The sequence below is a fragment of the Lathyrus oleraceus genome, chromosome 1 (assembly GCF_024323335.1).
Source record: "Lathyrus oleraceus cultivar Zhongwan6 chromosome 1, CAAS_Psat_ZW6_1.0, whole genome shotgun sequence".
Lineage (NCBI taxonomy): Eukaryota > Viridiplantae > Streptophyta > Magnoliopsida > Fabales > Fabaceae > Lathyrus > Lathyrus oleraceus.
Window position 1 is genome coordinate 132,323,991 of NC_066579.1, and position 144,179 is coordinate 132,468,169.

Consider the following 144,179-nt stretch of genomic DNA (forward strand, 5'->3'; position numbering starts at 1 on the left):
TTGTAAAACTACAAGGTGGTTTGCCTTGGTGATTTAGTTAGAAGCTTGTGTATAGGGTTGTACAAAGTTCTGACTATAGTGAAATGTCTTACATGTGGTAAGGGGACTAGATGTACTCTCGGATTAAGAGAGCAACTAGTATAAACCCTCAGTGTTCTTTATTTTTCTTCAATTTACAGCTTTCATAACCATCAACAAACCAATAAAATAAAGTAACACTTCACTAAAACCGTAAAAGTTTCAAAGTACCTAATTCACCCCCCTCTTAGGTGCACTATATCCTTATAATTGGCATCAGAGCAGGTTAAGGTAACCTAATTCTAGAAGATCCATAATGACTTCTACAAATTCAATTTTTAGAGACATTGGTAGCAATAACAAGCCTTCTTTGTTTTCTGTGGATAATTTGATTTGAAAATTTGCATGAAGGATCATTTAGAAGCACAAGGAGAAAAATATTGGATTTTGTATAAAATGGTCTATTTGTTCCTACAAGTGTTGTCAATAGTGTTAGGACGTCAAAGATAAAAAGTTCATGGTTTGAAGATAATAAGAATAAGATCCTCTATGATAAGAAATCAATCAACTTACTTTAAAGTGAACTTAGCATGGATGAATTCTTCTATATCTCTCAATACACCATGGTAAAACTAATATGGGATACATTGGTGGAAGGTCATGAAGGAACCACTGAAGTAAAAAGATCAAGATCAAATACTTTGAGTCAAGAATATGAGTTATTCTGAATGCAACTTGAAGAATCAATCATTGCATTGCAAAATGTACACTTGACCAATCACTTGATTGCTCTCAGTAAGAATTTTAATAACGATGAACTTAATCTTAAAGTACTTAGGTCTTTAACCAGGGAATGACAACCAAAGGTGACAACAATATTTGAAAAGAAGATTCTTTCTACCATGACATCTGCATGCTTGTTCGGAAAACTTCAAGAGAATGAGATTAAACTTAGGAGACTAGAAAAACATGAGAATCAAGAAAATAAATCCAAGGGATTTGCTTTGAAAGTTGACTCAAAGGAAGAACAAGAAGAAGATGCTCCAAAAGAAGATGAAAACTTCATGCTCCTTGTGAAAAGGCTTGATAAGATTTTTGGTAATAATGACAAATCCTTGAACTTTGCAAAAAGAAAGTATTTTTTCAGGAAAAAGGAAGCTCTACGTCAATACAAAATGTTACTTGCTATGAATGTGGAAAGAAAAGACACATAAAGATGTATTGCCCAAAACTCACCCAAAAAAAATTGTTTCGAAGGAAGAAAAAAGTCAAGGTCCGAAAAGGCCTACATTTCATGGGATGACAATGAAGTGAGTTCATCATCCGATTTGGAAGGTGAAGAATATGCAGATCTTGTGTTGATGGCATCACGCCATTCTAATAATGAAGATGAAGAGGTTAGTAATGTAATTTCTTCTTATGATAGTAACGCTCAAGGAGAATTATATAAATTACTCAATGAATGTAAATTTTTGTACAAAACGATGTCAATAAAAAAGAAACAAATTTCATATCTTGAAGAAAAGGTTGACAACATGGAAAAATATTTTAAAGTTGAAAAACAAAAATAGAATTTTACATGCAAAGAGTGTGAGTCACTTTCTTTCCAAATTGTCCAATTAAAAAGAGTTCTTGAAAGATATGAAAAATGACAAATTGGGTGTTATTTGTCAGTAAATATATTCCAATGACAAAAATGGACTTGGATATTCTAAATTTGATAAACCAAGTTCTAGAAACACTATCTTTGTCAAAGAAAGTTACCAATCCATAAAAAAGAAAGTGAACAAAGTGCAACCTGTTCATCATTATACTAAGAAAATATTTGTTAAGAAAAAATATTATGTTCCATGATATATAAGTAATTTTGTTCCTACATGTTTCTGTTGTGGTATAATTGGTCACACACCTAGCTCTTGCTATGTGTCGAACTTTAGTGTTGCTATTGGGCATTGTGTGTGGATCAAGAAAGGAACTAATTATGAAGGATCCAAGACACATTGGGTACCTAACAAAACTTAATTTATTTTGTAGGTTTTCTTGAAGACTATTATAAAGCTATAGTATCTTGATAGTGGTTGTTCTAAGCATATGACGGAAGATATAAATAAATTTTCATCTCTAGTTCTAAAGTACAAGAGATATGTCACGTATGAGGACAATAATAAAGGAAATATTTTTGGCATAGGAAAAATTGGTGCACCACCTTTCAAATCCATTGAAGATGTACTTTATGTTGAAGGACTAAAGCACAACCTTCTAAGCATAAACCAACTTTGCGATAAAGGATTTGAAATCAAGTTCACCAGGCTGAATGTTTGATTGAAGATGGAACCACTCATGAGGTAAAACTGAAAGGTAAAATAATTAATAACATTTCCATGATTTATTTAGATGATTTATATTTGAAAGTAAAATGTCTCATGGTAAGCAACAATGACTCATGGATTTGTCATAAAAGAGTTTCCCATATTCACATGGGACATTTAAACAAACTAGTCAAACATGATTTTGTCATTGGCTTACCAAAGATAAAGTTTGTTAAAGATAAATTATGTGACGCATGTAAAAAAGGGAAGAAAACCAAATCAAATTTAAAACCAAAGAATATGGTATCAACTACAAGGCCACTTCAATTGTTGCATATGGACTTGTTTGGTCCATCAAGAGCAAGAAGCTTCAGAGGTAATGTATATGCCTTAGTAATTGTTGATGATTTTTCTAGATTTTCTTGGACACTATTTTTAGTGCAGAAAAGTGACACATTCAAGGAACTCAAGAAGTATGTAAAGCAAGTGCAAAATGAAAAATCACTAAATATTGAATCAATTAGAAGTGACCATGGTGGAGAGTTCCAATAATTTGAGGAGTTTTGTGAAGAACATGACATCTTTCACAATTTTTCAGCACCAAGGACTCCACAACCTAATGGAGTGGTTGAAAGAAAGAATCGATCTCTAGTAGAACTTGCAATAAAAATGCTTAGTGACTTAAGTCTATACAAGTATTTTTGGGCGGATGAGGTTGGCACAACATGTGATGTAAGTAATTCGGTTATCATAAGACCAATCTTGAAAAAGAATCATACAAACTCTTCAAAGGAAGACAATCAAACACTGCTCACTTTCATATCTTTGGATGTAAGTGCTTTGTCCTCAACAATGACTAAGATAATCTCGATAAGTTTGAAGAGAACCGAAGAAGGTATATTTCTTGGTTACTCTCTCTCTCTCTCTCTCTCTCTCTCTCTCTTGTAAAGCATATAGAATTTATAATAAAATAACCTTAACTATTGAAGAATCAATGTATGTTTCTATTGATGAATTTAACCACTCTAAGGAGGATATAGTTGTTTGTGATGATGATGATCTTTTAGAAGTTCCTATGGAAGATGTTGCCAAAGATAACAATGATGATTAATCGGAATACAAAGAGGAATCTACCCAAAAAGAGACAAATCAAAGTAATATTCCTCATAAATGAAGAACCCATAGTATTCACCCAATAGACAAAGTTATTGGTGACATAAGTAAAGGAGTTTCAACAAGACTTAATCTCAAGGATGCTTGCTTGATTTTTGTCTGATCAATTGAGTGGTTAGATCATGCATTCTATGTCAAAAGAAGTGAGGATTCATTAGAATTCCATTTGTATCATTCATCTTTTATGTTTCACTTTTTGAGTCCATTTAGGGTTTTTGATTTGAATCATGAGATTGAACTCATTACTTTAGTGTCATACATCTACAATCCATATATACATTCATTCTCTTTAAAAAAATAAGTCTAAGTTTCAAAGATATCCATTAAGTCCACATCATTTCCATTCCATTTTCTTATGGCATGCTACAATTAGTATTAAAAAATCCTTAAATTTGAATCAAAACATGAACATTCAAATTTTCCAACATATCATTCATTTTATGCTCAAGCGTTTTTTGCATTATATCTAATTTTTTTATTTTAAAAATAGAGGTTTTACAAAGATCTAATTTTTTTTTTGCATTACATAAGTCTTATACATTTTGAATGTTGACCTTTACATAATCCCTAAACCCAAACCTAAAAAGCTAAAGAACTTTCACCAAGTCTTCAAGCATTCCATATTTATTCACTATATTCAAGCCAAGTCATCTTCAAGTCCCTCTTGGACCTTTGTGCTTCTTTCCATTGCCAAGATTATCACCATGAACCTAGTACCAAAAGATAACAACCATGCCAATTATCAATCCAAACCAAAATCTTCACAAGTTGTAAGTTTTCATACAAAAAAATACACAACACTTATGTACCAAGTAACCAAGACATGGAAGTTTAATGCAGTAAAAAAGAAACACAATGCAAAATCCATTTTTGTTACTAAAGTTAAAACAAAAACAAATCACACATTCAAAATTCAAAAAAAGGCAATGAGAGAGTGATAATAGAGCAAGTTTACATCAGATCAAAAGTACAACAACAAAGATTACACAATTTCTGAAAAAACACACATAGAATAATACAGGCAAATTCTATAATTTATAACACAATACCGCAACCAACTCTGCTCCACTCTCAATCCACTCATATCCATTCCTAATTCCTTCAATATACAACTCATCACTTAGTATTAGGCTCTATTGGTCTTATAAAAAAAACATTCCTACAGTCCCCATTATAAAAGCATTATTCATAACAAAAGAGGGGAGAGGGGTGAACCCTAGCCACCAAAAATACACACTTTACACATAATAGAAATCTTATTGATAGTAAGAGAAAAACACCAAGAAAAACACACAAAAAAACCTAGCAGAGCCCTGCACAAATCATTCCTCAACCTCACCAAAATTTCAACCCTTAGTTCAAAGTAATCCTAACCTAGCCAGAAACAGAATACCACGTGCAAAGAGTATTGAAAAAACATTCAAGACTTTACAAAGGAGAGTACGAAATGGAAAAGAAGCACACCTGAACTACATTTTTCATAAGTTTTTGTTGGTTAGAATTCCTTTTGCTTGGTATCGATAACTTGCATGTTTTTTTTTTATATTTTTTGTTTCTTTCACGTTTATACATATGTAACACTGAAAAATAATAAAGACACATGTGTATTGGGTTGTTGAGGGATGCGGTTTTATTGTGTGTTTCAAATGCTTGTTCATTTTTCTTTGTTTAATTATTTTGATGCTTGTTTGATTTGATATTGGTTCATCTTTGTATGTCCAAAATGAAAACCTTTTGATCAGAGTTTATTTTAGAGTGTGTTTGGATTTGTGTAAAGAGCAAGGATGTTTATTTTGTTGATAACATTTTGAATCATTTGTTTCAGAATCCGGTAAGCAAGAGGGGTTATACGGTGTTTGGTTTTGCTAGTTGGTTTGTTAGCTTCCATTTTCATGGGGATGTTAGCCATGGCTGCCGAAGTTATTTCCATATGTTAAGAAGCGAGTGAATGTAATAATAGAAAAAGAATGAATGAAATAGATGATAGGGGAAAGGGGATTAGGGTTCCTCGCTTGAACCCGTTTTTTTGTTTTTTGTTAGGCTATATCGGGTAAGTCTGGGAGGGTCCAATTGTGTATGACCCAAGCCTAGCACTAACCTGGGCTGGCCTGCTGTTGGGATTCCATGCCCTAGGGGTGCTTTTACACCCCTTGCTCATTATTTTTTATTTTTATTTGATTAATATTAAAATAAACAAACATATAAAAAGATTTTATTTATTTTATCATAATTTTTTTATTGAGTTTTTAGTAAAATAATTATATATAATGTTTGTAATTGTATTGTTTTCTCAATCTATTTTACTTTACTAAAAAAACCAATAAAATGAGATTTTAATTTTAGATCCATGAATTAGGGTTTCTATCATCTTTTTTTTAAAAGTCTAATGAATATCTTTAGGGTTTAAGAATTAATCTTGACCCATGGATTGAATTATTGACTTTTGATTGAAGCACAAATGCTTGCATGCCTTGTATGATACTTGTTAATCGTATGATCATATGTCATCTTTGATTGTATGTTATTGCACGAATTAGGTCATCTTGTTAGAAGAGACTTGGTTGTAACATAAGACATGAATGTACATAATAAAATCAACCTTTCAAATAAGAACAAATACTTTATCAATATTAAGTTAGTTTTAAAAATCTCACCATTCTAAATCATTTCTCAACCATTTTCATAACTCTATTTCATCGAAATGCAAATCAAACCTCGATAGACATTGAACGACTTTTCCTAAATCAAACGTAATACTAAAACCCTTTTCTTAACAAACGCGAAAGAAGAGGACCATTGGAGTCTAGCATTCTGATGGAACCCTCGAATGATTGGTGAAGTGCCGTGAAAAATAAAGAGTCACCACCGGATTTTATTTATTCCAAAGAAAAGGGAAAATAGAGATAAAACCTCAAATGAGAGAAATGGTCTCGTAACCAAGAGCGGATTCAGAAGTCGGTTATGCAAGGGGAATGTATTAGCACCCCTCACATCCATGGTACTCCATGGGAACCACTTGCTCGTGCCAAATGTGTATGGATGTTTATTTATCTGTAAATTGTTTGCTATTAAGAATGAGATGAAAGGATAAGATGGGGGGAGAAAATAAGTTTTAAGTTAGTGTGCTCGCCAAGGATTTGGGCCCTTGTGCCTACGTATCCTCATACGTGCAATAAGGAAGTCAGAGCTTCGTAGTTTGGCTCACAAACATAACATTTGTTTGGTTGTTTTTAATGAACAGTATTGACGTTCGCGCGCTACTGTTCACTTGCTTGTATACTCTGTCATGGGAGCAGAAATTATTTGCTTGTTTGTGGTAAAGTGGATATGCTTGGTTCGCACTCTAGCAGTTAAACATTACTTGCTCGCACATGAAGGCTTAAGCTTCGTTCACGGTAGAACGGAAGTAACACGTTATTTCTGAAAGGTTGTGAAGAGAAAGCCCTAAGGCAAAAGATGATTTGGTCTGTTGGGGTCGATTTTATGTATGGAGACAAGCATCAGTCCATTGGCTAGATACAATCAACGATCCAATAACTTGGGAGTTGAGAGGACAATGTTGTCCTAACCACTCTTTTCATCCAAAAAAGAGATTTGAATTGTGAAAAGAGTTTGGCAAGTCTAATCATTGGAACTTAGAGGGCGACAAGTATCTGACCCTTGACTAAGTACGGTCAACTATCATAGTACTTAGGAATTGAGAGGACAATGAAGTCCTAACTACTCTTTTTCTCCCTCATAGCACCTAGATCTAACTTGTTTGAATCATTAGATGTTTTAAGGGGGAAAGTCAAGTGTCGGGTCCTCAGGCTAGGTACGACCGACAATCCAACTGCTTGAATGATGTGTACAAACACGTACACCTTATTTCACATTCCAATTTGTTATGAAAATGTTTTGAAAAAGGTACATGACGTTGGATCAAGAATTTGAATTTATTATGAAAAATAGTGAGTGAATAATGGAGGAGAGAGATAGAATGAGGTTGAGAAGAGAATGGAGAAGAGATGATAGAATGGATGGAAAATGCTTGACGTTGGACCAGACATTCATGTTGCAATGGTGTGAGTTTTATTCGGAAAACAACTTTACATTGAATCAAGTACCTTTTGTTTCTTTTGAAATGCTTTATTTATCGTTTTGTATTTTATCTTGGTTATTAACATGCATGGTGAACTAACTAGAAAACGATAAGTCTAAACTATTACATGACTATGGGGTGGGGGAAGATTTGACCCATAATGGGGGGATCCACACAATACAACATAAAGGCATGAAAGAAAAATACAATTTACAAACTATTATACTATGTACCATGCCTAGAGCATACAAGTGGCATGGTACTTTAAACAATACAAGGCTAATGAATGGGTTAGAAGCATGACTAGCTAGGAGTGAGCTTGAATCCCAATGTCACATGTGAAAACACAAAGCAACAAACGGGTTAGCATGAGATTAAGTCAAATGAATGAGAATGATGCATCAATATGTAAGCATGTTCAATGGTTAAAATCGATTAGAAAGATAATGGGTTAATCAATGAAAAACAATCACAGATCTATCATATGATAATGGCAAATGAAATTAAACATACAAGACAACATCACCTAAATTAAAATGGGGTTTTCAATTTACAATATGATCATAAACCAACGAATCGATTAAATGGACAATTAAAGAATGAATATTAATTCTACGAATAAAAATTTACCTAAACATGAATTAGGATCACAATCAATCAAATGGAAAATTAACAATCCAAATTCAAGAGTTGAATCTAATGACCGTGATTATACAAATCAAGTTGAGTGGAAATTAACCTAAGGTCTAACCATGGCAAAATCAACCATTACCCATATTAATCTCAACAAAAATCCACAAAATGAAATAACCAAAATCTAATGACTAAAACCTAATCATGGCATGGTTAATCAAATGAAAATTAATTCTGGAAAATTAAGAAAAAAACTAAATCTAATCTAAAACTTGATTAAACTTAATTCCTAAATGATTATCTAATTGATCCTAACTATGAATTAATCACTACAATGTTAATTCCTAACATTTCTAAAACTAAGAATTAATCCTAATTCTATCAAGATTAACAAAACAGTACCAATATTAATCAAAGAAAAAAACAAGATTTATAAATTAAATAAGATTAGAAAATGGTTTAATGGTGATTAAGATTCATGGGCCAGAAGGTGAAACGGATTGGGGGGTGTAAATTAATTGGAGGCGAATGAAGCAATATGCTTGGGCCTGAGCCCAAGCTCCATTCAGCCTAACTCGGTCTTGACCAAGACCAATCCCATGTCACATAACCGAATTTCCAGGGTAAAAACATTCAGCGCAAAAAGTTCCATGAAAATGATTCGAAAATTTCACTTCCTCAAAACAAAACCAAATCGCACCCCTGAGTTAATACACACTGGATCTAGGTCGAAAATGCCGTGATGCTCCTTCGCGATGCAAGAATCTCGTTTCCCGGAATTTAAGCGGCTCGTTTCGATTCGGGTAGAAGAGATTCAAAAGGAGAAGAATTACTTATCGGCTTGCTAAGACACGGTAGCTCCGACAACGAGTTCCTTCATTTTTCTTCCGTTTGCGCAGTTGAGGACGAGGAATTGAGTGTTGGAAGATGAAAGTTGTAGCGGTGAACCGACCTTTTCGCGAACTTCCCGTTGAAGGACTCCCGATGATGAATGACGAAAAGCGAAGCTATTCAAATGTTTCTCTTCGATCCCCAATTGTGAAAAAGGTGAAAGCTTTCTTGTTTTCGAATTGCAGTGCCTATGTCATCTTCTCTCTTCTGCTCTTTCTCCGCTCTACCCTTCTTCTGCGTTCTTTCTGTTATGTTGTTTCTGCTGTGTGCGGTTAGGTTGAAGAAGATTGGATTTTTGCAGGATGAGTCAAATGTGGCAGAAAAACGGTTATCGATCCCTTGAGTTGTTGCAGGGTGATTATGGAGTTAGAAGGTCGATTGAAGGTTTGTTATAGGTTGGATTGGAGAATTTGAGTATGTGGATTGAAGGTTGCATGGTTGAAGGTGGAATGAAGGTTTCAGTGAGGGTGAAGAGTTGAGGGAGAGGAATTCGGTTATGAAGATTAGAGGAGGTGGTAAGGATTATTCTACAGGTTGCAGAATGGTGGTTTTGTTGAAGAAGAATAGGAGGATGATGATGGGTGAGGTTGAAGAAGAGGTTATGGATAGGGGTGGCAAAATGGATGGATTGGATGGATATGGATTGGATCGTTAATGGATGGATCAAAACAATCCATTATCCATTAACAATCCACTAAAAGTTTTTTAAAAATATCCAATCCAATCCATCCATTATCATATTTTTAGTGGATGGATATCCATCCATCCATTTTATTTTTTTTTTAAATTTTTTTACTTTTTTTTAATAAAACAATATCAGTTTTTTTTTTTGAGAAAATTTATTTTTTTTTCAAAAAAAAATATATTTTTGTATTTTTGAAAAAATTAATTTAAATTTTTTTTTTTTTCAATTTTTTTTTATATTGGGAAAAAAAATCGAAACTAAAATCAAATTTTTGTATTTAAAAAAAAAGATTTTTTTTCAAAAAAAAAAATATTTTTTATTTTTTAGAAAAAAAGTTTGATATTTGAAAAAATTTATTTTCGTAAAAAAAATTTATATTCGTAAAAAAATAAATTTTTCGAAAATAAAATCAAATTTTGTTATTTTTCAAAAAATATGATTTTTAAATTTTTGGAAAAAATCATTTTTTGTATTTTCGAAAAAATATATTTATTTTTTTCGAAAAAGAATTACTTTTTTTCAAAAAAAAAATATTTTTTTTTCAATTTTTTTTTTAATATTTGAAAAATTTTATTTTTTTTAAAATTAAATAAAAAAATTCATTGGATCATTAAAATGTGTTGGATGGATTGGATCAATCCATGTTTATAAATGGATGGATTGGATCAATCCATTAACTTAATTTTTATTTAGTGGATGGATTGGATGGATTTTTTGATGGATGGATTGGATGGATTTTGTGTTAATGGATCCAATTGCCACCCCTAGTTATAGAGGATGAAGTTGTGGTTGTGAGTTGAAGATGGAGTGAAGTTGTTGAGGAAGTGAAAAGTGTGATGGAGGATGGTTGAAGAAGAGCTTTGAGAGGAATGAAAAGGTTCTTATATGGTTGTAGGAAAGTTGGTTAGAATTGAAGAATTTCAGTTAGCAGGTTCAGTTCTGTTATGGTTGGTTAGAGAAAAATGGGGAAGTTATTCTGTTATAACAGTTTGCTGAAGTTTGTCGGAATTTTGTTAGTTGGAGATTGTTAGTTTCAATTGAAATCATGAAATCTGTTAGATTCTGATGCCGGTTTTAGCGTTGCCGGGGGTATGCGGCGTTTGCCGTTGGGGTGGTGTTGGTTCGTTCTGCAGCTTGCAACTTGGTTTTTCATTGCCGTTTCTGTTGTTTGGTTGCAGCCGTCGTGGATTCCCACTTCCGTTACTTGCACCTGCGTTTTGTGCTGTCATGTGCTATGTAATTGAACATTGGGTCTAACATGTATGGATCAGGTGGACGGTTAATGAAAATGGAAAAAAATGGTATTACCATGATAATTGGATGAATTGGACAGGTTTTAATGGATATAGTGAATTGGATTATAGAATTTGGATTATGTGTTATGGACTTAATGGTTAATTAACATTTGTTAAAATGAGTTTAATTGGATATTGAATTACTAAATGGATTAATTGAATGTGCAATTGGATAATTAGAATTAATTGAATGTGCAATTGGATAATTAGAATGGTAACTTGATTATGAATGAGAAATGGGTAACCGAATGTGGGTTGGGTTTAAATTGGATATGTGGTAAAAAAATGGTTAATTGGATTGTTTTGGATTTTTTGGTTTATGTGGAATTGGATAGTGGTAATTGAATCAATGAGTTAAAATGGGCCTAACAAAGAAAGAATGAATGGGCTTATGCATTTTCTTACAAAGAAGAAAATGATGAATGGGCCTCTTTTGGTCCAAAATGAAATTGAACTTCTAAAAAAATCAACTCGAAGAAAAAAATAGGAAATAAACAAAAATGAAAATAAAGAAGATTAACGATTTCTAAAATCTACTTTAAATTCCTTTTAATTGGAAAATGGATTTAGAAATTGGATATGGTAATTGAATCAATGAGTTAAAATGGGCCTAACAAAGAAAGAATGAATGGGCTTATACATTTTTTTACAAAGAAGAAAATGATGAATGGGCCTCTTTTGGTCCGAAATGAAATTGAACTTCTAAAAAAATCAACTCGAAGAAAAAAATAGGAAATAAACAAAAATGAAAATAAAGAAGATTAACGATTTCTAAAATCTACTTTAAATTCCACGAATCAGGTTCGAACTCAAAACTCGATTTAAACTTCAACTTTGAAAATCGACCCGAGACAACATTATGACATAATATTGACTATATAGGCAATGAATTGGTGAATACAACTGACGCAATTTGTAGATCGAATCCAACCATAATCAAATGAATGAAAATCGACCCACTCATGCACCAGAAACACATGACCAAGAACCAAATGGCTAATCAAGAATGGACTCAGACTCATGAATAAGATGAGATACACAATCACCTGGACACCTGGTTAACAAAACACGTGGCAAGCCCTGATGATCAAGGCATGATCGAACTTGATCAAATGCCTCAAAACCAAGCAATTTACTGTGCAGGTGAAATTGTTCACCAATGTTGTAAACCAAGGGATTAGGGATACCAGATCAAGTGAGGATACCAATCTAGGGTTTTGCTTCACCAAGAAGCCAAGCCTGAATCACCAATGATGGGAACAATGCAGAAGCATCAAGAGCTACGTCCAATTAGGGTTTGATTGATTGAGTCACCTTTAGTTGTAGAGAAACCCCATTTTCCACTAGGTGCAAGCACAAAGCTAGGAGTCCAAGATACCTGTCCTCTTGTATTGGACCATGATTATGCAAATGAAATGAAATGTCTATAAGGCTATGCATATGATTACGGTTAGTGACCTAGATGAACTTTGTGAAGGTTAGGGTGAATTTGGGGTATGACAATTGGTCCTGAGGCTCACATCTTGGGTTAGCCTTTCTTTCTTTCTTTTGTTCCCTAAACACTTAATATACATGGACAAAAAAGGACCGTTGGAGTCTAGCACTCTGATGGAACCCTTGAATAATCGATTCCAAGGCATATGTCTTGTTCTTATTGAGTGTTTCTTGTTCATCAAACCAATTTCTTAAATACTTTGAATGAAAAAAGGACAATTAAAGTCTAGCATTCTGATGGAACCCTAAGCAATCGGTCCTGAGGCTTATGTCTCATTCTCATCGAGCGTTTGCCATTCACTTATAAAACCTCGAACAAATCAAACTCTTATAAACGAAAGATATTTCATCTTGAGACGATGCAAAATAATGCTTCATCCGCAATCATGTGATTAGAGATAAGTGACGTTTTCCCGTGAATGTTTATATGTACAAATACATTAAATGTGATGCAAATGCCCACTCCTCACCTGTTTTGGGTAGAGAGCAATGTTTTTCCATTGATTGAGGCAAACTAGCTTTTGCTAAAATTGACCAATAAATAAACATTTTCTACCCATAACTATGTAGCATTGAGTTCCCCAATGGAAATTTGAGATACGTATGAGCGAGACCCGCAATCTTGTCAGACACATTAATAAAAAAACTCTTTGCGACTCCTTTCTTTTTCTCTTTACGCTTTTTATCACTCAAAGAAAAAAATTGATGTAAGCTAACATTATAAATTGCAAATTTAACTAAAAGGTTCCCGTTGAGTACAACAGACGTGAGTTGAGTACAACGGGCGTGAGGGGTGCTAATACCTCCCCCTTGTGTAATCGAATCCTGAACCTGAATTTGATTGCGACGACCATGTTCTTTTCAAAGGTTTAATTGATATATTCCTTTTCCTTCATTGGATTAAATAAAGTTCGCTGGTGAATCTGTCCGAACATATTTTTCGTGAGCGTGTGATACGCTTCGAGAAGGATAGTATTTTTCAAGGTATGACAGATGGCGACTTTTATGGGGATATGAATGCTTCAAGCAAAAGAGAGTCAAGCGTAATTTAGTTAACTTTGCGATAAATGTTAGATTTACTTATTTGTTTTCTTTGTGCTTATCTGCTCATTTGTTTTCTCTGTGCTTATCTGCTTATTTTGTTTTCTTTTATGCTTTCTCGTTTTCATTATATATGTTCATCATCTTGCTTATCTGTGGGATCTTAGAATTATATCATGAGTAAATATCTACACCCAAGCTTTAAAAAAATAAGAGAGAACACATAGTTTAGAATTGGAAGTTGTGTAGTGTTAGTTTCCAAAGACCACTCCTTGTGTGCCTAGCATGAAAGCTTCCCCTAGAGTAAACCTTTTAGTAGACCTCGTTATAAGACAACTAGCCTGTCGCATGAAGTTTATTCATGAAGGGTCCATGACTCCAGAACCCCTCTTAGAATCATTTTCTACTTTGGTTGTTGCGTAGTGTTAGTCTCCAAGGGTTACTCCTTGTGTGTCTAACATGAAATCCCCGTTTAGAATAGACCTTTTCGTCACTCTTGTCATAAATCGGCTAGCCTGTTGCATGACGTTGATACGATTAAGGTTCGTGACCCTGGGAACCTTATCCATCAACAGAGAAACTTTCATGTGAGTCAGTTTATGGGTAGATAACCTAGAATTATCTATTACAAAGCCTAGCAAGTAGGGAGTTCTGAGTTACTTGTGATATCCCAGACCCAAATACCATGCATTCATGATCATTTGCATAAACATCATGGCACTCATGCAAATTTTGTTTTCAAGGAATCTTTGTATGCACAATTTTTAGCATTTAAAAGCTTGTAATGGGTTCAGGTAGAAGGAAAGTGTTGCAACTTAAGGCTAAGATGCCAGACACCATCAATGTATTAAGGATCCTAAGTGAGCTCCCTCCATGATTCAGGGTAACTCTAGAAGGGAAATTTGGTAAGATTTTGGGTCTCCTCTCAGTTATGGTTCATATACCAACTATCACCACCTTAGCCCAATTTTATGATCCTCCACTTTGAAGTTTCATATTCCAATTTCAATTAACTCCGACCTTGGAGGAATTTGAAGGGCTCTGATCGGTCACCATTTACACTCAGTTTTCATCATCTATCCAGCATGGAATCTTCATGAATCGGTAACTTTTTGCTTTTTATTTGAGTGATTTCTTTAGTTTATTACATTTTATGATTTTCCATTTGTTTTATGTTGCATTAGTAGTTTTTCACCTTTTGTCGCATTTTATGCGTTTCTGTGTAGACTGTTTGGTTTCCAGGTTAGATAACAAGTCCGAAAGTTGCATACCGGAAGAATGGAGGTCAGAGACTTAATGAAAAGCGAAAAATAGCCAAAATAGGGGGCTGACACGGGTGCCCGTGTCAGCTGACACGGCCCGTGTCAGCAATTGTAAGCCAGCCATCCAAAACCCAGTAAAACAGTGGGCTGACACGGGTGCCCGTGTCACCTGACACGACCTGTGTCAGCATGGAGTGCATTATTGGACTTACAGAGGAGCCAACACGGGCAGCAGTGTCACCTGACACGGCCCGTGTTGGCCATTTCGCCCCGATTGCTGATTTTTCTTATTTTAACTCCTTAAGACGTCTAGAGGGCATTTTGGGCATTTCACAATGTTTTTAGTTGTTTGGAAGCTATTTAATTTGAATTTGGGCACTGAGAGAAGGAACTTTTGATCGTGAAAAGAAAAGAAACAGAAAGAGGAAGCGACCTTGTAAAGTGTTCAGAGGAGGAGAGATCTTCAAGATCGGAAGAAATTGAAGATCAACCTTTATCACCAACAACTTGTAATGTCTTTAATTTGTAATCTTCTGTCTTTGAATATTATGAGAGGCTAAACCCCCCAATGCCAGGGGGTGTCCCTGAATTGCTACTGTATGAATATTTTATCCATGTTCTTATAATCGTTGATGTTTTCGTAATTCAAATTATTATACAACGTGCTTAATGCTTAATTTTATCGGACAAATGAAATTATGATCTCTGGTTAAGGTTTAGGTTGGACAAACCGCCTTATCACTTATTGTATAATAAAACCCGCGTTTAATCACTTAGGAATGAGGATCAAACTGTGGTTACTGTAAATTCTTGATAAACTAAGTATTTCATAACAGCAATTTGAATGACTAAGGAATTAGGGTTGAAATTTCCTGTTAAATGGTTTTGGCTAATAAATTAGAGAAAACTACTCTGGAGAAATTGTTTTGAATTATAATAACATAGATGTTTTATGATATGGAAAAAGTGGAATACAAAGCAATTCATACACTTGGCCCTAACATTATTTCTCATATCGGTTAAACTGTTTTTATACGCTTTATATTTTTATTTCTTATCATTTATGAAAACAATCATCAAACCCCATATGAACTTTTGTTCAATTGAATTATTCTAAAAATTGATACTTGCTACGCAGTCCTCGAGATCGATACTCGGGATAACCCCCTTTTTATTACTACATTGGTGCAAATAGTACACTTGCTATTTTACCGATCAGGCTCTTGGGATTCTCTATGAAGGGAAGGGCATCATACACTAAAATTTTCCAAATACCTAAAGTAAAAGAACCAGCTCTTTCACTCCAAATTTCTATCTCTGGTGGAATGGCTAATTGGAAGAAAAGGGAGGGTTTCTCTGGTTTTTGGAAGGCTTACCTAGAAAGAGAAGCTGAAAAGTTATTTGTGGCACGACATTGGGACGCTTTAGCGAATGTAATAGCTCTCCTCGTATATAGACTAGTGTTGTTCCCCAATTTTGAAGGCTTTATAAATTCAGCTACCATCAGCATCTTTTCAGCCGTTTGGAAAGAGAAAGAAAGTCCAGTCCATTCGCTTTTAATAGATACTTTTAGAAATTTTCATGCTCGCCACGAGAAGAAGAGTGGCACGTTGATGTGTTGTCTCCCATTACTCTATAGTTGGTTTATCTTGCACATGTTCAAACCTAATTCTCTTATCAATGAGATGACCAATGAGGATTGGGCCAAAACTTTGGTGTCTTTATCTAGCAAGCGTATCACTTGGTACCGCAACAAAATGAGTGTTTAAGAAATCATCGCCAGTTGTGGTAGCTTCCTAAAAGTTCCTCTAATAGGATCCAAAGGTTGTATGAGTTACAACCCTATGTTGGCTCTACAAAAGTTTGGATACCCTACGCTTGGGAAACCTGATGATAGGGAATTGGAGGAGATGATTTTGAATGATATGGGAACTAATGATCCAACCCTACTCCATAATATCATATGATCTTGGGAGAAAGTTCACACCAAGGGGACATAATTAAGGAAAAGGGATGATGTGTCTAGGGGACCTTACCAGCTGTGGGATCTGGAGAGAGTCAAAATTGTAAATCTCCCTTTCTCCATAGATGTTCCTCCGAGGCCTGCTTACCCAGAACCAATCCTCGTCTCTTTTGAATAAGTGGAAGATCTTAGAGCCATAGTGGCTAGGCTTGAAAAAAAAGGAATAACTACAATTAAACCTCAACAAGACAACTAGGGAAAAATGGTTCTCAAGAGGAAAGATAACCAAAGGAAGGAAATGATGGCTGAAAGCAGGAAAAAGAACAAGGTTGGGCATGATCTTAAAGAAAGAGTCCAAGAATGCCCAGAGCAAGTCGATAGTGGATTAAGATCACTCCATGATCAATTAGATAAACCTAAGAGATACAGGCAAGACTGGAAGCATTGGTGGAATCTTGCAACCAAGCAGAAGAAGGAGGTAAGGGAGAGACTTGAGGCTCAAATCCGAAATGTAGAAGAACTTCTCCAAAACTCCAAAGCAGAAGTGGAATGTGAATGTCACCTCAAGGGACAAGCATATAGAGCCTCTCAAGTCAGTCCTAGGGCCTAGAAAGATAAGTGTGACGAATTGGAAACTAACAAGGAGCTAGCACGTCTTTGGAACACATAATATGAGCCTTTGAAGATCCAAAGCATGGGTTAGCTAAATGAGAGAAAGAACTTGAATGGGATAAAACACATATGAACATAATATCAACCTTCTACAGCCAGCTGTTGCTATATATCGTGCAAAGTTTGCTAGCCTCATATAAATCTGTAACAATTTAGCCAGAGATCTACCATGGAGAATGTATAACGCTTTAGAGGACATGGATGAGAACAATACTCATCCATAAGTGCGTCACCTTTTCCTACTTTGCGAGAGAATGATGCGGATATTCAAAGACGAGCTGAAAGACCTCAAAGAGTGAGTAGCTAAGAAGATCATTTGATTGTTGCTTTGTACTTTTCTTGCGCTAATTCAGATTACTGTATTTGACTCAATCTATTGTACCCACTTGACTATTGTACTCAGTACTTTTGCTTCATTTGAAGGAATGAGTGTTGGCTCTTTTGCATCAACTTTTGAATTTGTCTTATGTTATGTTCATATTACTTTCAAAATGCGTGCTAACAATTATGAGTTCCTAAGAATCACAGAAAGTAAAACAAAACAAACATAAAAAAGTTCATAAAAAATTCATCCATTCACATACCATTGCATTTGCATTCATCAGCATGCATTGCATATCATTCAAAAAAAAGAAAAAACTCATCCATTCTTTGTCCATAACTAGAAAGGTGATTCCCGACACATATTTAGCATAAAGAATCGTGTCTCAGGAGGCCATGGTTGACCTAATGATAGGTCAAGAAACATTTAAAGAGGAGATCGATATTTTAAAGATCCAAATGTGATGGGTCTTGGAAACCCTGCAAGCTTTGTTGAGAAAAGAGGGTCACCCCGTACCCATTGTTGTAGTATAGGGGGCTACTATTCCACATCCATCCAGTGTTACCCCAAGTCAAGGGTAATTCCATGTGGAAACTCCTCATTTGACGGCATATGGCCCTCCCTTAGGATGTCATCTTCACCCTTTGACTTCCAAATCGACATATCAACATCCTTTGTCTGTTCCTCCCCAAAATCACAAGAGTCAAGATCAGAGCCATAATCAAAATTAGAATAGGAGTAACAAGGCTCAGTTTGACCTAATTCATGTACCTCATAGTAAGCTCTACCCGCAACTGATTCAAAATTTATTGGTAATTCCTCGGTCTATCGGGCCTATGTCAACACCCTACCCACCATGGTATAAAATGAATGCAACATGCGAGTATCATGCAAGGGCAGTGGGACATGACTTGGATACTTGCATGGTGCTAAAATCTAAAGTTAGACAATTGATCAACAATAAGAGCTTAGTCTACAAAAAAGACCACCCGAAGGTCGAGTGCGAATACCATACTGGAACAATGGGGCACTCTATCAAGAATGTAAGATTTTTAAGCTCTAGTTGAAAAATTTGATAGACATGAAATCACCAGCACTAAAGGAATAATGCTCAGGTGTAGATATCTTGATTTTCTGAGCCAAATAATGAGAAAGGCAAGGAACATGTGAAACCCCTTAAGGTCTTCTACCACAAGGAAAATGTCAAGTATATGGCTAACGGGGTATTGTTGTTTTCTTGTGAGAGCATCGAGATACCGCATTGGAATTCTAATATCACAACCCACCACAGCAGAAGAAAATCAGAGGTGGGAGATAGATCAGAAAAGGCTGCATCCAATGATGGTGATAAAGGAAATGGGGTTTTACAAAGATTTTAAAAAAGAGGTTTTACAAAGATTTAATTTTTTTTTGTATTACATAAGTCTTCTAAATTTTGAATTGTGACCTTTACATAATCCCTAAAATCAAACCTAAAAATCTAAAGACTTTTCACTAAGTCTTTAAGCATTCCATTTTTATTCAGCGTATTCAAGCCAAGCCATCTTCAAGTCCTACTTTGATCTATCACCATGAAAATAGGACCAAAAGAGAACAACCATGTCAATTAGAAATCCAAACTAAAACCTTCACAACTTGTAAGTTTTCAAATAAGAAAATACACAACACTTATGTACCAAGTAAACAAGACATGAAGGTTTAATGCAGTAAAAAAGAAACACAATCAAAATCCATTTTTGTTATTGCTTTAAAAAGAAAAACAAATCACACATTCAAAATAAAAAAAAGCAATGAGAGAGTAGATAAATTTTATAGCAGAGCAAAACTACTGCAACAAAGATTACACAATTTCTGAAAAAAGACACACATAATAATACAGACAAATTTTGCAATTTACTGCACAATACCATAACCAACTCTCCTCCACTCTCAATCCGTTATGCTTCACTCATAATTCCATCAATATACAGCTCATCACTCAGTACTCGTCTCTCTTGATCTTATCCAAAAAAACCTTCTTACAATCCCTACTATAAAAAAATTGTTCATAATAAAATTTAAACTCTGAGCTCAAACTAATCCTAACCTAGCCACAAACAACATACCACATACAAAGATTATTGAAACAACATTCAAGACGTTTCAGGGGAGAGTATGAAACGACAAAGACACATACTTGAACTACATTTTTCATGAGTTTCTGTTGGTTAGAATTTCTTTTACTTGGTATTGATAGCTTGCCTGTTTTCTTTTCTTTTATTTCCTTCATGTTTGTACCCAAATAACACAGAAAAATAATAAAGACACATGGGTATTGGGTTATTGAGGCATGAGGTTTTATTATGTGTTTCAAATGATTGTTCATTTTACTCTGTTTGATTGTTTTGATGCTTGTTTGATTTGATATTGGTTCATCTTTGTGTGTCCAAAACAAAAACCCTTTTGATATGAATTTATTTTAGACTATGTGTGGATTTGTGTAAAGAGTAGAGAGGTTTGTTTTATTGATAACATTTTGAATAATTTGTTTCAAATCTGATAAGAAAGATGGGTTATACGGTGTTTGGTTTCGCTGGTTGGTTGTTTAGCTTCCATTTTCATGGGGATGTTAGCCATGCCTTCCAGAATTATTTCAGTAGGTAGATAAGCGAGTGAAGGTAAGAATAGAAGAAGAAGAATGAACCAACTGAGAGGGAAAAAGGGATTAGGGTTCGTCGCTTGAACCCATTTTCTTGTTTTATGTTAGGCTGGATCAGGTAAGTCCAGGATGGTCCAATTCTCTATGACCCGCGCCCAACACCGACCTGGGATGGTCTGCTATAGGGCTTCCACGCCCTAGAAGTTCTTTTACACCCCCTGACCTATTCTTTTTTTTCTTCTGTTATTTGATTAATATAAAAAGAAACAAACATATAAAAAGATTTTATTTATTTTTTCATAAATGTTTTATTGAGTTTTTTTTATTAAAATAGTTATATATAATGTTTGTATTTGTATTGTTTTCTCAATCTATTTTTCTTTACTAAAAAACCAATAAAATGAGATTTTAATTTTAGATGCATGAATTAAGGTTTCTATCATCTTTTTTTTAAATGAGTCTAATGAATATGTGTTAGGGTTTTCAAATTAATCTTGACCCATATTAATTTGAAAACTGTATGTATACAATCATAAGGAGGACCCAAGTCCCATGATCTCTACATGATCCTTAAATTTTATTGGTGGCATGCCCTTAGTCAAAGGATCAACGATCATTAAACCAGTACTAATGTGATTAATAACTACAATTTTATCTTTAACTCTTTCTCTAATGGCTAAATAATTTATGTCGATGTGCTTGCTTCGACTTCCACTTTTATTGTTCTTAGCCATAAAGACAGCTGCTGAATTATCGCAAAAAATCTTCAAAGGTTTAGAAACAGAATCCATGATTCTAAGCCCAAAAATAAAACTCTTAAGCCATACACCATGAGAAGTAGCCTCAAAACAGGAGACAAACTCAACTTCCATAGTAGAAGTAGCAACCAAGGTTTGCTTAGTACTTCTCCATGAAATAGCTCCATCAACCATCATAAAAATATATCCTGATGTTGATTTGCGAGAATCAACACAACCAACAAAGTCAGAGTCTGAATAGCCGATCACATCAAGATTGTCCGTCTGCCTATACATTAGCCTGTAATATTTTGTTCCTTTAAGATATCTCAACACCTTCTTTGCAGCTTTCTAGTGATCCATACCTGGATTACTCTGATATCTTCCTAAGATTCCAACAGCAAATGCAATGTCGGGCCTTGTGCATACTTGAGCATACATAAGACTTCCAACAACAGAAGCATATGGAATGTTCTTCACTTGTTCCCGCTCAAAATCATTCTTAGGGCATTGATTCAAATTAAATATATCGCCCTTGACAATGGGTGCAACACTTGGTGAACAATCTTTCATTTTAAATCTCCTAAAACTTTATTGATGTAGGTTTCTTGTGATAGACCCAAAATTCCTCGAAGTCTATCTCTGTGGATCTTAATGCCAATGACATAAGATGCCTCACTCATATCCTTCATATCAAAGTTTTTAGAGAGGAATTGTTTCACCTCATGTAGAAAACCTTTATCATTGGTTGCAAGTAGTATGTCATCCACATACAAAATGAGAAAAAATTTTTTACTCCCACTGACCTTCTGGTATATACATTGATCCATGGGGTTTTTAATAAACCCAAATGAAGATATCGTTTCATGGAATTTAAGATACCATTGACGAGAGGCTTGTTTTAAACCATATATGGATCTCTTAAGCTTGCAAACCAAATGTTCACCACTATTAGAAGAGAAACCTTCAGGTTGTTTCATATAAACCTCCTCCTCTAAATCACCATTAAGAAAGGCTATTTTCACATCCATTTGATGCAACTCAAGGTCAAAATGTGCAACTAATGCCAAGATGACACAAAGAGAATCTTTCTTAGATACAGGAGAAAAAGTATTAGTGTAATCGATTCCTTCGTTTTGAGTAAATCCCTTAGCAACGAGTCTGGCCTTGTATCTCTCAATGTTACCTAATGAATCTTTCTTAGTTTTAAAGACCCATTTACAACCAATGGCCTTTGCCCCATTAGGTAACTCTACAAGATCCCATAGGTCGTTGTTTTTCATGGAATTCATTTCATCATTCATGGCATCATACCACAAATTTGACTCTTTGCAACTCATGGCTTGTCTAAAGCTCTCAGGATCATTCTCAGCTCCAACATTATAGTCAGATTCTTGTAGATACACAATGTAATCATTAGGAATAGCTGATTTTCTTGTCCTAGTAGATCTTCTTAATGTTTGATCAACATTTTCTTGTGGATCTTGTTGTTCAACTAATTGTTCATCATCTTGATGACCAACTTGATTTACTGGATCATCAGTAGCTTATGGAGTCTCGATGATTGGTTGATCAACATCCATTTGAACTTGAGGGATGTTGTAAATAGTAACCAATCTATTACTTGAAGTGGAAGGTTCATACTCTATATGATCATGCACAGAAATTGAATATTTGATTTGATCGCTCCCACTAGTCAAATGATTTTCAAGAAACTTTGCATTTCTTGACTCCACAATCCTAGTTGTATGAGATGGACAGTAAAATCTATAACCCTTAGACCTTTCGGCATATCCAATGAAATACTCACTAATGGTCCTCAGATCTAGTTTCTTTTCTTGTGGGTTATAAATCCTCACCTCAGACGGACATCCCAAACGCGCATATGTCGTAAACTCGGCTTCCATCCTTTAAATAACTCAAATGGTGTCTTTGGGACAGCCTTGGATGGAACCCAGTTTAGAATATACACAACCGTCTTTAGTGCTTCATTCCACAATGATTTAGGAAGATTAGAGTTGCTAAGCATACTCCGCACCATGTTCAATAATGTTCGGTTTCTTCTTTCTACAACACCATTTTGGTTCGGAGAACCGGGCATGGTGTATTGGGAAACAATCCCATGTTCTTGAAGAAACTTAGCAAATGGACTAGGTGCTTGTCCACTCTCAGTGTATCTACCGTAGTATTCACCACCCCGATCTGATCTCACTATCTTTATTTGTTTTCCACACTGGTTCTCAACTTCAGCCTTAAAGACTTTGAAGGCATCCAATGCTTCATATTTATTGTTAAGCAAATAAATATTCATATATCGTGAGTAATCATCTATGAAAGTGATGAAATATTTCTGACCATGTGCATCCATATCAGGACAACATATGTCTGTATGAATTATTTCTAATATACTTGAACTTCTATTGGCACCTTTCTTAGACATGTTGGTCTGCTTTCCCTTAATGCAGTCAACACAAGTTTCAAAGTCAGCAAAATCTATAGTATTAAGTACCCCATCTTTTACTAACATTTTAATTCTCTCTATGGAGATATGTCATAATCTTCGATGCCATAACATAGAAGAATTCTCATTAATATTACACCGCTTAGTGCCAGTTTGAACATGCATTGAACTATAAATGGATTCGATTTGTAAATTAATACGATAAAGACCATCAGACAATATACCATTCCCAACACATTCCGAATTATAAAATAATTCAAACAAGGTGTCTTTAAGATTAAAGGAATATCCAAAAGGTACAAGTCTAGAAACTGAAATCAAGTTTCGTGAGAAACTTGGTACATAAAAGGTCCTTTCTAATTTTAAAACAAAACCATTATTCAAAATTAAATTGCAAGTTCCAATAGCTTCCACATGTGAGCCATCCTGCTTCCTGATAGGACAATCTGCTCACTTCCCACTGGCTTCCTTAGGTTTTACATACCCTGTAAGGAATTTGTTATATGGATTATTGATCCAGAATCAATCCACCAGGTGTTAATATTAACATCAGTCATATTAGATTCATAACAAACAAATGAGAATAAATTACCTTTCTTCTCAAGCCATTCTTTGAATCCAGGACATTCCTTCTTCATGTGTCCTCCCTTTTTACAAAAGTAACACTTTGCTTCATTCTTGATATCATCTTGCGGTGGTATTTTGAATTTTCCTTTCTGATTGGCTTGTGACTTGTCAGTTTTGAAAGCTTTGTTCTTCCTGCGAGTGCTTGTCAGCAATGCACTCTCACTCTGTTTCATTACAAGCCTTTCTTCTTCCTGAACACACATGGTCATTAATTCATTGATTGACCATTTGTCTTTATGTGTATTGTAGGAGATCTTGAAAGGCCCATACTTAGACGGAAGAGAGTTCAGAATATAGTGCACCAGGATGGAGTCGGACATATCAACCTCAAGTTTCTTAAGTTGAGCTGAAATGTCACGCATTTTCATTATGTGCTCACGCACACCTTTCACACTGGTGAGTCGGTAGGAGGAAAATTTCATAATTAATGTGCTTGCCAAAGCCTTTTCAGAAGTGACGAACTGATCGTCAATGGCTTTCAGCAAGGAAAATTTCATAATTAATGTGCTTGCCAAAGCCTTTTCAGAAGTGACGAACTGATCGTCAATGGCTTTCAGCAAATCACATACATTCTCATGCTGATCGACAGAACCACGTATTCTACATGTGACCTTAGTCTTAATGAACATCACACTGAGCCGGTTGGATCTCTTCCACCGCTCATATAGTGCGATTGCAGCTGGAGTACTTTCATCTGTAATGGCAGGTGGTTCGTCTTTCCTAATAGCATAATCTATGTCCATCCATCCTAGATGGAGGGGAATTCTTTCCTTCCACACCTTATAGTTATCTCCTCTGAGCTCGGGAATATCACATCGAATATCAGAAAAATTAGCAGGTTGAGAAGCTAAAAAGATAAACAAAATTGATGTCAAAATTTGAGGCATAAATATTATTCAAATTGTATGTATTATCAATATAAACATACCATAAAATAAATCTTGCAACATAAAAATTACCTGTGGGCTAAATTTTAATGTAATAAGATTTAAAAAAAAATTGCGATAGATTTTTCAAACCTCACTTTAAGTGCATGTTATAATTTTGTGTTTCTATCCAAAATTAATACTTTATGATAAAACTATCAAATTATGTACCAATTCATAATTTCGGTGGGCAAGTTATGAAAATATTTTGACATTTTATCCTAATTAATCATACAAATATAATAAAAATTCCTGTAGGATAAAATTCATTATACCACGTATAATTAATTGCAATTTTATGTCTAATAATTTATGTGAAAGGAAAACCATATAGGTATCCTCATAGTCAAAAAGAGCAGATTGAAAAGATGGTACAAGAGATGTTGAGTCAAGGTATAATTAAACCAAGTAATAGTCGTTTTTCCTCACCTATTATCTTGGTCAAAAAGAAAGATGGCAGCGGGAGATTTTGTAGCGTTCAATGTCGTTATGGTGAAAGACAAGTTCCCTATGCCGACCGTTGATGAACTACTCAATCAATTATTTGGGGCCAAGTATTTTTCAAAGCTCGATCTAAGGTCAGGCTATCATCAGATTTTAATACAACCCGGGGATAGATATAAATCTGCTTTACGAACTCATCACGGGCATTATGAATGACTAGTAATGCCATTTGATTTATCAAATGCACCAACCAACTTTTCAATGCCTTATGAATGAAATTTTCCAGAAGGTGTTAAGAAAGTATGTACTAGTGTTTTTTGATGACATCCTAGTCTATAGTCCAAGTTGGTAGGATCACTTGGCACACTTAGAGGAGGTGCTGAAAACTCTATAGCAGAACAAGTTGTTTGTGAAGTTGTCAAAATGTTCTTTTTGTGCAGTAGAGGTGGAGTATTTGGGACATATGGTATCATGTGAGGGAGTGGCCATGGATGCTAGTAAAGTGCAATCTGTGATGGATTGGCCAATACCAAATAACCTTATTGGGCCTAACTGGATATTATGGAAGATTCATAAAATCGTATGCAAAACTTGCTAATGGTTTGACTGAGTTATTAAAGAAAGATGGATTTTGCTGAAATCAAACAGCGGATAAATCCTTTATACAATTAAAGTAAGCAATGACAACTGCACCTATTTTAGCACTTCCTGATTTTCAGCAACCTTTTGTTCTAGAAACAGATGCATCAAGCATCGGTGTCGGAGCCACGTTACATCAAAATGGCTAAATTCAGAAATTACTTGTTAGGTCATAAGTTTGTTATCAAGACCGGCCAAAAGAGTTTAAAAAGTTTGTTAGATCAGTCTTTGGAAACACCATAACAATATGGGTGGTTACATAAATTCCTAGGATACGATTTCACCGTTGAGTATAAAGTGGGGGAAAGAAAATGTCGCTGCTGATTCTTTGTCTAGGATGATAATGTTATGCTGGTCTGGCCCACAAGCAAGCATAATAGAAGAGTTAAAAGCTGCAAACCAGCAAGACGAACAAATGCGAGAATTAATTCACAAGTGCACTCAAAATCCAGAAGCCTATCCTCACTACACTGTCAAAGAAGGGTTGTTGTTATGGAAGAAAAGGTTGGTTGTACCTATCAATAATCCTTTAATTCAAGTCATTCTAAAGTAATTTCATATCACTCCAATAGGAGGTCATGTTGGTGTCACAAGGAATTTAGCTAGAACAAGTGCTCAGTTTTATTGGACTGCAATAAAAAATACAATCAATTAGTTTATTAAAGAATGCATTATATGCCAACAGGCCATGTTTGCTCATACTCTCCCTGGTAGCTATGAAATCTGATTTCAATAGCAAGTCGGTCCTAAAGGCATTTATGACACATGTTGTTAAGTTACATGGCATGCCGAAGACAATAGTTTTGGATAGGGACAAGGTTTTCACAAGCAGGTTTTGGAAAAAACTTATTTCAATTACAAGGGACAACTTTGGCTATGTCATCAGCTTATCATCCCCAGTCGGATGGTCAATCTGAGGCACTGAATAAATGTTTAGAAATGTATTTGAGATGTTTCACTTTTGACAATCAAAAAGCTTGGTCCAAGGCCTTGACGTGGGTCGAATTCTGGTATAACACGACATATCATACTAGAATTGGTATGACCCCATCTAAGGCTTTATATGGAAGAGACCATTCGTTCATTCTGAGATACGAACCCAAAAAAGCAGATCCCTAAGAGGTTAGAGAGCAACTCAGAGATAGAGATGAGAGTCTGACTCAACCAAAACAGAATTTGACAAGGGCTCAACAAGCTATGAAACATCAAGCAGATAAGAAAAGAAGAGACCTGCAACTGTAGGTGGGAGATAAGGTGTTAGTGAAATTACAGCCTTATAGACAACACTCAATCACATTAAGAAAGAAAAAAAAACTGGGTATGCGTTTCTTTGGTCCTTTCCCAATTATGGCCAAGATTGGAGAAGTTGCATATAAGTTAAATTGATGGAAGCGCCACGCATACATCCTGTGTTCCATGTTTCACAGTTAAAACTTTTTCGTGGAAATGAAAAATATCCATACTTACCACTACTCCTTAGTGAAGTTGGAAACAGTCCCATAATCCTGTTGAAATATTAAACTTGATTTGGGCCTAATTTTATTATTTGATTTTGGACTTAGTTATTTGGGCTTAGTTTATATTGGATAATGTTTCTAGAAAAATCTTGTAGTATTTAGAGTATCTAGATATTTCTTAAGATTGTAATATTCTCTAGAATACTCTTTGAATATCTAGAGTTGAGAACTCTCTAGAATTAGTGTGTCTAGAGTTCTCCTTAAAGTACTATAAATAGAGATGTAATCCAACACTTTTGAATCAAGCAAAAATACAAAGTTCTCTCTTCCATAAATAATTCTCCTACCTTCCAAGTTTTTATTCAACCCTCTAATATTCCCACACACTTTTCCTAAACACAAAAGGGTCTATTTCCAACAAAGTGGTATCAGAGCTTCAAGGTCCTAAAAAATGGCGAATGGAGGTTTCCCTTTTCAAATTCCGATGCTCACAAAGAACAACTATGACAATTGGAGTATCAAGATGAAGGCGCTACTAGGAGCTCAAGATGTGTGGGATATCGTTGAGAAAGGCTTCAATGAGCAAGATGAAGCCTCGCTAAGTCAAGGTGTAAAGGAGACATTGAGGGAGTCAAGAAAGAGAGACAAGAAAGCTCTCTTCCTCATTTATCAATCGGTGGATGAAGATACATTTGAGAAGATCTCCAACGCAACGACGGCCAAAGAAGCATGGGACAAACTTCAAACTTGCAACAAAGGAGTGGAACAGGTGAAAAAAATTCGTCTTCAAACTCTTAGAGGTGATTTTGAACGTTTATTTATGGAAGAGTCCGAGTCAATTTCTGATTATTTTTCTCGAGTATTAGCCGTAGTCAATCAACTTAAAAGAAATGGTGAAGATGTTGATGAGGTAAAAGTCATGGAGAAAATACTTCGCACTTTAAATCCAAGTTTTGACTTCATTGTTACCAACATTGAAGAAAACAAGGATTTAAAGACCATGACTATTGAGCAACTCATGGGTTCCTTACAAGCATACGAAGAAAAACAAAAGAGAAAAATTAAACAAAAGGAGGCTATGGAGCAACTACTACAACTCAACATAAAGGAAGCAAATTATGCGAACTACAAGAGCCAAAGAGGACGAGGTCATGGCCAAGATCGTGGGCGTGGACGAGGACATGGAGGAGAAGGAAGAGGCAGTTACAACAACTACTCTAATAATGGAGAAAGAAGTTGGAATCCACATGCAACAAGAGGTCGTGGAAGAGGAAATTCATGGTCGAGGTGTGACAAATCACAAATCAAGTGCTTCAACTGCAACAAGATCGGTCACTATGCATCTGAGTGTAGATTCTCGAAGAAAGTTGTGGAGAAAGCTAACTTTGTAGAAGAAAAAGGCAGAGAAGAAGAAACTTTGTTGCTCGCGTGCCAAAACCAAGTTGAAGAGAAAAGAAACAAATGGTACCTCGACACCGGCGCAAGCAATCACATGTGTGGCGATCGAAGCATGTTCGTAGAGATCAATGAAGCGACAACTGGCAATGTCTCATTTGGAGATGACTCAAAGATACCGGTCAAAGGCAAAGGTAAAATTCTTATACGCTTAAAGAATGGGAGTCATCAATTCATATCCAATGTCTATTATGTTCCTAACATGAAGAATAATATTTTGAGCTTGGGACAATTATTAGAGAAAGGCTATGACATCCACTTGAAAGAACATAGTCTTTTCTTAAGAGATTGTAGACATAACTTGATTGCTAAGGTGCCTATGTCAAATAATAGAATGTTCCTTTTGAACATTCAAAATGATGTTGCAAAGTGTCTCAAGACTTGCTATACCGACTCTTCGTGGCTATGGCATCTACGATTCGGACATCTCAACTTCGATAGTCTAAAATGTTTGTCAAAGAAGGAAATGGTGAGAGGCTTGCCTAGTATAAACCACCCAAACCAACTATGTGAAGGATGTCTAGTTGGGAAGCAATTTAGGAAAAGCTTTCCAAAGGAATCAACGTCAAGAGCGACAAAACCGCTAGAGCTCATACACACTGATGTTTGTGGACCAATCAATCCAAACTCTTTTGGTAAGAGTAAATACTTTCTCCTCTTTATTGATGATTATTCTAGAAAAACATGGGTTTATTTCTTGAAGGAGAAGTCAGAAGTGTTTGAAAACTTTAAGAAGTTCAAAGCCCTTGTGGAGAAAGAAAGTGGTCTTTCCATTAAGGCCATGAGATCTGACCGAGGAGGAGAGTTCATTTCAAATGAGTTCCAAAAATATTGTGAAGACCATGGAATCCGCCGTCCATTAACAGTGCCAAGATCACCACAACAAAATGGAGTAGCAGAGAGAAAGAATCGGACCATACTTAACATGGTGCGAAGCATGCTTAAGAGCAAGAAGATGCCGAGAGAGTTTTGGGCCGAAGCAGTGGCATGTGCGGTTTATCTGACAAATCGTTCCCCAACAAGAAACGTGCATGAGAAGACACCACAAGAAGCATGGAGTGGAAGGAAGCCTGGGATCTCTCACCTCAAAGTGTTTGGAAGCATTGCCTATACTCACGTTCCTGATGAAAGGAGAACAAAGTTCGATGATAAAAGTGAGAAGTATGTATTCGTCGGTTACGACTCAAGCTCCAAAGGTTACAAGCTCTATAATCCAAATAGTGGAAAGATCGTCATAAGTCGTGACGTGGAGTTCGAAGAAGAAGATTATTGGGATTGGAGTCTTCAAGAAGACAGGTACGATTTTCTTCCTTACTTTGAAGAAGAAGACGAAATGGAACAACCAATGATAGAAGAAAATATTACACCACCGGCCTCACCGACACCAAGGTTGGATGAAACAAGCTCAAGTGAGAGGACACCACGACTAAGGAGTATTGAAGAGCTTTATGAGGTAACCGAAAACATAAATGACATTAACCTTTTTTGCCTTTTGGGTAATTGCGAGCCTCTAAGCTATCAAGAAGCAGTTGAAAATGTAAAGTGGAGAGACGTCATGGAAGAAGAAATCAAGTCAATCACGAAGAATGATACATGGGAACTTACTACACTTCCACAAGGACACAAAGCAATTGGAGTAAGATGGGTGTACATGGCAAAGAAGAATGCAAAAGGAGACGTGGAGAGATACAAAGCAAGATTGGTGGCGAAAGGATATAGTCAAAGACAAGGAATTGACTATGATGAGGTATTTGCCCCCGTTGCTCGTCTTGAAACTATTAGACTGATCATTTCTTTGGCAGCCCAAAATGAATGGAAGATCTATCAAATGGATGTGAAGTCGGCCTTCTTGAATGGTTTTCTCGAAGAAGAAGTTTATATCGAGCAACCACAAGGCTATGAAGTAAAAGGGCAAGAAGAAAAAGTCTTGAAGTTGAAGAAGGCATTGTACGGACTCAAGCAAGCACCGAGAGCTTGGAATGTTCGAATCGACAAGTACTTTCAAGACAAGAACTTCATCAAGTGTCCATATGAGCATGCACTCTATATTAAAGCGCAAAGTGGAGATATTTTGATTGTGTGCTTATATGTTGATGACTTGATCTTCACAGGGAACAATTTAAGCATGTTCGAAGAGTTCAAGAAAGACATGTCAAATGAATTTGAGATGACAGACATGGGGCTCATGGCATATTATCTCGGCATCGAAGTAAAGCAAGAAGACAAAGGAATTTTTATCACCCAAGAAGGTTATGCCAAAGAAGTCCTTAAGAAGTTCAAGATGGATGATGCCAATCCAGTTGGCACCCCGATGGAATGTGGAAGCAAGTTGAGTAAGCATGAAAATGGAGAGTTTGTTGATCCAACTCTTTACAAAAGTTTGGTTGGAAGTCTGCGTTACTTGACAAGTACAAGGCCGGATATTCTCTATGCTGTAGGAGTCGTAAGTCGCTACATGGAAGCTCCAACAACAACTCACTTCAAGGCGGCAAAAAGAATCCTTCGATACATCAAAGGTACAACAAATTTTGGCTTGCACTATTACTCTTCTAACAATTATGAGATTATTGGCTATAGTGATAGTGATTGGAGTGGAGACTTGGATGATAGAAAGAGCACTACTGGTTTTGTGTTCTTTATGGGAGATACTGCTTTCACTTGGATGTCAAAGAAGCAACCTATCGTCACACTGTCGACTTGTGAAGCTGAGTATGTTGCCGCCACATCATGTGTTTGTCATGCAGTTTGGCTAAGAAATTTGTTGAAAGAATTAAAAGTGCCACAAGAAGATCCTGTTGAAATATGTGTTGACAATAAATTAGCACTTGCTTTGGCAAAGAATCCTGTATTTCATGAAAGAAGTAAGCACATCGACACTCGTTACCATTTCATAAGAGAATGCATCGAGAAGAAGAAGGTGAAGTTGAAGTATGTGATGTCTAGAGATCAAGCTGCCGACATTTTCACCAAGCCACTCAAACTGGAAACTTTCGTGAAGCTAAGGAATATGCTTGGAGTCACAAATCAAGTTTAAGGGGGGATGTTGAAATATTAAACTTGATTTGGGCCTAATTTTATTATTTGATTTTGGACTTAGTTATTTGGGCTTAGTTTATATTGGATAATGTTTCTAGAAAAATCTTGTAGTATTTAGAGTATCTAGATATTTCTTAAGATTGTAATATTCTCTAGAATACTCTTTGAATATCTAGAGTTGAGAACTCTCTAGAATTAGTGTGTCTAGAGTTCTCCTTAAAGTACTATAAATAGAGATGTAATCCAACACTTTTGAATCAAGCAAAAATACAAAGTTCTCTCTTCCATAAATAATTCTCCTACCTTCCAAGTTTTTATTCAACCCTCTAATATTCCCACACACTTTTCCTAAACACAAAAGGGTCTATTTCCAACAAATCCAACCTTTAGAGGTCCTGCAGGCAAGAACACTATTACAGGAAACCATCAAAATTCCCCAAATATTAATTCAATAGGATAACACGTCTATGGAGAAGCTACATGTGAATATATGGCAGACTTTTAACACAATTATCCTACATTCAACCTTGAGCACAAGGTTGTTTTCAAAGGGGTGGTGATGTAATGATCAAGACAGCTGGCAGCAGGACCCACAAGGAGAAAGAAAGCGGTGTGAGACGTGGAGAGAGAAACAAATTGCCAAATCTTTGTTTGAAGGACACGTGAGGCTTTATATACTAAGGGAATAATCAAGAGAAGGTGTGCAGAATATGTGAGGTCATTTTTTAATTTTTCAGATCCCCTTCTTCCTCTAAATAATACTACCTTCTATTTTTCCGATAATTTCTCATACTGCATAACTATCAATTCCAGTGTACTTTTTAAATTGTCATCCACCTTAGAAGTCAATTACTATTACTAAATATAAGTGCGACTTGAATTCTTCCATCAATTTAGTTGTTCATCACACCAAATTTTATAGAATAACTACCAAAATTTAAGCCTGACGTTTTTCTAATTGTGATATAAGATTTATTATTTGAAAAGAAACTGCATATATTACAACACTGCAACCATGCACATATAACATTTATTGGAATTGTGATGCGTGTCTTAGAAATCCAACTCCTATGTTGGAAACAAAGTTTGTTTATTTAAAGTACTAGATAGCTTCACCATGTCTTGCATGCATGGTTTTGTTCTGGATATGGAAATTAAGCAGTGGAAACACTCTTCAACAAGTCTTTTGGGGTAATCTTAGAGAAAAAGTCTTCTGCTTCAGATTTAGAGGCAAAACACCATCCATATTCAATATCAGGATTAGGATAATGACCGCAAAAGTTACCACTTCCTTTCTTCCTACAATCGGCATCAGACTCACATAAGTTAGGGTGTTCATCATTCGTCCTCAAGAAAACTCCAGATGGATGTCTGCAGTAACCAACAACTAGACCAACAGGGATACATCGACAGGCTGAAGAGCCACATGGTGGCATCTCAAATGGAGAACAAACCCCATTGCAGCTTGCTGCCCCTACGTTTTTTGTCAGGAACATACCTGCAATTGGCAAAGTCAACTAAAATTGGAACAACCAAAGATGCATGTATTATATTGGTAAGAAAGATGGATAAATTACGTACCTAATGTGGCAAACAAGACGATCAAAGAAGCGAGTTTAACGGAAGCCATTGTTTGATCGAAAGAAAACCAGCTACACTTGTTTTTATGAGACCTTTGTTTTATGTTGCATTATTTCATTCTTGTATGAAGCAATTTATAGAGACGTCTTCTTACCATAGCTGACGGTAAATGTAAAAAAAGCGATATGATAAACATAATTAAATTTCAATACATGCATGAATTTTTGGGGGCTAGCGACTGTGGCAATATATCAAACCAAATCATGCATATTTTTTGGGAGATAGCTAGTGTGGCAATATACCAAAGTAACAAGTTTGCATCGTGTTTTGTGGACTAACAAGTGTAAAATAAATATTAATGCATAGATATAATTAGAGGTGTCAATTTAGGGGGCCAGGGCCTAATTTTTAAGGCCCCAAAAATATAGGGGGCCCAAAATTTAAAAAATAAATGAGCCCTTAAATATATGGGGCCCCTAAAATAAAGGCCCATAAAATTCAATTGAGGCCTTAAGGCCCCATCATTTTTTAAAATTGATTTTTTAAAGAAAAATTTGTTTTTTTAAAAGAATTTTTTTTTTTATTTTCATGAATTTTTTTTTTCCAAAAAACCGACTTTTTTAATTTCATAAAAAATCGATTTTGTTTCAAATAAAACTAACCTTTTTAATAAAAAAAATCGATTTCATTATTCCGGAAAAAATCGATATTTTTTCTATTTTCGGGAAAAGTCGGTTTTTTTTATTTTCGAAAAAAGGCAATTTAAAAAAAATCACATTTTTTTTATTATTTTTGAAAATATCGACTTCTTTTATTTATAAAAAAATGACATTTTATGTTTCGAAAAAAAATCGATTTTTTGTTGGAAAACATTAATTTTTTTATTTTTGAAGAATATCAACTTTTTTCTTTCGAAAATTTTTTTTTTTTTAAAAAACAAATCGCCTTTATCATTTTAAAAAGAAATCAATTTTTTTTTGTATTTTCGAAAAAATCATCTTTTTTCCTATTTTTGAAAAAAATAATTTTTTTTCAGAAATATCACTTTTTTCAGAAAAAATAAAAAATTTAAATATTTTAAAAAAAATCGACTATGTTATTTTTTTTGAAAAAAATTAGTGTTTTTCTTGAAAAAATCAACTTTTTTCTTTAATTTCTGAAAATAATTTTTACTTTTTTTTCAGAAAAAAATTAATTTTTTAATTTTTTTATTATTTTTAAAGTATATATTTAAAAAAATAAAATATTTTGTTTCAAATAAATTATATTTTGAGCCCCTCACTTAAGCCCCTTAAAAACCAAAAATAAGATGGGGCTTAAAAATAAGGGGCCAAAAAAATTATTGATTTAGTAGGGGGCCTAAAAAAATTGGGCCGAATAAGGGGCCCAATTGTTGGGGCTTTCTCATTTAGGGCTTTTTTAACACTTCTAGATATAATATCCAAAAGCATTTTTCTTTTCGGAAACTGGAAGCCTAGTTCATGAATCATTACAAGATATGCTTACTCTTAAATAATAATAATAATAATAATAATAATAACTTAATTTCATATTTGTGTTTTACAAATTTTATGTTGTCTTTGAGTAGAAGGGAGGGAGTGACGGATTTATCCGGAGGCTTCCTTTGTTTGTTTAGGAGGCGGAGCTCGTTATGAGACTGCTCTCTTTTGTGATTAGGTAAGGTGAAATCATTAGGTGTGAAAGTTTGATGTGAAAAAAAATAGTCACATAGTTTTTAATTTTATTAAGATTGTAAAAAAAGGTATCTCACTTGGGAGTGTAGGATTTGAAGTTTGTTAATTTGGGCGTAACGGTGGAGGGATTTTTTAGATTTGCCATTGCCTTGGGTTGATATTATAGAGGTTAAATATGTTTTATTAAAAATATTACATTTTATAACAATGCACTCACCTCACCCAATAAATTGTCATCTATTTCTTATGTAATTTTTTTCAATAAATTATTATTTATTCTCTCGGTTATCTATAAATACGTGGGATAAACGAATTCAGGATACATGTTTAGAATCCTTACAACGATAATTTTTATTTTTTTTCTTTAAAGTGACGTCTTTCTTTTGATTTAAGATTTTATTTAATTATTAAATACTTTATTCCATCTGTTTCTCTAATAATCGAGGGGATACGATACCCAGATTTCACTAAGTTTTAGTCTAAACCTAACTCACATATTCAACCACTCCATACTCGTAAAGATTATTATTTGTGATGGATTGTAAGATATAAATTTATTTTGGTTATATATTGTTGTTCTTCTTGCACCAACCTTTAACCAATCATTTTTTTTTGTTCTAACAATTTATCTCACATAATGATGTTGTTGTTGTTGTTCACTACTATAAATAATACATTTCATGATAAAACTTTCACCTCACTCAACAAAAAACCGAGGTATAATGTGAGAGAAAAATAACTCAGGACATACTTCGAATCCCAACAACAATATTTTATGTTTTTGTTTCTTTAAAAGTTGTGTCTTTCTTTTTTGACTAAATTAATGATTATTCTTTCGATTATCTTTAATAACCGGGGGATTAGATAATAAGATTTTACCCTAAATCTAACTTATATATAGTCGCTCCAAACTTGTATGCATCATACTTTGTGATTGATTGCAAGAAAAAAATCAATGTTCTTCTATCTTGAACAAGACACATTTTTTGCTCTGGCAATCCATCACGGCATAACGGTGTTGATGTTGTTATATTTTTGAAAAAATCTTCATATGTTGTCAATCAAAGAAAACACTCCATAGTATATTTCTTTTCTTGCTTGACAATATCGAGAAATTTATTCTCAAACATGTTGTAAATTGCAAGCACATGTATCATGTTCTTTTTTTTGTGAAAGTATTTGCCATGAATATATTTACTCAATATAATGAAATACTTTAACAGATCTCTGAGATGGATTGCAAGTGGAGAAAAACAATTCTCATGGAGGAACAATTAACTTATTAGAAATTGAATGGATGCAATCCATTGAACTTGAAAATAATGTACATAAAGGATATATAATAAAATCTGGATAACAACAAAGATTTGTTGTTCTCCAAGAATAACTTGAAAAAATTTGTTGTTCTCCAAGAATCAATTGTCAAAATATGGATTTATTTAAACAATTTATTTTAATATTTTGTATAAACAATGTAATTAAAAAAAAAGCTTACACCCATCGATTTTTTTTTTGTAGAAATCGAGAGGTATGTGGCGCTTACGATGAAATATATTTTACTGTATTTTTTATTTAAAAACAAACACAGTTTACCTCAGTTTTGAGTAATAACCGAGGTAAAATATGAATGCGTTTATTGAGTTTCTTCGTCGTCCTTAAACAAACATTTGTCGTTCACTTAATGAGTATCAATACTCAAGACAACCATTAGTGATTCGCATGAAATCTAAAAGACATTATAAAAGTATTTTGAATATTAAAAATTGATAATGAAACATTTCACATGAAAATTTTAAAACTTAAAGAAGCATTTATTTTATTTAGGAAAAGATCTTTATGATGGATTGCAAGAGCAGAAAATTATTTGGGTCCAAGGCTTGTGTTCTTAAATAATCATATAGCTGGATATTTATTTTATTTATCAAGTCTTTTATTTTTGTTTTATATCCGAAACAAATGAATGTAAAAGCCATAAAAAATATATTACATTCAACATTTGATTTTCTCTAAGATCAATGAAATGAGTATCTTCAACATTTGTTCTTCCCTACGATATCTAATATTTGTTCTTCACTAACAGCGATGATGATGAATTTGTTTCAAAATTTGTTATATATTTCTACTTTAATATTATGTGTAGAAAATGTAATATTCCATATAAACAATGCAGTTTGTAAACAAATTAGTTTATTAATATTTTGTATAAACAATGTAATGAGTATTTTTTTAAAAACCGTCTTTTCCCTCAGTTTTGACCATAAACCGAGATGTATATGGCGTTAGTTTTAAAAATATAAAAAAACTATTGTTGGGGATCAAGTCAATGATCATTTAAAGTATCCCCTATGTTATTATAAAACCAATGAGTATAGTGAAGAGTTTTCATGATACCCTTCGTTACCCCGCCTCTATAGTCGAGGTTAAATCAACTTCGTGTTTGAGATTAAATGTGTTTTTTAAAGTAGTGGTTGTTTTTGTTGTTGTTGATGTTGTTGTTGTTGTCGTTGTCGTTGTTGTTGTTACCACCTCTTGCACATGTTTAATGTAAAAGAAAACATATTTTTCTTTTGGAATAACTTTCCAAAGTTGTAAATCAAAGAAAACTTTCTATAATATGTATTCCTTTATTCGGTTGACAACTTTGAGAAATTGATTCTTAATCATACTATAATGTTGCTTAAAATATAGTGATTTGTATGATTATTGTAACACACAAAGAAATTGGTGAATGGTAGAATATTGAAAAAGGTAACAATACATGTTGCTTCAACTATTTTCCATTCACCATTATTTTGACAATAGAAGTAATCTATTACCTCAATGTTTGTAAAAACCGAGGATAAAAGTACTTAATTTTTTGTATTTTTTATTTTAAAAAAATATTTACCTCGTTCTTTTCTCATAATCGAGGGTAACAATAAGTGTGTTTATTCAGTCTCTTTTTCGTCCTTAAACAAATATTTATTGTCCATTTACTGAGTACCAACACTCAATACACGACCATCACATTATTCCATGAAAAACATTAGTGATCCACGTGATACCTAAAAGACAGTCACAAGACTAATGGCATATTATATATATATATATATATATATATATATATATATATATATATAATATATATATATATATATATATATATATATATATATATATATATATATATATATATATATATATAAAATCACATTGATAATGAAATCATTTGTCATAAAAACATTGAAACTTAAAGAAGTTTGGAAAAGTTCTGTATGATGGGTTACAAGAGCAGAAAAATATTTTGGTTCAAAGTTGATTTTCTTGCATAATCTCTTATCATATAAATGAATATTTATTTTATTTATCTAACCTTTTTTGTTTTGTTTTATATCATAAAAAATACATGCAATATCTAACATTTGATCTTTCCATGATTCAATAAAATGAGGATCCAACATTTGATCTTAACGATAGAGATGATGATGAATCCGATTCAAAATTTATTCTATATTTTTTACATGTAAATTTATAAACTTTGTATATTAATAAAACAAAGAATATATATATATATATATATATATATATATATATATATATATATATATATATATATATATATATATATATATATATATATATATATATATATATATATATATATATATATATATATATATATATATATATATATATATATATATATATATATATATATATATATATATATATATATATATATATATATATATATATATATATATATATATATATATATATATATATACCGAAAGGTAAAGTAACATCTTTAAATAAAACGAATTAGTAGTTGTTTGGGATCAAACCAATTACAGTTATTACCTTTTTTCCTCGGTGGAGTTAAAATCGAGAGATAAAGTAGTACACTTTTAATAATGCCTTTCGTTACCTCACCTTTGAAACTGAGGATATACCTCATATCTAACTGAGTTAAATGTATTTTTCCTAGTAGTGATGATTTCTTGAGGTTTTTACTCCCCTTAGGAAGGCATGGTTTGCATCTTTGGGAGGTTGTCTCGTTGGTGAAGAGATGAGTCTCTCCTAGGTTCTTCTCAAGATTTGGAGTTTGGCTGAATTTTCTCCTTTTGTGTTAAGTAGGTCGGGGATACCCAAAAGACCAGGTATTGTCATGATTTCTAGTTGGGGAATTCTCCGTGTGTGTGTATTTTGAGATATTACTTCTTATCTCGTGGCAGAAGTCTCGGGTAGTGGGTTCTTTAGGTTCTTGGGTATGAGACGTATTGTTGGACATGTGACTCAACTCACAAGAATAAGGGGGAGGGTGAATTGTGAGTTTCAGAAAACTGGTGATTTGAAAAACATTATTTATCATTATCAATGTTTAAAAATATTTTGATAAAATTGTTTTAAAAATTAGCGGCGGAAAATAAATATGCAGAAAATAAGATCTAAGGGTAAGAAAAGTGACAATAGGAATTATAGAGGTTTAGTCGAAATAGAGATTTAGTAAATTATTAAGAAAAGTTGAAGAAATTAATTTCCATTATATATAATGTGAAGTAGATGGAAATAATTTATATTTATTAAATTACTAGCATAGTGTTGGTGCAAAGGTAGAATAAATGATGAACGGAAATATTCTATTAAGAAAATGACGACTACAAAACATGATAAAATTACAATGATTGTCACCCTATTTATAAGCTAAAACTAGGGTTACTAGAATAGGATAAAATACTAAAATACCCTCTAACAAACTTAGGGGCTAAGAAAATAGTACAACTAATAAATATGAATTACTTCTAATACCATCCCTTAATTCATATTCCATCAAAACTTGTAACACCAATTCCATCCCTTAATCTGAGAAATTGATCAGTCTTGATAGCTTTCGTCAGAACATCTGCCAACTGTTTCTGAGTGCTGCAGTGTACAACTTCTAACACTCCTCTCTGAACTTGATGTCTCAGAAAATGATACTTGGTCTTAATGTGCTTGCTTCTCCCATGCAACACTGGGTTTCTGGCAAGATTGATTGCAGACTTATTGTCAATCATCAGCTTCAGAGGTTTGTTTACTTTAATCTTCAGATCCTGCAATAGATTCAGAATCCACACAGCTTGGCATGCAGTAACAGCACCTGCAATGTATTCAGCTTCACAAGTTGACAACGCCACGACAGGTTGCTTCTTGGAACACCAAGAAATGGGACCTCCCAGAAATTTGAATAAGTACCCAGCCGTACTTCTTCTGTCAACTCTGTCTCCACACCAATTAGAATCTGAATAACTCAGAAGTTCTGACTCATCCTTTCTTCCAGAAGGAAATAATACTCCATACTTCAGAGTTCCCTTGATATACCTCAGAATCCTGACAGCAGCTTGGTAATGGGACCACTTAGGTTTACTCATGAACCTACTAACCATCCCAACTGAATAGCAAATATCAGGTCTGGTATTGCACAAATACCTCAGAGAACCAACCAACTGTTTGAAGGTTGTAGCGTCCACATCCTTTCCATCAGAGTCAGAATCCAGTTTCTGATTTGTATCAGAAGGTGTGACAGCAATCTTACAATTCTTCAGATCAAATCTCTTCAGAAGTTCTAATTCATAATTGAGCTGATGCAAAATAATACCTTTCTCAGAGTATCTGAACTCCATCCCTAGAAAGTATGTCATTTTGCCTAGATCAGTCATTTCGAATTCATTCATCAGAACTTTCTTGAACTTGGCTATCTCCTGTTCAGAACTTCCAGTCAGCAGTATGTCATCAACATATAAACACACCAGAGTCATATTTCCTTCAGAAGTATGCTGAACATAGACACCGTACTCCATCTCACATTTCTGAAAGCCTTGCTTCTTGAAAAATGAATCAATCTTCTGATTCCAAGCTCTGGGTGCTTGTTTCAATCCATATAGAGCTTTGTATAATCTGTACACCATCCCTTCCTGATTCTTTTTCACAAATCCAGGAGGTTGTGACACGTAAACTTCTTCTTCTAATGGACCGTTCAGAAATGCAGATTTTACATCTAAATGCATCAGAGGCCAATTCTTGTTAGCAGCTATTGCAATCACCATTCTGATTGTTTCATGTCTTGCTACAGGTGCAAACACTTCAGAGTAATCCAGCCCAGGTTTCTGTAGAAATCCTCTGGCTACCAACCTTGCTTTATGTTTGCCAATTGAACCATTTGGCTTTAACTTCTGCTTGAAAACCCATCTGACGCTGATGGCTTTCTTGTCTTTTGGAAGTTCTGTCAGCTTCCAAGTCTTGTTTCTCTCTATAGCATCAAGTTCTTCTTTCATGGCCTTCATCCAGAGCTTCTGCTTAAGAGCCTCTTCTGTACTTATGGGTTCAGAGTCTACTAACATGGCACACTGAATAACTTCTCCTTCAGAGTCTACTTCAGTGTCTTGCAGCATGTTAAATTCTGCATATCTTCTGGGGATGTTTCTGATTCTTTGTGGTCTCTGAACTTGTTCAGAGTCTTGAGCTTCAGAGTTTCTAGCTTCAGATGGTTGACTTCCTCCAGAGCTTTGACCATCTTCAGGGGATGGCATATTTCCAGAGTCTGAATTGCCACCAGAATCTGGATTACCATCAGAGTCTGGGTCATCAGAGTCTGGATCATCAGAGTCACCTTCATCTTCTGAGTCTTCTCTAGAGTCAGAATCACTATCAGAATCAGAATCAACGTCAGAGTTTACTCCAACTTCAGAAATTCTTAACTCTGACCTTTCTTCAGAAGTTCTAACATCAGAATCAGATTGAGACTTATCCCAATTCCAAAATTTTGATTCCTTCACAATCACATCTCTGCTGAATTCAATTTTGTTGGTTTCTGGACAATAGAGCTTGTATGCACCTGTACTGTGGTACCCTATCAGAATCATCACTTTGCTTCTATCATCCAGCTTCTGTCTTCTGGCTTCTGGAACATGTTTATAGAAAACAGAACCAAACACCTTCAGATGACTAACACTTTGCTTATCTCCAGTCCACTTCTGTATTGGAACTATTTCCTTCAACTTCTTCGTAGGACATCAGTTGAGTACATACGTTGCAGTGGCAACAGCTTCTCCCTAGAGCTTCTGAGGAAGTTTCTTCTCCTTTAGCATGCTTCTCACCATATCAAGCAAAGTGCGGTTTCTTCTTTCAGCAAGACCATTGTGTTGAGGGGTATAAGGAGCAGTAACCTCATGCTCAATTCCATTCTCCTCACAGAACTTCTGGAACTCTTTGGAGTTATACTCACCTCCACCGTCAGTTCTAAGAATCTTCAACTTCTGACCACTCTGATTCTCAACCTTCATTCTGAACTTCTTGAATTCATCAAACACCTCGTGTTTAAACTTAATAAGGGATACCCATGTCATTCTTGTGAATTCATCAACAAATAACACAAAGTATTTATTCCCTCCAATCGATGCTACTGGAAATGGACCACACACATCAGAATGTACAACTCCCAAGGCATGTTTTGCTCTTGGAGCAGTTTCTGACGCAAATGGCAATCGTGGTTGTTTTCCTTCCATGCAAACTTTGCATGACTTTTCAGGCTTCTTAATTGCAGGAATTCCATGTACCAACTTCTTTGAATTCAGATGTTTTAAGCTTCTGAAATTCAAATGACCAAATCTTCTGTGCCACAACTCACTCTCCTTCTCAGCACTTGTTGCACTAAGACATTCTGAGTCTGCAGTTCTGACATTCACCTTGAATGTTCTATTCCTTCCTTGTTCTGACTCCATAATCAACTTCTGATTGCAGTCATACAGCTTCAGAAGATTGTCCTTCATGGTAACTGAAAAACCTTTCTCAATTAATTGTCCCACACTCATCAGATTGCTTCTGATGCCAGGTACATACCACATGTTCTGAATCAATGCTGTTTTCCCATTGTTCAGAATCACTCTGACATTTCCCATACCTTCTGCATTAAGATATTTGTCATCAGCACATCTGATCTTTGTCCTCTTTTCAGAGTCAAAGTCAACCAACCATTTCTTGTTTCCAGTAAGATGATTTGAACAGTCAGTGTCCATATACCACCAGTCTATCAGATCCATATCATCAGATTCAGAGGCCATCAATAGCACAGATTCGTTATCAGAACTTCTGGCTATATTTGCTTCTTCTGATTTTCTCTCCTTGTTTGACCAACAGTCTCTAGCAAAGTGACCAAACTTCTTACAACAGTAACATTGGATCTTCTTCTTGTCATACTTCTCTTTTCCCTTTTGAGCATTCTTTTGTCTATCAGAGGTTGAGCTTTCTGACTTCTGACCACCACCAGATCTTCTCCTGGCTTCTGACTGCTTCTGATACCTCCTATCAGAAGTTGCTTTCAGAGCCTGCTGCTCTACTTCCCTTTCAGAAGTTCTCTCAGTCAAACGCAACTCTTGCGCTTCTAGACTACTCTGCAGCTCTTCAATTCTCATGGTGCTCAGATCTTTGGAATGTTCTATTGCTACCACAATGTAATCAAATTGAGAGGTAAGGGATCTCAATACCTTCTCCATGATTGTTTCTTCAGAAAGAGTTTCTCCACACGCTTTCATCTCATTATTGATCAGAATCACTCTGGAGATGTATTCAGAAACTTTCTCATTATTCTTCATGTTGAGATTCTCATATTGCTTTCTCAAGGACTGAAGCTTCACCTTCTTCACTGATGCGTCACCACCATAACATCTAACCAGTGTGTCCCACGCAGCCCTTGCTGTCGTTGAATCTGCAATCTTCTCAAACACATTTACATCAACACATTGATGAATGAAGAACAATACTTTCTGATCCTTCTTCCTTACTTCCTTCTGCGCGTTTTTCTGTTCATCCGTCGCATCTGCTGCTACCGGAACATAATCATCAGTGACAAGATCTAGAACATCTTGAGCACCGAACAGTACACGCATTTGGATCATCCAACGATTCCAGTTTTTACCGTCAAATACTGGAAGTTTGGTGTTCATGTTGCCGTTTCCGTTCATCTTTCTACCTTGCACAGTACACTCAGATTTCTCACATTGTTTCCCAACCCACAAAATTAAAAATTCTGATCAGATTTTGTTCAAGATTCAACACGAATCTAAGAATCAAAATCAAACACACAAGACCTCACGTTCACTCGTGTTTCCCGTGTTTCCCAATGAATCCGAACCGGAGCTCTAGATACCAATTGTTGGTGCAAAGGTAGAAAAAATGATGAACGAAAATATTCTATTAAGAAAATGACGGCTACAAAACATGATAAAAGTTACAATGATTGCCACCCTATTTATAAGCTAAAACTAGGGTTACTAGAATATGATAAAATACTAAAATACCCTCTAACAAACTTAGGGGCTAAGAAAATAGTACAACTAATAAATATGAATTACTTCTAATACATAGGATCCGCGCGATGCACGGGTGGTAAAGAAGTTCATGCGAGTGGTAAATAGAAGTCGTTGAATTAAATATTTTATTTATTTATAGTAGATATTATTTATTATAAAAACTCTATAATATAGATAATAACATTAGCATACCAAAATAAAATAGTACAATTTTAATTGAAATTTAATACATATATGAATAATGGAAATGCAAGATGAAACATCAAATAAGTCTTCAAAATTGGAATCAAATTTTATGGTTTTTGGTTATTTTATTCTTAGATGAGGCTTTGTTGTTCTTTTGTTTTGCTTTAATGAATTTCCGAGTCTTTAATTTGCGTATGAAAAGTGACTCGGCGTCAGAGGATAATAACTGAAGTTCTTTTGAGTTGTTCTATTGAGTAGCTTTTGTGCCTCTTGATCAAACAATGTCAAAGTTGCTTTAGCAGTTTCATCGAACACTTTCAGCACTATCTTGAACCTGTGATTACATGTTTTATATATTATATTAATGGTTAATGTTAACTTGTGCCACAATGGAACATGTTAAGTAATCTAAAAATGGAAAGTTTCTGTTGGAAAAGCAATGAAAAAATTAATTATCAATTTTTAATAAAAACAATGCACAATTTCCAAAAACAATGCATAATTTTTAATAAAAACAATGCACAATGGACGATGTTTCACATGAAGGATATTTCAATTCATGAGCTTTTTGTTTAAGTTTCTTCATACAATTTTCACATCCAATGTAATGTCATCCAAACGTATCATCAATTTCATTTATAGTTACTGAAATTGTGAAGAAAACCTCCTATATTTAAAAGTTTAGAAAATTTGGTAAGTACAATAACTTTAGAATTGTATTTACAAAAGCTTTTTTAATTAAAATTTATGGTGTACCTGAGTATCTGACTCTCATGTCATTGTCATTATATTTTGTAGTCTACTTCTATTTTGAGTCATTATCTTTTGAGGTGGCATATTTGAAAACTCAATGATAGAAATCTTCTTTTTTTTCTTGCCGATTATTTAATGGAGTGTATAATTTATACAAAATAAAAAGATATAATGAAAGACTAATTTTAATTTTAGTTATCTAAAAATGACAATTCGTAAATGTTAGTAACCAAATAAAGTATATTTGATGGGTACATTAATTTTTTAGGCATTAGAATTCTGGATTTTTTAGATTGATGTAAATCTGGATAGTTAAAGTTGAGCTGATCGAGTATTCATTAGTGGAATAAAAATTTAAATTTATTAGTGAAAATGATAATAATTCGGAGTAAATATCTATAATGTTTAAATATATGGTTACCTCTAAACATATTCACTATTGTAGAGTTGATTGCAACAATGGTGGTTCTTTCTGGTTGACATGTCATCAAATTTTCAAGTTCAATAGCTATTTTGTTTCCACAATGTGCCTTTAACAATTTCATTCCTATGAATAAATTACGATTAGAATGTTTAGATTAATTTTAATTTGATATACTTAATTTATATATGAATATATGAATAAGCAAACATGAATAGTTGAAATCTTACTCTTGTAGCCTCAACTCAAATCTAAGAACTTTTGTAGGTTTTCCTTGTACCTAAATGTGTTCTTCATGTCCAAGAGCATGAAACACTCCAACTATGTCTGAAAAGAAACATGAATAAATTTCTATAATATAATTTATATTGTTGTAGGGTAACTTGTGTATAATACTACCACAGAAAATATTGTTATCTCCAACTCTTTCTAAAACTGTTTCCATGGTAACAAATTCAAAATAATAGTGTGAAATTGTGGAGGGTAAGTCTTGAATATTTGTTACGTCTTGAATATTTGTTACATTAGCCGTTCGCAAAAAATATGCATTTTTAAGCCTTTGATTGGTTTGTATGTTTTATTTGCCGGAACTATTTTTATATTTTTTATGGTATGTAAATTTCCGTCTTGTGTCATTTCTCTAAACTGTGGTATAAGTTATTTTGTTATCATTGCATGTAAAGGAGTTCCCTGGAGAAAAAAATATAGCAATAAAATATTGAAATCAATAATTTTATAAAGAAAAAATAATAATGTTAAATATTTTAAATAAAAAAGTATATTTTGTGAATAATAAACACGATATTTTGGATAAAGAGTTATTACCTTTTCATCTAACAAAATTGTTTCTACCATGTTTGTTCTTCATTATTTCGCAGATTATAAACGTTCCACAATCAAACAACTCTGACTAGAAGTAACCAATCATCATGATCAGTGTTAGATCTAAGATTAAATTGTCCATTGTTTATTGTCTGTTAATATGGATATATACTGAATATGATCGTTATTATAGTGTGGTATTGTCATACCCCAATTTTGCCTCTCCTTCAATAAATTGATACGTAAATCATAGCTTTTGCATCTCTGCATATCATAACATGCATCTCATACCGCATAATGTCTAAAAATATCAGTCAAAATAAATTTTCGGATCTACAGGCAAACCGGTTTGAATCAATTTTCAAATGTGTGTCAAACATGCGAGCGGAAAATTTCAAAATCAAGCTTACAAACATCAGTTTTATTAATCTATGTTTTGTGTAGTTTAATCTGGTGTGCTCGATTTATTTTTTGGCTAATTTTTCGGTCATATTTTGATCCGTCTGAGCATTTTAACCATGCATTTTCCATTTCAAAATTTGACAAAAACCTGTATGTTTTCGAGAAGTTTATTTCATGTTGATCATTTTAATGAAGTAAGTTTAATTTTTCAAATATTTTTGCGCCATATTTTTATTTATTTTAAATCTTTTTTTAATTTTATTTTTTAGTTAAAATATTAAAAATATATATAGAATTTTTAAAATAGTCATTTTGATTTTATTTAATTCTATCAAAAATATTTGAATTTCTTACTTCATTTTATTTCAAAATCATTTTTATAATTAGAATCAGAAGAGAAAGATTATCTTGGATGAAATATCCAGTAGTAATCCCGAATGCTAGACCCAAGTTGTAAGAGCTGCGAGCCATAAGAATTCGTCTCCTCTAAAACACTTGTAAATATTCAAACTTCTTTTCTCAATAAAATTGAAAGGAAAAGATTACCTGGGTGAAGCGTCCAAATGTAGTCCCGAGTATTAGACCTAAGTTGTAAGACCTTACAAGTCATAAATACTCGTCTTTTAAGCCCAAAAATACATCAACCAATCAAACTCTTTTCTCGCCGCCATGCGATCGATCATGAAAACTTTTTCATAAACAAAAGACATCTTGTCTTAAGATGATGTGAAACAATGCTTCATCCACAATTGTTGAGTTGAGATAAATGATGTTTTTCCGAATGTTGATTTGTAAATCCATTCGATGTGTGGTATACGTCCGCTCCTCATCTATTTTGGGTAAAATAATATTTTTCGTCGATTAATACAACATAGTTTTTGCTAAAATTGACCAACAAACAAACATTTTCTACCCCAGAACTACGTAAGCCTTGAGTTCTCTATTGAGATACGTAGGAGCAGGATTGCGAAATCTTGTCAGGCCCATTAATAAAAAACTTAGGTTTAGCCCCCTTCGTTGTAAAAAATCCAAAAACATCTTCTCTTTTATATTCTTATTTCCCTCTTATTAACTTGAGAAGCCTAACATTTCAAGCTAACACTAACGTACACAACTAACCTAATGGTCCTCGTTGAGTACAACGGACGTGAGGGGTGCTAATACCTTCCCCTTGCATAATCAACTCCCGAATCCTGATTTGGTTGCGACGACCATAATCATTGTCATTCTTTCTTGGGTTTTATCTATATTTCCCCTTTCCTTTTTAGGAATAAATAAAGTTCGGCGGAGACTCTGTTCAGTCCATCACGCGAGCATGCGACTGCGCTTCGCTTAAGTCGGGTTCTCATTTTTTGATGTGCGACAGATGGCGACTCTGCTGGGGATAAAGCTTTCCCTAAGTGAGTCAAGCCTAGTTAGGTCATTTGTGTGCCTTTGTTTGTTTACTTGTGTGGCTTTTATTTTTTGCTTTTGTTATTTTTATTGTCATATTGATATAATCTATTGTATTTGTTCCATTATGCTTTGGTACTTGGATACTCTGATTATAAACCATGTGGGAAAGACTTTTTACCCGAGTCTCGAGTAAAAACATAAGATAGGACGAGGTTGAGTAGTGCGGGTCTGCAAGATGAATTTCTCGTTGTGTCAGTATAAGAACCTCACTTAGAGTAGATCCTTTGGAGGATGTTGTCGCTCGACAAGTAAGTTGCCGTAAGCTTCGATATTTTCATCAGGATCCATGACTCTAAGGACCATTTGTAGAACCTTAATCCTTTGGCCAACTAGGAAAGATGGTTACATAGTGTGGGTCTGCGGGATAAATTTCTCGTTGGGTCGACACAAGAACCTCACTTAGAGTAGATTCTTTGGATGGAGTTGATGCCCGGAAAGTAAGTTGCCATAGGCAGCAAACAGTCTAATGGATCCATGATTCTAGGAACTCTTTTGAAACCCTAGATCATACCCGGTGAGAACCTATTCTTGGAAAGCAATCAGATTCATCAGTAACTCAGACTTTTGAACCCGTGTATTGAGGAAAAAACAAATATGCATGGCTTGCATTTCATTCATTCATATTTCATTGCATCTGCATCTCATCAGAATGCATGTCATTTTCCAGACAAAATACAAAAAACTCATCCATCCTTTGTCCATGATCAGCAAAGTAATTCTCGACACACGTTTAGAACAAAGAACCATGTCTCAGAAGATGATGGGAGAGCTAAGGAAAAGTCAACAAGAATTGAAAGAGGAACGCAATCTTTTGAAAAGCCGGATGAGGTGGGTCTTGGAAACCCTGCAAGCCATATTGAGAAAAGAGGATCATCCCATACCTATTGCTGAAACGAGAGGAGCTACTGCTTCACATCAATTCGGTGTTACCCCAAGTCAAGGGAAATTCTATATGGCAACTCCTCACCTACCAGCATATGGACCTCCCTTAGGATATCATGATCAACATCCTCTGGCTATTCCTCCTCAAAATCACTGAAGTCATGTTCGAAGCAAAAATCAGAATCATAACAAAGGGAACAAAGATCACAATGACCCGATTCTAGTGCCATATAGCAAGCTCCATCCGCAGCTAATCCAGAATGCTTTGTTGACCCCTCGAGCTCCCACACCTACATCACCATACCTGCCATGGTACAATCCAAATGTAACATGTGAATTCCATAAAGGAGCATTGAGACATAATCTAGATTCTTTCTTAGCCCTGAAAGCCTTGGTATGAGAACTGATTAACAAAAATAGCTTAGTCTTTGAAGAAGATCACCCGAAGGTCAAGTATGGATACCATACTGGAACAATGAGGCACTCCATCAAGGAATGCAAGAGTTTTAAGTTCAAGCTGCAAAGATTGATTGGCATAAGGTCACCAACACTCAAAGAGGAAAGCTCAGGTACATACATCTTGATTTCTGGGCCAAGTAGTGAGAAAGGAAAAGGACCCCCTAAAACCCCTCAAGGTTTTGTACCACAAGGAAGAGGTCATGGATGTCCCTAACGAGATATCCTCGTTTCTCGATAAGAGCATTGAGATATCGCCTTGGATTTCCAATATCACAACCCATGCCAACGGAAGCAAAGGAGAAGATAGTAGTGGATCCAAGAGGATTGCATCCAACGATGAGATTGAAGGAAAATAATTTGAATATCGTTGCGCCAATGTCAAAAAGCTTGCTGATCCCAACCTTCAAGTGGCTGAAAATGAGCAGTTAGCAATGCCCAAAGTGCCATACCGGCAACCACTACCTTTTGGTCTTAATGACCAACAATCCTTGTTTGTTGCCCATCCAAATCAACGAGCCCAAGGCCCGAGATATCAAAATCAGCATCAAAATTATCCTAGGCCTCGAAATAACATGGAAAGAAGAAATACTCCTCGTCATCCAATCCTCATGACATATACCCAACTTCTACAACCTCTAATTTAAAACTCGTTGGTGGTTCCCAAGTCTCTTAAGCCGGTTCCACAATCTTACCCACCCGGGTATGACCCAAAGGTACAATATGGATATCATGTCGGATCAGAAGGGCATTCAACTAAAGACTGCAACACTTTCAAAGCCAAAGTACAACAGTTGATTGACAACAGGTACATAGCCTTTCAAGAAAGAACTTGGTGGTGAACGTTAACCTATCGCCTGGATAAGTGCGAAGATCTCAAGGGGTGTCCCCCAAATTTAATGGATCAAGTTTGAAGAAGTCAATTCCTAAAGCTGGCAATCATTTGGCTATTTTAGCATTTCTTTTCTAATTTCCTTGCATGTTGATTGTTAATTGATTTTAAGCATTGCTATTTTCTTTGAATTGGTAAGATTAATGAAATGTTTATGCATCTTTTGAATTAATCCATTTGTATTCACTCGTTTTTCATTTATGTTAAAAATAAAAATACTTCTCTCATTCACTTTTGTTTATCAAACCATTATGCTAACAAAGATTGGAAGGAGGATGATGAAAACGAAACACCTGAAATTGTTGTGGTATGCTTTTGAAGAAAATCTTTCTGATGATGTAAGGCATTGTTTCAAATCCCCAAACACCGGAGAGATAAGGAGTTAGTCCCTAGTTAACCACTTTGGGCCTTAAAGTTATTATTTTCTTTCAGAATTAAAACCTTTTGTCTTAACCAGGGCCAGGGTAGTTTGTTTCAGTTAATCTGACTTTGCATTTAATTTGCAAGAGGAAACATCCCACATAAAGAGATCAACCATATGTTATCCTTCACACGCATCTTAAAGTGTCGAAGAAGTTGGGAAAAAACCAATATTATAGCGGCTGTTCCTCGATAACCAATAACATGGCAGTCATAATTTTTCAAAAAAATAAAAATAAGAAAAAGCCCGCTAAGTCAAACACCGCAAAAAATGACTTAGGAAAAAATCAAGGCATCCGGTTGGACCGAAAACTTCAAAGAAGCGGTCCAGGAAAAACTAGGGATAAAGAAAAACAAAAAAAGAGGTCACTAAATCCTCAACAAAAACAAAATAAGCTGACTGCCATTTCAAGAATATCTCATCTTGAATCCTCATTTTCACCTTCACACCTTCGAAGTCGAATGCGTGTATCGAATTAACTGAACATAGGAACTGGAGATCATAAAGAAGAATGGGTGGGTAACAATTAAATTTTGAGCCTTATATCCTTTTGTTTAAAAAAACCATGAACCCGACCACGTTACAATCCTTACAAGACCTAATTGAGGCATGGTTTATTCTGAAAGCATACTAGAACAAGGTTGTGTTAACTTGACTCCAAACAATTTTTTTTAATCGTTTGATCGCACCAAATTGCATATTATGAATGAATTGTCCTCATTATGTTCTTATCAATGACTCGTTCACTGTATTTCACCCGTTCATATCAATAAATTTTGATTTCAAATTTTTGCATAAGCACTGCATTAAAATTACCATTTTTGAATGAACAATCTTATTTGCGAGTCACCATTTAGAATCAAAGAAAATCCAATAATATACAATTGGGGAAGTTGATAAAGTGAAAGAAGTCCAGCCGAGCCACTTTGAGTATCAGTCAATCCGAGCCAATCACCCCAAGGTTTAGTAAGCCAGGAGTAATTTGCTTCAAGACTCAAACTGGGGAAAGCCACCTCAGAAGCTCATTGAGTCTAACTATCAGAGGACAGTTAATCAAAAGTCTACCATCCCAAGATTTGGTTAATCAGGGGCAGACCTCTACAAGTTTCAAACACTTGGGGCAAGCCATCTCGAGTGTGCGTCATGGAAAGCTATTTACAAACTCACTTTCAAGATGAACATCTACAAAAACCCAACAGAATAGGGCAAGATGAGCCATATATGGGCAACCCCCCCTTCATGCTTTCAAACTGCCCAAACAAATTCTGCCATATACATCAATGACTATTGAGTTCAAGATGAGTGCCCGGAAATTATGCTAGCACGATTCATTAATCCTAAAAAAGGATCCCATTGGCTAAGTTTGTGGCTGTCAAGATTGATAGAATTATCCTTTGATAATATCTATCACTTTTATTTGGTTGAGTTCTTAGTATTGAGGAATCATGATCTCCATAAAAAGCATCTACAACTCCTAGTCCACTAAGGTGTCAGCATTTTCATATCATGATCATTCATATATCATACATAAAAAGAAACTCAAATCATGCATAGCCGAAATTTACTTCGGCCTCATTTTGCATTGACCCAGGTTTTGTTGTTGATCCTATATCCTTTGACCTCTAATTCCAGTTTGTCTTTGGTGCCCTTAAACCATCATCCGGTTTTCGCAGTCATTTTCAAGTCCAACTCAGTTGGCAATTTTGTCCATGAGGTTCATTTTCTTTTGGGGATTATCCGATGAATTTCCAGATTACTCCTTCGTTTATTGATGTGTTTCCATAACTTGTCTGATGCATTTCCAAGTGTTTCCCCACCTATCTGATGTATTCTCGAATATGTCTATCTTGTATTCTGATGTATTTCCATAATTTCCTCAAGTTATTACCGAATGTGTCTGTTATGTGATGTATTTCTAGATATTCACTTATAATTCTGATGCATTTCCTGAATTCATTTACTTTACTCTCCGATGAATTCTCGAACATGCCATTTTTGTTCTGACGCACTTCTAAAACCCCTATGCCATTCCCTAGCATTATTTCAAGGCTCATTGGTGTCTCCTAAAATCTAGTTGTCACTAGCATTATTCCAAGCCCAGTTGTTACTAGAACTCATTTTAAACACAATTGCTGTTAGCATCATTGTCACTCCGTTTGTAAATACAATCATAATTGGTATATGAAGTTTGGTTGTCGCCAACATCACTTCAAGTCCAGTTGTTGCTGGAAAACTCTGTTATAGCCAGTTTTTGTTTTCCTAATGTCTTCGATCAAGTCCAATTGTTATTGAAAAAATCTTTTAAAAGCTGGTTGTAATCCATGGCTTACGGTCAAAGTCCAATTGTTGTTGGCACGTACAGAGAGTTTGATTACCCTGTCTTTCCTGATGGTTCCGTGAAAGTTATGTATGACTCATCATCTTGAGGAATTCCCAAAAGCTTGGAGGTTTTTCGTGTTATAAAACTCCAATGATGTTGGTTTTGTTTGATTTCTTTGTAAAGAATCATTGTAACCTTTTGCATGGATGATCTACTTATAAGAAGACTCCCATTTATATTTGTTTTGCATAAATTACCTATTAGGCATCTCCAAAATATTTGATCGGATGAATTTCTTGTGAGAAATATCCAGAACTGTCAGATGTATTCTAAAGTGTCAGGTCATGTGTGGACCTGTTGATGAAACTTGCATGGTATGTTTTCCAATATTGTCAGGTCATGTACAAACCTATTGTTGAAGTTTTCTTCGGGTTTTCTAGTGTTCTCAAGTTACGTATGAACCTGTTGTTAGAATCTCTAGAAACCTCCAGAATTGCCAGGTCATGCATGAACCTATGTATATACTTTCTTTGAATTTTCCAGTGTCGTCAGGTCATGCATGAACATGTTGATAAAACTCCCTTTGATTTTTCCCAAGTGTTGTCAGGTCATGTCTGAACATGTGGGTAAAATTTCTTCGAATATCCTAATGTTGAGGTCATGTATGAACTTATTGATTAAAGTTTCCTTGATTTTCTAGTATTATCAGGTCATGTATGAACCTGTTGTTGAAACAGTTTGGATTTTCCAATGTTGACATGTCATGTATGAGCCTGTTGATGGACCTGTTGAAAGAACCTTTTCAGGTCATGTTTGAACCTGTTGAACCTTTTGATCCCCCCCAGCATTGTCAGGTCATGTTTGAACCTGTTATTGAAACTCTTTAAATATTCCAATGGTTAGGTCATGTATGAACCTATTGATGAAATTCTTTGATTTTTTCTAGTGTTGTCAGGTCATGTATGAACCTGTTGCTAAAACTTGCCTTGATATTCAAGTTGTCATCAGGTCATGTCTGAACATGTTGTTCAAACCTTCTTTGTATGTTCCCTAATACTGTAAGGTCATGCTTGAACCTGTTAATTGAGCGCTCTTTCAATATTCAAGTGTTGTCAAGTCATGTTTGAACCTGTTGTTGACTTCTTTTTAATATTCCATTGTTGCCATGTCATGTATGAACTTGTTGTTAAAATCTTTTTGCATATTCCCCAATTGTCTTTCATCTAGTAAGATTGTTATCCCCATGGAATTTCTACCCTCATTTTTTTGTCTTCTTTAGGCCCCCTTTACCATATATCTCCATCATTCCCCACAAATCCATTGTCCAGTCTGCTTATCATCCATCATAAAAATCATGCTAGGGTTCATTTCATCGTACGTTATATCCCCAGCAAACAAAAAAAATGAATGAGAAAGAGTCATTCATGCATTCATAACATCTCATATCATTTCATCAAGTGACAAAATTTGGGTCTTTTAGTATTTAACTATCTCCCACTGCGATCATACGAAGATTAACATTCTTCATATTCTCTAGTTTAAGATACTTAAATTTGGGCAACTGTCACACCCCAATTTTGCCCCTCCTTTAATAAATTGATACATAAATCATAGCTTTTGTATATCTGCATATCATAACATGCATCTCATACCGCATAATGTCTAAAAATATCAGTGAAAATAAATTTTCGGATCTACATGCAAACTGGTTGAATCAATTTTCAAATGTGTGTCAAATCTGCGGGAGGAAAATTTCAAAATCAAGCTTGCAAACATCAGTTTTATTAATCTACGTTTTGCGTAGTTTAATTTGGTGTGCTCGATTTATTTTTTGGCTAATTTTTCGGTCATATTTTGATCCGTCTGAACGTTTTAACCACGCGTTTTCCATTTCAAAATTTGACAAAAACCTGTATGTTTTCGAGAAGTTTATTTCTTGTTAATCATTTTAATGCAGTAAGTTTAATTTTTCGAATATTTTTGCGCCATATTTTTATTTATTTTAAGTCTTTTTTTAATTTTATTTTTTAGTTAAAATATTAAAAATATATATAGAATTTTTAAAATAGTCATTTTGATTTTATTTAATTCTATAAAAAATAATTGAATTTCTTATTTCATTTTATTTCAAAATCATTTTTATAATTAAAATCAGAAGAAAAAGATTACCTTGGATGAAATATCCAACTGTAATCCCGAATGCTAGGCCCAAGTTGTAAGAGCTTGCGAACCATAAGAATTCGTCTCCTCTAAAACACTTGTAAATATTCAAACTTCTTTTCTCAATAAAATTGAAAGAAAAAGATTACCTGGGTGAAAGTTCCAAATGTAGTCCCGAGTATTAGACCTAAGTTGTAAGACCTTTTAAGTCATAAATCCTCGTCTTTCAAGCCCAAAAATACACTCAACCAATCAAACTCTTTTTTCGCCGCCGTGCGATTGTTTAGGAAAACCTTTTCATAAACAAAAGACATCTTGTCTTAAGATGATGTGAAACAATGCTTCATCCACAATTGTTGAGTTGAGATAACTGATATTTTTTCGAATGTTGATTTGTAAATCCATTCGATGTGTGGTATACATCCGCTCCTCATCTGTTTTGGGTAAAACAATATTTTTCGTCGATTAATACAATATAGTTTTCGCTAAAATTGACCAACAAACAAACATTTTCTATCCAAAACTAACTAAGCCTTGAGTTCTCTATTGAGATACCTTGAGTTCTCTATTGAGATACGTAGGAGCAGGATTGCGAAATCTTGTCAGGACCATTAATAAAAAACTTAGGTTTAGTCCTTTTCGTTGTAAAAAATCCAAAAATATCTTCTCTTTTCTATTCTTATTTCCCTCTTATTAACTTGAGAAGCCTAACATTTCAAGTTAACACTAACACACACAACTAACCTAATGGTCCCTATTGAGTACACCGGACGTGAGGGGTACTAATACCTTCCCCTTGCATAATCGACTCCCGAATCCTGATTTGGTTGCGACGACCATAATCATTGTCGTTCTTTCTTGGGTTTTATCGATATTTCTCCTTTCCTTTTTAGGAATAAATAAAGTTCAGTGGCGACTCTGTTCAGTCCATCACGCGAGCATGCGATTGCGCTTCGCTTAAGTCGTGTTCTCATTTTTCGAGGTGCGACAGGTATTAAAAAAGTTAATAGATTATTCTTTATATACGACAATGCGATCCTATGACTTTCCTTATTCTTATTGCTATAGTGTACACGTTTTACTATGTTTATTGTTTTTAAACACCTAAATGAATGCAATTGTGATATTAATAAATAAATATTCTATGCAATGGTTAACCACTGTATATCAGATTGAAATCTAATTAACTATTAAATATAATAAAGTTAAAATTGTCAATAATTAAATATGTAAGTATTCAAGGCCATCATTTCATCGATTATCTTTAATGATTTAAAAAATATTTTATTTTATTTATTGTCATTAATTCATGTGTTATATATGTTTTTAAAAATAGTATAAATTTTTAATATAACAATATACGTCTTTATTATAGTATTTATAAAAAGAAAACATTTTATTTTTGTCACATTTTATTATGTGCTATTAATATTTAGGATAAAATATTATATCTATTTTTTTTTAATATTCAAGTGAAATAAAATAGCATATTTATTATTCATATGTAATTTTTAATTTTCAGTAATGATCAAAATTTAAATATTTATTATCTTATTTATTGAATTTAATTATGAACAACTTTAAATATAGTTTATTCTAAATATTTTATCAAGATTCGGTTTCTCTTATAAATATCAAAAATAAATATTATTTTTATGGAGACTAAATTAATTCTTGATGATTCAAATGAATTTGATTTTAATATTTTAATTAATAGGTAGCAATGTATATATAGCTAAAATATATGCTAAATGATAATGGATAAATTTTAATAAATATTGGTTATGAATATTTTTTTTCTAATATTTATTTCTATTTCTATTTATATAAATAGAAAATATTTAATCTTAGTAATATTTGAGATAATTATTAATATATATAATATATTATACATATTTTCCATGCTTCTGGTTTTTAAAGGGGTAAAACTGTGTAAATAAAAAGGTGTAAAACTAATTCTCCTAATAGTAAAAAAGTTGTAAATTTGATGGAATATAATTAATTATCCAATTAATTGGTAATTTTTGTAAATTTAATTGTTAAATGTGTAAAATATGATTGTCATAATAATAAACAAATACTACCTCCGTTTTTTATTATAATTATTAAAATGTGTAAATTAATGTTATTTTTCCAATTATAATTATTATATTTCTTAATAAATATGAAAAGTAAAAAACGACTTATAATAAAAAACGGAGGGAATATTATTTCTATATTATAATGCAATTACAATCCAATTAATTCTTAATTATGATAAAATTGAATTAGTCAATAATTTAATTTGTAAGTAAACAACCATATCCATCAATTTTAAAATGTATGAGTTGTAAGTTATAATGAATCTTAAATCAGTATAAACTTTTATTATTATATTCACCATAATATGTAACTCAAGTTTATATATTCATTGGTTTTCTTTCATGATCTAAAAAACAATCTATTATATATTATTATATTTACTGAGTTTTATTTATTTTTAAATGATATAATTGTTTATAATAATAATAATGTAAAATTTTATTATGTGCGGTTAATATTTGGGATAAATATTTTATGTATTGATTTTTTAATGTTTACAAATAAAATCATATATTTATTATTCATATGCATTTTTCAATTTTCAATAAAAACTTTAATAATACAAAATTTAATTATTTATTATATTCTTTATTTAATTTTTTTCACATTTTTTAGTGATGAAATATATTTTTATGACATCAGTTTTTTAAATAATTTTTTACAATTATTTGTGACATTTTTGTGCTCATAAATAATATTTTATTTATACCTTTTTTGATAAATAATATAGTATATTAAAATGAAAATATTAATGGTTAAAAGTAAGTGTAGTGTAATTGTTTCATGATAATTAAAATTAAAATTTGTATTGGTAATAAATATTTCAATATAGTTCAAAAATGAAATTGATAATTTTTTATTGTCGTTATGAAATAAATAGTTGTAAATTTTATGTGATTTTATTGTTTAGTAATAAAAATTACAAATTAAATTAAATTAGAGATGGATAATCGAAAGTATAATATAATAGAATTCAATGAATTTTTTAATTTTTAGTAATAATAATAATACAAAATTTAAATATTTATTATATTCATTATTGCATTTAATTGGGAACAACTTTAAATACAATTTATTATAAATACTTTATCAACATTCGGTTTTTTTTAATGATCGTATTAATTTTTATGACATTAATGTTTTCAATAACTTTTTATAATGATTTATGACATTTTTGTCTTAAAAATAGTTGACCCTCTCCTATTATTAGTGAGAAATAAAATTAATTTTTTATAGATGATAAAACTAATTTTTTAATTACAGAACAAAATTATTTTTTGTTGATTTAAATTAAATGATGATAGATCAATTTTAATAAATATAAATCATGAAATTTTTTGTTGTAATATTTGTTTTTATTTAGTATTTATCTTATTAACTTTTTTATACTCGTGTAATGCTATTAATATTAGAGACAATGATTAATATATATATATATATATATATATATATATATATATATATATATATATATATATATATATATATATATATATATATATATATATATATATATATATATATATATATATATATATATATATATATATATATATATATAAATATAATAAATTATACATATACATATTCCTATAATTATTAAAGGTGTAAAATTTAATTATCATAATAATAATAAATATTCATTTTTATTGAATATAATCTAATAGGCATTTAATATCTATGTTTATTATTTATAATATAATCTAAAATATTTTGATTACTAAAAATGATAAATATAATTAATTGTAAACATGAATAAAATGATGTAGAAAATGATCTCTTTTATTTATTTTCATATTGATTGTTTCCTATGTTATATTTTAAAAAAAAATATGAATATTTATAATAATATTAATATGTAGATAAATGTTTTATTTTGATAATTTTTTCTTTTCTCCCTTTGTGATGCTATTAATATTTGGGATAAAAATATAATAGGTGTTATAGTTTTAAAAATTTAGTGACATAAAAATAGAATTCTACAAGAAAAGAAAATTAAAATTGATTTGTCTTGTACCTATGTAGTTTGTGAAGAAGGTGCAGAAAAACAATCATACTTTGCAAGAAAATAATCTAAGCTAAAAGAACAACAATTTCGTCATTATACATATTTTTCAATAATGGAATTTCAAGAATCAAAGTATTAGGAAGTGTTAACAATGATAAATCAGTTATAATCCATTTCAAACCATATTTTCTGAAGATTTTAATAATTGCGGTTAAGAGAGAAAATGTAAGAAGTTTCTAAATGAAATCAGCATACGAGTTTTAAGCTCATTTTGTAGATATTGTTTGATGAAATTACTTGAAATGAAAGAAGAGGGATTGAGAATGTTGCAACAAATTTGTTTATTCCCAAACATTGTTCTTGTGTGAAGATTTCGAACCATTTCATAATACTGGAAAAATCCAAAATAGAATTACACAAGAACAACAATCCAAAATCTTGTAGAAATGAGAAAATCTAAGGTAATAGGAGAAATCTAAAATAGAATTATGCAATAACAAAAATTCAAAATCTATTTGTCAATAACGGTAGAAAGGAGACAATCGAAAAGTCTGCACACATAACTAATGATCCAACAGTAATTCAAAATTGAGAAATGTAATCAGAGAAATCCAAAATCAACTTTGCAAGAAAAGACACGGTTTCCTGAGATATTTACAATAAAAGTAGTGATTACATTGATTACTGTCTTGTTCTACTAGGTAGTACTTGAAACCACTTTCTTTAAGGTACAAAATTATAACTTTCTCTCAATTTCTCTGATTTTTGTCACTCCTAGCCTGATATTGGAGAAATTAAAGGAGAAAAGGGTTTTGATATGGAAAGAGTCAAAGAATGTCAGATGAGGTGTTGGCAGATAGTGGTGTTCTAATTGGTGATTTAGTAGAAATTATACATATATGCTAATATAATGATGTTGATTATTTTTGAAGAAGTTAGTGTTAGGTGTCACAAAATAGTTTGTTACATTGGATTTATTAGATATAAATAGATTCTATAATCTTCTTAAATATATTGTGAAATGCGTTTAAAAAGTCAATCTTTAGCCAAATCGCTGATGAAATTCGAGTACCATATACTAGTATTCGATTCTTACTCAAACAGAAATAAAATTGGCTTAATGTGATTCGAATATCATATACGGTAGTTGAATACCAGGGTTGAATGTATTCGAATACCATATATGGTATCCGAATATCAATTGAAAAAATTGCATATTTTTTACTTTTAAAAGAGTGGTATTCGAATACCATATATGTTATGCGAATACCGGTTTTCAAATTTTCAATATTTTAATTTTTTTGAAGTGGTATTTGATTACTGCATTTTAGTATTTGAATACATACCTGACGCAATGATTTTTTTTTTCAAAATGTTTCTAACACAATTTAATGCTTCATGGAATGTTTTTCAAACTAGTACATCTTTTCATAAAAATGGTTCTTGATGTATATAAGATGCACACTTCAAAAATTAAGATTTACCTCTTTCATAAATCTTTTCATACATTCAAATATATTTTTCTAAGTGTTCAAAAATCTGTAAGTCTTGAAACTTTGTGCATAACTTTTAAATAATTCAAACGTTTCATACCATATTCTGACCACTTAATGTATATTGGTTTGAATTATAATTTTGAGAAAGAGAAGAACAAGTCAAAATCAACTTTATTCAAGATAATTTAAGGTGTTTGTGCTGTAATTTATCACCAAGTTTGTGGCGATAAGTGTTGTCTTGTAAAAGATTATTTGTATTGGTGTAATTAAAAGTCTACCGTAGTATTTGGTGTTTGTGGAAAATGTTTTTTGATTTGGAGCGATTTAAAGTCCACTATATGTTTGGTGTTAATTTTATATGAGTATAAGAGAGGTCTTGGTGTGAGGTTTATACAAATATCTAACATATTGAAAAATCCTTCAAGGTGTCTATGGACTAGACACATCTTTGGTTGATAAGGGGAACTAGGATATATCCTTGTGTTTTTTACTTTCTTGCAGTTTATTTTTTATGCACTTTTAGTCAAAGTCATACACTTAATTTTAGAAAAAATAAAAATAAAATAATACTTTATTAAAATAATAAAATCTATAAAACCTAATTCACCCTCCTCTTAGGCTGCACTATAAAGTTGAAATTGTCATAAGAGCAAGTTAAGATGACTTGCTCCTCGATTCGGGTAGACATGGCTTCTACAAAACCTTTTTTGGGAGATGGTGGCAATAAAAACAAACCATTATGTTTGGTTGGTGAATACTTTTCTTTTGGAATATTTGCATGCAAATATACTTAGAAGCACAAGGAGAAGAAATGTGCAATGCTGTTGAAAATGGATCATCCATTCCTACCATTATCATAAACATTTAATGTAGAACATTCAAAGGTGAAAGGACCTTATAATGATGACGACAAGAAGAAAGTGATGTATGACAAGAAGACAAAGGACATACTTGCATCAACATTAGGAATGGATGAGTTCTTTCAAGTATAAAATTGCAAACAACCAATGAAATTTGGGATACATTGAATGTAACACATGAAGGAACGAATGAAGTGAAAAGATCCAAATTGAACACATTATCTCAAGAATATGAATTGTTCAGAATGATAGCTCATGAAAGTATTCTTGATTTACAAAAGAGATTTACACGCTTGACAATCTATTTTACAGCTCTTGGAAAAACATTCACAAATGATGATTTAAATCTCAATTTTTTAGATCATTATCTAGAGTATGGCAACCAAAAGAGACAACAATATCCAAAAATAAAATTATTTCTAAAATGTCATTGGTTGCATTATTTGGAAAACTTCAAAAACATGAAATGAAACTTGATTATTGAAAATATATGAATTGAATCATGACAAATGGAGAAGCATAAAAGGCGTGAATTTAAAGTAAAGTTCCTTGCATTGAAGTCTAAACAAGATAGTGATCAAGAAGAAGAATATCAACCCGAAGATGATGCACTAATAAAAAAAATAAAAAAAATCTTAAGGAAGGAAAAGACAAAGGAAAGTAGTCAAAGAGAATCATCAACTTCAAGAAAGAAAGTTACTTGCTTTGAATTTGGAAGAAAAAGTCATGTCAAAGGTGAGTACCCTACTCTTCAAAAGAATATCAAAGTCAACACCTACAAGGATATAAAATTAAAAAGAGCATATGTGAGATGGGAAGACAGTGAAGTACGTTCATCTTTAGATAAAGAACAAGAAAATATGACATTATTGGTTTCACACCATTATGATGATGAAGAAAATATGACATTAATTGCTTCACACTATTTCGATGATGAATTATATAATATTTGACACTTTCTAGAAAATGTACAAAACAAAAGAAAATATTGTTATCTCTATAAATATAGGCTAATAAATTCATCAAGTAATAAATGTGAATCTCTTGAATTAAAAATTCATCATGTAAAAATTGGTTTAGAAAATGGGTTAAATAAACAAAGATACTCTAATGATAAATACTCCCTCCGTCCCATATTATAAGCAAATTTCACTTTTTAGATTCATTAAATAATTAATGTATCTGGTCTATATATAGACCAGATACATTAGTTATTTAATGAATCTAAAAAGTGAAATTTGCTTATAATATGGGACGGAGGGAGTATGGGCTTTGATACTCTAAATTTTATAAACCAAGTACAAGCCAAATTATATTTATTAAGGCTAGTAATGAATTCAACAATGAGGAATCAAATAAAGTGCAAGTTGCTATTTATCATAAGAAGACCTATGTTAAAAATAACTCTTATCTTTCTAAAGATAAGAATTTATTTAATCCTAATAATTTTTATTGCAATTGTAAATTTCATGCCTCTAATGCATGTTATATTAGAAAAAAATGAGGCACGTAGTGGCAATTATGTATGGGTTGAGAAAGGAACTAACCTAAGACGACCCAACGAATATTGGATACTTAGAAATAAATTTTAATTTTATTTTGTAGGTACTTTAAGACCATATGCTAATATTGTCAAATTGGTTTTTCAAGATACAAAAAGAATTTATGATATGGTAAGATTATAGTTTCATTTGATTGAAGATCATTTAAAAAGAATGACATCTTTAAAGAACATATAAATTGATATCGACAATGACATCAAATCATTCTGAAGAAAATAAGTAATTTTATATGTGATATATATTTTTCTTATATTACTTTACTTTGAATTTTACTCTTTTTTCTTTTTTATAATGTTAAAAAGGGGGAGAAAGGATGTTTGTTTTGTTAATTTTTAGGATAGGAAAGGCAAAACATAAAGGGGGAGTAGATATACAAGATATGGGGCATCAAGTGTCAATAAAAACACCCCATAAATATATTTTTTTCATCATCAGAAAGGGAAATATTGTGAATATGTTCATCATCTATCTTAGTTTGGTTTTAATGATGACAAAAACTTACCAAAGAAGATAAAGAATACAAGTCTAATATCAAAGGATTATAATTGATGAAGATAGCCAAGTGAAGAACCAATTAATTTATCATGATTAAATGTATATTGCAATTCATATTTTATCATGTTGAATAATCAGAAATATGTATCAAAATTTATTTATAATCTTCCTAAACACATTGCATTCAAATGAATGAAAGAACATATTACAAATTCCAATTATTAGCCAAATTGTCGAGGGTATTCAAATTCCATGAACTGGTATTCAGTTATTGCGCAAACAGAAGCAAAATTAGATTATTGGTATTCGAATATCATATATGATATCCAAATACCATTTGAAAAAAATTCATTTTTTTTTACTTTTAAAATAGTGGTATTTGAATACCATATATGGTATCCGAATATTAGTTTTTAAATTTTCAATTTTTAAATATTTTTGAAGTGGTATTCGGTTACAATATTTTGGTATTCGAATATCAAAATGAGGCAATGCATTTTTTTCATTTTAAAAATATTCCAAACACATTACAATTCTTCATGGAATATTTTTCAAACTTATACTTCTTTTCATAAAAATGCTTCATGAATTATTTTCAAACTTGTGCATCCTTTCATAACAATGGTTCATGATGTATATAAAATGTATAAAAAAAAATTCATATTTACGTCTTTCATAAATCTTTTCATACATTCAAACATATTTTTTCTAAGTGTTTAAAAATCTTTAAGCCACGGACCTTTGTACATAACTTTTAAATCATTCAAAAGTTTCATAACTTATTCAGAGCACTTAATGTACATTAGTTTAGATTATAATTTTTAGAAAAAGAATAACAAATTGTTATACTTGGAATCAAGTCAAAATCAACTTTATTCAAGATCGTTTAAAGTATTTGTATTGTAATTAGTTAATTACCAAGTTTGTGGTGATAAAATGTTTGTTGCAAAAGATTATTCGGATTGGTGTAATTAAAAGTCCACCATAGTGTTTGTTGTTTGTGGAAAAGGTCTTTTGATTCGGGGAGATTGAAATTCCACCATATGGTTGGTGTTTATGTTAGAAGATTGTAAGAAAAGTTTTGGTGTGAGGCTTGTACAAATATATAACATAGTGGAAAATCCTTTAAGGTGTGAAGGGACTAGATGTGGCTATTGTTGATAAGGGGAACCAGGATATATCCAGAAAACCTAATTCACCCCTCTTACGTTTCACTCTAAAGTTACATACAAAACATTTTTTTTGTCGGGAACTCGAAGGTTGGTGGTGCTGAAACTTAAATGATAATAATAATAATACTACTGATAATAATAATACTACTACTAATAATAATAATTATTAATATTATAATAATAATTTAATTTCAGAAGTTTTTTTTAAATATCCACTAGGAGTGGCGCCTACCCTTAAAATTAGGGCAAGTCGCCACTAGGAGTGGCGCCTACCCTTATTTTCATTTTTTTTAAAAATTATTTTTAATATGTTTTTTTTTAAAAAATAAATATCTTTTTTAAGTTATTTTAAATTTATTAATTTATATTTATTATAAATTATATTAATTTATATTAATACATATATATAAATAATGTTATTTTACAAGATATATATATATATATATATATATATATATATATATATATATATATATATATATATATATATATATATATATATATATATATATATATATATATATATATGCATTTATATATATATATAATTTAATTTATAAGTAATTAATATTATTTATAAATTTTTGGGAGAATTAGGGTTAATCATGTTAGGGTTAATTAATCAATTATAATTAGGGTTTATTGATCGGTTATAATTAGAGTTTGGTAGTTATGACCTAATTCAAACCCTAATTTCCCCTAAGACTAATTAATCAAGTGCAACACTAATTAGGGTTAAGTACATTGGTGTACAACCTAGATCTTTTCCTATAAATAAAGTGTTATTTCCTTGCATTTTCTTCACCACTATTTCCTATCACTTTCTCTATCAAGTTGAGTTCATGGCATCCCCCAGACCGTCGTCATGGCAACGAACATCATCAAGGCGGCCGGATCCTGAACCAGTAATCTTAAAAAGGGATGGGCATGTTATTTTCTCACCTGTGAAACCCCCAATGGAGATGCAATTTTGGAACATCCGTTCGTTGGACCAACTAAAAAGGTCCTTGATGTCTTGGTTAGAGGGAGATTACGAACCTGGTGAAGTCATCAGAAGGATTCAGAGGCTTAGAAGAAGTATCTCATTTGAAACTGGAGAAACAGTATGTTCGTGGGTTGAAGTTGAAAGTGACATTGATTGCATCCAAATGATGCATGGATCAGACGACATAGTGTTAACTGTTGTAATTTCCTAGATTTTAATGGTTGTTTGTGTTGTTGTTGTTGTATTTGTTATTGTTCTAGTACTTGTTCTTGTTTTAATACTTGTTCTTGTTCTAGTATTTGTTTTAGTTTTAGTAATTGGTGTTGTAATGTTAGATGTTTGTGTTTGTTGTTCCAGTGTCATCTTCTATTTGGAATAAAAAGTAAACTTTATTGATAAATATCATTGGTACACAGATTTATGAATATGAAAACTAAGTTGTGGAACTAGATCCACGATATGGACATTTGTTCTTATTATGCCCTAGTTGTCTACATATGCTACACTTCCTCTGCATTTTCTCTGCGACGTCCATTTCAGTTCTAATGCGCCTGCTATTTGGGCGACCACTTTTATTCCGCCACATCGATTCGTTGTGCCAAACAATTTCCCCGTCATACTCTGGCCAATATGCCTCCAATGCTACCACCGGAAAGGGATTGTCGTATACATTTAGCAATGTTGCAACTTTGTAGATGGGAGACACTAGCGACAATGCATCGAAGTGGTTGTGTGAACACGCTGCAATGACATGGGAACAAGGCATACAATAACACCCCTTTTTCTACCCCAAATTATTTAGCATATAATCAGAGTAAATAAGCACGCATATAAAGAAAAGGGCGTCACATCGACGTTTTCGAAACTTAAAACTTTTCAAAAACCAACAATACACCTGGTCATTCAAAATAACATATTTCACTCATCATGAATATTCAAGCAATATGCGTTCGCAGCGGAAAATAAAGAATATTCATGTATTTCATAAGATGATCCATGTCCCATACCATGATCAAATAAAATAAAAGAATTAATGATATAAAACATATCCAAATAAGATACGAGTTCAATACCACTAATCTACCCAGTGTTACATGACCAGAGCATTGACTCATTACCTAATTTCAAACTAAATACGGAAACTCTCCAGCTAATCTTGAGCGAGCTACCGTCCACCTACTCCAACAATACTACTCTGTAGTATCTGCACGATACCCATGTAAAGGTAACATTCAAACAGAAAGGGTGAGAATTCCAAATTATTATGAAATAGCATAATAAGGCACAATGAATTAAAACAACAATTCAAGAATTCATCACATTTTGTATTATTATATCAATGATATTAACAGACAATCATTCCACATATTTCAAACATACATCACACTCACATCAATACATGCATTCAATGATCACATAACTATAGACGACTTAATGCAAGACAATGTGACTCTATGCATGTGGTACCGCAATGTGAACTCAAAGTTTCACCGCTTTCCGATTCAATATCTAGAATCCAAGCCACGCTTCCGATCCGGACAAGACCAAAGCCCTACGTCTGTTTCCAATAAAGGATCACCGCTTAATACTACGCCTAATCCCAATCAAGGATTAACGTCTGCTACGTCTATTTCCAATTAAGGATCACCGCTTAATACTACGCCTAATTCCAATCAAGAATCAACGTCTGCTACGTCTGTTTCCAATTAAGGATCACCGCTTAATACTACGCCTGATTCCAATCAAGAATCAACGTCTGCTACGTCTGTTTCCAATAAAGGATCACCGCTTGACCACTTCCACAATGAAGTCGACTATGCTATGAATGAATGCACACATACCAACACATATGCAATTAAGACCTTCTATACCGTCTTAACATCCCACATATCACCATGACTCACAATTGGTACATATACACATTCATCACAACTCATCAATTACGATTACATATACACATCCATAACCAGAAATCATTCACAAATCCAATAATGGTATACATACACATTCATACAATATTTTATTCACCAATATAGACCAATCATCAAATAGGTACACATAGATTTCATTCCAAAACGCACACAACATTTAAATATCAATTTTTCACTTTTCAAACAGTGTTAACCGGTTAACGCCCTGGGTTAATCGGTTAACACAAAACAGAATGCGCTTCTTGGCAAATTTTAACAGTGTTAACCGGTTAACGCCCTGGGTTAACCGGTTAACGCAAGACAAAATGTAATTTTTTCAATATCGTAACAGTGTTAACCGGTTAACGCCCTGGGTTAACCGGTTAACGCAAAATAGAAAGTTGTTCCTGCGCTAACAACGAAACAAAATGCAGATTTCTCCGCATTTTTCATCGTTGGAGGACTTTCGGACCTCCGATTTCGATTCCGTAAAAAGCTACACGTTCAGAAAATTATGACTCATCCAAATATATATTCATTCACAGTTTTAGCATAATTTAATCATCGCAATTCAAGAGTATTTATCAAGACCTAATAATTCCAAAACCATGCCAATTAAGGATTTCAACCTAAAACATGTTCCTATCCATTGACCCAATCATACTAACCCATAATAATAAGGATTTCCCCCCTTACCTCGTCAATCTGATGGAAACCCTAGCTCCTCTTTACGTTTCCTCTCCTCTTTCTCTATTGCTTCCAGTGCCCAAGTGAATTCTAATTCTCACTTCCTTCACTCTTACTATTTACAATAGTATCCTAGTTGGGCTTAAATCATCTAATTTAATCACTCGGCCCAAAATACCTAATATTTAAATACCTCTATTTAAATTCAAATAATTAACCCCTCACTATGCACACTAGGTTAATTAATAATTCTTTAATTATATCTCATATCAACTAAATAATTAATTACCACACTAATGAAATTAATTAATCCATTATTATACTACCTCACCACCGCTTAATTACTTAACACTCCAAATAATTAAATATAATATAATAAAAATAATATAAGAACTAATTACTAAAAATTGGGCTGTTACAACTCTCCCCCACTTAAAAGATTTTCGTCCTCGAAAATTCCTCAAACGAACCACTCCGGATACGATTCCCCCATCTTATCCTCGAGTTCCCAACCTGCCAATGGAAAATAAAACAAGCACCGACAGTGTTCTCACACACATGTCACAAACTAGGGAACAAACATAACTAAACAACCTGGTCGGACGGGCCGACCGGCTACTAATGTAACACATTAGTGACTATTGACCAACTGGTCGACCATGCTCTGATACCACTAATGTAACACCCCTTTTTCTACCCCAAATTATTTAGCATATAATCAGAGTAAATAAGCACGCATATAAAGAAAAGGGCGTCACATCGACGTTTTCGAAACTTAAAACTTTTCAAAAACCAACAATACACCTGATCATTCAAAATAACACATTTCACTCATCATGAATATTCAAGCAATATGCGTTCGCAGCGGAAAATAAAGAATATTCATGTATTTCATAAGATGATCCATGTCCCATACCATGATCAAATAAAATAAAACAATTAATGACATAAAACATATCCAAATAAGATACGAGTTCAATACCACTAATCTACCCAGTGTTACATGACCAGAGCATTGACTCATTACCTAATTTCAAACTAAATACGGAAACTCTCCAGCTAATCTTGAGCGAGCTACCGTCCACCTACTCCAACAATACTACTCTGTAGTATCTGCACGATACCCATGTAAAGGTAACATTCAAACAGAAAAGGTGAGAATTCCAAATTATTATGAAATAGCATAATAAGGCACAATGAATTAAAACAACAATTCAAGAATTCATCACACTTTGTATTATTATATCAATGATATTAACAGACAATCATTCCACATATTTCAAACATACATCACACCCACATCAATACATGCATTCAATGATCACATAACTATAGACGACTCAATGCAAGACAATGTGACTCTATGCATGTGGTACCGCAATGTGAACTCAAAGTTTCACCGCTTTCCGATTCAATATCTAGAATCCAAGCCACGTTTCCGATCCGGACAAGACCAAAGCCCTACGTCTGTTTCCAATAAAGGATCACCGCTTAATACTACGCCTAATCCCAATCAAGGATTAACGTCTGCTACGTCTGTTTCCAATTAAGGATCACCGCTTAATACTACGCCTAATTCCAATCAAGAATCAACGTCTGCTACGTCTGTTTCCAATTAAGGATCACCGCTTAATACTACGCCTGATTCCAATCAAGAATCAACGTCTGCTACGTCTGTTTCCAATAAAGGATCACCGCTTGACCACTTCCACAATGAAGTCGACTATGCTATGAATGAATGCACACATACCAACACATATGCAATTAAGACCTTTTATACCGTCTTAACATCCCACATATCACCATGACTCACAATTGGTACATATACACATTCATCACAACTCATCAATTACGATTACATATACACATCCATAACCATAAATCATTCACAAATCCAATAATGGTATACATACACATTCATACAATATTTTATTCACCAATATAGACCAATCATCAAATAGGTACACATAGATTTCATTCCAAAACGCACACAACATTTAAATATCAATTTTTCACTTTTCAAACAGTGTTAACCGGTTAACGCCCTGGGTTAATCGGTTAACGCAAAACAGAATGCGCTTCTTGGCAAATTTTAACAGTGTTAACCGGTTAACGCCCTGGGTTAACCAGTTAACGCAAGACAGAATGTAATTTTTTCAATATCGTAACAGTGTTAACCGGTTAACGCCCTGGGTTAACCGGTTAACGCAAAACAGAAAGCTGTTCCTACGCTAACAACGAAACATAATGCAGATTTCTCCGCATTTTTCATCGTTGGAGGACATCCGGACCTCCGATTTCGATTCCGTAAAAAGCTACACGTTCAAAAAATTATGGCTCATCCAAATATATATTCATTCACAGTTTTAGCATAATTTAATCATTGCAATTCAAGAGTATTTATCAAGACCTAATAATTCCAAAACCATGCCAATTAAGGATTTCAACCTAAAACATGTTCCTACCCATTGACCTAATCATACTAACCCATAATAATAAGGATTTTCCCCCTTACCTCATCAATCTGATGGAAACCCTAGCTCCTCTTTACGTTTCCTCTCCTCTTTCTCTATTGCTTCCAGTGCCCAAGTGAATTCTAATTCTCACTTCCTTCACTCTTACTATTTATAATAGTATCCTAGTTGGGCTTAAATCATCTAATTTAATCACTCGGCCCAAAATACCTAATATTTAAATACCTCTATTTAAATTCAAATAATTAACCCCTCACTATGCACACTAGGTTAATTAATAATTATTTAATTATATCTCATATCAACTAAATAATTAATTACCACACTAATTAAATTAATTAATCCATTATTATACTACCTCACTACCGCTTAATTACTTAACACTCCAAATAATTAAATATAATATAATAAAAATAATATAAGAACTAATTACTAAAAATTGGGCTGTTACATACGATAGGCCTGAAATTGACCACAATTGCACCACTAGTCTGGTATTAGGACCCTATACTCTTGTCTGGGCAGCCCCTGGTTGTGGTCAATTGTTTCCTTGACACTAAAAGTGTGGCCATGGCGGTCGAATTCCGTAACCCGATGGCTGCTGGCTTTGGCAGATTCCTGCCTCATAAACTTTATGCAGGCATCACTATATACTTGACTCGTCTGTAACACTTCATGCCAGCGCTTCCCTCTTGTTACGAACAACGTTGCCATCCGAAAATAGGTCGCACTCACCAAAGCGGTTACTGGGAGGTTACATATGCCCTTAAAGATGTCGTTCATTGATTCCACAAGATTTGTTGTCATGTGGCCCCACCTCACCCCATCGTCGTATGACCTAGTCCACTTTGCTCTGTCGATATTATCGATCCACCTCCCTGCATCAGAATTTGCCAACACTATTTCCCGGCGGTAGTATTGGAATCCAGGTTGGTTTAATGCATACCCCGCATTTATCAAATTTTTCTTCAAGAAATTATCTTTGAACTCCCGCATAAAATTTTGAGCAATATGCCTGATGCAGTAGACATGCGTAGACGGGGGGTCATGCCAACCATTTGCTGGATTATTGTATGCACTGTCTATAGAAGCGTGCCTGTCAGAAATCACACAGATGCCAGCTTATGGAGTCACGTGCGTTCGGAGATTCTTAAGGAAGAAACTCCAAGCAGCAGCCGTTTCACCTTCTACCAATGCAAAGGCTATTGGGAAAATATTAGAATTTCCATCTTGTGCGACCGCCATCAGTAACGATCCTTTGTATTTCCCATACAGCCAAGTTCCATCGACTTGAATAAGTGGCTTGCAGAATGTGAAACCGATGATGCAGGGACGGAATGCCCAGAAAAGTCTATGGAATATTCCATTACCTTCTAGACGAGTTCCGTCAGGGGATTGTGCCGGCAAGGTATCCATTATAGAAACCGTCCCAGGTGAATACAAATGTAGTGCAGCCAGGTAGCGCGGAAGTTGTTTGTATGATTCCTCCCAATTACCGTATACCAGTTCAATTGCCTTGGTTTTCGCTAACCAAGCCTTTCTGTACGACGGTGTATATTTGAAAACAACAACACAATGGGAGATAATAGTTTTGACCTTGAGTGACGGGTCAACCTCAACAAGAGGTATTATGGAATGGCAGATCATATCAAGGCTAAGTTTGCGATGATCCTGTGCCATGTTTGTGTTGACGCAAGTGTGAGCTTGAGAAATGGACCCTATCACCCACACATTATGTTTCTTCTTGTACGATGCCATCAACCTATACCCACACTCCGGATTTTTGCATAAAATAACGTATCTTTCCGGGTTTGATTTGTTAACATCGTAGTCAACACAGTTTTTCAAGTGCCAGTTCTTTATTGCTAACAGACACTCTTCCTTGGTCCGAAATTGGTCACCCTTCTTTAACTCATCATCAGACCTCATATATGGGTTGTAGAACATATCTGATGAGGGCTCATCCTCGCCCAAGTTAAGGGTTGTGAAGTGCGCAGGCGGTGAGTAGCGTTGCGCTATAGGTATTTGTACTTGGTCTTCGTCTTCGAAATCACGGTTCACCAAGTCATCAACCACGTCTTCTGCATCATCAACCACATCGTCTTCAACATGGTGTTCAACATCTTGTTCGTCATCATCCACAGGATCAATAACCTGTGACTGAATATTCTGAGTTGGTTGAAATTGTTCCAACACAATGTACAACACTATATATTCGTAACCAGAATACTCATGGTTACGAAACATGTATTGTGCCTCCATGTCATTTTGAATCAATGACTTATAAAACCTGACTGAGTTATTTTCAGAAAAAAAGGTTGTTGATAAAAAATTTGGGACATGGGTTGTCTAAGTTTGGACTCAATCTTTTTTTTCAGATAAGAGAAGTCAGCTCCTCTATTTAGACAAAAACGAGTGCAATCGGTGTTTCTAAATAGGAAGCCAGACATATCACATTCATAAGTCTCACCATTCACGTGAGCTTTGATTTTGTATTGTGACGAAGATGCCATGATATGTGAAGATTTTGTGAAGATATTGTGAAGATATATTTGAAGATATTGTGAAGATATATGTGAAGATATTGTGAATACCTTTGTGAAAATTTGTGTGAATACTTATACTCACACATCCACCAAGCCTTCCTCACGCATGCCTATGCGTCAAGAGGATTACAAGAGGATTACCAACAAGACTACTACACACCACAACAGACTTTGTTCTTTAGCCAACCCGATTCAACCCTCAACTACCAAAGGCCACATTTCGAGGGCGCACCCAACAGGAGTCAGTTTGTCCCACCGAGACAAAGCTTTGAGGGCGTAGAGGGCACCCGCCTTTCCTACAGCATTGAAGGGACTTCGACCCAACCACAACGGCAAACAGCAAGGGGACGCGTTAGGACTAGGGGTGGCAATAGGGAAGCACCACCACCACGTGAACCGTCTAGACGAGTAGTTAGACCTCCCCCGTGCGGATCGTACCAGGGACCGCATAATATGTGATAAATCCCAAATTAATAATGCATTTTAATCATATCTTTATAATATTTGTCTTGTGTATTATTTCAATAAAAATATATTCTGTTTATTAATATAATTAATATATATATATATATATATATATATATATATATATATATATATATATATATATATATCTTGTAAATAACATTATATATATATATATATATATATATATATATATATATATATATGTATTAATATAAATTAATATAATTTGTAATAAATATAAATTAATAAATTTAAAATAACTTAAAAAAGATTTAAAAAAAACATATTAAAAATAATTAAAAAAAATGAAAATAAGGGTAGGCGCCACTCCTAGTGGCGACTTGCCCTAATTTTAAGGGTAGGCGCCAACTAGGGTGGCGCCCAAGGCCAAATTAGGGCAAAAAATGGCCATTTTTGTAATTTTTTTGAAATAAAGGGTATTTTTGGATTTTTTTTTAAAAAATTGGATATTTAGAAAAAAACTTCTTAATTTCATATTTAATTTCTAAGTTAATTTAAAAATTCACTTTAGTCCCATTTGTTTTATAAAATTTAAGTTAGTCTTTGAGTAGAATGGAGTGAGTGACTGATTTAGGGGGAGGTTTCCTTGGTTTTTGTAGGAGGCGCAACTCCTTATGAGACAACTATCTTCGTTGTAACCTAAGTTGAATTCATCTCAAAAAGATGTTTGGGTGTGGAAGTTTGATGTGAAAATAAATAGGCGCGCAACGATATACTGAAACTTTTACAATTTTTAATTTTATTTAAAAAAGACTATATATTCTCTTGATTGAGTTCGAGACCGATAGGAAAGGTATTTCATTAGGTATTGTAAGATCTCAGGTTTGTTAATTTGGACGTTAGTGGCGGTGAAGGAGTATTTTAGACTTGTCATTCCATTGGGTTGATTGTAACACCCTATTTTCCCCGCGCACAAATATACGAAAATCAGAGTATTCATACAATCAAATAGGATGTCACACATTCTATTTTTAAAACATACATTCCATTTAACACTTTATCAAATAAAAACAACAATCTACCCTTTACTTAGGGTGTCATCGCATGCTCACCTTCACTTAGAGTATCATCGCAACATAATTTATCATAATAAAGCATGTATAAACTAACTCATTTAAACATCAAATGAACTCTATGAAATAATAAAATTCATAAGTGAAATATCCTAAAAAAATTGAAACATCAAACATGATAGAATGCATCAACTCTCTAACGAAAAGGTTAAACAAAACTCACAAAATGTTCCCAGTGTTACGTATCAGAGCACGTAAACTAAATGCGGAAAGAAAAATGAAGAAACATCCTCATACATTTCTCCAACTCTAAAAGAAGCTACTCAGTTGCCTGCTCATCTATACTCCAAAGAGGAGCACATACCAAAACAACAACAAAGGGGTGAGAAATCACAAATAAGAATAACAGGCATATATTACAAGGTAGGATATCAAACACACATGTTCTACACAATCTCATTCACAATATATCCCAAAATATTCTCACACCCATACTTATCAATCATTCATAACTCAACAAAATGCATATAACTCAGTATGCAATGCAACTAAATTATGTAACTTTATGCATATGCATGTGGTACCAATTCAATATTGGTTCTTTATACGAACCGGGTAATGCTTTATGAGTTGTTTTTAAACTTGTGCGTCCTTTCATAATAATGGTTCATGATGTATATAAAATGTATAATAAAAAAAATCATATTTACGTCTTTCATAAGTCTTTTCATACATTCAAACATATTTTCTAAGTGTTTAAAAATCTTTAAACCACGAACCTTTATACATAACTTTTAAATCATTCAAAAGTTTCATAACTTATTCAGAGCACTTAATGTACATTAGTTTAGATTGTAATTTTTAGAAAAAGAATAACAAATTGTTATACGTGGAATAAAGTCAAAATCAACTTTATTCAAGATCGTTTAAAGTATTTGTATTGTAACTAGTTAATTACCAAGTTTGTGGTGATGAATTGTTTGCTGTAAAAAGGTTATTTGGATTGTTATAATTAAAATTTCACCATAGTGTTTGATGTTTATGGAAAAGGTCTTTTGATTCAGGGAGATTCAAAGTCCACCATAAGGTTGGTGTTTATGTTAGAAGATTATAAGAAAAGTTTTGGTGTGAGGTTTGTACAAATATATAACATAGTGGAAAATTCTTCAAGGTGTTAAGGGACTAGATGTGGCTATTTTTGATAAGGGGAACTAGGATATATCCAGAAAACCTAATTCACCCCTCTTACGTTTCACTCTAAAGTTACATATAAAACATTTTTCTTGTCGGGAACTCGAAGGTTGGTGGTGCTGAAACTTCAATGATAATAATACTTATACTAATAATACTACTACTACTAATAATTATTAATATTATAATAATAATTTAATTTCGTATTTAATTTTTAAGTTAATTTAAAATTCACTTTAGTCCCATTTGTTTTACAAAATTTAAGTTAGTCTTTGAGTAGAATGGAGTGAGTGACTGATTTAGGGGGAGGCTTCCTTCGTTTTTGTAGGAGGCGTAACTCCTTATGAGACAACTATCTTCATTATAAGCTAAGTTGAAGTCATCTCAAAAAGATGTTTGGGTGTGGAAGTTTAATGTGAAAACAAATAGGCGCGCAATGATATACTGAAACTTTTACAATTTTTAATTTTATTTAAAAAAGACTATATATTCTCTTGACTGAGTTCGATACCGATAGGAAAGGTATTTCATTAGATATTGTAAGATCTCAGGTTTGTTAATTTGGACGTTAGTGGCGGTGGAGGAGTATTTTAGACTTGTCATTCCATTGGGTTGATTGTAACACCCTATTTTCCCCGCGCATAAATATACGAAAATTAGAGTATTCACACAATCAAATAGGATGTCACACATTCTCTTTTCAAAACATACATGCCATTTAACACTTTATCAAATAAAAACAACAATCAACCCTTTACTTAGGGTGTCATCGCATGCTCACCTTCACTTAGAGTATCATTGTAAAATAATTTATCATAATAAAGCATGTAATAACTAACTCATTTAAACATCAAACTCACTCTATGGCATAATAAAATTCATAAGTGAAATATCCTTAAAAAATTGAAACATCAAACATGAGAGAATACATCAACTCTCTAACAAAAATATTAAACAAAACTCACAAAATGTTCCCAGTGTTACATATCAGAGCACGTAAACTAAATGCTGAAAGAAAAATGAAGAAACATCCTCATACCTTCCTCCAACTCTAAAAGAAGCTACTAAGTTTCCTGCTTATCTATACTCCAAAGAGGAGCACATACCACCACCACCACAACAACAAAGGGGTGAGAAATCACAAATAATAATAACAGACATATACTACAAGGTAGGATATCAAATACACATGTTTTACACAATCTCATTCACAATATATCCCAAAACATTCTCACACCCATACTCATCAATCATTCACAACTCAACAAAATGCATATAACTCAGTATGCAATGCAACTAAACTATGTAACTCTATGCATATGCATGTGGTACCAATTCAACATTGGTTCTTCATACGAACCGGGTTCCAATCACTGCAAACCCCATTTGGTTCTTCATAGGAACCAGGTTCCAATCTCTGTGAACCAAATTTGGTTCTTCATATGAATCGGGTTCCAATCTCTACGAACCCCGGACCCCCTCTTTGAGCTTCAATCCCCCTCTTTAAGCTTTGGACATGCCACTAGTCAAATAATCCATAATCACGACATCCCCATATTTCATCTCAACATAATTATATTTAAAACATGCAAAAATACAACAAACTTAACTCAAATAATTCATATTTACGACATTCCCATATTTCATACTTCTAAATGCTTAACATCTTGTCATAACAACATATAATTTAGTGCAATACAAATATTCAATCAATCTCCTCAATTAAATTATTATTAATACATGCAAAAACACAATAGTCATAAATATCATCTCTAAACATAATGACACGCACACCATCTAAATCATTTTTTTAGATGAATGACATACATGTGTTGTGAAACAAGGGGGCTCATAGTTAAAATCTTGATTCTCATCAGTACTATTAGAAAGATATTTTTCGTGAAGAAAAATTTACCATGTAGTGTTATAAGGATCAGGGAAATTTTTTTGTTTTTGTTTTTATTGGGTTTCCATGACGAATGGTTCATTCGTATAAGTTTTCTTTCGATGATTAACCCAAGTGAATCATAATTCATTGGTTTCTACGCCAGTGTTAATGTCAATCTACTTGCACTTAAATAAAGGCACTTTAAAAACAACATAATCAATCTCCAAAATCTCCTCAATAACCCTAAAGTACGCTTTAGATGCTAGTACAAAATTGTTATCTTTGGAACTAGATAAATACATGGGCTCAACTTCAACCATAACCCCATTTTGTATGGTACTACGATCATCATTTTATTTTGTATAGAATGAAAATTTAGTAATGTTGTATGCACTCCAAGTAATTACATTAAATTTAGGCATACATGACAACCATTTAATTGTCTCTGATACACTGCTCTCTTTAGAAACACTTTCATTAAACCAAGTTATGAAAGTTTTTGTATGCTCTATCAATAATCATCTTTCATTCATCCAGGGGAATTTTTCCTTTATAAGACTTTTATGAGAGGTCAAGTAAGGTTGAACTTCATCCATGTTATTCAATACACATAGTAATATGTTGAAGAACTACATCTCAACAAAAATTATTAACATTTAAACCTTGAGTATCTCTACCATCATATCTTCCACCATGACGAGAATTCGGATTCCTATAGAGTTCGCTTCTGATAAATAGTATGTACAAAATTCAACAGCTTCTTCTGTGTTGTACAGTTCAACAATTTAAGCCTCTGAATGGTGATGATTATTTGTATACCCTTTAAAGATCTTCACGTATCGCTCTACCGGATACATCCAACATAAATAAACTGGACCACAGATTCTAAACTCCCTCACTAGATGACCAACTAAGTGAACCATAATATCAAATGATGATGGAGGAAAAACATTTCTAATTGACACAAGATAATTGAAGCCTCATATTCTAACTCGTTTGTGTTTCCAGTATCAATGACTTTACTACATATATTATTGAAGAATAAACACAATTTGGTTATAGTTACCCTGACATTTTTTGGGTAGAATGCCACAGATAACCATTGGTAGAAGTTGTTGCATCAAGACATGACAATCATGAGATTTTAAGCCAACTAATTTGAGATCTTTCATTGACATAAGTTTCTTCATATTTGATGAGTACCCTCGGGAAACTTTGATATCCTACAAACATTCGCAAAAACTTTTTATTTTCTAGTTTAGACAGAGTGTGAAAAGTTGGGGGCACATATGTTATATTTCCTATTTCTTTTGGGGCTAACTCTTATCGTGTACTCATCACCACCATATCTTCATGGGGTTTTTTAGTATTTTTTTTCTTGACTTTGATGTTTAGAAATGTTTCAATCAAACTATCACATACATTTTTCTCCACATGAATCACCTCAAGACAATGTCTTACATCAAAGCTAGACCAATATTGAAGATCAAAGACCACAACCTCTTTTTCCAAATACTTTTCTCCACGGGACCTTCTTATTTCTTTCCAAAGACAACATTAATGTGTTATTTCCTTTTATAAAATTCCTTCCTGGTTAAGGGCTTTGGAGAGATATCAAACTCCTGCTCTCCATTAGAAGTCTTCCGCAATCTACGGTATGCAGGATGATTCAGTCTTAAAATTTTTTGATTCACAAGATAAACAGTCTTTTTTTCATTTTGTAATTGGTGGTGGCATGTACCAAATTCACATATAGGACACGCTTTATGTCCCTTAATGTTGTACCTTGAAAAATTACCGTATGTATAAAAGTCATTGATTGTGCAAAACAACATGGCACACAGCTTAAAGTTATCACCTGTATATGCATCATCAATGTAACACCCCAAATTCAATTAACTAATTTAATTGAATTATTTAGAATATTATTTGATTAATTGGTGTTTTAAATTATTTTTTGTGTGATTGTGGGGGTAAGTATCCTTGGAGTTGAGGTATAGAGAGAGTAAGAGTTTGGTATAGTTGTTTAGAATTAATTAGAATTTAAATTAACTATAAGAATAAATAGTATTTTAATTGAATTAATTAAATAAAATAGTAAAATAGGAGTTTTTGACCATTGTGAGAATTGGAGAAAATATGTGGTAAGATGTGGAGAATCTAGTAATGAGTTAGGCAAAAACGACAATTTAGAAACACTATATATTCTAAAAGTTGGGAGATGAGCTATAGGTGTTTAGAGAAATTTGATAATACATAAAACAAGAGACAGATAGGAACCAAGAGTTTTTGGGAAGTAGGGCTAAGATTGGGAAAAATGAGTCATAGAAGTTGTTCAATTCACTATCATTGTTGGAAATCTAAGTAAGGGAAAGAAAGGGCTATCAATCTAGGTGTATTGCATGAAAGGTAGAGATAAGAGATCATTTACTATCTTTAGGAAAATTGTGATGTGATTAATTATGAATTTCTATGATGTTTTGATGTTATTGACTATTTTATGATGAATTTCATGTGCATATATGTGTACTATTTTCTATTTTGAGATATTGATGTTTTCCACCATGTTTGAGGGTTTTGAAGGTTCTGCGGGTAAATATGATTTTGAGGGATTGATGTACTAAATGTGCTAAACCATAAAAATAATAAGTTATGGATGAATAAATATATTATTTTTGGTTGATTTTGATGATCGGGGTGAAAGAATGGGAGTTTGCTTTGATCTCCATTACTGAAAACATGTTTTTAACATTCCGAATGTTCATGACACCCATGGTAGTCATGTCATGACTCCCATGGTAGTCATGCCATGATGCCCATGGTAGTCATGCACCTATAACTTGTGTAATTTGTCTTTTAGCTTGTATTAGAGTGCAAAATCTGATTTTTCAACTTTTGTTGGCTGGTTGGCTACTGTTAACCATTATCTGATATTGTTATGATGTGAGTTGATGACCAGACATATTTGATCAAAGTTATGAAATGATGGATGAATGATGGGAATGTTTAGAATGTTTTTATGATGAGTTATGCATATCTTATGATGATTTCATGATGATTGATTATTACGTATGATGAATGATGTGGTGTATAAATGGTGAGATGTGTATGGTGATCCTTTTGGTGAACCTTTTGGTGATAATGCATGTTGTCGAGAGTCGTGCATCATGGTGTACAAACTTTGATTCAGTTTTGATGTGCTTTGGTCCTATGGTGGGGATCAGAGCGAGTAGCTGATTCCAAGTGGGAGCTGGTGAAGCGTTACCTATAGTGATGGTAATAATTTTGTGCGCTCTAGTCATATGGTGAGCATTAAGAGAGAGATGAACCCGAGTGTTCATGAATGGTATCACATGCATAATGAGTCAGTTATGGAGTACATTTGCATACATAATTGCACATGTAGTTGATTGTTTCATGATGTTGATTAATTGGTTGAGAATATCTACATGTTATCATGATTTGGATGTGAGAATATGTTGTGGATGGTTGTGAAATGAGTGTGTGCTTGTCGTGTATTCTTTACCTTATCATTTTTATACTATTTATATTGGTTTGTTGTTTCTCACCCCATTTGCTTTCATGTTGTCTACCATGGACATGTTGCAAATACTCAGGAGTAGAGTTTGCTACTGTAAATGGAAATTAGTTCCTGGAGTTGCTTCGTTTTGTTTCATCATTGTTTAGAATATTTATCTGATTCTGTAACATCAGGGTTGACAATGTTTATTTGCTTATCATGTTTTGATTGAAGTTAATTGCTTTATTCGTTTTATGTTGAAGTTATTGAGATCTAAATCTGATAATTCCATATTTTGATAGTGGTTTATATAATTTTATAGTTGAGACTAAAGGTCAAAGTTATGTTGTTTTATTTAATTAAAATAAGATCGACGCCGCCGCAACAATACCTGTGAGCGTGCGATGACAGGTGTTGTATGACGTTGATATTTCTGCTACGTATTTGTTAAATGTTCGTTTTATTAGAGGATTTGTCGTTGGTGATACCTTAGATTGTTGTGTAAAGCCTAATATATAAGTCTTGGGATTTAGGGTGTTACAATCAACATTAACGCCTTCCTCCCACAAAAGTGTTAAATCTTCAATCAATCGAGTTAAATAAACATCTATGTCGCTTCCTGGTTATTTTGGACCTAAAATCATTATTTATAACATCATATGTTAAAGCTTCATGATGAACCATAAATATAGGTAGTAAATTATTAGAAGAACAAACCATGATGTATGGTTAGTACTTAAATTACAAAAAGGATTCATTTCATCGGTGGCAAGTCAAAGCCTTAGGTTCCTCAGTTCAAGGGAAAAGTTTGTAAAAAGAAATCAATTTCTTCCATTGCAATGAATCAACTACATGGCGGATTTTTCCATTACACACCCTTTAATCTGCATTTTATCCAATATTATTAGCGTCATTTACATTAGCAAACAATCTCTTGAATCTTTTAATTATCGGTAGGTACCACATCACCTTGGAAGGAACACCCTTTCTAGTTACACTGTCATCGTCTTCAACACCATTTTCCTTCAGCTTGTAGCGTGGATCCCCACATCTCGAACACTCCTTTAAGTTTTCATACTTTTTCCTATATAATATGCAATCATTGTTACATGCATGTATTTATAAATAGTCCAAACCCATTGGACACAAAATCTTCTTCGCCTCATAACTAGGGTTCGATAACATGTTACCTTATGGAAGCACTTCTTTCAACAATTCAAGCAATTCAATGAAATTTCTATCAGTCCACCCACCTTTTTCCTTAAGATTAAATAGTCTTAACACGGATGAAAATCTTGTAAAACTTTTGAATCCCGGATACAACGATTCTTTTGTAGCGGGAAATTCATGATCATCAAGCTATTGACAAGCTAGAGATCAATTAACAAGAGTCGCCACCATGCTTTTATTGTTTCCAAGGGAAAAGGGAAAAAGTACGAACAAAACCCAAATAGTAAGAAGTTTTCAAATAAAAACTAATAAAAGTCAGAGATCACAGGTAAGGGGGTTGGTTACACAGAGGGAAGGTGTTAGCACCCAAAGTATCCTAGGTACTCCTAGGGAGCCCTTTTTGTGTGCATATGTATTTTGTACACAATGATGTTTACAAACAAATAGAATGGAGGTGTAGTGGGGTATTCGTTACCATTAGAGATATTGACTAAATCTAAGGTAAATCATACAAGTCGAGTCGCCACCGCACTTCTATTTATCCAAAGGAATGGTTAGAAAGCGAACAAAAACCTAAAAGTTTTATCGAATCAAAAACTAGTAAAAATGTCAGAGATCTGGGTAAGGGGGTTGGTTATGCAATGGGAAGGTATTAGGCACCCAAAACATCCTAGGTACTCCTAGGGAGCCCTTTTCAAATTGGTTGTAAGGTTGGTATTTTGTGAAAATTTGTTTGTGCAAACATGATTGAAGGGATGAGAAGAGAATATACAAGTTATTTACATTTTGTGTTTGGATGGATGAACCCATTGCCTACGTACCATCTTAAAAAAAAAGATTAGGATCAAAGCCTCGTAGTTCGGGGTAAAAATCTCAAAATGAGTTAGTGAATTGATTGGTCCAAAAGCCCTAAGGTCTTTTGTTATCCAAGGGAAAAAACTCAACCTAAAACCACAAATCCACCATGTGAGGATAACTTCAACATGCTAGTGAGGGGTTAACCCTATAATAAGCATGGAAGACTCATTGTCCATCACTAAGGATATAGGTGAGCATTACATCTACCTCAAGGATAACTCAAACCTAATAGCTAAAGGTTATGGAAAATTTGATTAAGAAAGTGGCCATTGAAACTACAAAAGCATTTGAATGAGTTATATTTACCAATGAAAAGTATATACAAAATATGGTCAAAGTTGACTTAGGAGTTCAATTCAAAATAAGTATTTAAGAAAAGAAAGTTTGGATCTCTCTCTCTTGGAAGCTCATGGCAATGGTTCCTCAATTTGGCTCAAGTTGGAATCCCTAGCACAAGAACACACACATCAAAAGATTCTAGCAAAACAAACAAGGAATGGACAAGAAGAGTTTAGAAGTTGGTCCTTTCAAGGTTATCTTCAAGATTTAAGCATTCTAAAGGCATGAGGCCTAGTTGCTCTTTGACTCCAAATTTTCATAGGGAAAGTCCTAAATCATAAGTCCATTTTGTCCAATTCTTTGCATTTGGTCCACCACAATAAAAAAAAACAAAACACAAGCACAAGAGTATATACACAATTATGTGCTCAAGTGAGCAAAAGGCAAATTGCATTAACATAAACATGTGCTCAAGTGAGCAAAGGAAAAAAAAGCAAATGGATAATATGTACAAGAATAATAAATTGCATAAATGTAAAGTGCAAAAAGTAAATGTTAATGGTTAATAGTTAGTGTTAGTAGTTAGTATGCCATAAGGCAAATTTAGCGCTATGTTAAGCAAGCAATCGTAATTGGACTTATGTAGAAGTCACAACTATCTGAGGCCGGTCAATAATAATGTAGGCAACAACATAAGTTAGAAGTCTTGATTAGTGAACCAAGTTCCAATAACTTGCCATGCCAACAAGAAGAAGAGAATTGATCTTGTATTGGTTTAAGTCCTTTGCATGATTTAGGAAACAACCTATCCTTAATGCAAAGTCATTCACTTGATCAATTGATCAAGATGAATTAGATTTGAATCAAGGAAGATTAAGTCTCCCCAATCAATACTAACTTATCAACCTTCAACTCATTGATCAAAAAGAAAAGAAGAAGAAGAAGAAGATGGATAATGAAAAGAAATAAGTGCATTAAATGAAATAGCATGTATCAATCAACAAGTTTTGACTAATGACATTGAGGATCATGGTCAAACAATGAAAAACAGAAGTGAGATGAAGATTGGAAGTCAAGAGAAAAAACAAAATATTTTTGGCATTTTTAATATTTAAAATAAACTTGAATTAAAATAATAAAGAAAGGTCAAACTTCAAAATCACTTCAAATCAACCTTGAAAGGTCCAAGTGATTTATCCCAAGTTCAACAAGGTCAAACAAAGTTTGACAAAAAATTTCAGCATTTTTAAAAGTCAGAAACTATTTTTAATCAATTAAAAATGAATAAAAATAACCTAATTGAACTAAAATCTCAAATAAATCTCAAATAAATTAAAAAATTGATGAGAATATTTTTCATAGATCCATCATCATTCAAATAGGTTAGGAAAATATTTTTGTATTTTTTGAGTATTAAAAACTATTTAAAATGAATTAAAAATAACCAGAAAAGAGAAAATTCACAAAAATTATCAAATGAAAAGATAAAAAAATATTAAAAATCATTTTTAGAAACTAGAATTTAAATGGAGAAGAATGCAATTGGTCCCATATTTTTTGGAATTAAAATGAAGAAGTTATGAATTTTTGAAAATAAAGGAAATAAAAGAAATAAAATCAGAAATTAAGAAAATCAAAAAAATCACAGGCGTCTGATCAAGCCTCATTAATTGACGTGGCTGATCAGACGCTCCACATGCGCACGCTCATGGTGAGTCCAAGTCAATGAGAAACATCCAGCATTATTGAAAGTAAACCAAATGCATGGCTGAAATTATAACGTGGGAAGTGCATCCAAGGGTCCAGATTCAATCTGGCAAGAGACGGTGGTGTACACCACCGTCTTCTCCGGCGAGCATGCATTTTCCGGTGACATTTGCAGGTTTTAAAAACTTAATAAAAATGAGCGATCCTCATATCATTGGAAAGCTGGGGTGATGTACATCACCTCTGTAACCTTGGATTGTACTCAAAGTTTCTATGGAGTGAGAAATCAGAGTTGGAAAATCCAGGTACATGAACTAAAATTCATCAAAATGTAAAATCAAAGCCACCACTGGCTTGCCTCTCAGGTGAGGACTTCAGAAAACACATTGGCCAGGAAAATAGATCATGGAACAAGGAGATTCGAAGCAAAAACCAGTTGAACCATACCTTTGGATTGTGAAGATTTGAGCTCTTTTTCTTGCTTCCTTTTGCAAAACAGAAGTTCAATGGATCATATGAGGAAGGTCTAGGAACTGTAGATCTAAAGACTCAACCAAATTCAGTTGAATTTCAGATCTGAAAATTTTATGAAATGTGAACTAGTTCCTTTGGTAATGGCTATGGATTCAGTTGTGCAGCATATCAGGCGCCTTTAGGTTGAAGAATTATGAAGCATAGCATGTCTATTTATAGCTGAATTGGAGGCAAGGCAAGGAAATACTCGTGTGCATGAAAGTTGAAGGCCTCCATGCATGGGCCTGTACAGGCGCATGGAGAGCCCAAATCCAATACCAAATGCAAGCTGTAGTATAATTGAGCTGAAATGGACGTGTACATGCAATTGGTTTGGAGTGTGCAATGAGTTTCAAACAAGTTTCCATAATTGCACCAAAATCTTCCCCTCTTCGAAAATGCCACTTGGAAAATTAAAACATAGGCATGTGGGTAATGGTTGGAAAGGTCTTGACATAAGGAACAAATGTTATTTTGAGCAAAAACTCATTTGGAGTGTGGAAATTTATGAAAACAAGCCATGAAGTTCATAGTGCAAAACATGCCTTTGAGAATTTTGCCAAATTGGTCCAACTTCAAGCCCTTCTGTTTTGATGATGAAAGCTTCAAATGAAAAAACTTCCAACATAAAAGTTGTAGGTCTTTTCAAGACAATCAAAATGGACTTAACGTTTGCATCATTTGGATTTTTGATGAAGAAGTTATGGGCACTTGAAGTTGGACTTTTTTGCCTTTCAATGCATTTGGTCCAAAGTGACCTATAATGTTTTGCATTATCATATGTATTTCCTTGAGGAACAAACCTCAACCCTTTGACTTGCTTTGATCAAAATGATGAATTGAGATACTTGGGAGGCATATTTGATGGATGAGAGCTTGGGGAACCATTACCATGCTTGCTTTCATCTACTCATGGCCATATCTTTGCATAAAGGATCTCCTTGAAGCTCTTGACCTTGTGATTGCTCAAGCTACAAACAAAACATGTTAGTGACATATTTTTGTGCTTTTGGTTAGTAAACAAAATAAGAAAATCAATAATATACAATTCAAGCATGCTTGGTGATCTCAAACCACTCACAGGAAGTCCCACCCAAAGGCAAAGGGAACCAAGATGCTCATGATCCTTAAGGCTTTGCAAATGCAATGTTATGATGCCATGAGGGATCTTAGGGTCAAAATTGGGGTCTTACGGGAGGGATGAGAAAAGAATTCATTAATTATATTTTTGTGTTTGACAAGACCTTCGGTCTTGTGCCTACGTACCAACATAGAAATGAGGGATCAAAACCTCGTAGTTCGTGCTAGAAATTTCAAAATGAGTGTGTTAATTTTAACAAAATTTAAGTTTGAAAGACCCAAGGGCCTAAAATGATTTGAATGGGTTAGTTCTTTTTGGCTTTTTGAAAGTTTAAGTCAAGTATGGTTAAGTATATTTACAAGTTTGATTAAAGAAAAATGAAGTTTAAAAATGCAATGGCATAAGGCCAAAGTTTCTATCTTTTTTTTGAAAGTGGTCAAAGTTTAGAACAAAAATTATTTCACACAAAGAAGTTTTTGAAAATAGAGGGAGAGATTTTGAAATTAAAGAAATGGGGAGAAGATGAAGAGACTATCCTATGCACAAAAATTAAAAGTTTAGAGTTGAAAAGATCTGATCAAATGGGTAGCAATCCAATAGACAAGTATGTCAATAGAAACCCAGAATTCCCTTGGACTTTTAGAATTAAGCAACACACAAATGCACAATTATATTATCTTGAAGAGCAAGGCATCAAATAAAGATCGCCTCATCCAAGCTTATCCACTTCATGATCTTCTTCAAAATGGCCCATGCAATAGATGAATTCCACAAGTCACAGGTTCAAAATAACAACTTCACAATGATCAAGTTGCAGATGAATCTTAGAGAGATCTTCAAAGATGAACTAGATGAATTTCAAATTTTGAAAGCACTTGGTTCTTCAACAAGTTGGCATTGGCCAAGTCCATTAGCAAAGTGAGGTTGCCTAGATTCTAAGTCCATTTGCTCAAGATCAAACCAACAGTCCACTCAAAAGTTTTTTAGGGTTTTTGTTTTTATTATGTACATTGATGGTCAAAGACCACACAAACAAGCAAAGTATACATAAACAAAGTATATCACACAATATGGTCCAAATGGACAAAGTGAAAATTACATTAACATAAACAATTAGAATGATATGTACAATGGCAAATGATAATAGAGTATTAAAAGTAAAAGCTTAAAATTAAAAGTTAATAGTTAGTAAGTTAGAAGTTAGTTTTGTTTTGCTTTTGATTTCAAGACATTCTTTGGAGAACACTCAACCCACTTGCCACAAGCATGTATCCTTGAACCAAAACATCTTCCAAAGTAAGGAAAGAAGGCCAAGTTTCCACACAATACCATGGAAGAGGGGAGACTTACAATCTCACTAACTAGAATGCTTATGCCTTTTGTGTCAAAATTTAGCGCTATGTTAAGCAATCGTAATTGGACTTATGTAGAAGTCACAACTATTTAAGGTCGGGCAATAGAATTTTGGTGTTAATGCATGTTGGAGACATAGTATAATGGACTATGCTCATGAAACATACCACACACAAAAAATATGCAAAATGTGTGGCCTAATCTCATCCATACTCATGTCAATTTTTTAATCAACTAGCATTAGGACTTTGAGATGTCATAGCCCAAATGGAAATGATGGATGAAGAAAGGGAATTAGATGAAGAGGGGAGAGGATGAAAGAGATCCCAAATTGGTCAAAGGAGGACTTTACCAAATTAATATCATTCATTCATTTTGAGAGATGGAATGTACATTTCATCAATCCCCTAAATCCAATGATATTAACTTGACAAAGTCAAATCAACCTTGGCCAAGGCCCAACAACAAACAAGCAAACTCAAATAAGTCAATACAAATGGTCAACACAATTTAAATGGCATTTATTCAATTAAAAATAATAAAATAATGCATTAAATTAAAATATGTTTTGTCCAATTCCTAAAATCTCATCAAAACACCAAAGAAATGGCCATGAGATTTATCATAGGTCAAACAAGGTCAAAGGACCTTGGAGAAAAAAATTCATAATTTTTGGACATTTAAAAATATTTTTAAACAATTAAAAACAAATGCAAAAATAGTTAATTCATCAAAATATTAATAATGATCCAAAAAATAATTTTAATTCAGAATATGGAAGAGAAAAATATTTGAAATTTTTTGGTGAAAGTCCCATATTTTTTGGATCAATATTGAATTTAATATGAATTATTGAAGAAAATGCAATTAAAACAAAAATCAGAAAATTTAAAAATACGTGGATCATCATCAGATCTCCCTCATTAATTGAGGTGGCAGATCTGATGATCCAAAACGCGTGTTCCACAAGTTCCTTAGTCAACCGTGTGGCACAGATGGTAATTCAAATGAACGCTCAAGATTAAAACGTGAGAGGAGGATCCTATGGTTCAGATGCAAGACACATCATCACCGGAGCCAGAGCTTCGGTCATCTTCCTCGGTGAGCTTCACCGGACTGGTCAAGATGAACCATCACCAAAATAAAAAACAGGGACATGATCTTGAAGAAAACAAAGGCACTGAGCTCGAACCTGACCTCCATGCATTCCAATTCCAAATATATTGAGAGATATGTGGAATTGAGAATTGAGGTACATGATCTGAGTTGCTTCGATTTGACCTCAAAGCAACTCAATCTTCTTGCCTACATTGGTAGGACTTCAGACAACTCAAGAATCAATGGAATTGAGCAAGAATCTAAGAGAATCGAAAAGTTTAAAATTTCTACAAATTACCTTTAATGGAGGTCTGAACACGATGGATCTTGCTCTGGCTTGTGCTTGGACTCACTTCAATTGCTTGCAGGAAGAGAATGGAAAGGTTTAGAAGCAATGGACTCATGGATAATTGAATTCCAAAATAGTGGAGATTCAAGCTCAAATTCAAATGAATTTATCAGGTTTATCCTATGAGAGTGAAGGGTTTTCAATAGGGATTCAAAGCTGGCGCAATGTTGTTCATAATTCTGAGCATAAGGGCCTCTATTTATAGTTGAATTGGATGATATTTGCACACTCACTTTCACTTTCCAAAATTAGCAAATGATGATGGAATGGTGCATGGGCGCGCATAGGCCTATGAAATGATAGCTGAAGGTCCAAAATGAATGATCAGATGTGTTGGAGTTAGCTTAGATTGCAAGGTACATGTGCATTGTTGCTTGAAGATTGATCCATGCCAAATGATATCAGCCTGTTTAAGCCATGCGCAACCTATGCATTTCTCCTCCAGAATGAATGAATTTGAGCTCTTTGGAAAGGTGAGATCAAGAGGAACAAGTTTTATGTTGAACACTTTTTCATTTGGAGCTTGGAACTTGGAGAAATTTGAGGTGGAAGTTTGGAAAAATTTGACATATCAAAAATTTTCTAAGTGTCAAGCCATATGTCTCAATATTCCGCCTTGCTTAACTTTTTATGGGAGCTTCAAATGAGAAAAGTGTCTTCATAAATCTCTCTAAAATACATTCAAAATAGTCACCAATTTCATGTCATTTGGATTTGAAATGATAGAGTTATGCATTTTTGAAGTTTGGAAAAATCACTTGATCAATGGTGTCGCATCGCGCGAAAAACCGGCGGGAAAAGAAAGAAACAACAGAGCCGCCACCGTGCGTTATTTATCCCAAAAGAGGGAAAGGAAACGCTCGAAGTAAACCTGGGAAAGAACATGGTCTCGCGACCAAAGAGGATGGGTTCGGGAGTCGGTTATGCGAAGGGAAGGTGTTAGGCACCCTACGCATCCGTAGTACTCTACGGGATCCACACACAAAAGGAAAGAAAATTGGTTGCTAAACACTGCTCAAACACACACACACTCTGGCTGAAAGAAACGAAAGAAACTGACTGAAACTGACTCGGTAGGATATCGCATCCTGGGCCTACTTAGTCTATCAGGCATAGACATCAGAGTCGAAGTAGTTCGGACCGGGGAAACGACACATGCTCGCTAGGATGTCGCATCCTATGCATACGTATCTTCTCGGACGAGAGAAGAATCAGAGCATTCGTAGCTCGGCTGACACGCACACAAACAAACAAAACAAAGGCAAACATGGAGCCCGACTGCCAATCACTGGACTTACATCAGCATCCGAACCTAAACGCACGCAAAGAGGCAACCATGGAGCCCAAATGCCAATCACTGGACTTACATTGACATCCAAACCAAAACAACACAACAGATAGATAGGGAGTCGGGGACTCAGCCTATAACTGTCAAACAAACACAAAAGAAAAGAAAAGGCGCCCGGAGAGATCAGCTCAATCTCCTGCCTACATACTTCATCTGGTATGAAGATCAGGGCGATGTAGTTCCCCTACGCAGGGATAAAGGATCTAGCCTAACCAGATAACAGAGGGAGACACAACACTAGGGAGACTACGACTCGAGCCTAGATGTTGTCATGCAAAAAGTCAACCCTAAGTTAAGGTTTCTAGCTAAATGGCACAAGGGCCAACCTATCCTAGACAAGGCTTGCACAGGAAGCAAGGGATCTCAATCGCAACTAGGGCAAGAGAAAGGGGAGGTCTCAATCACAACAGGGGTGAGAGAAAAGAATTAGATGTTAGTGGTTAGTCAAACTCGGCAAGACATCGCGTCTCGTGCCTACGTATCTCATCTGAACATGAGAATCAGAGTTGCCGTAGTTCGGCCAAACAACCCTAAGTATGGCTCACACAAGGGTTAAGCCACACAGACTTGACTTGCACAGGAAGCAAGTCAAGCACAAAGCTATTGCACAAGGGCAAGCACAAACTAAAGCCTAAGGAAGCAAACAAAGCAATCACAAACACATACAGCATAAGAATAAACACGCCAACAATGGGGGCTCAAACATCAAAGGTTAGGCACAAGGGCCAACTGGAATGGGGTAAGTGTGCTCTTAACCTGGCCATTGAGGGGCTCAGGTGAAGCAGATGAAAGGAGATGAGGGGTGTGCCTCATTGCTTCTATCCCTGGCCTGGGAGAGCATTTGACAAGAATGTGTGGGTTCAGAAAGTGGGAACCCTTCTACACATTTAAAACTGACTCAACTGTGCAATTGCACAAGATCTTGGGTTTTGATCTGAAGTGCATCAACACAGTAGTGTGAGCAAAACAGAAGACACACTGAATAGTGGGGGATAGATTGCATATCCCTACCTTCCACCAATTGCCTCTTCACTTAGGAGGTCTTTGACTCTGTACAGGGACAAAGTAAACATACACAGGCATTGCCTCTTAAGGAGGACTTCAGACAGTTTGCCCGGTCAAATAACAGACCGGGTCTCCAGACTACATGTAGTAAAAGAGATTATACCTCAAGCAAGTTGCTAAAAGCAAAGCAAATCAAGTTCAGAGAACTTAAGCAACTAAAGTACCTGCAAAAGTCAAACAGATCAGTTCACAGTTCCACAGCTAAAACCAAAGGAAATGGATAAACAGTCAACCACAGAAGGTCAACTGTGCAAAGCAAGACTCAAGTTACATGAGTCACCTACAAAACAAAAGGTTAGCACAATATAGACAAACAAACATCAATCAAATTGGTATGATCTTGGAAGCACTATGCTCAACCTGAAACAGATGAACTCAACATAAGTCCAAAGGACCACTAGGGCTAGCCTAGGGTCAAAGATGAAAGAAAAAGTCAAGGCAACAAGGAAAAGTCAACTCAAAGTCAAATTCAACTAATTAGAAAGCAATCACAATTGGGCCCACAATCATATCATGCATTATGATCATTTCATGAACACTTGAAGTCAAAGTAAGGCAAAGAAAGCATACAAAAGTCAACAGAATGACTTGCATCAAAAGTCAACCTAAGCAATCTCAAAAATCATGAAATAAATCACAACCAATCCTAACATCTAACATAGCAAGCATGTCAAATTTCATTGCATTTGGATGAGAGGAAGGCAGTCAAGTAAAACCATGAAGTCAAACCAAATTCAAGTAAGCATGGTGAAAGTCAACAAGCATGGGTCAACTTCAAAAAAATCATATCAATTTGAAAACAGAAGATAAATGAATGAGATTAACACCAATGCAGAGCTTGAGATGTCTAGTTATCACATATGAAATTTCATGGTCATGTGATAAAGTATGAGGATTTCACAAAAGATTTGGCAAGGCATAGCACAAAAAGTCAACAAAGGACCAAGTATGGAGGAAAATTCACAATCAAATGGAAAACAGCAAGATAAATTCCAAGAAAATTCATACATGAAATAGACATACAAAGGATCATTCATGCAAAAATTAGGGGCATTTGGATGTGGGGAAGTGTGTGAACAAAAATTGTGAAAATGCATGATCATGGTATTGCAACAAATGTAACACATGACTTCAAAAAATCATAACTCTCAATCCACAAATGATAAATGCACAAAGTCTATATGGAAACAAAGGTGAATGAGTGTAGAATGCTCATAAAAATTTTCAGAACCAATGGATGCAACATGAGTATTTCACAATTGTTTTGGCAGAATGTGTCTAATGAGCATACATGTTAAGAAGTCTAATGTCCTTTAAAATCCAACCACCCAAAAAATGATTAAAAAATATGATAAAATAGTGGACATTCTTGTGAAAAATATGCAACAAACTTCAAGATTTTTGGGGTTAAATTGAGTGAGTTGTGAATTTTAGAAACTGAGTGATGAATTGGAACAAAATAACAAAATGAACATGGTTTAATTGGTCAAGGGAAGTCAACATGGCAATCTTGTAATTCAGCAACCCACTTATCCGAATGTTGCGTTTCAGGCAGACAAACCAAATATTTTTATTGGTCAACATGGGATGGTACAGTGAAACACGAAAATCCCAGCAACAACAGCCAATAGCATTTTGAACAGAAAAAACTGGAGAGAGCTCTTAGGGTTTTACGCATACGGCAACAGTATTCATCATTTCAAATTCGACTCAGACATTAAAAACGAAACACAACCAAACATCAATAATCAAATACAGCCTATGAACACTACCATTTAACCAACAACCAAAACAACAATTAATCAAGCAAAATCTGGGCAGAGTCGAAACTTATGAGCAAGGTATCAACTTCAACATCATCACACGAATTTCAAATGCAATAAATCACAACCAACATGGCATACAAACATCAGCTAGTAACAACCAAACCTAAGTTCATGCAAAATCTGGGCAGGTTTGGAAGTTTCGAAACATCAGGGCATATTCGTGTTCAAGCATAACAGTACAAATGGTCATGCAAATACCAATAACAACAGCAGGGCAATGCATTCATCATCAATCACGAAATTCAATAGCATACAAACAAACATGGCACAAAGCGTCATCATCATGCAATCATCAATTGATATCTCAACAGTATGGTAACAGCATGGCTCATGTATTCATCAACATCCAAACAAAATTAACAGTGTAACAGCATTACTAAACAGCATCAGCCAACAGCAAAACAAGCATTAATCAAGGGAGAAATCTAGGCATGGCAGGCTCAAGCAACAACAGCATTCATTACCATCATCATGTGCTCATCAATCATTATCAGTTGGAATTCCAGCAAACTAACAACTAACATGGCAATGGTAATGTTCATTCAACAAACAACAACAGCATCCAACATGGCAAGGAAACATTGTCATCATTAAGTAATATCGACCAACAACCAAAACAAGCATATCAAAGGGAAGTTCTGGAAATGACAGGTTTGAAACAGCAGTAGGGCACTTGCAGCATCAATTTATCAATTGAAATCCAACAGAAGCGACTAATTATGGCCATGGTAATATTCACATAGCAAGCAACCAACAGTATGCAACAATGCTTCACATGGATCTCATGACAAATGTTCAAAGAGTTTCAAATACTGCAGCAAGGCTTTCATGTGTAGCACCAACCAACAACAAAGCAAGACATGGATCACGAGAAAATTCTGGGCATACTCATGTAACCTCATGCAATCAATCAAACTGAAGTCCAATAAAAAACTCACAAACAGCATGGCAATGGGAAATGGTTCATGCAATCAAAAACAAACAACAACAGCCAACAAAGGTTCATGCGCTTGGCTGTAGCAGCAGCAAGTCAAATTTATGCTCCTCACCCAACAACAAAATTCCAACATACAGAAAAGCACAATATGACAATGGTATGGACTCTCATACAATTAAAGCAATGGTAAACCAACACATTCAAACCTATTCATGGGAAGTTCTGGAAATGATAGGGTTTACACTGCAGTATGGTTTAGCAGCATGGTATAGCAGCAATGGTTTCATGTGTGCATTAACATCCAAACAAAACAGACAATAGCATAGTAGTAACAAAATTCAATAGCAGACCAAACACAATGCAATAGCATAACATTATCACTCGAATAGTATCCTAACACAAACAAAAGAGCACAATCCATGTGGATTTCTGAGCATGGCATGTTCATTGGTTAATTGCAGGGCAGATTCATGTGATCCACAAACAAAACTCATTCAAATATCAAACAATTATCATGGTAATGAGATACATCATGGGATTACAAGCAGCAATAATGGCCAACATATATGCACATGTACATGATTCTTGGAAGATATGTTGGGGTTTAATGAACAGCAGCAGGGTTTAACAGCATTGTTAGCAAATTGGTTCATCAACATCATGTCATCATCATTATAACATGAATCAATGGACAACAGCATATACCAATAATAGCAGCATTCATCTTCATGTTATCATCAGTCGAAAATTCAAAAGGACATGTTAAACAGCAAGGTATTTAGCAATGTTCATCATCAGTCTACAGCATGGCCAACACTTATGCGTACATGAAACAATATTTGGGAAGGTACAAATGTTTTAACACAAAAGCATGCTTCATGCTCATCAACCAAGTTCATCATCAAAACAGAATTTGAATTACATCCATCAAAGAGCAGGGCAGTTGAGAATATTCTTCATGCAAAACACATCATGGAACAACAAGCCAAAACTATCATGAGAAATTCCTGGTGCATAGCTCTAGGGTTTAAGCGTAACAGCAGGGTTTATGCAGCAAGGTTTTAGCAGTAGGGTTTATGCAGCAAGGTTCATCATTAACATCAACCAACAATTGTGAACAACCAAAATATAAATAGAATCCTCAATAATCCTGACCTATGAAATATTACTAGCATGTACACCAACTAACAACAATCCAAGCATAATCATGAGTGCATGTACTGGGCAAAGTAGGGTTTCAAAACAGTAGCAGGGCTTTCATCATCACTATGCAGCTCGAATTTTCAAAACAAACAGCATGACCAAACAAGCACATCAATAGAATCAATATGCAACCTACAGCACGAATGTGCTATCCCTTTTCCTTAAATCACCCTATACAAGCCAAATCGATGGAAAACCTAATTGTGTATGAGAATGAAAGTTCAAATTTCTCCATCATGAGAGCACCACTTCGAATGAAATAAAATGCATGGAAACTAGCATACAAGGACCTACATAACACATGGCATGGATTGGAGAATGGAGGTAATGGAAAACTTACTTGTTTTTGAAGCAAGTTGATGGAACAGTGGTGGGTTGATGGATATAGCTCGAAACAGGTAGTCACACAGCTTCCAAAGGTTGAATGCTTGCAGAAAATTAGCTCAAGAATACCTAGCCTGGTCCAACTCGATATCTGCCATTAACAATGTTCTTGAAGATGCAGAGCTAGGGAAAGTGTTTCAGTTGAGAAATGATGATGAGAATGTGCTCAAGATGTTGTCTAGATAATGAAGGAAACAAGAGGGACTCGTGTGCTTTGATGGTTTGAACAGAAAATCCCAACCGTGCCAAATGCAAGAAGGAGAGTATCTCAATTTTTCTGTGTGGAGGCTGCAAAAACTAGGGTTGGTTTCTGCAGAAAATCCTCTTTATATGACCTGTTTAGCATTGGTTTAGGAAGTACTAAACTTGTTTTGCTTGAATGAGTGTAATTGCCAACTTGCTAATTTTGGACAAAATGGAAAATGGGGGTATGTTTGTGGTCGAGTGGGCTGGGCATAAGCTGCTAGCAGACATTTGCAAAGGCTGTTTCTATTCTGTACTAGAATGCTGTACTTGCCTTGCATTTGTATAGCTATTTGCACCATTTGCCTAATTATGCACTTTTGGTCCAAAATGTGGTACAATGGTGGTATGACCATGAATTCAAACTTGGAACATGTCTCAAATATGGTTTAAAACAATTCCCAATTGGCCAAATCAAGAAAAAGTCAAAAACTCAAAAAGTCAAAGTTTGGTCAAACTTTGAATTTAAATGAAAAGGTCCAAAAAATGCCATTTTGATTGGCAAGGTTTTAGGCCATGAAATTTATATTTTTGGAAAGAGGATGAAAAATGTGGTTTGTAGGAAAAAACCCCACCAAATTTGGCCTTATGGTTTGGGAGATATGGCCCTTTGAAGTTCACAAATTGATGAAAATGATTTGATCATATCTTGACAACCACACATGGGATTTTGATGTTCTTGGACTTTTTGAAAATGGGAGAACAAGATCTTCAACTTTCATGTTGGGCAAAAATTCATTTGAAGCTTGTATCATGATGTAAGTTGAGGATCAAGAAGTTTCTATTTTTGGCAGTTGAAATTACAGGTCCACTTTCTATTTTGGGAAATTTTCTGATTGGCTTGATATTCTTCCATGATGTTGATTCCCATGACATATAAGACCTATTAGGACATGAATAAGCTCCTTCAAACCATTTCTATCCATCAAATCCAAAGAATCAACCACAGTTGACCAACTTTGACTTTCTAGGGTTTTGGACTTGACTGTGCACTTCTGATGAATTCCAAACCCTAATTCCTTGAGATTTTGACTTAAAATGATGTCCCAAGACATATGAACTCTTGATTGTTGACCATGGTGCCCAAATTCCACAAGAATGGCCACCATCCACTGCTTTGATTGATTATTGATTATCTAGGGTTTCTGACCTGGCTTTGCATTGACTGATGACATCTGAGCCTTCAACCCTTGACTTGAACACTTCAAAAAGACCCCCAAGGCATGTGAACTTGTTGGACAAACCTTAAGGCCTTTGCTTGCTTGGGAAACAACTTTGCTTGATTGGTTGACTGATCTCCTGATCAGTTTGACCTAATTCTTGCTTGCTTGCTCTTGAGGCAGTTGGGGACAATGCAAATGCTATGTAATGTATCATGATATGCTATGACCTAATATGAGATGATATGTACAATGATAGGTGCAAATTTGAGGTGCTACAGCTGCCCCTATTCAATCAGCTGGGAACCCGAACGGATGATAGCAGTGGCTGTCAGACTTTCAGGTAAACAGGGATTGAATACAAAAGAACCGTAGAAATTTGCACCGACTGGATATAATACAAAGAAAACCACGTCATTTACCGATGACAAACTGCAAAGCAACTTCAGAAAAGCCAAACCATTTACCGATGGCTGAAGAACTGGAACCTCGATATTTACCGATATCAACCTCAGCACGACCATTTACCGATGGCGGCTGGGGAAAACAAAACTTCTGAACAACAAAACCATTTACCGATGGTTAAAACTTTGATATTTACCGATATCAACTTCAGCTAGACCATTTACCGATGGCTGCTGGGAAAAACAACTTTTGAAGGGCAAAACCATTTACCGATGGTTAAAACTTGATATTTACCGATATCAATTTCAGCCGGACCATTTACCGATGGCTGCTGGGAAACAAATGATGTAGAAAGGAAGCGAGACCATTTACCGATGGTGGCTTCAAAGCAAACTTGATATTTACCGATATCAAGGCCATTTACCGATGGCTGCTGCAACTGGGAATTCGATATTTACCGATATCGAAGAAAACTGGGCCATTTACCGATGGCATCTCCGCTTGGGGAGGAACAAAATCTTGAGGTGATACCAGACAAGACGTTTACCGACGACTTCTGGGGGGTTCTGATTTTATTAACAAGAGAACAAAGAATGACCAGACATTTACCGATGACTGGGGTGAGACACGATGTTTACCGACATCGAAAGATGATGTTTACCGACATCAAAAAGAATGACCAGACATTTACCGATGACTGGGGTGAGAAATTTATTGGGGAAAGACAAATAAATACTCGCAACTGAAAACCGGGTAGGACATTTACCGATGACTCTACTGGGGATTTTTGTTGGGGGATTATCAGACATTTACCGATGACTGAAGGAAAGACTCGATGTTTACCGACACCGAAGCAATGGCGTTTACCGACACCAAAAAATGACCAGGCATTTACCGATGACTGGGTGGGATTCGATGTTTACCGACACCGAAGCAATGGCGTTTACTGATACCAAAACAAAGAAGACACACGCGGGTGTTGACGTGACACTTACTGATATCACAAGAATAGACTCTGGGATAAGTTGAAGCAAGGCTGATCACTTGCTGGGAGTCTCACTGGGGAGAAACAAACTTCTGTCACCATCGGGTGAGGAAATAAACCTCTGTCACCATCGGGTGAGGAAATAAACCTCTGTCACCATCGGGTGAGGAAATAAACCTCTGTGGGGATAATCAAATCTGAATGCTGTCGAAGCAACTGTAGCTGACTTGGTGCTAATGCTGAACAAAGATGATCCGCCTCCGCCGGGGAATACGGTCTGATGTGGTTTCGAACACATGAATGCATATGTTTGAATTTTTCTCTGGCGTAATGCTCCATATGGAATGGAAATGCTACGCAATTTTGAGGATGCAATGATTACTATATGCAATGCAATATGATGAGAACTCTGCGGGGAGAGATACACAGGTCGACTGTGCTGAGAAATCTTCAAGATGAAATCTACTGGGGGAAGCAATACAAACCGCTGCTGGGGAGCCAACAAAACAAATCCACTAGGGGAAGACAAAGCAACTCGCCGGGGAGTAATGAAACAACTTTGTTGGAGAGAAATGAATCAACTCTGCTAGGGGAAAGCAAAGGGAAACCTGCCGGGGATAGCCCAATCAATCCATGAAAAATTCCGCTTGGGGAAATAAAAAATCCGCTGGGGAAGCTAAACCAGGCGACTCTTTGGGGATGAGGCTTCATGCAAACCTCATATAAAACAGACTGCTTTGGGGAATAACTGCTACTCCGCCGGGGACGACCCACAATATTCACAAGTAGGAATCCACTCAGCTGGGGATGCGGATATCGATCTGCCACGATAACTCACCCAATCCTCTGGTGGGATAAACTCTGTTGGAGAGAAAACTGCTTCGCTGGGGAAGGCTTAAACAATCCAAAGTTAGGAGAATGATTCTGTCTGGGGAAAGCATTGCTGGAGAATGCTCACAGGCGACAACCTTACTGGGGAAAATATTCACAGGTGACGACCTGCAAATCGGAACGACAGATGCCCCAGGGAGTACATGGACAAGATACGCTCAAGCGTCCTCAACATTCAAAATGATTTTCAAATGTTTTAATCTTTCTGCACGTCATTGTTTAGCCTTCATGTTTTTATATGCAATGTTTATCAGAAATCGGACGTTTTTGCAAACAAAACAGTAAAAGTAAAAACAAGGGCAATTTATCTGAATAACGACTTTTATTGATTGAAAGTGTGCCTGAAAAGGCAAAATACATTGGGAAGCAATTCCTAGAAAGAGGTAATTGCGCACAAAAGGAAAAAATAAACTATCCTAATGGCAATGTGAACACGGCATCCACTGTTTCCCAACTCTGTTATAACTCATAGATCATCAGTTTCCTCCCAATTCCTTGCTTTCTGAGAAGAATGACTGGACCGATCACATCTTTGGAGATGGTAGCTGTCGAAGCATGATGAAATACAGACGACTCAGACTGTAGTCTTCGCTTTAATCCCTCTTTTGCCTGGATCGCCCTTTCGGGTTTTCAATCCACCGGGATACCCATTTTTGCCTAAGCCGCCCTTGCGGGTTTTCGACTTACCGGGTGTACAATTTTTCCATTTTTATCCCTAACTTTTGCCCGAACCTTTTCTTTCTGTTTTTTGGTTCGCCGGGATGCCCATTTTTGCCTGGACTATTTTGTTCTTTTTGTCCAGCGGGTCAATTTTATGCGAAGTATTTTTTGACTACATCTGAGTTGACAGGAGAAGGAAAATCTTCACCGTCCATAGTTGTAAGCATCAAGGCTCCACCGGAGAAGACCTTCTTCACAACATATGGACCTTCATAGTTAGGAGTCCACTTGCCCCTGTTATCTGCACCGGGAGGAAGGATCCTCTTCAAAACTAGATCGCCAGTTTGAAATGTTCGAGGACGCACTTTCTGATCAAAGGCTCGCTTCATCCTTCTCTGATACAACTGCCCATGGCAAACAGCTGCTAAACGTCTTTCTTCAATAAGGCTTAACTCATTAAACCTTGTACGAATCCACTCGGCTTCGTCCAGCTTGACATCCAATAGTACCCTCAGAGAAGGGATCTCCACTTCAACTGGTAGGACTGCTTCCATACCATACACAAGGGAGTAGGGGGTTGCCCCGGTCGACGTACGCACTGAGGTACGGTATCCATGCAAAGCGAAAGGCAACATCTCATGCCAATCTTTGTACGTAACGACCATTTTCTGCACAATCTTCTTGATGTTCTTGTTTGCTGCCTCTACAGCACCATTCATCTTTGGTCTGTAAGGAGACGAGTTGTGATGTTCAATCTTGAAATCTCTGCACAAGTCTTTCATCATCTTGTTATTGAGATTCGAACCATTGTCAGTGATGATTCTCTCGGGAACTCCATAACGACAGATGATTTCCTTCTTGATGAACCGGGCAACCACTTGTTTGGTGACGTTGGCATAGGAAGCTGCTTCCACCCACTTGGTGAAGTAATCAATCGCGACCAAGATGAAGCGATGTCCATTAGAAGCAGTAGGCTCAATCCTTCCAATCATGTCAATGCCCCACATGGCGAACGGCCAAGGCGAGTTCATGACATTCAACGGGCTTGGTGGTACATGCACCTTGTCAGCATAAATTTGACACTTATGGCATTTCCGAGCATATTTGAAGCAATCGGATTCCATAGTCATCCAATAATATCCGGCTCTCAGCAATTTCTTCGACATTGCATGACCACCAGCGTGTGTACCAAACGAACCCTCGTGCACTTCTTGCATTAACATGTCTGCTTCGTGTCTATCCACGCATCTGAGCAAGACCATGTCAAAGTTCCGCTTGTATAGCACATCATCCTGATTCAGATAAAAGCTTCCAGCAAGCCTTCTCAGGGTCTTCCTATCATTCTTCGACGCACCCTCAGGATACTCTTGAGTCTTGAGGAAGTTCTTGATGTCAAAGTACCACGGCTTGTCATCAATAGCATTAGCAGACTCGGCTGCAAACACATATGCAGGCCTCTCGAGTCGATTCACAGCAACTTGCGGCACATGGTTCCACCAATGGACCTTTATCATAGAGGATAAAGTAGCCAAAGCATCAGCCATCTGATTCTCGTCTCGGGGGACATGATACAACTTCACCTTCTTGAAGAACGTCAGTATTCTTCTGGTGTAATCTCTGTACGGAACCAGATGCGGCTGGTTCGTATTCCAATCTCCATTGACCTGATTGATCACTAGAGCTGAATCTCCAAATATGTCGAGTGTTTTGATCCTCAGATCAATGGCTTCTTCTATTCCCATGATACAAGCTTCATACTCAGCTTCATTGTTGGTGACGTCGAATGTCAATCTGGCCGAAAAAGGTATATGAGCACCTTTGGGATTGATCAGCACTGCACCAACACCGTTACCGTTCATATTCACAGCCCCATCAAACATCAATGTCCACTTGTCATCAGGATCAGGTCCTTCCTCAACAAGCGGCTCTTCACAGTCTTTCATCTTTAGGTACATGATGTCTTCATCAGGGAATTCAAACATCATAGGCTGATAATCGTCGATCGGTTGTTCGGCAAGATAGTCTGACAGAATACTACCTTTGATGGCCTTCTGCGACGTGTACTGAATGTCGTACTCTGTTAAAATCATTTGCCAACGGGCAACACGTCCGGTGAGAGCTGGCTTCTCAAAGATGTATTTCACAGGATCCATCCTAGAAATCAACAGAGTAGTATGGTTCAACATATACTGCCTTAGTCGGCGAGCAGCCCAGGCCAAAGCACAGCAAGTTTTCTCGAGCAGTGAATATCTTGTTTCACAGTCGGTAAACTTTTTGCTCAGGTAGTATATGGCATGCTCTTTTCGACCAGACTCGTCATGCTGACCCAATACACACCCCATCGAAGTCTCGGTGACTGAAAGGTACATGATCAGTGGTCTCCCTGGGACTGGAGGGATAAGGATTGGAGGGTTTTGCAAGTATTCTTTGATTTTGTCAAAAGCTTCCTGACAGTCATCATTCCATTTGATCGCCTGATTCTTTCTGAGCAGTTTGAAAATTGGTTCACACGTGGCAGTTAGATGAGATATGAACCTTGCAATGTAGTTCAACCTCCCTAAAAACCCACGGACTTGCTTTTCCGTCTTCGGTTCAGGCATCTCTTGAATAGCTTTGACTTTTGCTGGATCAACCTCAATCCCTTTTTCACTGACAATGAAGCCTAAGAGCTTCCCGGATCTCACTCCAAACGTACACTTGTTCGGATTCAGCCTCAGTTTGAACTTGACCAGTCTGTCAAACAACTTCTGCAGATTTACCAGGTGCTCCTCTTCCGTCTGCGACTTCGCAATCATATCATCCACGTACACTTCGATTTCGTTGTGCATCATGTCATGAAAGAGAGTCGTCATTGCCCTCTGATAGGTAGCACCGGCATTCTTCAGCCCAAATGGCATTACTTTGTAGCAGAACGTGCCCCAAGGTGTAATGAATGTCGTCTTTTCCATGTCCTCTGGCGCCATCTTGATCTGGTTGTAGCCTGAGAAACCGTCCATGAAAGAGAATACCGAGGACTGAGCCGTATTATCCACCAATACATCAATGTGAGGTAATGGGAAATCGTCTTTCGGACTCGCCCTATTCAGATCTCGGTAATCGACACACATTCTGACTTTGCCATCCTTCTTTGGCACGGGAACAATGTTGGCAACCCACGGCGGGTAGCTAGTGACAGCTAGGAAACCTGCGTCCCACTGCTTCTGAACCTCTTCTTTGATTTTGACAGCCATGTCAGGACTGGTTCTGCGAAGCTTCTGCTTGACTGACGGACATTCTTCCCTAAGAGGTAACCGATGCACCACAATGTCTGTATCCAAACCTGGCATATCTTGGTATGACCAGGCGAATATTTCCACATATTCTTTCAGCATCTCGATTAGCCTCCTCTTGACAGAGTCTTCTAAAGCAGCTCCAATCTTGATCTCTTTTCTGGCGTCTTCAGTACCCAGATTGACGATTTCCAACTCTTCCTGGTGAGGTTGGATGACCCTTTCCTCTTGCTTCAGTAGTCTGACCAATTCTGCAGGGAGTTCACAGTCTTCCTCGCTCTCCTCTTCAGCTTGGTAGATGGGATTGTTGAAATCATACTGAGCCATAACAGAGTCGTTCACAGCGGGTGCCAAAAGATCACTTCTGCATGTTTAATGTTTTGTTTTTTTAGAAAAAGATTTCAATAAAGTCACAAAAAACAAAAACATTGCCATTTTATTTTTTGAAAAAGTGGAAAACCGAAAATAGAAAGACAAAGATCTCAAAATTTGATTGAAAAACGTCCTTTATTTATAAACATTGTGAACATGATGTGGCCCTACAATGAACCACTACGCCCTGGGCGGAACGTAGGGTTTTCATGCAAAAATGAAAAAAACAAAAGAAAATTACTCTGTCAATAGAGTAACTTGGACTACATCTTCTGCCGTCCAATTGTTGATGACCTCGCCTGGTGCACAAGGGCGGACCCAGACATCCAAATCACAACCACTATCTTCACCATCAGTAGCAAAGACGTCTCCATGGTTCATCAGCCCAGCGCTGGTGAAGGTGCTCGGACCTGCTTGTACATGCTGCTCTGCTGCGAGAGGCTCGTACCCAATGCCGAACTTGTCTTCTTTGACAGGAAGATCAACCATCTTGCCCCAGCCTTCAGCCTTGCCGGAGTCAACAACCTCCTTGGCTTGCTTGTACGATGATATTGAAGCACCTGGCTTCCTCTGCTCTGCACAAGCTACACCTTCTAATGCCACAGTCTCGAATGCCTGGCACAGGGTTTCGTGGATCTCGCCATCCACCTCAACATACTTGAAAGAGGAAAGATGGCTCACCAGAATCTCCTCTTCACCGCATACGGTCACAATCTGACCGTTCCAGACATATTTGAGTTTCTGATGGAGAGTTGACGAGACTGCTCCAGCGGCGTGTATCCAAGGACGCCCCAACAAACAGCTGTAAGCAGGCTGAATGTCCATTACGTAAAACACGATGTCGAAGACTTCTGGTCCTATCTTCACTGGCAAAGTGACTTCACCAAACACAGACCGTTTGGATCCATCGAATGCACGCACAATCAGGTCACTGGGAGTGAGCACGACTCCCTCAACATCGATTTTCTTTAATATTTGCTTCGGAAGGACATTCAGGGACGACCCGGTGTCCACTAGCACATGAGATAGTACAGCACCTTTGCACTCCATAGTGATATGCAAGGCTTTGTTGTGATTACGACCCTCAGGCGTTAGGTCTAGGTCAGTGAAACCTACACCATGCCTGGTACTCACGTTTGCTAGCACACCCTCCAGTTGGTTGACCGATATCTCTTGCGGGACGTATGCCATATTCAGCATCTTGAGCAAAGCGTCCCGATGTGCCTCAGAACACATCAGCAAGGAGAGTATCGAGATTTTCGACGGAGTCTGGTTGAGTTGATCAACAATCTTGTAGTCACTCTTTTTGATGATCTTCATGAACTCCTCAACATCTTTCTGAAAAGAACCCTCAGCCTCCTTCTGAGCCGGTTCTTCGTCAACCACTGCCTGTTTGCCCTTAGCTCTTGCGGATGACTCAGCAGCAGCATCCCTCACAGGCTGAGGCGCAAACAGTCGTCCACTCCTTGTGAAGCCTCCCTGTCCTCCAACATTGTCCACCACCGGACTTGCAACAGCAGGGATCCTCACAGGAGCACTGATAGTAACCGGTGCTGGGTTAACTGGCCTTGTCTGGTTACCAGCCCTCCTATCTCGGCGATAGGCATTGTCATAACTCCACGGAACAGCTCTACTATTTCCAACTTGTCCTCTGCCGGACGCCACAATAGTAGCAGGTGCTCTGATGGTTACCGGAGCAGAAATGGTAACCGGAGTATTGCTGGTGGTGGGTGTACTGACAGCCCCACGTCCTCTTCCTTCAGCCGGCTTATAAAAAATGGTGACAGTAGACACTGCCCCATTATCTCTGGTAGCACGGCTAAACTGCAAACAGCCCTCATCTATTAACCTCTGAATACCAGCCTTCAACTGGTCACAACCATTGGTAGATTCTGAACAACCCACACAATCTTCATCGCAGCCCGGGTCAACACCCCCTTCAACAATCGGCCCTTGACGACCAACAGAGACGTCTGAACATCTTCAACATTCATTACCAGGTCTTCAGCTTCCCCATCTTCAATGTTATTAACCCTATGCCCCCCATGTTGTGGCATAGGATTGTTCACGACATTCGGGACCGGAGAGAAGTTGATTGTCTTGGAATCAATCAGATCCTGAACCTTGTGCTGAAACGCCCGGCATCTTTCAGTATGGTGGCCTGGTGCCCCAGAGTGAAAGTCACATCTTACATTTGCATCGTAACCGGGTGGCAGTACGGTAGGAGTTGCCATCGTACGCAACTCTACAAACCCTAACCGGAGTAGTTCGGGTAGTAGCTCTGCGTACGACATAGGCAAAGGATCAAATCTTCTATCAGGATTCAACCTCTGTCTCTGCTGAAAAGGACGTTGCTGCTGTTGTTGCTGTTGTTGAGGTCGTTGCGGTTGTTGTGGTTGTTGTTGAACTCTTTGTTGTTGTTGTGGACGTGGTTGAGGTGCAGGAATAGTCACTGCAGCGATTGGACGATACTGGTCCCTGTTGTTGGCTCTGTAAGCACTCCCTCTGTGCTGTACAGCGTTGGTTTCTCCTTCTCTACGGCGAGGTGCCCCAGAGAAGGGTTTCTTGGATGACGATGAGGAACCAGTATCGTGGATCCTCCCAGCTTTGATCAAGCTCTCAGTTCTTTCGCCGCAGATCACGACGTCAGAAAAGCTTCCGAATGGGCAGCTTCCCATCCGGTCCATGTAGACACCTTGTAGAGTGCTAATGAACATGTCAGTCAACTCCCTTTCCAGCATAGGGGGTTGAACTCTCGCAGCTAGTTCGCGCCATCTCTGGGCGTACTCTTTAAAACTTTCATTGTTCTTCTGACATAAGCTTTGTAACTGAGTTCTGGTTGGAGCCATGTCCATATTGTGCTTGTACTGCCTGAGGAAGGCCTCACCCAGGTCTCTCCAGCACCGAATTGAATCCCGCTTCAATTCCATGTACCAATCCAAGGATGCCCCAGATAGACTATCCTGGAAGAAATACATCCACATCTTCTCATCGTCAGTGTATGCGGATATCTTTCGGTAATATGCCTGCACGTGGGTGCGAGGGCAGGAGGTACCGTTGTATTTGTCGAATGACGGCGCCTTGAATTTGTGCGGGATTCTGAGTCCTTCAACCAATCCCATGTTTGTCACGTCAAAACCGAGGGAGTTTTGACATTCTATTGCCCTGATCTTCTCAGCAAGGGCCTCAACTTTGCGATCTCTCGCATCATTTCTACCCAACATGTTGTCGTCTTCACTGAGCATAGTAAACAAATCCTCCTGTCTGTCAACAATTGGAATTCTGTTACGGACCGGAGCCTGGATGACTCTGGGACTAACAACATCCGGAGCAATCGGTTGACCGTTGACTCGGATACCCCTCAACTCTTCTCCTACAGCATAGTCGTTGACGGGAATAGCAGCGGCAGGGACCTCAGGAACTGGGTTTCCTTCTTGCAGAGGCTGGTTGGGCGGTGGCAATGTAGCTTCTTGCCTCTGGACCATTGCTCGGAGTTCTTCTTGGCCTTGCGCGACCCCTTGCATCATATGGATGAATTAGGCCATGCTTGCCCTCATTTCTGCCAACTCGGCTTGTACTTGATCCATGTTGCGTTGATGGTTGAGCCTCGTTGAGTAGCGGTGCGGCCTTTGATCAGCTATCCTGTCTGGACACAGGAATCAAAGTGAGAAGACGGCCTGAGAATACCTGTTATGCAAAGATGATGCAAAAATGAAATGTTAATGCAATGACATGTTTATCATTTCAAGAGAGTATTCTACATCCTTGATTCCAGTCTCACGAGAAAATCGAGCCATACATAAAATTCAGAGATTAAGATACAATAGAGAAAAGGTCTTCATACAGATAAATTCAAAAAGAATGGTCTTAGCCAATAGTACATCAAAAGAGGACTTCCACAACAAGCCTGTGGATCGTCACTACATAACAACAAAGCAATGAGTAAAAAGCAATAAACAGGACTCAGCCTCCTGTGTGCAAACCATGAGGACTTCTCTTCACTTCATCCAGTAATGCCATCGTGTCGGGATGATCTGGAGACTCTATCAAACGCCGGATAAGCAGATTCCTCTGGTAAATGACTTCATCCATCTCGTTGATGTGCTCTCTGTAGTAACTCTCGTCATCCTCTCCGAATACCTCTGCAAGTCTGGATTTCTTCAAACCTGCTAACTCTTTAAGTTCTTCAATCTGTCCCCGAGCCTCATTGAGTTGATCGGTGATGCACCCATTGGTAGAACGGGCACACAGAAGCTCATGGCTCTTCTCTTTCAACAAAGTCTTCAACTTCTCTATCTGACCAGTCAGTTCGGTCACCATCTCCTCCTCCTTTGCCTTCCGGGAAATTGAAAATGCATCCCATCGTTCTTGCCACCCGGCTAATTTACCCTGAGCATCCATTAATTGTTGTTTGACTCGCCTCAACTCAGAACTGGATGATCCCAAGGCCTTGTCCGTCTTCCTAAAGAAGTCCACCTCCACAGCTAATTTTCCCTCTGCTTCCTCTCGCAGTCTGACAGCTTCCGCCTTCTGATATTCTGCCTCATGGAATTGATGCATATAGTCTTGCAATTTCACGTTTAGCTCCGAGTTTTCGAATTGAAGCTTCTCCATGGCTTTCTTCAATCTGTCATATTCCTCCCGGCTCACCACTGTTGACTGTGCAGGAGTCGGCGGATACAAAGGTTCTTCCATAGGAAACGGCAGACCAAACTCTTTAACTCTTCCTTGAAGCCACTCTTCATACAGAGGATAAGTCCTACAATCTCCTTTTCCAAGTACAACTCCTCCTCGCTTGATCATCTTGAGCCAAGCCTCAGCTGCTCTACGAGATACAGTCAAATCAGGCGCAGAATGGAAAAACAGAGATTCTTCCACATCCATTTCCAAAGGCGGAGTCCTTAAAGCATACCCAAACTGCCTGACTGCTAGAGAAGGGTTATAGTTGATTCCTCCTCTTCTTCCCACCAACGGTACATTTGGGAAATTTCCACAACTGTGAATGACATCTGCCCTAAGCAAGTTCCGATCAGACCACCAAGAAATATCTTCAGCTCTCAACCCCATCAATCTCTTCGACCAACTCAACGAGTCTTCGACATCAATGAACGCTCCTGATTTGGGTAGGTGTGAACTGAACCACTTGTAGAACAGAGGCGCACAACAATTCACCAATCCTCCTTTTCTATTCTCGTTCCTATGATGCACCGAATGAAAGAAATCTCCTAGTAAGGTTGGCACCGGATTTCCCAACACAAAAAGGCGTACTGCGTCCGTGTCCACAAATTTAGCAACATTAGGGAATAGGACAATCCCATACACGCAAAGAGCCAACACAGCATTGAAACCCCTCTGATCACCATCTTCAAGTTTCTTCCTTGCCTCTCCCAGCAAGAAACTCAAATGAAAACCATTGACTCCTCCCTTCTGACATATATTATCCTTCAAGATCGATTTCCCCGAATATGTGGCCGAAGCAACCAAGCTGAGATCGGGCAGAAGCTCAGAACTGTAGAACAACAATTGTGACTTAATAGGAACTCTGAGAAAATTGGAAATCTCCTCCAAAGTAGGGACCAAAATATAATCCGGGAATGTGAAACACCTCAAAGGAGGGTCATAGAACTGCAGCAGTGTAAAGAGAGCATCGTGTTGATTCTTGGAGAGAACTGTGACGAAACTTAGAATCAAACCATAATCTTTCCGGAATCCTTCTAAAGAATCGTGATCCATCGACTTCATCAGCTGTTGAATAGGCTCCAAACAAACCACTGGAAACTTGTAAGCGACATGTCTCTTTCTGCCAACATCCATCTCAGGAGAACCAGAAAACCCCGACCGGAATCAAGAAGAAGATGTAAACCCCCTAGAAATGGATAAACATGTGTTAGATGATATGGATGCAAAATGATGTGATGCAATGCAATGATATGGAAACCAGGACCGCTGGATCTGCTTAAACATCTGCCGGGTTGCACTGTCTGAAGAAAAACCCACTGAGGAATAAAATATAAGACCACAACTATGCTCCAGAAAACCGGGTTGGTTGGAAGTTAAGGTTTCCTGAATTTAGCCCGCCCCTCACTTGTAGGTTCTAAGAACAGAAGTTTGTCAGTTTCAACCCTTCAGTCGAGAATAATACGTTTACCACTGAAGGTTTGGTATTATTACGGGATGAAAGACCTCTGCTGACTCCCCTCAACAGGATATCCTATAGCAAGTTCCCAGTCTCGGGGTCCTCGGATTGAGCAGCGAGAATGCGCCCACCAGAGCTAACATAATCACATCTCGGAGGAGAGGCCTCGACTGGGTTCTCGGGAAATGGTCACCAGAGTCGACGATTTCTAAAGGAATATTTGTCGTTATGGAACATCCATAGGACAAAATATATCCAACAGAAACCTCGTCTGGAATGTGGGTCTCATGAACGACTTAACGTAGCAACATGCCACGCAAGCCTCATGACTATCCACTCTAACACCTATGTGTGCACTCAAGCCTGGGTAGTGGGCTTATTTCTCACAAAATATCCCATCCCAACAAACAGGCAACCAGCAGATGAATATGAATGAATGCAAACATAATTACAAACATAAATGCAAACAATAAACAATGAATGCAAGCAGTAAATAATGAATGCAATAAATAAACACAGCAAAAAGCAACCAAAACCCTAACCTAGAGAGCGCTAGGAGAGACTCGCTTAGGGAAGATGGACCAGCATAGGTCAACTTCTCTATATCCCCAGTGGAGTCGCCAGCTGTCGCATCGCGCGAAAAACCGGCGGGAAAAGAAAGAAACAACAGAGCCGCCACCGTGCGTTATTTATCCCAAAAGAGGGAAAGGAAACGCTCGAAGTAAACCTGGGAAAGAACATGGTCTCGCGACCAAAGAGGATGGGTTCGGGAGTCGGTTATGCGAAGGGAAGGTGTTAGGCACCCTACGCATCCGTAGTACTCTACGGGATCCACACACAAAAGGAAAGAAAATTGGTTGCTAAACACTGCTCAAACACACACACACTCTGGCTGAAAGAAACGAAAGAAACTGACTGAAACTGACTCGGTAGGATATCGCATCCTGGGCCTACTTAGTCTATCAGGCATAGACATCAGAGTCGAAGTAGTTCGGACCGGGGAAACGACACATGCTCGCTAGGATGTCGCATCCTATGCATACGTATCTTCTCGGACGAGAGAAGAATCAGAGCATTCGTAGCTCGGCTGACACGCACACAAACAAACAAAACAAAGGCAAACATGGAGCCCGACTGCCAATCACTGGACTTACATCAGCATCCGAACCTAAACGCACGCAAAGAGGCAACCATGGAGCCCAAATGCCAATCACTGGACTTACATTGACATCCAAACCAAAACAACACAACAGATAGATAGGGAGTCGGGGACTCAGCCTATAACTGTCAAACAAACACAAAAGAAAAGAAAAGGCGCTCGGAGAGATCAGCTCAATCTCCTGCCTACATACTTCATCTGGTATGAAGATCAGGGCGATGTAGTTCCCCTACGCAGGGATAAAGGATCTAGCCTAACCAGATAACAGAGGGAGACACAACACTAGGGAGACTACGACTCGAGCCTAGATGTTGTCATGCAAAAAGTCAACCCTAAGTTAAGGTTTCTAGCTAAATGGCACAAGGGCCAACCTATCCTAGACAAGGCTTGCACAGGAAGCAAGGGATCTCAATCGCAACTAGGGCAAGAGAAAGGGGAGGTCTCAATCACAACAGGGGTGAGAGAAAAGAATTAGATGTTAGTGGTTAGTCAAACTCGGCAAGACATCGCGTCTCGTGCCTACGTATCTCATCTGAACATGAGAATCAGAGTTGCCGTAGTTCGGCCAAACAACCCTAAGTATGGCTCACACAAGGGTTAAGCCACACAGACTTGACTTGCACAGGAAGCAAGTCAAGCACAAAGCTATTGCACAAGGGCAAGCACAAACTAAAGCCTAAGGAAGCAAACAAAGCAATCACAAACACATACAGCATAAGAATAAACACGCCAACAATGGGGCTCAAACATCAAAGGTTAGGCACAAGGGCCAACTGGAATGGGGTAAGTGTGCTCTTAACCTGGCCATTGAGGGGCTCAGGTGAAGCAGATGAAAGGAGATGAGGGGTGTGCCTCATTGCTTCTATCCCTGGCCTGGGAGAGCATTTGACAAGAATGTGTGGGTTCAGAAAGTGGGAACCCTTCTACACATTTAAAACTGACTCAACTGTGCAATTGCACAAGATCTTGGGTTTTGATCTGAAGTGCATCAACACAGTAGTGTGAGCAAAACAGAAGACACACTGAATAGTGGGGGATAGATTGCATATCCCTACCTTCCACCAATTGCCTCTTCACTTAGGAGGTCTTTGACTCTGTACAGGGACAAAGTAAACATACACAGGCATTGCCTCTTAAGGAGGACTTCAGACAGTTTGCCCGGTCAAATAACAGACCGGGTCTCCAGACTACATGTAGTAAAAGAGATTATACCTCAAGCAAGTTGCTAAAAAGCAAAGCAAATCAAGTTCAGAGAACTTAAGCAACTAAAGTACCTGCAAAAGTCAAACAGATCAGTTCACAGTTCCACAGCTAAAACCAAAGGAAATGGATAAACAGTCAACCACAGAAGGTCAACTGTGCAAAGCAAGACTCAAGTTACATGAGTCACCTACAAAACAAAAGGTTAGCACAATATAGACAAACAAACATCAATCAAATTGGTATGATCTTGGAAGCACTATGCTCAACCTGAAACAGATGAACTCAACATAAGTCCAAAGGACCACTAGGGCTAGCCTAGGGTCAAAGATGAAAGAAAAAGTCAAGGCAACAAGGAAAAGTCAACTCAAAGTCAAAGTCAACTAATTAGAAAGCAATCACAATTGGGCCCACAATCATATCATGCATTATGATCATTTCATGAACACTTGAAGTCAAAGTAAGGCAAAGAAAGCATACAAAAGTCAACAGAATGACTTGCATCAAAAGTCAACCTAAGCAATCTCAAAAATCATGAAATAAATCACAACCAATCCTAACATCTAACATAGCAAGCATGTCAAATTTCATTGCATTTGGATGAGAGGAAGGCAGTCAAGTAAAACCATGAAGTCAAACCAAATTCAAGTAAGCATGGTGAAAGTCAACAAGCATGGGTCAACTTCAAAAAATCATATCAATTTGAAAACAGAAGATAAATGAATGAGATTAACACCAATGCAGAGCTTGAGATGTCTAGTTATCACATATGAAATTTCATGGTCATGTGATAAAGTATGAGGATTTCACAAAAGATTTGGCAAGGCATAGCACAAAAAGTCAACAAAGGACCAAGTATGGAGGAAAATTCACAATCAAATGGAAAACAGCAAGATAAATTCCAAGAAAATTCATACATGAAATAGACATACAAAGGATCATTCATGCAAAAATTGGGGGCATTTGGATGTGGGGAAGTGTGTGAACAAAAATTGTGAAAATGCATGATCATGGTATTGCAACAAATGTAACACATGACTTCAAAAAATCATAACTCTCAATCCACAAATGATAAATGCACAAAGTCTATATGGAAACAAAGGTGAATGAGTGTAGAATGCTCATAAAAATTTTCAGAACCAATGGATGTAACATGAGTATTTCACAATTGTTTTGGCAGAATGTGTCTAATGAGCATACATGTTAAGAAGTCTAATGTCCTTTAAAATCCAACCACCCAAAAAATGATTAAAAAATATGATAAAATAGTGGACATTCTTGTGAAAAATATGCAACAAACTTCAAGATTTTTGGGGTTAAATTGAGTGAGTTGTGAATTTTAGAAACTGAGTGATGAATTGGAACAAAATAACAAAATGAACATGGTTTAATTGGTCAAGGGAAGTCAACATGGCAATCTTGTAATTCAGCAACCCACTTATCCGAATGTTGCGTTTCAGGCAGACAAACCAAATATTTTTATTGGTCAACATGGGATGGTACAGTGAAACACGAAAATCCCAGCAACAACAGCCAATAGCATTTTGAACAGAAAAACTGGAGAGAGCTCTTAGGGTTTTACGCATACGGCAACAGTATTCATCATTTCAAATTCGACTCAGACATTAAAAACGAAACACAACCAAACATCAATAATCAAATACAGCCTATGAACACTACCATTTAACCAACAACCAAAACAACAATTAATCAAGCAAAATCTGGGCAGAGTCGAAACTTATGAGCAAGGTATCAACTTCAACATCATCACACGAATTTCAAATGCAATAAATCACAACCAACATGGCATACAAACATCAGCTAGTAACAACCAAACCTAAGTTCATGCAAAATCTGGGCAGGTTTGGAAGTTTCGAAACATCAGGGCATATTCGTGTTCAAGCATAACAGTACAAATGGTCATGCAAATACCAATAACAACAGCAGGGCAATGCATTCATCATCAATCACGAAATTCAATAGCATACAAACAAACATGGCACAAAGCGTCATCATCATGCAATCATCAATTGATATCTCAACAGTATGGTAACAGCATGGCTCATGTATTCATCAACATCCAAACAAAATTAACAGTGTAACAGCATTACTAAACAGCATCAGCCAACAGCAAAACAAGCATTAATCAAGGGAGAAATCTAGGCATGGCAGGCTCAAGCAACAACAGCATTCATTACCATCATCATGTGCTCATCAATCATTATCAGTTGGAATTCCAGCAAACTAACAACTAACATGGCAATGGTAATGTTCATTCAACAAACAACAACAGCATCCAACATGGCAAGGAAACATTGTCATCATTAAGTAATATCGACCAACAACCAAAACAAGCATATCAAAGGGAAGTTCTGGAAATGACAGGTTTGAAACAGCAGTAGGGCACTTGCAGCATCAATTTATCAATTGAAATCCAACAGAAGCGACTAATTATGGCCATGGTAATATTCACATAGCAAGCAACCAACAGTATGCAACAATGCTTCACATGGATCTCATGACAAATGTTCAAAGAGTTTCAAATACTGCAGCAAGGCTTTCATGTGTAGCACCAACCAACAACAAAGCAAGACATGGATCACGAGAAAATTCTGGGCATACTCATGTAACCTCATGCAATCAATCAAACTGAAGTCCAATAAAAAACTCACAAACAGCATGGCAATGGGAAATGGTTCATGCAATCAAAAACAAACAACAACAGCCAACAAAGGTTCATGCGCTTGGCTGTAGCAGCAGCAAGTCAAATTTATGCTCCTCACCCAACAACAAAATTCCAACATACAGAAAAGCACAATATGACAATGGTATGGACTCTCATACAATTAAAGCAATGGTAAACCAACACATTCAAACCTATTCATGGGAAGTTCTGGAAATGATAGGGTTTACACTGCAGTATGGTTTAGCAGCATGGTATAGCAGCAATGGTTTCATGTGTGCATTAACATCCAAACAAAACAGACAATAGCATAGTAGTAACAAAATTCAATAGCAGACCAAACACAATGCAATAGCATAACATTATCACTCGAATAGTATCCTAACACAAACAAAAGAGCACAATCCATGTGGATTTCTGAGCATGGCATGTTCATTGGTTAATTGCAGGGCAGATTCATGTGATCCACAAACAAAACTCATTCAAATATCAAACAATTATCATGGTAATGAGATACATCATGGGATTACAAGCAGCAATAATGGCCAACATATATGCACATGTACATGATTCTTGGAAGATATGCTGGGGTTTAATGAACAGCAGCAGGGTTTAACAGCATTGTTAGCAAATTGGTTCATCAACATCATGTCATCATCATTATAACACGAATCAATGGACAACAGCATATACCAATAATAGCAGCATTCATCTTCATGTTATCATCAGTCGAAAATTCAAAAGGACATGTTAAACAGCAAGGTATTTAGCAATGTTCATCATCAGTCTACAGCATGGCCAACACTTATGCGTACATGAAACAATATTTGGGAAGGTACAAATGTTTTAACACAAAAGCATGCTTCATGCTCATCAACCAAGTTCATCATCAAAACAGAATTTGAATTACATCCATCAAAGAGCAGGGCAGTTGAGAATATTCTTCATGCAAAACACATCATGGAACAACAAGCCAAAACTATCATGAGAAATTCCTGGTGCATAGCTCTAGGGTTTAAGCGTAACAGCAGGGTTTATGCAGCAAGGTTTTAGCAGTAGGGTTTATGCAGCAAGGTTCATCATTAACATCAACCAACAATTGTGAACAACCAAAATATAAATAGAATCCTCAATAATCCTGACCTATGAAATATTACTAGCATGTACACCAACTAACAACAATCCAAGCATAATCATGAGTGCATGTACTGGGCAAAGTAGGGTTTCAAAACAGTAGCAGGGCTTTCATCATCACTATGCAGCTCGAATTTTCAAAACAAACAGCATGACCAAACAAGCACATCAATAGAATCAATATGCAACCTACAGCACGAATGTGCTATCCCTTTTCCTTAAATCACCCTATACAAGCCAAATCGATGGAAAACCTAATTGTGTATGAGAATGAAAGTTCAAATTTCTCCATCATGAGAGCACCACTTCGAATGAAATAAAATGCATGGAAACTAGCATACAAGGACCTACATAACACATGGCATGGATTGGAGAATGGAGGTAATGGAAAACTTACTTGTTTTTGAAGCAAGTTGATGGAACAGTGGTGGGTTGATGGATATAGCTCGAAACAGGTAGTCACACAGCTTCCAAAGGTTGAATGCTTGCAGAAAATTAGCTCAAGAATACCTAGCCTGGTCCAACTCGATATCTGCCATTAACAATGTTCTTGAAGATGCAGAGCTAGGGAAAGTGTTTCAGTTGAGAAATGATGATGAGAATGTGCTCAAGATGTTGTCTAGATAATGAAGGAAACAAGAGGGACTCGTGTGCTTTGATGGTTTGAACAGAAAATCCCAACCGTGCCAAATGCAAGAAGGAGAGTATCTCAATTTTTCTGTGTGGAGGCTGCAAAAACTAGGGTTGGTTTCTGCAGAAAATCCTCTTTATATGACCTGTTTAGCATTGGTTTAGGAAGTACTAAACTTGTTTTGCTTGAATGAGTGTAATTGCCAACTTGCTAATTTTGGACAAAATGGAAAATGGGGGTATGTTTGTGGTCGAGTGGGCTGGGCATAAGCTGCTAGCAGACATTTGCAAAGGCTGTTTCTATTCTGTACTAGAATGCTGTACTTGCCTTGCATTTGTATAGCTATTTGCACCATTTGCCTAATTATGCACTTTTGGTCCAAAATGTGGTACAATGGTGGTATGACCATGAATTCAAACTTGGAACATGTCTCAAATATGGTTTAAAACAATTCCCAATTGGCCAAATCAAGAAAAAGTCAAAAACTCAAAAAGTCAAAGTTTGGTCAAACTTTGAATTTAAATGAAAAGGTCCAAAAAATGCCATTTTGATTGGCAAGGTTTTAGGCCATGAAATTTATATTTTTGGAAAGAGGATGAAAAATGTGGTTTGTAGGAAAAAACCCACCAAATTTGGCCTTATGGTTTGGGAGATATGGCCCTTTGAAGTTCACAAATTGATGAAAATGATTTGATCATATCTTGACAACCACACATGGGATTTTGATGTTCTTGGACTTTTTGAAAATGGGAGAACAAGATCTTCAACTTTCATGTTGGGCAAAAATTCATTTGAAGCTTGTATCATGATGTAAGTTGAGGATCAAGAAGTTTCTATTTTTGGCAGTTGAAATTACAGGTCCACTTTCTATTTTGGGAAATTTTCTGATTGGCTTGATATTCTTCCATGATGTTGATTCCCATGACATATAAGACCTATTAGGACATGAATAAGCTCCTTCAAACCATTTCTATCCATCAAATCCAAAGAATCAACCACAGTTGACCAACTTTGACTTTCTAGGGTTTTTGGACTTGACTGTGCACTTCTGATGAATTCCAAACCCTAATTCCTTGAGATTTTGACTTAAAATGATGTCCCAAGACATATGAACTCTTGATTGTTGACCATGGTGCCCAAATTCCACAAGAATGGCCACCATCCACTGCTTTGATTGATTATTGATTATCTAGGGTTTCTGACCTGGCTTTGCATTGACTGATGACATCTGAGCCTTCAACCCTTGACTTGAACACTTCAAAAAGACCCCCAAGGCATGTGAACTTGTTGGACAAACCTTAAGGCCTTTGCTTGCTTGGGAAACAACTTTGCTTGATTGGTTGACTGATCTCCTGATCAGTTTGACCTAATTCTTGCTTGCTTGCTCTTGAGGCAGTTGGGGACAATGCAAATGCTATGTAATGTATCATGATATGCTATGACCTAATATGAGATGATATGTACAATGATAGGTGCAAATTTGAGGTGCTACAAATGGTATAGGTTAAAAGTGACCTATAATGTAGCCTCATATCACATGCTCAAAAAAGTTGAATTAGCTCCCACTCCAAACATAATAGTTGTAGTATACGCATTGAATTTAATTGTGAAACTTGGAAATATTTCATCTCATAAAGATTGAGCAAGTTATGGCGTTGGGAAGTTGACTTTCAAATTAGGGTTTAGACAAAATGACCTATAATGTTTCAACATAGAAAATGATTTTCCAAGCAAAACTAGCTCTAGGTCTCAACATGAAAGTTGTTTATAATGTCATTTAGAATAAGTTTTATCTTGGAATAGTTTTCATATGGTTAAAATTGTAGGAGATAGGGTCTAGGGAGACCCAGTTTTGATTAGATGAATTCATCTGGCCAACCACCATCAACCAACTTGCTAATTTCCAATTATCTTGACTTTATTGGCTCATGATAGATCATATATGCATAATATGATGAAATTTTGAAGTTCCCATTGAGAAATTTGATCAATTGGTGAGATAGCTTGTTGGAAAAGTTACTCAAGATACCTAGTCAAACTAGGGTTTCCAAGGCAAATCCCCTCAAACTCTTGAAGCAAACTTGATCAATATAACATGTAGAGATCATTGGGACTCATATATGATGTTCATAACCATTATTGAATCAATTCTTGGTTGTGCCCTTTGTTCATGAGGGTCTCAAACCCTAGATGTGAACTTGATGAATCAAATGAGATCAATGCCCTACCTACAAAAGAGTTAGACAAATGCAAAGACATATTTTTGGTATTTTGGTTAGTAAAATGATAAAATAAAAGTATGATATAATCACAAAGTGCTTGGTGATCTCTCCCAAAAAAAACCCAATGAAAAAGGGTAAGGAGGATGCCAAGGCATGATCCCAATGCTAATGCTTATGATGAAATTGCATGAGGGATCTTAGGGTCAAAATTGGGGTCTTACAGCTTCCACGTCTCTTTTAAAAGTATTTATTACATTATCTTTCTCGAAAGAAACTACTCCAATATTATGAATCATGTCTTCTAGAGTATCATTCATAAATTCATCATCATATTCAATTGTATGTGACATAGGTCATTTTTTTTGTCACTTCACCAAGTCATTATTTTATGTAACTTTTAATAATTCCAATACAACCTAAATGATTGATACAAATTACTACAAAAAGTACATACAACGTAATCACTGTTACCACGATCCTTCGAAGGACTGTGGTGATTTCTCTAAATTCAGGCGCCTATATCTATTTTTTTTAGTTTTTAATTAAATGTTGCTAATTTATTACCACAGTTTTTTGAAATAACCATAGTGATTTCAGTTGACGTTTATGTAGGACCCCAATTTGACCCTAAGACCCCTCATGTCATCTCATCATATCCATTAGCATTGGGATCACACCCTGACATTCTCCTTACCCCTCATTCATTGGGTTTGCATTGGGAGAGATCATCAATCACATTTTGATTGTATCATACTTTGAATTTCATTATTTACTAACCAAAATACCAAAAATATATCAATGTATATGTAATACCCTAATTTTGACTCTAAGATCCCTCATGGCATCATAACATTGCATTTACATCTTGCCTCAAGGATCATAAGCATCTTGGCTCCTTACCTTTGGGGGGATCCCTTGAGAGTTGGTTTAAGATCACCAAGCATGCTTGAATTGTATATTATTGCTTTTCTCATTTTTATTTACTAACCAAAAGCACAAAAATATGTCACTAACATCTCTTGTTTATAGCTTGAGCAGTCACAAGATCCAAAGCTTCTAGGAGGTCCTATGTGCATTGATATGGCCAAGAGAAGATGAAAACAAGCATGGAAATGGTTCCTAAAGCTCTCATCCATCAAATATGCCTCCCAAGTATCTCAATTCATCATTTTGATCAAAGAAAATCAAGGGGCTTAAGGCTTGTTTCCCAAGGAAACCCTAATTCATCTGTTCATCAACTGTGCCTTGCTCATGAAGCAACCTCAACCCATGATCAAATGCAATCAAGGGAATTTCTTTAATTCATCATTTCATGCATATTTGAACCTATTTGAGTGTCCTAAATCATCAATTCATCAAGACATGAGGTTTGGACTTGAGAAGTTGATCAGTCAATTCATCTAACTATTTTGAAATACACTGAGAGCTAACTTTTTATGTGTTTGTAAAATGGAGATGACCCCAAGAGAAAAAATGTTCTTAAGAACCATATGAATAAATTTCATGTTCATAAAAAATTGATTTGAATCTTGTAAGGTCATCATCCGTTCCAAGACATTATAGGTCATTTTGACTAAAACCCTAATTTTAGGTCAACTTCCCAAGCACATTACTCCTTCATTTTTCATGATTTTGAGGTGGGATCAAATGAATTGGAAATATTAATATGTCTAATTCATATTTTATGTTGAGCAAAATTTCAAAATCCTAAAATAAGTACATGTGATAATGCAAAACATTATAGGTCACTTTGGACCAAAGGCATTGAAATGAGAAAAAATCCAACTTCAAGTACCCATAACTTCTTCATAAAAAATACAAATGATACAAAATTTAAGTCCAAATTTATTTCCTTGAAAAGATCTACAACTTTGATGTTGAAGACTTTGTCATTTGGAGCTTGCATCATTGAAAATCTCACATGTACATGTTTTGCACCCTACACTTCATGACCACTTTTCATCAATTTACAAGGCTCAAATGAAGTTGTGATCAACATAACATTTAATCCTCATGCAAAAATATTTCCAACCATTACTCATGAGGTGGTGTTTCAAGTTTGGACATGGCATTTTCGAAGACTTGAACATAATGGTCCATTTTTAAAAATCATTTAAATTTACATTGCATGATCCATTAATACACAATTTGCACATCTAGTTTGTACATGCTTAGCATAAGCTGCCAAATCCAAGTGGAATTGGGCCCCCATGCGCCTGTACAGGCCCAGGCATGGAGGCCCTTTCCATTCATGCAAAGTTGTGATCATGCATTTCAGCATTGCCTTGCCTATAAATACAATGCCATTGCTCTTCATTTCACTAACCTGAAGGCGCCCTAAATGCTATGCAATTGAATCCTCACCCTCACTCCAAAGGAATTCTCTCATTTTTTCTCTCAATTTTCAGATCTAGAATTCAGTTGCATCGATTGTTTTCTTAGATCTAAAAGTTCCTAAACCTCATCACCTTGATTCATAGAGTGTACTGCAAGCATTAGCACCAAGAAATTGTGACTCCAAGCTCTGCAAATTAGAGGTTCACTTCACATTTTATTTTCTTCGAATCAGCTTATATTATGCTTATTTCTTGTTGTTGTTGTGTGATCTGAAGTCCTCTGCATAGAGGCAACATTCTTGAGCTTCGAATTTTTGAAATCTAGCAAGTTTAGTTGAACACCATTAAAATTCCATCCCTGATTTCTCTCAATGTAGAAACCTAGAGTGGATTTGGTTGGTACATGAGTGATGTACATCACCCCAACTTTCAATTGGTGCCTGGATCGTAGCATTTGGTTAACATTTGTTTCTCTGCAATTTTGAGCTTGGCCGGAAGTTGGCCGGAGAAGACGGTGGCGCTGGTCACCGTCCCTTCTCCAGATTAGATCTGAACCATCCATCTCATTTTTCAGATCAGATCTCGTCCATCCAACGTTATGACTTATTTAAAGGCCATGTGTTATTCAGTTGACTTGTGCATATGGTGAACGCGCGTTTCCTGACCGCGTGATGATCCACGTCAATTAATGAGGTCTCATCAGACGGTCCACGCATTTTCACATTTTCTAATTTCTGATTTCTATTTCTTTTATTTCTTTTAATTCCATTTCTTTTTAAAAATTCATAGCTCCTTCATTGTTGGTCCAAAAAATATGAGACCAATTTCATTTTTCCCCTTTTAATTTCTAGTTTCTAAAAATGATTTTTAATATTTTTTATTTTATCATTTGATATTTTTTAGGAATTTTCTCTTTTATGGTTATTTTAATTCATTTAAAATAGTTTTTGATATCCAAAAAATACAAAAATATTTTTCCAACCTCTTTGAATGATGATAGATCTAAGAAAAATATTCTCATCAATTTATTAATTGATTTGAGATTTTAATTCAATTAGGTAATTTTTATGCATTTTTAATTGATTAAAAAATAGTTTCTGACTTCTAAAAATGCTGTATTTTTTTGTCAAACTTTGTTTGACCTTGTTGAACTTGGGGTAATTCACTTGAACTTTTCAAAGTTGATTTGAAGTGAGTTTGAAGTTTGACCTTTCTTTATTATTTTAATTCAAGTTTTATTTTAATATTGAAAAATACCAAAAATATTTTATTTGTTTCTTGACTTATAATCTTCATTTTGCTTCTGTTTTCTATTGTTTGACCTTGATCTTCTCTATCTTTGGTCAATGCTTGTTGATTATCTTATGCCATTTCCATTAATGTGCTTTAATATTCTTCTTCTTCTTCTTCTTCTTTTTCTTTTTTGATCAATGAGTTAAAGATTGGTGGTTAGCCTTGATACATGGAGGTTTAACCTTCCTTGATTCAAATCTAATTCAACTTGATCATGGATCAAGTGAATGGCTTTGCATTAAGGATAGGTTGCTTCCTAATCAAGCAAAGAACCTAAATCAATACAAGATCATTTCTCATCTTCTTTTTGGCATGGCAAGTTGTAGGAGTTTGATTCACTAATCAAAATCTCTAACTTGTGTTGTTGCCTACATTATTATTGACCGATCTCAGATAGTTGTGACTTCTACATAAGTCCAATTACGATTTATTAACATAGCGCTAAATTGCCTTATGGCACACTAACTCTAACATTAACCATTAACCATTAACATTTAATTCTTGCTCTTTACATTTATGCAATTTACTATTCTTGTACATATTATTCATTTGCTTTTGCCCTTTGCTCATTTGAGCACATGTTTATGTTAATGCAATTTGCCTTTTGCTCACTTGAGCACATAATTGTGTATATATTATTGTGCTTGTGTTTTGTTTTGATTGTTGTGGACCAAATGCAAAAAATGGACAAATGGACTTAGTTTCTAGGACATTCCCTATGCAAAATTGGAGTAAAAATGCCTTAATGTTGAAGATGGATTAGAAGGACCAAATCTATAAAATCACTCTTGTCCATTCTTGATTTACTTCATAGAACTCTTTGATGTGTGTTCTTTTGTGCTAGGGGAATCCTATTTGAGCCAAATTGAAGAACCATTTCCATGTTCATCCAAAGTGAAAGATACAAGAGCCATTGGGGATCTTCTAAGAGCTTTCTTGATTAATTTGATTGCTTGAGCTTACACTTATTTTGCTTGCATATTCCAAAGGATGGGAGCTACTTGGATCATCAATATGATCTCAAGAGAGGAACTCCATTAGTGGTCTTATTTCTTCTCCTTCATCTCTTGTATGATTAGGACTTTAGCCATTCTTCTTCTTCTCTCCACTCTAACCCAAGCCAAAACTTTTGTGCCAACATTAACGCTTGTTTTCAAACATTAGAAACCTAAGCATTATGCTTCTTATTTTCAAACTTTCTTCTCATAACACTTATCTTGAATTGAATCTTTAAGTCAAATTTGACCACATTTTGTAAATACTTTTCATTGGTAAATATAACCCATTCAAATGCTTTTGTGGTTTCAATGGCCACTTTCTTATTAAAACTTTTCATAACCTTTAGCTATTAGGTTTGAGTTATCCTTGAGGTAGATGTAATACTCACCTATATCCTCAGTGATGGACAATGAGTCTTCCATGCTTATTATAGGGTTAACCCCTCACTAGCATGTTGAAGATATCCTCACATGGTGGATTTGTGGTTTTAGGTTGAGTTTTCTCCCTTGGATAAAACAAAAGACCTTAAGGCTTTTGGGCCAATCAATTCACCAACTTGTTTTGAGATTTTTACCCCGAACTACGAGGTTTTGATCCTAATCTTTTTTAAGATGGTACGTAGGCAATGGGTTTATCCATCCAAACACAAAATTGTAAATAACTTGTATATTCTCTTCTCATCTCTTCAATCATGTTTGCACAAATAAATTTTCACAAAATACCAACCTTACAACAAGTGTGAAAAGGGCTCCCTAGGAGTACCTAGGATGTTTTGGGTGCTTAAAACCTTCCCATTGCAGAACCAACCCCCTTACCCCGATCTCTGACATTTTTACTAGTTTTTGATTCGATAAAACTTTTAGGTTTTTGTTCGCTTTCTAATCATTCCTTTGGATAAATAGAAGTGCAGTGGCGACTCGACTTGTATGGTTTACCTTGGATTTAGTCAATATCTCTAATGGTAACGAATACCCCGCTACAGAAAAGTGGCGACTCTACTGGGGAATATTTGCCTAGTGGGTTTTGCCTACTTTTCACATTTTGTTGCATTGTATTGTATATTATTTTGTGGCATATTTTTTGTGCAATTTGGGATTACTGTATTGTATGTAATGATTGAATTGCTTAAATATTAATTCCTTGTATGCTTGGTGATCTTTGTGAGATGAGTTCTATACCCGAACTCGAGTGCACTTATGATAGGAGAATGGCATAGTCTTGTCAACTTGTGTGGAGTTATTCCTTAGCAAGTTGACTTGCAAGCCCATTCACTTGGTGGAGGTCATGTTGGGATCAATAATGTCACACGAGTAGTCGTGGTTAGGCATTACTCTTTCCAATATAGACTTTAGAAACCAAGGACCTTAGTTTACCAAGCCCATCTTGGCCTATTTTTAGGATGTAGTGCGAAAGTCGTTCAAGTGTAAGATTTGATACGATTGTTACGCGATACTACACTCATAAGAGTCTCTCTCGAGAATATTTTTGGAATACGAGTAGTCGTTTATCTGATAATATCCGAAATATGGGATGATGACTATGGGAACCTCTTGTAGAACATGTTTGGCAGGTTTAACCCTAGTACACTCCCTTTGGGTGGTTATTAATCGAGACTCCATACTCGTGACTTGCAACAAACCCTTGATTCATGGTTGATCCGTTCTTGTATCCTTAATATCAATGGAACTTGGGTGTTGATAAGGTGTAAACCATAATCCACCAAAATGAATGATTGATATTAAGGATGACTTGATCCATCCCATGACCTTTGTGTGGTGTGCTTTGCTTGATCCTTGAGTGTGATTGTTGCATCCATGCATTCATGCACCCATTCGCATCCATATCATCAATAATGAGAAAATTTTCAAGGAACTTAAGAGGTGTATTTGCAAATTTTCAGACATGGAAAGACAAAGAAGGAATACAAAGAAGTACAGTTTCAGACAACCCGACTTGAAAGAGTTAAGGAGTTTGACATCTTATGTATTAGATCCCTTGGATTTCAAGGCTCATCATGGGAAGCTTCTATCTATTCTGGCTACTCAAGTAGACGAAGGATTGATGAGTGTATTGGTGCAGTTCTATGATCCCTTGTACTGTTGCTTCACATTTCCGGATTTCCAGCTTTTGCCCACGCTTGAGGAGTATGCCTATCTTGTGGGTATACCTATCCTAGATCAGTTGTCGTTTAGTGGCTTAGAGAGGGTTCCTACTTCTCAAGAGATAGCTGATATGTTGCATATAGATGAATCTCTGGTTGGTGCTCATATGACTACCAAAGGTGGAATTCAAGGTCTCCCTACTGAGTTCCTCATTTCTCAAGCTACTTTATATGGGAAGGCCATGAGTGAGGACACCTTTGAGGCCATATTTGTACTTCTCATCTATGGGCTAGTGTTATTCCCCAACATCGACAAGTTTGTGGATGTGAACGCTATTAGGATTTTCTCTACTCTTAATCCCGTTCCGACTCTGTTGGGTGACACTTATTTCTCTTTGCATATGAAGAATGCAAAGGGTGGTGGTACCATTGTGTGCTGTTTGCCTTTGTTGTACAAGTGGTTTATTTCGCACTTGCCGCAGACGGTCGCCTTCAAGGAGAACAAAGGATGTCTATGGTGGTCCACGAGGCTTATGTCTCTCACTAATGATGATATCTTTTGGTACAACCGTGTATATGATGGTGTGCAGATTATCGACTCTTGTGGTGAATTCTCCAATGTTCCTCTTCTTGGTACATGTGGTGGGATTAACTACAACCCTATTTTGGCACGTCGTCAGCTTGGGTTTCCCCTAAAGGATAAACCTAATAACGTTCTGTTAGAGGGTGTGTTCTTTCAGGAGGGTAAAGATCCCCAAGGCTTGAAGGGTAGGATGGTCCGTGCTTGGCACAAGATCCATAGGAAGGGAAGGAAAGAGCTTGGTCCAAAGAACTGTATTGCTTTGGAACCCTATACCTCTTGGGTTAGGAGGAGAGCTTCCGAGTACCTGATGCCTTATGAGTATCCAAGACCTACACCTTTGGTTGTGGCTGGGCCTTCAACCCTCCCTGACCAAGGAGTAGAGGAGTTGAGAGATGAAGACTGTTCACGTGCCTGGATCCGTGAACGAGAGGAGTTGCTTCAGCAAATTAAAGAGAAGGATGCTTTGATAGAGTTCCTTGAGCACCGGGTTATTGATGAGCCTGATGATGCATTGACTTCTCTTCTTCCTCAGTCTTCCAAGTTTTGGAAGAGGAAGTATGATCGACTCGCCAAAGAGAAGGCAGATATGGAGGCAGCCTATGAGAGGGAGGTGAAGAGGCTTCGTGCAGCTTATCTTCCAGTCTCCAGAGCTTTAGATGATTGTTTCTAGGGTTACATAGGATGTTCATTTTCCTTCTCTCTTGTATTGTATTTGGTTACCAAGACTGTACTTCTTTGGTGTAAAAATATTTTCCAAATATTATTGATGTGATATTTCACTATATGTCTAAATGATTAATATTTCCAAAATATTTGCAAATAGGACTCTAAAGTTCCTCTGATAAATAAAAACAAATCATATGCACAAGCATTGCATGCATCATGTGCATAAACTGGTTTTGCTCCAGGCTTCTTGTTCTATGGTCTAACTCTGTGTTCTTCATTTATTTTGAAGACAAGCTGACTCACCGGTACTACACTCGAGCCAACTCTACAAGACTAATGGATCACTTGGAGCAAGAGAACCGTGAACTCAAGGAGGAAATGGCCAGATTGACTGCCCTAATGGAGTCTTTCATGGCTGCCCAGAGCCAATCGTCCCCGACACCTTCAACTCCTCCCCAGAGGACAGTCATCTCCGAGATTGCCTCATCAACCGTGCCTGCAGCCAGCGCCCACTTTGCACCGACAGCTATGCCAGCCGAGTTTCCATGGGGGATGCCTCCCAACTTTTTTCCTGAGGGTCCTGCCCCCACGTTTGCTTCTCTACCGGTGTAACACCTCAAAATTTGCCCTCCTCTCTTGGGACTAGCTTAGCATATTGCATTTCATTTTTAGGTCATTAGGCATTGCATCTTTGCATATCATGTGGCTACATTGAGCAAGTCATCTTCCTAAGTCTTGATCAGAAGATAAAGAGGTTAAGGTGCAAGCTAGGGTTTCATTGGATTGATCATTAACCATCTGAGGATGTGTGATTCAAATTAGGGTCTTGATTCTCAAGGAGATTGAGCTTCATCTTGGTAGAAATGGTACATCATCATCATCACGGTCTTGTCATCACCAAGAGATTCCTTATGCTTGATCAGATTCCTTGAGATTAGGGTTTTGACCTCTGGTCAACCCTAATCATCTGCATTGTGCCAATCAGGGCTTGTTAACGAGATGAGATCTTTATTGAGATGGGGATCATTCTATGGTTTCATTGAGCTTATGGAAGCTAGGGTTTCATCATTGAGCCATTTCATCAGGAGTTTGAAGCTCAGGTTCAACAGTCAAGCTGAAATTCATCTATCAGTCAACAAAAGTCAACCACAGATCAACTGATGGATTTGGAGGTGGGAGAGGGTTAGAGACACTTCACTCATGTCCAAACAAGTTTCATTTAACATTTCAAACATCAAGAATGAAGAAAATAAAGTCAGATGGAGACTTTCCAAAAATAGAAAGTGACTTGTAATTCAAAATTGCCAAAAATGGAAAGGTTTTCTCCTTAAAATTACATGTCCAAAAATGCTTCAAATGAAATTTTGTCCAACATGAAAGTTGTAGATCTTGCTCTCACCTTTCCAAAAAGTCCAAGAACATGGATTTATCATTTGTGGTTGGCAAGTTATGATCAAATCATTGTCCAAAAAAGTTGAATTTCAAAAGTGCATAACTTTTGATTCACAAGGCCAAATGGAGTGAAACTTTTTTGAGCAAATTTCTTTTGATGTCCTTTATCCAATTCAAGCATTACCTTTCATGAATTTTGCTCACACAAAAAGTGCATTTTTCAAGTGAACCTATTTTGAAAATTGGAGGGAAAAAGGTCATTTTGCAAAATATTCATTGTTTTCACATATTTCCACTTGCATTAGCTCACAAACATCATTTGAAACTTGCTCAAAAACAGAAATTTTACTGTTACATTGGTTTTGTACATGGGAGGGTGGATTGGTCAATTGCCATTTAGCATGAAACTTGATTTGGCTTAAACACTTGCATTTTTGCTAATCATGATTAGCAACTTCATTAAACATCACATATAAAGCCATAATCATAACTGTTTTCTGATTAACCATAACAGAATTGCATTCTAGATCTAGAAATCACAAAACTCTTCATCTTTCTCTCTCACTTTTTTTGCAATTTTCTTCACAAACCTTGCCAAGATCTTCATCAATCCATGATCCATGTGCATTATTGAAGCTGTTGGAAGCAAGATTTCATCCTTTTCAAGCTGAATTCGTCGACTGTTAAAGCAAGCTTCAACAATGGCAATTCAAGATTTGAGCTAAATCGTGTACAATCAACATCAAAGCTTTATTTCATCCACTCCTACAAGCATCAAAGCGCATCTGTTTTCATGTTACAAGGCCAGAAAACCTCAAATTCATCACTGCCATCCAATTAAGGTTAGTTTTCGAATGTGATGATTCATGAAATTGATGCATGCTTTAGATAGATCTTTGGATGTGGAGTGTTCTGCAATTTGTTTCATTGAATTTGGTTGAGAAACAAGGAAGTTATGTTGATTTGAACTTTCATGCACAAATATGTTTTGCTTCGATTCTTTTAAATTAGGAAGAGTTAGGATTAATTGATCATGGATTCGTGATGTGCATTGAGAGACCTTTCCAATGATATGCGTTTTGTTGATTTTGGTGAACATGTGTTCTTGAGCTAGGGTTTGGATGAAGAACATGATGAACGTGTGAAAAAATTCCAGAAACCGTGTTTTGATTCTCTTTTCCGCGTTTTGCATGACGTTGGTTGTTAGTTACTGTAGCGCGCTTCTTTTTGAATTACTGTAGCCTTCGATTCCTGGCGAAGGATTTTCACATGTTTGCCTTTGCATTTTTTTCTCATATGCTCACATGATTTCACATGCCATTTCACATCATTTTTAATTTTTCTCCACATGAAAAAATGCATAACTTCATAACCATTGATCCAATTGAGATGAAATTTTTTGTGCCATGATCCTTGCCATGTCTACTATTTAATGATGATTTTTGCAAAAATTGTGCACGTGTGATTTTTTGAATGGCCTAGGGTTTGTTCACATGTGTTCTTGCTTGCACATTGCTTGATATTTTGCTCATGAAATGATGATGCTTAATTGGATGGAGCTGAAATTTTGCATGTGTAATCTATAGACCTTAAGTGACATTGTGGCTTTGAGTTTGTGATTTTATCATTCCTGGTTTGTGAGATATGACCTGATCATGAGAGGTGTGACAATTTGTGTCACACCATTTCATGTCCAACTTCTTGATTTTTGTTACCATGCCATATGAACTCAAAATGACCTGAGTTTTTGCATGTTGAATCTCCTGGATATTAAGCTGGAATGTGAATTTTTATGGAATTGTTGAGTGCATTTCCAATTTGTTTGAGAATTTCCTTTCTGTTTGACCAATTGTGGACCTTTTGTGAGTCATGATCTTAAATGATTTGTGAAATTCTTGATATGTATTGGATGGACTTGAAATTTTGTGGAATGATTTTAGACATCTTGAAGTTTGCCATGGCTTTGATTTGGTGCATTTATCTTATGCCAACTCTGTTTTGTGCTTGCTTGAACTTGATGCATGATTTGGTGCCTTGTTTAGACTTGTTTGAGCATGCTTTGACTTAGGGATTTAATTGACTTGCTTCCCTTTGTCCAAATGGCCTGAAATTTGTTGTGATGATCCTTTAATGAGTGCTGTTTAGCCATGAATTTTCTTTGGATTTATTGATTTATTTTGGATTGAGTTTGGATTGATTCATTCTGTTTGGTCCAATGAGCTTCTAGATTGCATGCTTTGCACTAAATGCTTGATGAAATGAAATTGATGGATGATATGAATATGATGCCAATTGGATTTGTTTCTTATTTGATTGAACTTGATTTTGGATGAGTTTCATGTTCTGTTGTGAACTATTTCTCTCATTTTGACCCTAGGCCATGTCCTAGTGGTTAGTGCTTAATGTTTGAGTTGTGTTTTCAGGACAAAAGGCATATGGCATGGAGGAATTAATTCACTTGGCTTGAGTTGATTGTTTTGATTGATGTTGATTAACATTAAGTTTGTTTTGTAGGTGGCTTATAAGTCATTTGTGTTGAGCATTGGCTTATGCTTTGCTTGATGCATTGCTTGTGTACAGTTAACTGTGGACTAGTAATTTTCTGTTTGACTTTTGTTTGTCTGGTATACTGATTATGTTGGATTGATTTCAGGTACCTTAGTTGCTATAGTTCATTTTGAACTTGCTTGTGCTGTTGCTTGGTTGCTTAACCAATTGAGGTAGAATTTCTTTTCTCCATGTAGTCTGGAAGACCTGGCCTGTTACTTGGCCAGGCACCTGTCTGAAGTCCTCCTTAAGAGGCAATGCTTGTGATTGTTTATTTTTGTCCCCAAGCAGGAAAAGACCTTTGAATAAGGCAATTGGCAGATACAAGAGATGTGCAATCCATCTCCTGCTATTCAGTTGAGTCATCCCTCTGCTCACACAACTGGTGTTGATGCATTGTGGATCCTAACCCAAGATCTCAGTTGAGTCAATGTCATATGTGTAGAAGGGTTTCCACTTTCTGAACCCACACATTCTTGTCTGAAGCTCTCCCTGGCCAGGGATAAGAGTTGTGAGGCACGCCCCTCACTTCCTATTTCATCTGGCTTCACCCTAACTCTCAATGTTAGGGTTAAGAGCTGACATAACCTGATACAGTTGGTTTGCTTTTGCAGCCTAACCCTTTGTGTGAGCCCACTTTGTCTGGATATAGTGTGTGCTAATTGTGAATGTTTGCTTTGTTTTGATTATGCTTGCATGCTTTGCTTTGCCTGTTTAGGATTAGCTTGCTGCTGAGCAAGATAGATAGCAACCTTAACTTAGGGATGATATGCATGATAACATCTAGGCTCGAGTCATAGTCTCCCTAGTTGTGTCTCCCTTTGTATCTGGTTAGGCTAGTCTTTCTCCCCTGTTCAGGGGAACTACGTTGCCCTGATGCTCATACCAGATGAGGTACGTAGGCAGGAGGTCGTACGAGATCTCTCCGGGCACCCTTTTCTTTTTTTGCGTGTGTTTTGTTTGACAGTTGCTAGGCTCGAGTTCCCGACTCCTTAGTAACTTGTTGCTTGTTTCTTCTTGTGTGTGTAGGAGATGGATGTAAGCCCAACAATTGGCATTCCGTATCCTCTTGTTGTGTGCTTGGAGTCCGGTATAAGTTCATCAAGTGGCATCTGGTTTCCAGTGTGGGTTTGTTTGGTTCGGAAGCCGATGTAAGTCCAACGATTGGCGTTCGGGTTCCATGTTTGCCTTGTGTGCGTTTTGTTTTGTTTCGGCGTACGTGAGCCGAACTACGGCAGCTCTGATTCTCATTCCAGATGAGATACGTAGGCATAGGATGCGATATCCTAGCGAGCCCTCTTCCCCCTTTTCCCACCTGTGTTGTTTTCAGTGTGTGTGTGTGATGTTCGTTTTAGCAACCTTTTTCTATCTTTCTGAGTGTGGATCCCGTCGAGTACGACGGATGCGTAGGGGTGCTAATACCTTCCCTTCGCATAACCGACTCCCGATCCCATTCTCTTTGGTCGCGAGACCATGCTTTTCCCAGGTTTACTTCGAGCGTTTCCTTTCCCTCTTTTGGGATAAATAACGCACGGTGACGACTCTGTGTTGTTTTGTTTTAGCCCGTCGGTTGTTTTTCGCGGATGCGACAGCTGGCGACTCTGCTGGGGACTAAGAAGTTGACCTTTCTGCTGGTCCGTCTTCCCTAAGCGAGTCTCTCCTAGCGTTCTAGGATAGTTTAGGTTGCTTGTGCCGCTTTATTTATTGCATTTATTATTCTGATTGTGTATATATTTGCATAAATATTTGCATGCATCATACTATCATGTTGCTGTCCTCTGTATAGGTGGGTTCCTCTGTTTTGGGGTGGGTGTTCTGAGTGGGGCTAAAACCCAGGCCCGAGTATACACCTAGGATTAGTGTGGTCTCACGTTCCTCATTTGCTTTATCAGCATATTGTTGCAACGTGACATACCACAAGCCGGACGAGGTTCATCTGAGAGCTCTTCCTCAGTGGGGTTTTCCACTTTGGTTGGGTTACCTCTTTTGAGCTATTGACTTCGGTGACCGATCATTCCCGGATCTTTGGTTTAGACGATCTCAGGAGAGCTACAATGGCACACCCGAAAGGGCAAACCCATTGAGTATCTCTTCCCGATTGTCGAGACTATTATCCGCCTTAGGATAACCTGATTAGAATTTACCTGTGAGAGGAGGGTGATTCTTACAGGTGCATGTTCAGATGGTGACTGTGATGGTGACTAATGGTTCTGCTGAGCAGGGTCCTATTTGTAAGTCGGATTTATGGATTTATTTCCGAGACGCCGGAATGCCGTCCGTGGTATTTATCAGTGGGGATCCGTTTATTTCAGGATTCCCCGGGCCGATTCAGAGATCGTTGTGGTTATCTGCTCAGAGTTTGTCTGGTGATGATGATGATGTACCTTTCAGTTCCATTTATTTCGGAATCCTTGAGTTGGATTTATGATTAACCAGTACCTCAGATGGTTGTGATCAGTTCAGAGATCAGGATTCAGTGCAACAGTGGATCAGATGACTTGGAGGATGACACAATGCATTTCATTCATTCATCAGCATCATCATATTTTGAATTTACCTGCATCTAACACATGTTTATTCATATGCGGGGACATTTTTGATCGAGATCCTGGTTGAGAGACTTCTTGCTCAGATATGAGGACCGGTTTGAAGGACGATGTTGTCTACAGCTTCTTTGACCCAGAGATCGGTGCGCTGAAGGATATGGTAGTATTGATTACACCCGATCATGTGGGGATGTTCAGAGAGTCATACGGTGGTATTCTGAAGATGGTTTTCAGGCTCACTGACAGCGACAGAAGCGCCATTCATACTCTTCTCCAGTTCTATGACCCGGGTTTGAGATGTTTCGTGTTCCCGGACTATTTGTTGGGGCCTCTGATGGAGGACTATGCTAGCATCCTGGGTATTCAGATCCGAGATCAGATTCCTTTCTGTGCCATTAGGGGAGAGCCTGACATCCTTGGGATTTCCCGCGCTCTTTATTTGAGCCCGGAAGTGACCAAAGAGAGTCTGAAAGAGAAGGGGAAGTTGCCTGGTTTCCATCTGAGTTTCCTAGAAGCTAAGGCCAAGGAGCATGCTGAGTTGGGTAACTGGAACACTGTTTGCGCCTTGATTGCTGTGAGCATATATGGGACCATCCTGTTTCCTAACCAGAAGAGCTTTGTGGACCATAATGCCATCAGATTGTTTATGCAGAGGAATCCCATTCCTACTCTGATTGGAGATGTCTATTACTCGGTTCATAACAGGAATGAGAAGAGGCGTGGTGGACTGATCCGATGTTGTGCTCAGATGCTATTCAGATGGTTCATAGGGTATTTGCCTTCCCGAGGTGCTTTTGCTTCTCTTAATCCTACGGTCAAGTGGTCAGTCAGGTTGATGGGTTTGCGGGCCGCTGACATAGCTTGGACTCATAACGGTATGGCTGGACGAGACTTCATATATAGTTGTGGGAGCTTTCCCAATGTGCCTCTTATAGGAGTTCAGGGTTGCATTAATTACAATCCAACGCTTCTTAGGAGACAAATGGGGTTTGCTATGGAGGTTCCTCCTCTCGGGCGAGAGATTCAGGAGTCCTTTTACTTCCCAGCTGAGGGCAATCAGGCCAAGTTGAGGCAAGTATCTGGGTCATGGCGTAACATTCAGAGGAAAGGAAAGGTTCCTTTTGGCAAGGTCAACATCCGGTCTTTTCCTCCATTTGACGATTGGCTTCGGAAGAGGATCGAGATCACACATCTACCGTTTCCCGGAGGCGATCCTTGGTGTCCTATGATTGAGGGTCCGCGTTCTTCTGTCAGTATGGAAGAATTCCTCGAGATGAAGAGAGCCCGAGATCAGCTGTAAGCGGAGAAAACTGAATTAGAGATGAGTGTTGCTCGGATTCAGATGGCTAATCAAGAGATCAAAGTAAGGATGGAAGATCAAGACAAGCGACATGCCCTGGAAGCAAAGCGCTTTGAGATGGATACCGCCTACTATGGGAAGATCAGCCAAGCCCTAGCATCGTCGATAAAGGAGCACGAAATCACTAAGGAAAAGCTAGCCAGAGCTGCAAAGGTCATTGAAGATGAGAAGAGGAGGCAAATCCTCGTGAGGGATCAGAGAGAAGACAGAGTCAGAATCCTCATCGCTGAGTGGGAGGCAAAGCTGAAGATCAAGGAATCAGAGAATGTGAAGATCACCGCTGAGAGAGATCATTACATTGCTGAGAGAGATCATTACTTCAGGCAGATGAAGATTCACCAGAAGGAGGTGGGGAGATTACAGCAGGAGAACACCGAGCTCAGGTTTGCCGCAGAGTTCGCGAGGATGGTTGATGATATAGGGCCTTCTGTGGGACCCTCGTCAGATTAGACCTTTCTGTTGTGTGGATTACCGTCAGGCCTGTTGACGGAATTCATTTGCTTGTATTTCCTTCCTGATTCTAGGGAATTATACTTGATTTGTATCAGCTTTGATGTATGACTATGGCGCTTATTGTGCATTTTTGATATGCAATGATTGTTTCCGTTCAGTGATTGATCGTCAAGCTTTATTTGCTTTCCTGTATGCACTCACACAGCACACACATGGTTGGATGGTATTTTGCTAAATCATATATCTCTGATCTGTATGATGAAATAAAATGATGAATATCAGAATATCGCTGCCGGATTATTATCTGTCTCGATGAAGCCAGGATCGAGAGACAAAGTGTTCCTCATGTGGATAGACAGTGCATTCATGCATGATCATAATAACCTGTTTTCTATTTTGCAGGTATTGGTTTCTGACATGCTTGGTTGTTTCAGAAATTATTTCTCGTGCGCATAGAGTTATTCCCTTGCACGCAACACGTCCTCACAGATACATCCCCAGACTCAACAAACCCAGGTCGATGGATCCACTCAACGCCGACACTATCGAGCTGAAAGAGATTATGAGAGAGTTGTTCAAAGTCGTGCAAGGGATCGCCTTGGGGCAGAAGGTAATTGATGAAAAGGTGGAGAAGATTGAGAAATGGTTGTTAGCGGAGAAAGTTCAGGGAAAGGCTCCGTCCTTCGTAGTAAAGAAGCCCTCTGGAAATGGTCAGCTTAAGAAGGAAGTTGAAGCAGGTGGTGTGCAGGCCAAAAGAGAACGCGGTAAGGATCATTACCACCCATATGCTGATACGGCAACGATCCCTACTAGTAATCAATCTACACAACAGCAGCAACCACCACCTCAACAGAAGACACTAAATGTAGGGGGCCAAGTGAGAAGAAGGACGACAGATCGTCATTTCAATAGGCCGCCTTTGACTTACGCCTCTCTGTTTAAAAGGTTGAAGGATATTGGGTTGGTGCAGCCGAGGACATTGATTCCAGGGAAACCGGATCAGAGGGTTGCCAGTTATGATGAGAATGTCAGGTGTGAGTTCCATGCTGGGGCACCCGGACATCACATTGAGGATTGCAAAGCTTTTAAGCATGTGGTCCAAGACTTGGTGGATTCTAAGGCAATCAACTTTGCACCGACGACAGATGATAGTGCTAACCCCGTGACAAGGCATGGTCCTGTAAAAGTGAAAATGATGTCGAAGGACAAGAAAGGGATAGAGGTGACTGAGAAGGATCAGTTAAAAATGCCAATGTCTGTGGTCCCAAAATGTCTGACGAAAAATGGAGCTTCCCCTCGTGTGGATGATTGTTGTGCGGCTGTCGCCACAAAGGGGTGTGTAGTGATGGGGGAATCAGTCCAGAGAATGATGAAAGTAGAAATGGACGATATAAGATGTAAAGCACCCAGTCTGGCAGTTGAGGCTGTCCGGACGGAAAATGCCATTGGTGTTGAGAAAGAGAAAAAGCCGTCCATTTCTTCTTATAAACAGGCCGTGGAAGTGGTGAGAAATGGAGGGATCCCAGGCTGGGGAAAGATCATAGGCATTGTGGTGAAGGCGGATATGTTTGGGGTTGGCTATCAGGAAGGCCAAGACTCGTCGGAGCGAAACAGAGGTCGTCGTCCACCGTTCACGTTTATCAGTGCTGGAATGCTAGATCCAGTTCACGCCGATGCGGTGAGTGAAGAAATTGGCAGTGACTGTGAACTGGACTCGTGGATAAAAGCGTGCGTACCAGGGAACTGGAAGGCCTAAAAGGATCATCACTGTCACTCTACTGAAAGAGTAATATTTTTTGTTCTTCAGTTCTTATCTGCATGAAAGTCGTACGTGTTGCCCGACACGTAATGGTTCATTGTAAGGGCCACCTCATGTTTCATTTTGCAACATTTTGCATCATAAATAAATGGATGTTTTTTCAGTTAAAAGCGGTGTTCCCTGTTTTTCATTTATTTTTGCAGTTTAAAAACGAATAAAAATGGCAATGCTTGTTTTCATTTTTTTCCTTTTTGATTTGTCTCGTTCCGACTTCGAAAAGTAATTCTCCGGATCTCATTGATAACAATTTAGTTACACCTCATATGACTTCGACAATCCGATCTATCATGCCGAAGAAGAAGGCGAATAAGATTGTGATCTGCTGGAATTAGCCAGGTTGTTTAAACAAGAGGAGAAGGTGATTCAGCCGTATGAAGAGCGAGTTGAGGTCGTTAATCTGGGTACCGACGAGGTCGGAAAGGAAGTGAAAGTTGGTTCCGCCTGGAGGCGAGTGTCTAGAGCGAAGGTGATGCCATTCGGTCCCAAGAACATCGGTGCTACTTATCAGAGAGTCCTGGTGACTTTGTTTCATGATATGATTCATCATGAAATTGAATGCTATGTTGATGACATGATAGCAAAGTCCCAAACAGAAGAGGGGCATCTGGTGGATCAGGCCAAGTTGGTCAATTGGTCGAGACAATTCAAACTGAGGTTGAATTCAAATAAGTGCACTATCAGAGTGCGGTCCGGTAAGCTGCTGGGGTTCATTATAAGAAAGGAATCGAGGTTGATCCTGCTTTTAAAAAAAAAAAGAGAGAGAAAAGAAAAACAAGAAGTGCCTGAACCGAGAACAAAAAAGAGGTTCGTGGTCTATTAGGTAGATTGAACTACATGTCATGGTTCACATCTCACCTAACAGCCGTGTGTGAACCCATTCAACCTGTGAAAAAAAAATCGAACGGTCAGGTGAAATAATGATTGCCAAGGGGCATTGAGAGATAAAAGAATAAGTGGCAGGAGCCTCCGATTCTATTGCCTCCCTGTGGAGGGACGACCATCAATTCTGTATTTGACGGCCTTCGAGGGGTCTATTAGGTGTGTATTGGGTCAGCATGACGAGTCTTGTCGAAAAGAGCATGCAATTTACCTTTGCAAAAAGTTTACCGACTGTGAAACAATACATTCACTGTTCGAGAAAACTTGATGTACTTTGGCATAGGCTGCTCGCCGACCGAGACAGTTTATGCTGGTTCATACCACTTTGTGGATTTTCGAGATGGATCTGATCAAGTACGTATCTGAGAAGCCAGCATCGACCGGACAGGTGGCGAGATGGCAAGTGATTCTGACCGAATGGGATATACAGTGCAACTTTCAAAAAGCGATCAAGGGGAGTGTATTGTCTGATTACCTCGCCCAGTAACCCATTGAGGATTATCAACCAAGAAAGTTTGAGTTCCCTGATGAGGACATCTTGAGGTGCTCAAATCGAAAGATTGTGAGGAACCGATCCCGGAGGAGGGGCCTGACCCTAAATCAGAACGGATTCTGATGTCTGATGGGGCCATTAACATGAATGGAAGCGAAGTTGGTGCTGCTTTGTTTATGCCAAAGAGATCCCCACATTCCTTGTGCTGCTAGGGTAACATTTGAAGGCGCCGACAACGTGGCAAGAATGAAGCTTGTATCCTGGGTATCGAACCTCGGTGCATCTACTGGGGCAAAGCCTGTCCAGCAGTGTATGGGATGGAAGTTGTGCTACCGGTTGAGGTTCAGATTCCGTCTTTAAGAGTCCTGATGGACGTGAAGTTGCAAGAGGCGGAATGGGTAAGGACCCGGTACGGAGAGTTGAGCCTAATCGAGAAAAAGGGGCTGGCAGCCATCTGTCATGGGCAGTTGTATCAGCAGCGGATGAAGCGTGCTTTTGACCGAAAGGTACAACCTCGTGTGTATCACGTAGGTGATATGGTGCTGAAAAGGATTCTTCCTCCTCAAAATGATCGAAGGGGCAAATGGACACCCAATTATGAAGGTCCATTCGTGGTCAAGAAGGTTTTCTCTGGCGGAGCCTTGTTGCTGACGATCATGGATGGCGAAGATTTTCCATCCCCTGTGAATGCTGACGTAGTTAAAAAATACTTCGTATAAAGAGACCCGCTGGACGAAAAGAATAAAATAGTCCGGGCAAAAATGGGCATCCCGACGAACCAAAAAAACAGAAAGAAAAGGTTCGGGCAAAAATTAGGGATAAAATGAAAAAATTGTACACCCGGCAAGTCGAAAACCTGAAAAGGCGACTTGGGCAAAAAAGGGTATCCCGGTGGACTGAAAACCCGAAAGGGCGGTCCAGGCAAAAGAGGGATTGAAACGAACAACTGCGTCTGGCATGATCGTTTGCGCTTTGGTTAAAGCAACACGGATAATACCTGGTGGGGATCAATCAGAAGCGTCTTATTCAGAAGGCAGAAAGCACGGAGAGTCTGAGGACATATGGGGTGTAACCGAGTTGGAACTCGATGAGATTACGGGTTTCACATTGCCATTAGGATAGATTTTTCCTTTTGTGCGCAATTACCTCTTTTCAGGAATTGCTTCCTTTGTATTGCTCAGTTTGAGCCACACTTTTCAATCAATAAAATGCATATTCAGTCAAATAATTTTGTTTTTGTTTTTCATTACCGCTTTGATTGCAAAAACATCCGATTATTTTTGATAAAGAATCTTGCATTTTAAGACATACAGGTCCCTTCCAATGCATGTTTATAAGATTGAAAGCTTGAAATCTTATTCGGAAGGTTGAGTGACCCAAGTGTTGAAATCTTGACACGCCTGGGGCACGTTTTATCTAACGATCTCTTTTGCAGGTACTGTTAGATATTTTCACTCACTTGCAGGTTGTGATGTGGAAGCTTTTGACAGAACAATCCCCACGGAGTCCAATCAGGGACGAATGAATAGAAAAACGGTGAAAAGACGGCGATGGACGTACGACGATCCTTGAGAATTAATCAAGAAGACTCTTCAAAGTCTGAAAATTGAAAAGTCTGTATCAGTCCCAGGAGTTTGCTCTTCGTCGAATACGGAGCGGTTGGGAATACAAGGTGATGAATCAGAAAAGTCCAGACGAGTCTGGGAGTTCTCAAAATTGGAAAGCCGACATGGGAGTTGGATATGAATACCATGGTTCGACGAGTCGTCGGGTGTTCAGTACCAGACTGTCCTCCTCCCCAAGCAGAGTCGGAATGACTAAATCCCCCGGCAGATTCAAGGTCTGTGGATTCCTTAGCAGGGTCAGGATGGTTATCCCCATCAGGTTTTAGATTGATGCTTCCCCAGTCGCCAGGCCTGAAGGTTATTATTTCCCAGCGGAGGTATCTATGGGAGGTGGTTCCCCGAGCAGAGTCTGGAGTGTTGCATCCCCAGCAAGTCAAAGACTGTTGTTTCCCACAGAATGCGTGGTGGTTCTTTCCCCAGTGAAGTCCCCAAACGGGTCGGGTACCACTACGCCAAAAATGACTTTTAACAGCGCATCTTAGACAGCGCTTTTAAAAGAAAGCGCTGTCTAAGGTTAAAATTAAAATAAAACACGGAAAATGTTCCAAAAAAAATAATGAAAGCGCTGTCTAAAGGGGGGTCTTAGACAGCGCTTTCTAAAAGCGTTGTCTAAGACCCCCCCTTAGACAGCGCTTTTAGAAAGCGCTTTTAAATATAGACCTTAGTCAGCGCTTTTGATAAAGCGCTGTCTAAAGTCTTTAAATTAAAAAAAAAATTAAAACCAAAAGCGTTGTCTAAGGGGGGGTTTAGAAAGCGCTTTTGGAAAGCGCTGTCTAAGGCATACCTTAGAAAGCGCTTTCCACAAAAGCGCTGTCTAAGGTCTAATTAAAATAAAATTTCAGACTCCATTTCAATTTTCGTTCTCTGTTCTTTTGTTTTCCCTCCTGCGAACGTTGAAACCCTATCAGCGAAAACCATAACAGCGAACACGAATACACTTCCATTTTTCGGTTTCAATCATTGAACGTGTTTGAAGAATCGTACGTGTCTCGACATTTGGGTGTTGACTTCGTTTTTCGTTTCTACTGTTCTTCATTTCTTGCGGTATGTTCTTCAATATTTCTTCATTTCTTCGTTTCTACTGTATAATCTTGTTGAGAATGTTGAGAATGTTTATAATCTTGTTGAGAATGTTTATAATCTTACGGTAGTTTACTAATGTTGAGAATGTGCATAATCTTGTTAACTGAGTTTAGTGTATTATTCTTGTTGAAGTTGTTTTGATTCATAAAAACTGAGTTTAGAAGCTGACAATAGAAAAATGTTGATGTTTGTAAGGAAAACAATAAGGTACATTGTTGTTGTTATGTTTGATTAGAAAACTGAGTTTGTAAAAACTGAGTTCATAAGGTACATTGTTGTTGTTATGTTTGATAAGTAATAATGTTGATAATAGAAAAATGTTGATAATAGAATAATGTTGATAATAGAATAATGTTGATAAGAGAAAAGTAATGAAAGAAAAAGTTTGATTCTTGTAATAGAAAAAATGAAAGTGATGAGGTAATTAAAGTTGTTATGTTTGATAAGTAATAATGTTGTAATAGAAAATTAAAGTTAGTTATAGAAAAATTAACGTGTTATAGGTATAGTTATAGGTATATTGTAATAGAAAAAGTTTGATTCTTGTAATATAAAAAATGAAAGTGATGAGGTAATTAAAGTTGGTATATTGGCGTATCGGATACGTTATTGAAGTTTATATTAACATTGGTTATGTATAGGTTTTTGAAGTTTAAAATGAATTGAACTTTATAATTGTTAGGATATTCAAAGATACTACCTTAGTTATGTATTTTCGTCTGGATTAATTGTTTACTTTAATAAGTAGGAAAACCATGGATAAAACATGGATCTGTGCCGATCGAATGACCAAAGAGTACGAGAGTGGGGTTGCGGAATTCGTTAAGTATGCTGTTCAACACGCTGAAAACCCCAGACGAATGCATTGTCCTTGCTTGCGTTGTTGTTATATTGGTAAGGTTGACGCACATGGATTGAAATCGCATTTGCTGAGGCATGGAATTGATCAAAGTTATCAGTGTTGGATATTTCATGGTGAGAAAATTAACGAGAATGTTGAATCGAGTGGAAAAAGTAATACGACCTATGCTTCATACGACAAAGACACGGAAACATACGATTGTGATCGAGTTGAAGAGATTGTAGAAGCACTGGAAGAAGATCTTCATGATTGTCCTGAAATGTTTGAGAGGATGGTAAGCGATGCAGAGAAACCGTTGTACAAAGGTTGCACTAAATTCTCAAGACTTTCTGCGGTATTAAAGTTGTACAACTTAAAGGCGGGCAATGGATGGTCGGATAAAAGTTTCACAGAGTTGTTGGCCCTTATGAGAG

The 144,179-nt window shown here is 36.3% G+C and overlaps 1 protein-coding gene across 1 annotated transcript; it reads right to left on the reverse strand.

The window, feature by feature from the left end:
* Window positions 1–33,208: 33,208 nt before the first annotated feature.
* Window positions 33,209–33,935, reverse strand: LOC127122057 (albumin-1 A-like). Its single transcript, NM_001427563.1, has 2 exons — window positions 33,841–33,935; window positions 33,209–33,757 (listed from the first exon to the last, which is right to left on the reverse strand). The coding sequence occupies exons 1-2, from the start codon at window positions 33,887–33,889 to the stop codon at window positions 33,414–33,416; spliced, it is 393 nt and encodes a 130-aa protein (NP_001414492.1). The 5' UTR covers window positions 33,890–33,935; the 3' UTR covers window positions 33,209–33,413.
* Between the last annotated feature and the right edge of the window lie 110,244 nt (window positions 33,936–144,179).

Coding starts and splice junctions, on each gene's coding strand:
- LOC127122057 (NM_001427563.1), bottom strand. CDS start 33,889: ATGGCTTCCGTTAAACTCGCTTCTTTGATCGTCTTGTTTGCCACATTA. Junction 33,758..33,840: donor CGTCTTGTTTGCCACATTAG/GTACGTAATTTA, acceptor TGCCAATTGCAG/GTATGTTCCTGACAAAAAAC.